The 142,078-nt window shown below is 34.2% G+C and overlaps 5 protein-coding genes, 2 long non-coding RNA genes, 6 other non-coding genes and 7 pseudogenes across 13 annotated transcripts in view; 10 read left to right on the top strand and 10 right to left on the bottom strand.

Annotated features, from left to right (window-relative positions):
* LOC120173117 (protein phosphatase 2C 29-like) overlaps nucleotides 1-400 on the bottom strand; it is a 4,972-nt gene extending 4,572 nt beyond the window's left edge. The window contains 1 exon segment of the mRNA XM_039180391.1: nucleotides 1-400. This exon segment is cut by the window's left edge and continues 785 nt beyond it. Within this exon segment, the coding sequence (XP_039036322.1) occupies nucleotides 1-302 (302 nt within the window). The 5' untranslated portion in view covers nucleotides 303-400.
* A 21,779-nt stretch (nucleotides 401-22,179) lies between these two features.
* On the top strand, nucleotides 22,180-25,456 carry LOC120173056 (annotated as a pseudogene).
* A 1,971-nt stretch (nucleotides 25,457-27,427) lies between these two features.
* Nucleotides 27,428-27,506, top strand: LOC120173209. Its single transcript, XR_005521038.1, has one exon. It is a non-coding gene; the product is annotated as a small nucleolar RNA U61 (small nucleolar RNA).
* LOC120173106 lies at nucleotides 27,432-44,224 on the bottom strand. Its single transcript, XR_005521023.1, has 3 exons — nucleotides 44,211-44,224; nucleotides 39,303-39,307; nucleotides 27,432-27,694 (listed from the first exon to the last, which is right to left on the bottom strand). It is a non-coding gene; the product is annotated as an uncharacterized LOC120173106 (long non-coding RNA).
* On the top strand, nucleotides 27,594-27,678 carry LOC120173204. Its single transcript, XR_005521033.1, has one exon. It is a non-coding gene; the product is annotated as a small nucleolar RNA snoR14 (small nucleolar RNA).
* Nucleotides 28,983-29,074, top strand: LOC120173206. Its single transcript, XR_005521035.1, has one exon. It is a non-coding gene; the product is annotated as a small nucleolar RNA Z101 (small nucleolar RNA).
* Nucleotides 29,371-29,449, top strand: LOC120173208. Its single transcript, XR_005521037.1, has one exon. It is a non-coding gene; the product is annotated as a small nucleolar RNA U61 (small nucleolar RNA).
* On the top strand, nucleotides 29,536-29,620 carry LOC120173205. The gene has a single exon (XR_005521034.1). It is a non-coding gene; the product is annotated as a small nucleolar RNA snoR14 (small nucleolar RNA).
* LOC120173207 lies at nucleotides 30,789-30,880 on the top strand. The gene has a single exon (XR_005521036.1). It is a non-coding gene; the product is annotated as a small nucleolar RNA Z101 (small nucleolar RNA).
* A 2,257-nt stretch (nucleotides 44,225-46,481) lies between the features above and the next one.
* Nucleotides 46,482-47,094, bottom strand: LOC120173160 (annotated as a pseudogene).
* Nucleotides 47,095-47,174: 80 nt separating this feature from the next.
* LOC120173161 lies at nucleotides 47,175-47,772 on the bottom strand (annotated as a pseudogene).
* A 5,423-nt stretch (nucleotides 47,773-53,195) lies between these two features.
* On the top strand, nucleotides 53,196-54,609 carry LOC120173069 (S-norcoclaurine synthase 1-like). The gene is made up of 4 exons (XM_039180357.1): nucleotides 53,196-53,481; nucleotides 53,577-53,824; nucleotides 53,895-54,219; nucleotides 54,294-54,609. The coding sequence occupies exons 1-4, from the start codon at nucleotides 53,410-53,412 to the stop codon at nucleotides 54,531-54,533; spliced, it is 885 nt and encodes a 294-aa protein (XP_039036288.1). The 5' UTR covers nucleotides 53,196-53,409; the 3' UTR covers nucleotides 54,534-54,609.
* A 16,573-nt stretch (nucleotides 54,610-71,182) lies between these two features.
* Nucleotides 71,183-84,428, bottom strand: LOC120173125. Its single transcript, XR_005521028.1, has 3 exons — nucleotides 84,026-84,428; nucleotides 77,408-77,409; nucleotides 71,183-71,195 (listed from the first exon to the last, which is right to left on the bottom strand). It is a non-coding gene; the product is annotated as an uncharacterized LOC120173125 (long non-coding RNA).
* On the bottom strand, nucleotides 79,315-83,619 carry LOC120173124 (annotated as a pseudogene).
* Nucleotides 84,429-90,653: 6,225 nt separating the features above from the next.
* On the bottom strand, nucleotides 90,654-97,738 carry LOC120173078 (annotated as a pseudogene).
* A 3,127-nt stretch (nucleotides 97,739-100,865) lies between these two features.
* On the bottom strand, nucleotides 100,866-105,354 carry LOC120173123 (probable methyltransferase PMT14). Its single transcript, XM_039180394.1, has 7 exons — nucleotides 105,199-105,354; nucleotides 103,678-104,344; nucleotides 102,870-103,080; nucleotides 102,397-102,679; nucleotides 101,811-102,197; nucleotides 101,331-101,408; nucleotides 100,866-101,089 (listed from the first exon to the last, which is right to left on the bottom strand). Exons 2-7 carry the CDS (start codon nucleotides 104,011-104,013, stop codon nucleotides 101,002-101,004), a joined length of 1,383 nt encoding a protein of 460 aa, XP_039036325.1. The 5' UTR covers nucleotides 104,014-104,344; nucleotides 105,199-105,354; the 3' UTR covers nucleotides 100,866-101,001.
* Nucleotides 105,355-106,142: 788 nt separating this feature from the next.
* Nucleotides 106,143-106,896, bottom strand: LOC120173080 (non-specific lipid-transfer protein 8-like). The gene is made up of 2 exons (XM_039180365.1): nucleotides 106,505-106,896; nucleotides 106,143-106,401 (listed from the first exon to the last, which is right to left on the bottom strand). Exons 1-2 carry the CDS (start codon nucleotides 106,834-106,836, stop codon nucleotides 106,392-106,394), a joined length of 342 nt encoding a protein of 113 aa, XP_039036296.1. The 5' UTR covers nucleotides 106,837-106,896; the 3' UTR covers nucleotides 106,143-106,391.
* Nucleotides 106,897-108,276: 1,380 nt separating this feature from the next.
* LOC120173018 lies at nucleotides 108,277-111,210 on the bottom strand (annotated as a pseudogene).
* A 157-nt stretch (nucleotides 111,211-111,367) lies between these two features.
* Nucleotides 111,368-113,588, top strand: LOC120173162 (annotated as a pseudogene).
* A 10,018-nt stretch (nucleotides 113,589-123,606) lies between these two features.
* LOC120173070 (BOI-related E3 ubiquitin-protein ligase 1-like) lies at nucleotides 123,607-125,023 on the top strand. The gene is made up of 3 exons (XM_039180358.1): nucleotides 123,607-123,888; nucleotides 123,997-124,375; nucleotides 124,466-125,023. Exons 1-3 carry the CDS (start codon nucleotides 123,842-123,844, stop codon nucleotides 124,985-124,987), a joined length of 948 nt encoding a protein of 315 aa, XP_039036289.1. The 5' UTR covers nucleotides 123,607-123,841; the 3' UTR covers nucleotides 124,988-125,023.
* The last annotated feature ends 17,055 nt before the right edge of the window (nucleotides 125,024-142,078 follow it).

Genomic DNA, 142,078 nt, shown 5'->3' on the forward strand with positions numbered 1-142,078 from the left:
GAGGTATTCGCACTGACGGAGGCTCCGGATATGGCCTTGAACAGGGTTTCGGGTGTGGTTCGGGTTTTCGGGTCGTGCGAGGGAGAGAAACGCAGAGAGTTCGAAGGAGAAACGAAACGATCGGAAGGAGTCGGAGAGAGGAAGCGATTGGAAGATCGAACATAACAAAAGGAGTGACCAAGTGTCTCATCCAACGGCTCCGATTTAGCGAAGATCAGGTCGGCATGATTCTCCGGAGGCCGGTTTGACCGGTCTGTCACCGGATTAAAACAAGGGCAGAGCGTAGAAACTCCACTTCCCATCACATTTGATTCATTCCTCTCCCTTCCTCTCCTTTTCAACAAAATTTCTTTTATACTCAAAAACAACAGAAAAAAAACAAATAAATAGAGAGAGGTGCTGCTGTTTTGCTGCGAGAGAGAGAACCAAAACAGGAAACTAATATGTAATTTGAATTTTCTTTTGCTTTTTGTTTTTTCTTCTTCTTCTCCCTTTTTTTTTTTAATTTAAACTACCTGAGTGGACTTCTTTCTCCAGTTTGAAATTTCTCTCTTTTTTCTCTTTTTTAATTCTCAGCAGTTGGTTCGGGTAAACTATATGTTTAGTACCTAAATTTTAATTTATTCCGTTTTAATGCCTAAACTTTAATTGTTTTCAAATCATATCTAATATTTAGTTTATATTTCATTTTGGTATTCATTATTTAAAACTGAACGATGATATATTGATATTAACATGTCACCATAAGATAATGTCAGATCATCATTTAAAAGATTAAAAAAATCACATCAACAATTATGTTAAGTTTTTAACGATGGTACAAAAATGAAACCTAAATTATATCTTATATATGATTTAAAAAAATTGAGTACCAAAATAAATAAAAGTAATAATTTAGGTACTAACATGTAGTTTACCCCTTTTCTGATAAAAATAAATAAATTTAGAAAATTGAGCAAAGACGTCCTTAAAGGGGAGACGCCGAGAGGGGGAGGGGGTTTTCTTCATGGCTTTAAGGAAAGTGGTAGGGTCAAAATGCGGGAAGGAAACCGAGGAGTGAAGGGGTCGTCCTTTCTAGGGATACTTTTGTCCGTTTCGTTGTTTGGTCAAAATAGACCCTTGTTGGGGCTCCCTTCAACCTTAGGCCCACCCAAACGCCCTACCCTCAAACGAATTGACTGTTTTACCCCTTTATTATTTTACCTCCAATCACATTGCAGTCGAAGTTCAAATCCTATACACGATACTCTTTAAATCATGTTTTGCATTTTCTTTTTGTTGCAACAAATTTGAAATTAAAAAAATGATTCAACTTTTTATTGATTTAAGAGATTTTTTATTTGAAAATTAATTCATTACAATTTACATAAATGCACATTATATTTGAGAATATAAAATCAGTTTTATATTTTGAACATCTTTTAAAGTTGTCATAAATAAGTCATCTTATAGATATCTACACGTGTTTTTGTATTTAACGTTTATTCATTTTTATTGAAATTTTAAATAAATTCAATGGCGAATTGTTGATTTTTGAGAATATGTCTATCTGTAAAGTTGATTTATCAATTTGTGAGAATCTGTCAGTCTGCTAACATGTTTCTCGTGATTTACGTAAATGCATTAAACGTTTTCGAATGGAAAGTTAGTTTCATATCTTTTTAGATTTTTATGAATAAGTCTCTCTATAGGTAATTACACGTGTTTTTGTATTTAACATTTATTAATTTTCATTTGAAATTTAAACAAATTCAACAATAAACTGTCGATTTATAAGAATCTATCTATATGTAAAGTGATTTATCAATTTGTGAGAATTTGTCAGTTAACTAACATGTTTCTCGTGATTTAGGTAAATGCATTAAACGTTTTCGAATAGAAAGTCAGTTTCAGTTTCTTACTTTTTTAGCTTTTTATGAATAAGTCTCTCTATAGACAATTACATGTAGACAATTACATGTGTTTTTGTATTTAACGTCTATTAGTTTTCATTTGAAATTTAAGCAAAATCAGCAGTGAATTGTTGATTTATAAGAATATGTCTATATGTACAGAGATTTGTTTGTTTGTGAGAATCTGTTAGTCTATTAACATTTTTCTCGTGATTTAGGTGAATACATTAAACGTTTTTTATAGAAAGTTAGTTTCATATATTTTTAGTTTTTTTATGAATAAGCCTCTCTATAGATAATTACACGTGTTTTTGTATTTAATTTTCATTTGAAATTTAAACAAATGCTACAGTGAATTGTTGATTTATAAGAATCTGTCTGTCTATCTGTAAAGTGATTTATCAGTTTGTGAAAATATGTTTGTCTATTAAATTTTTTCTCGTGATTTAGGTAAATATATTAAACGTTTTCAAATATAAAATTAGTTTCATACCTTTTAAGATTTTTATGAATAAATCTCGCTATATAGACAATTGCACGTGTTTTTGTATTTGACGTTTATTAGTTTTCTTTTGAAATTTAAACTAATTCATCAGTGAATTGTTGGTTTATATTAATTTGTCTATCTATACAGTGGTGTATAAGTTTATGAGAATCTGTCAGTCTATTAACATTTTTCTCGTGATTTAGGTAAATGCATTAAACGTTTTCAAATAGAAAATTAGCTTCATGCCTTTTTAGATTTTTACGAATAAGTCTCTCTATAAACAATTACACATTTTTTTTATATTTAACATCTATCAATTTTCATTTGAAATTTAAACAAATTCAGCAGTGAATTGTTGGTTTATAAGAATCTATCTATCTGTAAAAACTGATGTATCAGTTTGTGAGAATCTATCAGTTTATTAACATGTTTCTCGTAATTTAGGTAAATGTATTAAATGTTTTCAAATAGAAAATTAGTTTCATACCTTTCTCCCAACAAAGATTTTATACGTACATAAAGACTCGAACTTGAAATCTTGTTTAAAGGATATTAAGTTGTTTACCACTAATAAAAAAATATATTTTCTTGAATTTAATATTTATAAAACATGAAAAAGACTAGTCTTTATGGACATTAAAATACCATTTTTTATATAGAAAATACTATTTTTCTCTCTTAGATCATGTTTTACATTTTATTAATTTGTTATTTGATACTGTGACCATTGGGTAACACTTATGTTTAATTAAGTAAAATACCAAATATATTTATAGTTTAAATTTATCATTTAATTTTAAATTACTTTTTTTTTAATTTATCTAACTATATTTTCATTAGTTCGATATAGTTAATATATTAATGTTTATTTTATCGAGTACTAAAATTTACTTATTTCAAAAGCATTAAATTAAATATTTTAATACTACATGTTTTAATTTTTAAAGGCTTAAATATACAAAAGGTGCCCAATGTATGTTTTTGTTCCAGTTTAGTGCCTAACGTTTATTTCGTTCTAGTTTGGTGCCTAACGTTTCATTCCGTTAATAAAAATCGGTCAAGCTATGACAGACCGTTAAGTTTGGCCGTTAAGTGACACGTGTCACAACCTGGTAAATTTATTTAAATTAAAAAATTAAAATTATATATATATATATTAAAAAGAAAACACAAATTTTGAAATAAACCCAAAACTTTAAAAACCTTCATTTCAACCCCTAAACTCACGCCGACAAAGCTCCACCCAAACTCCCTCCCCTTGGTGACCAACCCCCCCATGAAATCGTGACCAATCGACGGTCGATCGACCGTCGAAATCGTGGGAGATCGCGATTTTTATCATAGGGTTCATGGGGTATAAAATGTTGATTCGTCATTGATCGACCATCGATCGATCGTAATTTCATGGGGGTTTTGGTTGCCGAGGTGAGGAGAGGTCAGGTGGAGCTTCGTCGACGGAAAAAGGCAGCGATCGGCTTGGGTTTAGGCAGTAAATTGGAAATTAACGGGTAAATTAACGTTGTTGACAACCCGAACACCTAAATGAGTAACAGAATGAATCGTTAGGCACCAAAATGGGACGAAATAAACTTTAGGCACTAAACTGGAACTAAAGGAATGGGTTGGGCACCTTTTGTATATTTAACCTATTTTTAAACAAAAGAAAAAAATGAAGGGCAGTTTGGTCTTGAAGGAATATAAAACTTACGGGCCAAAAATCCTTTAAAGTAAACAAGGGAAATGGTAATGAGGCCCAAGCCTAGAAAAGAACGAACCACTGCTGCCATCGGGTCCTGGTCCAATATATGCAATCGTGTTCCGCCACGTCACACAGACAAGAATCACAGGATCAAACTCTTCATCAAAGATCTAATGGACGGTCATGATTCTTTTTTATCCAAAACAGGGGGGGAGAGAGAGAGAGAGAATATCTTTTGCATGACTCTGTCTGATTCGTCAAACGACAGGAATTCCTCTTCACCCTTCGTTTCACGTAATCCGAACTTTTTAAACAAATTATTCATTATTAAATATAATTAAAAAGCATACACTGAAGAAAGGACTGTGAGTTTTTCTGATTTAAATAATTATGAAAAATAAAATAAGTAAATAAAATAAGTGGCAGAGCCACAGCATAGTAGCACGTGTTTACTTAAATCTAAATTTTCTTTGAATAGTTTATTTATTTTATTAAAAGTGATCATCATGAAGTTTTTCGTACCCATCTTAAAATATAAATTTTTTTTGATTAATTACTAATTGTATTAATGATACTCACCCTAAAATTTTATTTATTTTATCTAATTTATAAATTTTATATTATTAACATATTTCTCTTCAATCTGAAAAATATTTTTAGATCCGATAAAATTGTGCACAAGGCGGGAAAATCTGAATCCTCACTCATAAAAAACTGCAAGTCAAAGAGTTTGTTGGTTTTTGAGAAATTTACACAGCAAAACGACAATGCGGATGTAATGCCACCTTCAAATAGATGTGTTCCAAATTTTTGTATGAAATTTTGTATTTCGAGTCAATTTTAGTTTGATATGACCATACGAGGTAAAATTACAATTTTGGGAAGTATTAAACTAAAAGTTTCAAACTTTTCAATAATTTTATTAAAATTTGAAATCCTTAAACCTTATATTTTATATATAAAAAAAAGAGTTATGAGGTAAAATTATTTTATTAAATATAATTGATTGTCGACAACTAATATTATTTTTTATTTTACTACATCGTATTTTTCTTTCTTTCTTGTTTTTAATTTTTACTAACTTTACTTATAGTACATTTCTCTAATAGTTTGATTTGATATCGTCGCGACTGAACAATATGGCGTTAATTTGTTTTTATGTTGATATTCTCTGTTATGAAACCTCAATTGTATTTGGATATACTATTTATGTCCGTTGATAGTTTCTCATATCGCTCGATTCTAATTTGTGATTCATTTGTCGATGCAGTCAAATCCATTTATATCAATATTTTATTCGATTTTATTTGATTATATTTTTAAGTTTTTCCTTATATAGTCCTTGTGCATTCTTAAGTGGTTAGCTTATTGTGTTATATTTTTGTATTTCATAATTTTGGGTTAAATTCTAGTTAATAATCCGCTAATATGAAATATCCATTTACAGTAATCTCCATTTTCCCACCTCTCAACTAATTCATGATTAAAACTAAAAGAAAAGACGTTGAACAATTAATTTCGTTGCTTTTATTTTAATATTTTTTGGGTTTCCTTCTAATTTCTAAGACTTCTTTCTAATTAATTTGGACAGACTCGCGAAGACGCACACCTGACCTTAACGGATAAATAATTCAAACTCGAAATTTACTTAAACGATATTAAACTACTTATCACTTGAATAAATTCCATGTTTTTTTATTGTAATTTTTAACATCAAAGTTGGACTTAGTAATAAAGGAAAGGGTAAATTACACCATTCCTCACTAAATTTTACTCTCTCCTATTTTGCTCACCGTACTTTCAATTTTTTATTTTGCTCACTGAACTTTACAAATTGAATCATTTTGTTCACTATTTCATTCTCTCAAACGGTGTGATGATATATCATTTTTTATTATTTAATATAAAATAATTAAAAATATAAAGAGTAAATTACATCATTCTTCACTGAACTTTACTCTCTCCCCTATTTTGCTCACCCAACTATAAAATAAAAACAGAAGATGGTCGGATGCCACCGTAGATGGTGGTCGTTCAGTCCCAAATTTCATAGAACGCTTCGTCTCAACACATTGAGTCTGAATCTGACTCCATTTTATCAGAACTTACTTCGAAGTCTACAAATTGGAGATTGAAAGTGAGAAAGTCGAAATGTTTCAATAGAGATTCACGAGTTTTGGGATATTTTCCAGTGAAACAACCACCAGATTCGAACTCAAGGGGTTGAGACAACTCGACCCATGAATTTTGGGATCAAACGACCACCATCAACGACAGTCGAAAGTGGCCGAAATGAAAAGTGATGTGGTGACTGGTGGCGGTAATTGAAACGATGTCGTTTTGGTATATATTTGAGTTTTTCAAAACGACGTCGTTTTGATGCTTGTGTCATATTATAGCTCTGCTAAAAAGTTAATGGCATAGTGAGTAAAATGATTCAATCTGAAAGGTTCAATGAGTAAAATAGAAAGAGAGAGTAAAATTCAGTGATGAACGATGCAATTTACCCTAAAGAAAAAAAAAAGCCAATATTCGATTTTGAATATGAAAGAGTCGGACGTTGTGTTCATCTAAAGGCTTCAAACGTCCACGTACTTTTGAAAAAGAACAAGAAACAAAAGTTCAAAAATGGGTAGATTTGAGAAAGGGATTTATTCGAAACAGATATTATATTTATTTCGATAATTTTATATTAATTGACTCCTCCATAAATCATTTGTTCATTTAAAAAAAATCACATGTAGCTTCCAAAATTAATTATTAATTACTAAGTTAATTGGATATTTGTATTTGGCCTATCTTTCAAGTCGAGCAGAAGGAAAATTTATATTTCTAATTTTAAATTAATTGAACAGAATACCTTTTCCACCACAATTAAAATTTGTATATATGTAATTATTTTAAAATGATTAGACCTATTCGAATTGAAAACCTTGAATACTTATCCTTTTAAATGATTATATTAAATTCTATAAAAGTTGATTATATTAAATAAATACTAAGTACAATGATAGGATACAATGTATTTTAAGGAGAAATCATTTTGAATATCTAACATATATTATAAAAAAATTTACCAAAAAACATATATTAAAAAACATACATTAAAAATACTAAAAGAATATATATATGTTAAGTAGGGTGAATAAAATTCTACTCGATTCGAGAAAATTAATTATTTTAACTCGATTTGATGTTAAAAGTTTTGATTTGACTTGTAATTTTTAAGATGAATTAAAAAGAAATTCAAATTCGAGACGAATTATAAAATAAAATTCGGTTAACTCAAAATTTTAAGTAATTAATTGATTAGTTTAAGTCAAGTTTCTAAACTCTGCATGATATATATATCATATATAGAAATATATTTATATGTATATGATATGGGATTATAGAAAATCATTTACATCATAACCAAATTTTACTATAATATTATAAATATTACAATTAAAATTATATAAAAACTAGGACAAGTCAACTTAATTTTTTTAAAAATAAAAATTAAGTTATAAAAAAAACTTATTAACTCGATTAATTAAAACCCCAAAATTTTTATTTATCAGGAAAGTAACCTCAAACAATATTAATTGAAAAACACCCAAAACTGCCCACATAAGAATATATTGTGTTCTATAAAACGTGTAAAAAGACATCACGTACTACGAAGAGCGAGACTTGTTCGACCTGGAAGCTCTTTTCTGATAACCCAATTTAATATTAAAATAAAAGATATTGTGTTCTGCATAACGCGAGGTCCACGAGAAATTGAATTTATCGCATGTAGTATTTAACAAACCTTACGTCCTACATAGTGTGAGGTACATGTATTTCAAGCCCACAATGCAAGTGATTATAGGTATGCTTGAGTGGTATTTTTGGGTAGTTAATCTAAATATTTTCGTAATTTATAAGATTAAAGGTGTAATATTGGAATTTATCTTTTAGTTGAGGCCAATATCAACACATACGAGATATTGTGAGCGGGTTAAAAATCGCGTTGAAAAAAGGTTCCAAAACTTGTTTTGTGCATGAAGAAAATGCTAAAATGGTTTGATAGGAATATTCTAAGAATTTTTCCGGGTAGTTAATGTGAAAATTTTCATAATTTATAAGATTAGAGGTGTAGTATTATAATTTATCTTCCAATTGAGGCTAGTATCGGCACATACGAGACATTTTAAATGTTGTAAAAATCAAGTTGAAAATGGTTCGAAACCAAAAGAAATTGAAAATTGGTGAATATATTTTGTTAATTACAAAATGATACAATGAAAAATCATAATTAATTGATACTAGGATGTGATCGATTAGGACATTTATTTTTCATGTGTCTGGGATTCTTACAAATAGTGCATAATTTTGGTCCAATTCTTACTCGATGTTCAACCAAATCCTCATCACAGTAAATCTGTGTTGATCATGGACGACCCTTTTTTAAGAGCCGTTGTAACACCCCGAATTTAGGATCAGTAGTTCGGGTTAACCTGAAACTCGTAAATCGAGCTCATTAGATCTTCTAGATTAGTTCTTAAGGGTATTGGGCTTCAGTTGGCCTTTCACGTGAAAACCAAAACCCACCAAACTATCTTCTATTTCTCTATTATTTTCCTTCACAATAGAAAGTTTAAAGGTGGAAGCTTTTCAAATTCCAAGACTAGTTAGAAGTAAACAAGGTAAGAGTCTTAATCTCCATCCCTAAAGCTTCATTTTAATCTTTAAATCTCAAGTTTTGGTTAAGATTTCAAAAATGGGTTTTTATGAGGTTTTATGGATTCATGGAATCCAACTTGTTTTAGTAAATTTGAGTTGATTAGAGTGTTTTTAACCTAGTTTCAAACCTTTAAAAAGCTAGTAATTATTTTCTTACCCTTGTTTAGCTAAGGAAGTGGGAGAAAGTTCCCAGGCTAGAGGTAAATAAAACGTGAATCCTAGTTGATTCGAGAAAAGTTTTAGCAGCCAAGGAAATTAGGTAACACACTTACAACTTCCTCATACCGCTTGTGGATCATTAGAAATAAGTTATAGCTAGAAAGTCGAGTTTGAAGCATGTTATATAAGTTTTCATAGTGGATTATTAAAGTTTATTTAGCATGTTTAAAGCCTTATTTATGACCCCTATGATTCATATAAAACTTAATAACAAGAGGAAAACCTCAAAGTAGCAAAATTAGAGAGTTTAAGGGACTATTTTGTGCCTAAATAGAGCATGTTTAAGGGTGAATATTGATAATGTAAGAAGCAGTATCGATATTGTTCATGTTTCAAGCATAAAATTGAGAGTTTTGAAGAGCAGTATCAATATCTCTTAAAAGATTATCGATACCGAGGGTTTGGTATCGATACCAATGGGCATAGTATCGAGACCGAAAATCTAGAATGTCATTTTGGTATTAGTACTCTAAGGAGTATTGATACCTAAGGTCTCAGTATCGATATTACTATATGAGTATCGATAATCCCCTTTTTCTTTCAAGGCACTTCAACTGGGGGTATCGATACTGAAAAGAGGGTGTCGATATTGTAATGTCAGTATCGATACCAAGGATTTTTTTTTTTTGAGGTTTTAAATCAAGAGGAATTATAGAAGCAAGTGAGGTTTCTTAAAAGATTATAATTTCTCCAAAAAAGACTACAAGTGAGAACAATCATAATTCTTAATTAAATGTAAAAATAAGATAAAGTAGGGTAACATAAAACTAGTATTGTTTGAATGCTCGAGAAATAATCAGGACACCCGAGTTCCCATAGAAAAGCTACCAGTGCATAAAGTATAAAATCAGTCTTAATATCTTTAGGGAGTGCGCAAGACACTTTAAGTTGACTAACCAGGGCCAAGGCCCGACACTCGCAAGGGGTGAGTTAGTCGAGGGTGTTGGTCGATGCAAAGAATTTCGGGAAATCATCATCGGTAGAGTAAAGGGGTGTGTAGAGCTCTGAGATGTAGAACCCTCAGTTGTACCATGATGTCTACCATAGAGTTGAGAGTGAGTATACAAGTATACTCACTAAAGCATTAGACTTGATAGCTTGAGCATTTCATTGGTACACTTTTAGTATGATGTAGTTGTTAGTATGGCACTGAGATAGTTAGTTCAACGTTTGGAATTTGTTTCCTCACACAGATTAGGTGGAGCAATTAAGGAGCTTTGGCGCGACCAAGGTCCAGACCAGAGCAGAGCAGAGTATGTCTCAAGTTTTTAAGGGCATATATATATAAACCCTGTTATAAAGTTGAGTCGTAGAATTATTTAAGAGTTGATCTATATATGTTTTGAATGTAAATATTTATATTTATTTTGGGAGCTCCCCCAATGTAAGGTTTTAATTATATTTTATGGTTATTTTCTTATGAAATTTTTCTTTTTAAATTAGAGAAATGAGAAAAAGTTTGGTTAGCCACTTTGATGGTTCTTGTAGTATCCTAATTGGTCGACTGTGTGTTGTACCGGTTTAAGGTGTTACAGCCGTAGTGCAAAATCTAGCTGTATTATAGGTCTATCATCAACTTCATTCGGATCTATTCATTCCCAATATGAGGAAACTCGTATCAATAAACAATGAATACATTTTCAAGTAAGTATATTGAATCAAAGAATTGTATATAGTTAATCCGTACAGAAGAACAAGCAAAAATGATGTGCTTGCACGAGTATTTGAATGTTTGGAATACTTTATAGTCACATGTTCTTTCTCGTAGATTAACCACATATGCATCGTGTTGTATGACTTCCAATGGCTTCAAATACTTTGAAAAACAAAATTTATTTTTGTTCACGAGATACACATGTCGCATTCATCGCGTTTGAATGTTGCATAAAGGTTTACAATTTTGTGTAAAGGTAAGGGTGAACTAAGTGGTCACATGTTATCCAGTTAATAGCTTATTTTCCTAATGTTGCAAATAGGGTTGCCAACCAATAATGTGTCGCTTTGACAACGAAAGTAATATGCAAATGTCTCACTCCCTTAAGTGATGAATTGATTGTCTCATTCAAGTTCGTTATCATGTGGTCATATAACTTCTACCCTATCAAATGATCGGAGCCATTTCTCGATCGGGATTTTAGCAAGGTAGTTATAGCATTGTTCATTTCTCTGTACTTATTATGATTCTTGTTTTCGGAACCATTAAGCAACTTTGTTTTGTAATATATAAAAATATAATAAATTTTAATTTTAATGAGTATTATCTATCTATTTATTACAATTGCATTTTTCTTATTTTATTATATACTTTACAGTAAAATAAAAATATAATGACTAATTTAACCTAATTCATAAAATAGTTTGATATTTTCATTATTACAGTATGTATATCGCGTTACGTATACCACGAGGTCCTTTCAAAACCTGTGATAATTAAATAATATGCTTCATAATCTCGTGGACACTTCATATTCTCGGGGACCTCACGATACACATAACGCTAATTTATTTATAAAAATATTAATTTAAATTATCTGAAAAGTGCTTCCAGGTCGAATAGGTCAACGACTCCGTAGTACACGATGTTTTTATACGCGTTTTGTAGAACGTCATGGATAATTTAAAGATGTTTTTTTAATTAATGTTGTTTAGGGTTACTTTCCTAATAAATGAATTTTTGAATTTTTTAAATAAAAACACCCTAAAATTTCCCCTTCTTAATTTTAGATTTTTCCTAATAAATGAATTTTTGGGTTTTAAAAAAAACAAAAATGCCAAATTTTAGTGAATGAAAAGAAGTAGGTGAAGCGATGGGGTATAGGGAAGGGTGCACCCTGCGAGAAGGCAAACAGCCATTGACTTTGTCTTTACTATTAGTATTACGTGCCGTTGTGGTTTGGGAGTGCGTTTACCACCATTGCCATTCTCATTTCTTATATGTATATAATCCCCAAAATCAATATAATCTCAATTTGAAATCATAAATCGGATATCCTTAGAATCAATAACGATTCAACCAACATTTCAAAACTGAAAATTTTCCAGGGAAAGAAAAGTAGGTTAAGTTAAATTAGGTTAAGATTATCAATTTGTTGCTTAAATTGTGAAATGCATGACAATTTGGGTATTTTGAATTCAAACATTTAGTAAATAGTAAGTAGTTTTTGTGTCAAAACTTGGGAGGCTAGCCACCTAATTCCACACCCTTTCAATTAGCAATTTACGTGTTTGTTGGTTGAATTAGGAGAGACTTTCCAACCTCATCTTTTGACTTTATGTATATATATATATATAGTTATACTTATAGTTATTATTTCATGCACTAAAATCGTAAAAAAACTTATGAATCAACTTATTTCAGTAGTTAAAAAAATTATTATTGTTCTTAGAAGTCACAGCTCCGACCACCAACGACTGAATACATGAAAAAGTAGTTAAAAAATTGTTCATAACATTATTTAAATTATGCTTATAAAATAGTTTTTTTTTTCTCGGTGGATACATGGAAAAAATCCATATATAAAACCTTATTCTATTTGTACCTTGATGCCATCATTTTAACCTTAAAATACTTGTAATTATAGTAAGAATCTAAAGTAATTTGAGGGAAATGGACCTCATAATCCAAGAGTCCATGGACCATTTCCAAACTCAGCTTTCAAGGCCTTTACAAAAGGAGGTCATTAGGGATATAGCTGAATCCAACATGTTCTTTTTTCCGCACAAATGAGCAAATATCGACCGGACGGTGGAATCAATTGGCAAAGGTAGGGCCAACCGGAAAGCTTTTACAGATACGTACAAACCCCCGAAATCAAACACATGGACCTCTTGATTCCAGGTTCATGGGGGAAGCAAAAGTCAAAGATCATGTGCCGATGGGTGTGTATGACATGATTTCCACATCCCACACCCCTTTGACAAATATATTTTTGACACTGGCATTCAAGTTTTGGCCACAAAGTCGCAACTTGTGTTTTTTGAACATTGACAGTAGCATGTAGTTTTCAAGGGTGTGCGTCATACATCATTGAGCTCCCTCCCAAACACGCATTCATCGGTACGCGGTTTCGACAGTTTTTCGAACGAGGTCAACGGTCATCATAAAGAAAAGGTGGACCATAATTGTCCTGCAGCACAACATAAGGTGGACCATAATGGGCAATTCATTGTAGATAGAAGAAGAGACAGAAAAACTGTAAGAAATTACATTTGAAAAGTAAAATAAAAAATGATCAAATACCATGCAGGCTCTATGGACCTTAATGTCAAGGTACATCAACAAGAACTCAAAATCAATAAAAAAAAAAGTAATTGAAAAATTGGAGCCCATTCTGCAAGTACATGCATTCTAAGATTCTCTTCCCATTATGAGAACTGAAGTGCAAATTAATGCTCAATCTGACCCAGGACATACATGACTATGGAATTGAATCAACAAACTTTGTTTAAGATACAGTCGAATTAATACAACAATGGCTTTAATTAAAGCAGGCAATTTAACCCGAATCCGACCTGACTTAATAGGGTCGATTTAAAAAAAACACTCGGGGTCTGGTTGGGTGGAGGGTGAAAAAACTCCGACTCGAGGATAATAATGTAATTTTTTTATTTTTTTATTATAAATTAAATCCTTAATTTATATCAGATCGGGTTGGGCTTATAATTTAAAATTTTGGGTTGGGTTTATACTTTAAAATTTTGGGTCGGGTGGATGATGTATATTTTTCGGGTCAGATGAGTGATATAAAATTTTCGGGTCGGATTGACCAAAAACCCGACTAAAAAAACAATGATTTTATAACATCATAACAAAAACATAAATAAGCATGAAACAATGGTTTCAAGATTAATTTCTGCATTCATCCTAAATCTGGATTACATAATATTGGATACAAAAGATTTTATACACGAATTTAAAATAAATTTATAGAGTTGATTGTGACCTCTCCAAACTATCATCCTTATTCTACATTAGTTCATAAACTTTAAATTATTTTATATCAATCCTCAAACTATGACCTACATTTTAAATCAGTCCCTAAATTTAAAACATTATATATCAATCCACAAACTATCCGTATCATTTTGTTGTGCTCATTCCTTAAATTGTACTGATGACCTTCTAAAAAATAATTTATTTTTAAGATATTGATAATTTTACTGGCCACAAGTCCAATTTTCATGATCTTAGAAAATACATTAATTTTTTTAATCGGTATAGTTTATGACACATTAACAAAAAGATCAAAATAGAATTATACTAATAGTTGAGGACTGGCATAAAATATTTTAAATTTTATGGACCAATTTAAAATGAGTTTATAGTTTGAGGACAACCTGTGCAATTACCATTAGCTAATTGATATAATTAATAAAACTTCATGTCAATATTTTAAGGTTTTGAAAGTGTTAGTGTTTGGGGTTTTTTTATTAGTCTAAAGTGTCTATAATATAATATTTGTTCAATTTTTTTAATTATCTGACAACAAATATTCAAACATTTAAATAGACGATGTGGTCAAATTCAAAATCTTTAATGTTTGAGGTTGAATAATTATATATATTGTATATATCATTGCATATGATCACAAAAAACCAATAAAAATAATTATTATAAAATAACTATATGTAATGAAAATTATATTTATTTATACAAAATAATAGTTGTATTTGTATGTCATTTTGGCACGTCTTAACTTTGTTTTTATGACACGTTTTACTTAGTTCTTATGACATTTTTCTTTGTTTTATGACACATTGTTTGTCTATCTCTGAGCTAGATATACTGTCATATATAAATTTTCACGTCACTCATATCTGATTTTTTATTATTAATAGTCTCTCAATAATTATAATTTTTTTATAATTGTTTGGCGATGTATTTAAATATATTTTATGAAACGACCTATAAATTTGCTTTAATTACTCAATATTCTTTCATCACCTTTAAACTGTCTACTTTGTTGTTTTTCCCGAAAAATTATCTTTTTAATTTAATATTCCCGATCAGGCACCGGTCAGACTATATTTCTCGATCTAACACCCTTTGCAGCAAGGCGTGCCCCCTGCACTGTACTATACGTTGATTTGGCGCCACGTGGGGTAAGGTGCGCCCTATGCTGACATGGATACACGTGTGTATGGTGCGGGGCAGAGGCCGCGCCTTACGCCACGTAAGATATAGTGCGGGGCAGGGGTCGCGCCTTACGCCACGTAAGATATAGCGCAGGGCAAGGGCCGCGCTATTCAATTATCTCAATTATCAAACATGCATCATGCAAGGCGTGGTGCAAGGACCGCGCCTTGCATTATTTTCCCAAACTTCTCGGCTTTAAGGCATCATCTCTCGGCTATAAATAGTCGTCTCTCGTAAACTCTCTCACCAACAATCCTTTGAATAAGTAAATAACATCCGACAATCATCTTATATTTGATTCAGAAGTTTGCTCGATTTTTCGTTATAAGGTAATTTTGTTATAATTTTTAGTTTATAGTTATATATGATTATTTGAAAAAATATTATACTAATTGTTTTCAATTAATTTATGTGTTTGTAGAATTAGAAAGTGAGAGCATACGTCGAAATATTTTTGCGGTGCAGGTAATATTATAAAATTATATTATTTAAATTATTTACGTTTATGTGTAAAAAATTTATTCTGTTATATTTTTTGTCATATATTATTTATTTAACCAGGTTTGTTTCAGTTGTTTTTTTGTAGATATAATATTGTTGCACTTTTAAACTCTAAGAATGATGCAACTTTCGGCTATTGTTTATTATGATGGAGAAATTCGAGAAGATGAAACTGGCGTTGTATTTGTATCAAATGAGCGTGTTAAAATATCATTCAAGAGAAACATAACTCTTAAGGAGCTGATAACGAAGATTTCGAGGAAGGTTCATGTTGGAAGTAGTGGAAGAATCTCGTCGTTGCAGTACAGATTTCCAACATCATTGTTGCCATTAATTTATACAGCGTTCGAACTATCGAACAATGATGATGTTGAAATGATGGCTGATTCTCAAAGTAATTATTCATACGACGATATTGAGATGTATGCAAAGTTTATTCAAGTGCGTGTTGTTCGGGGTCAGCCATTAAGCTCACACTATGGGCTGGCTGAACAAGTTGATCAAGTTGACAGCCCGACTACATTAATGTGTAATGATTTTAATGCCATAATGGGAAATCCACATCATGGTGAAGGCATATATACTTCAATGGGGAGACATTCATCCGTAACTCCTTACGATATGTACCGAGGTCGGTTCACGAACAATCCCTATGGCAACATCGCGTCCAGTTCGAGGGGAAGGCATTCATCTGCAAATTTCTTTAACCTTAATATGGAGATGCCATCGACGCAATAATCTGTGCAGTTTTCAATTTGACACGATGGCTTCAAGCTCTAGGGGGAGGCATTCGACTGCGAGCTTTTTCGATCTCAATCCAGATATGCTTTCTAGTTCAAGGGGAAGGCGTGCCAGTAGTAGGTTCTTCGACCTAAATGTGGAGAGCATGAAGGAACCATCATCTCCACCAGAAGAACCGCTTCGTGAGCCTGGTGCGAATGGTGCTGAGACTGGACTATTCATTCACCCAGAATCACCACAATTCAACTCCGATGGTGATGATGATGTAGATGAAGTTCCAGCAAATGTGGCACAAACTGACCCTCCAAAACACATGTATGAAGCTGATTATGATGCAATGTACGGGCCAAAATTTGCGGATATGCCTCATCTCGATGACTATGGATATTACTCATCAATAAATAATGGTGAGTTATCTTTAGGCATGGAGTTTTCAAGCAAGGAAGAAGCGATGATGGCTATCAAAAATTATAATATTCGTAATTCTGTTCATTCCAGAGTCGACCGATCTACGACCGAAAAATATGTATACTACTGTCCCCAATGCGAAAACTTATGCAGTTGGATGGTTCATGTATCGAAAAGGAAGAGGAAAAACAACAGATGAGAACTAACAATATACAACGGTCCTTACACATGTTATGTTGGAGGGGTCAACCAAGATCATCCCAACTTGGACTCTGAAGTGATATGTCCAGCCATCATGCCCATGGTAAAAGCAAGCTCTCATATAGATGTTGTTGTGTTGATTTCAGCTATACAATCGCAGTATGGGTACACTGTCTCCTATAAAAAGCTTGATTTGCAAAACAAAATGCCATTGTCAAACTTCATGGTGAATGGGATGCATCTTACAACGAACTTCCAGGCTGGTTTAGGCTGGTGCGGAGGTTGAATCCTGGGACAATTGTGGACTTCGAAACCTCCTATGCATACCATAATGATCGAGTTCTCCACGATCGACGCCAATTCTATCGGGTTTTTTAGACTTACCCACAGTGCGTTAATGTTGTCAAATACTGCAAGCCTGTGGTCCAGATCGACGAGACTTTCTTGTATGGAAAATACAAACAAGTTTTATTATTGGCAGTTGTCCAAGATAGCAATCGTAACATTCTTCCAGTTGCTTTTGCTCTTGTCGAAGGAGAAGATATAGATTCTTGGGCTTTTTCCCCCCGAAATTTACGTGCACGTGTTATCACGAGGGAAAACATCTGTGTCATTTAAGATCGCGGAGCTGGGATCAAAGCAACAATTGAGTCTTTGGGTCCAATGTGGCAACCACCTTTTATCCAACATAGGTATTGTCTCCGACACATTGTTGCGAACTACCATGGAAGGTACAAGAAGAATGATGAGCGTCAATTAATTGTGCGCATGGGTAAGTGAAACTGATGTAGCTTGTTTTCTTTCGATCGTTTTAATTTTGCAAAGAAAGCAAGTTATACATTTTTTGATCAAGTTATAAACTACTTCATCAAACGTTTGAATCAATGCTTCAATATTTACGGGCGAAGAACGAGGAAGGATACGATTACATCAGCCTCATCGATAAAGAAATGTGGACGAACACATATGATGGTGGATATCGATATGGACACATGACAACCAACTTGGCAGAGGCAATCAATTCAACTTTAAAGGGTGCACGTCACTTACCAGTAGCGGCTTTGGTAAAGACTATATATTTTTGTTTGGGGGTGTTTTTTGCGAAGATCGGGGGACAAGCTCAAACCTGGATGCAAGGCGGTCATGTCTATCACCTTAGATTAGTTGCAGATCTACAGGAAAAAAAAATCTGCATCAAATGGAATGTATGTAACAAGCTTCTCTAGAAGGCATGAAATGTTTCGTGTCATAGAGTTGCCGTGACCTCTTCAAGGGATTGAAGCTGTGTCGTTAAGAGTAAATTTAAGGGACAGAACGTGCGACTGCAGGTTTTTTCAAGCTCTTAAGTATTCATTCTCTCATGTGATAGCAGCTTGCTCGCATACATACACGTCAAGACTATAATCATTTTGTTGATCCCATATACCTACTATATGAAGTTTTTAAGGTATACGAATTTGAGTTTCCCCCATAGGTAATGACAAAGACCCTGATGAGGTTCAAGATTGGCTTCCAATTGTACCAAATCTGAGTTTATTGAGGGAGCGTGGTCGTCCAAAATCCAATCGAATTCATTGCGATATGGATATTCGAGAAAGATCTAGACAAGACAGAAGATGTGGGCATTGTAGAAACCCAGGACACACTAGAAAAACATGTCCACTTCTGTTGCCATCAAGTAACAATTGATGAGGAAATGATGTATTTGTTTATCAAATAATAATTCTTATACTTTGATTTGCATTTACTTCATGTTAATGTCATTCGATAATCGTTGATGAATATTAAAAAAACGATACAATAATACGAGATTGGACGTTTGCGTTATATGTGATTATAATAAAAGAGATAATAAGTGACAAATTATTAATATACAAAATCAGTTTTATAATTACCTCAGAAGTAGTGGAAATACGAATGGGTTCTTCACAACAGGACATAAAAAGGGCAATCGATACCATGCCCAAGCTGCAGCAGCAGGAGACATCCGCCGATAGCATTACGTCTGTAGTCAGTGGCTCCACACATCTCCCTGTACAACAAAGCCAAAACTGCCGAGCCCCAACTGAATGATCTGGCGAGACGAAAGTCGCTAAGATGTCGCAACCACATGCAATGAACTAGGTTGCGCGATTTGTCCGGCATCAACAACCCTCCTATCAACTGCAGTATGCATGCCCGTGCATACATCTTAACCTCATCCTTAGAGGCGTCTGCGCTCAACTCCCGAAAATTGACATCTAACCAATTTAACAGTATCCTACCTCCGATAAAATTTTCCGGGACACGTCCTAGACTATCCAAACACAAAGTAGTCCAAAAACCGGAAGCTATCTCCGATATCACATCTCCATCCACCGGAAGCCCCAGGTGCATAGAAACATCCTCAAGCATGATCGTGCACTCTCCGCACGGAAGATGGAATGTGTGGGTCTCCGGCCTTCACCGCTCTACTAAGGCAGAAATCAGGTCTGGCTCTATCTTACAGTGACCCTAATATCTACCTATGTAACCGAATCCAGCCTCTACTAAATATGGCAAGACACGGCTGGATATCACTAACTTAAGATTCATAATAAAAGGATCTAATACACGGTCATTCTCCTAAAAATAAATAATTACAAAAATTAATTCTTAATTTAATAATCATGCATTAAATGAATCAACTAATTATTACTAATAATTTAAATTAAATTAAAACGTTAAAATGTTACCGTATCAGCAAAGTGTCGAGATATTTAATTCTCAATCTAATAATCATGCATTAAATAAATCAACTAAATATTACTAATAATTTAAATTAAATTAAAACGTTAAAATGTTACCGTATCAACAAAGTGTAGAGATATATGATTTCCATCCGAGCGAAGTAGATTGCCTTCCATTATATATCTGCAAAAGAATTATATTAGTAAAATATTAAATAAAGTAAAAACATAATAGTAAAAATATTATAAAATATACCTTAAAAAGAGAGTATTTGAGAGAAATTTAGAGAAATTGAGAGAATTTGGTGTGATAAAAGTGATTGAGGATGGGGGTATTTATAGGGAGGATGGGGACGTGAAGGGTTGGTAATTAGGGGTATAGCGCGCCCCCTGCACCGCGCTATACCCCACGTGTCAGATATCCAGGTATAGCGCGGATCAGGGGGCGCTATACCCACGTGGCGCCAGATCACCGTATATCGCGGGGCAGGGGGCACGCTATACTCACGTGGCGCCAAATCAGCATATAGCGCAATGCAGGGCGCGCGCTTTTCTGCTAAGGGTGTTAGATCGGAAAATATAGTCTAACCGATATTAGATCGATAATAATACCGATCACCGGTGATATACCGAGAAAATAACCCATTTCGTAGGTGCGAGTAAAAATAATTCTAAAGCCACTCAACCATTATTCTCGATTCCCACGTTAACAATATAATTGTTAAGACTTGAAGCCGAAAAGATTTTAAACTCAAATTTGAATTAATTACACTTATTAAATATGACAATATAATTATGTCATTTAATAAAACAATGTTAAAATAACATTTGATGAAACATGATCTATATTATGGATGGTGCTATTTAAAGATTATTGTTAAACCCAAATACAATAGTAAATAAATAGAATAACAATCCAAGGCAAAATAAAATATTAATTTGATATATATTATACATGGTTGGGTTCGGTCCAATCTTAGTCGAACAAAAGCATGAAAGGGAAATTCCTCCATAAAGGAATAAATTAGCTGAAAATTTGGGCTGGAATTTTCTGCTCCATATAATCTTTTTAGTCTAACAAATGGTTGTCCCTTTTTCCCATATATATAGGGCAAGGGGAGGTAAGATAGTAGGCTACCCTCAACACCAGGTTGAGAGCAGCTTCCGTAAGAGACCTCCGAATTATGAAATGCCCTCCGTGGGACTCGATCCCACGACCTCAAGGTTAAGAACCTTGTGCTCTACCAACTGAGCTGAATGGTCATTTCACTTTTTGTACGTGGCAATAGCCCAATAATAAGGCTGGACCCCCAACCATCCCCAAATTTTTTTAGCTATGTTTCCTCTTTTATCGTTCGTCAATAGGTTTCTATCTCTGTCGGAGGGTCTTTAAAGTTGTAGAGTCCGAAAGGTAGATTCTATGCCATCTTTGTCAATCCATCCGTAATTCCATTTCGTTCTCTTAGAATATGGATAAAATGTAACCGTCACTTTTGTTAAATTAACCAGATGACATGTGATACCATCAGTGGTACTCTATTTAACACGCACCTTACAACAAAAGTTTGAATACTTCTTTAATGTATGTCTCTACCATGACCTTTCGTAAACTGATATCCCATGTCATTTCAAATCCCACGACCACTCCCTATGATTCTGCCTCTAGTACTGAACATCGTCCTAAAGCTTTTGTGAATCCCATGATCCATTCGTCGTTAGAATCTCGTAAAGCTCCCCGCAAGCAGTCATTCCTATAACTAATTTGCGAGCTCCATCAATATATTTTATTAAAAAGTTACAAATTAAATTATATATAGAATGCATAAATTCTGAAGACTAAAATAGTATGGTGGTCAAAATAAGAGAAAGGTAATAGTAGGATGACAAAGAGTATACTTTACCCATTTAATACAAAGCTCAGTTTTGTTACAACTACGACAGATAAAAGAGTAAACTACATATTTAATACCTAAACTATCGGTTTTAATTTGTTTTAATACCTAAATTTTTAATTTTTTCAAAATTATATCTAATATTTAGTACATATTTTATTTTAGTACTCACCGTTAAAAACTTAACCCGTTTAATACCTAAATTGTTAGCATTGAACCATTTTAGTACCTAAACTTTCAATTTTTTTCTTCAAAATTTAACATTAAATTTTGAACGAATTACTAAAATGAAACAAAAATTAAAATTTTTAATGATATGTATTAAACTAAAATAAAAACTAAATATTATATCGATTTTGAAATAATTAAAAGTTTATATATTAAAATAAATAAAAAATGATAGTTTAAGTAATAAACTCATAATCTACTCTATAAATGGCTACTCTATAAATGGCGTGTAGTTCACTGCGTGGGAATCCAAACGAAGGGATTGTGGAGGAATAGAAAAAGAAGAGGGCCGCAGCAATACTTTCTCGGCCATCTATATTTAAAAAAATGCCGACGCATCTTTACTCATTCAGCGTCTACTCCGCCACCGCTTAAATTTCTTAACCGCCGCGAACCCAGCCCAAATTGCCTGAAGGAAAAAGTATATTAACGACAAGAAGAATGGCTTCTTTGTCCACTCTTTCGCCCTGTAAGCCATCTTCGTCTTCGTATTCACTCTTCGCCAGTTGCTCTCTTGGCCTCAAAAGCGTCAGTTACAATGGCTCTCGCTCTCGTACTCGCGCTTCCAACAACTTCGTAAGCCAGATTTATTATTATATAAACCTTGATTTCATTTTTGGTGTCTTTAAGCTGCTGGAGTGAGTTTTATTTTACTTTTGGTTTTTTAAATGCTGGTTTTCCTTTTTTTATTATATAATTCGGTTTTCTTCTCTGTTGGGGTTGAATATTTGTTTTTTATTGGTATTATTTTCGTGTAATGTGCCGTACGTGTGGGTATATGATGAGATCTACAGTGTAGCGTTTCTTATTTTCCTTCAAAAAATTTGGCTTCGTTTGGATTCGTCCTCTACTATTTTTACAGTAAAAGAAAGTTTTCCCAACAAAAGGCAAGTTTTGCCTTTTTGGGTGACTGGGAAAGGGCACATTTCGTTTCTTGCGCAGTGTTAATGTTTTACTGATATGGGTGCTTTTCTTTTTATGGTTGGAAATACTAGAAATGTGACATGGATCAATCAGTGAATATTTGGAATGGGAAGCCAGTGATTCCTATCCTAAATGAAAGAACACTGCCCAAGTTCTTGGAATCGGCTCGACTGGAGACAACTGCTAACAGAAATAGTGCTAAGATCAAATTGTTTTCTGGGACTGCCAATCCTGCACTTTCTCAGGTCATTGCTTTACACCTTGATTACTTATTGCCTTCTGTGGTAGAGATTTTTTTTTCCAGGTGTTACTTTCAATTTCCATGTTGAAATGATAAGATTGCTAGGCTGGTTGCCCATCATCTCTAATCGCCCCTTGAATGACATTCTCCCGATTTGTCAATATTAACAGTCTGTTTTATAAATTCATTTTACTGCTGTTGTACCTTATCAAGCATCACGCGCTTTTAATGCTTTAAGGATTAGATTACTTGCCGTATCATTTCTGAACTTATGCAAGTTTACTTTCTTATTTCTTGAAACTTATGTTTGCCAGCTCTATTGTTGCAGGAAATTGTATGGTACATGGGCCTGGAGCTGGGGAAGATCAACATTAAGCGATTTGCTGATGGGGAAATTTATGTTCAGCTGCAAGAGAGTGTTAGAGGATGTGATGTATATTTAGTGCAACCAACATGCCCTCCTGCAAATGAGAATCTGATGGAGCTTCTCATAATGATAGATGCTTGCCGGAGAGCGTCGGCCAAAAATATCACTGTGGTGATTCCTTATTTTGGTTATGCCCGAGCTGATAGAAAGGTAAGATAAAATGTGACTATTTCATAATAAACTGCAGGGGATGAAATTTGTTGTATCAACTAAGACACCAGCTACAAATTAAATTGATTAAAAATCTGATCACCCGAATTCGCCTAGTTCGATGATGTGTTTTTCCTTTTTATCGTAACCAGAACAAATTCTGCAATATTGTGTTAGAATTATGTTGATTGAATCAATGTCCTTGCTTTGCAGTTTCCCCCCCATAAGATATAACTTCTGGAGCTTTTGAATCGTATTGTATTTTTATGATACTAAATTTAATTTTGTCTGTAATCTTGTTTTCAGAACCAAGGGCGAGAATCAATAGCAGCCAAACTTGTTGCAAATCTTGTCACTGAAGCTGGTGCAAATCGTGTTCTTTCTTGTGACCTTCATTCTGGGCAGTCTTTCAATTTGAACCAGTCAATATGCTATACATAATTTGCCTGCTTGAATGACATTCTCCCGATTTGTCAATATTAACAGTGTTTTATAAATTCATTTTACTGCTGTTGAACCTTATCAAGCATCACGCGCTTTTAATGCTTTAAGGATTAGATTACTTGCCGTATCATTTCTGAACTTATGCAAGTTTACTTTCTTATTTCTTGAAACTTATGTTTGCCAGCTCTATTGTTGCAGGAAATTGTATGGTACATGGGCCTGGAGCTGGGGAAGATCATTTTACTCTAGCCTTATGGTTGTTCACTGTCGATGGCTAAGCAATTACTAATTTGTATATCCTTTAACTGTCTGGACTGTAGCCTGTGATTCTTGATTATCTTGCCAGCAAGAGAATATCTTCCACTGACTTGGTAGTGGTTTCACCTGATGTTGGAGGAGTAGCAAGAGCACGTGCTTTTGCAAAAAAACTGTCAGATGCACCTTTAGCCATTGTGGATAAAAGGCGTCAAGGACACAATGTTGCAGAGGTAATGTGTTCTCCTCATCTCTGCTCTCATTATATTTTTTTTCCAAATTGATTGTGCAATTATATATATTGTTATTGATATCGACATTGCAGACCTGGCAGTAGGCTGATGTCTGCTGCCAATTGGTCTTCTAAATCACCAGTTTATGCTGTATTTCTTGCTTTAGTTATATGACTAGTACATTGTTATTGTCTTCAGAGTCCATGACTGCTTCTATTTTGTAGGTAATGAACCTTATTGGTGATGTAAAGGGAAAAGTTGCTGTTATGGTGGATGATATGATTGACACTGCTGGTGAGTGAAGGCAATGTGAAGAGTGTAAACATAAACCTCTTCCGAATGACAAATAGACGTTTATTTTGCTTATCATGATGTATACAGTGGTTAAATGGTGGACGTGGCAAAAAAGTTCATCTCTATTTCTGCAAAGTTTTATTATCCCCATGTTTTGGAAATGATAGTTTCATTTTGGTTTTGATTTTCTGCCTTGAAAATGGTCCTCTTCGACCATTGGCTGTGTTATAAATTCAGTTTATGCTTACTAACAAAACTTTCTGTGTGTGCTAGGAACAATTGTGAAGGGGGCAGAACTGCTACACCAAGAGGGGGCAAAGGAAGTTTATGCATGCTGTACTCATGCAGTTTTCAGGTCTAAAATTAATTGTTCGAACTATGTTAAAAGTTTCATATGCATCAACCTTTTAGTCGTCATCATTTTGCTAATATATGTATTGTTTTTATTGCAGCCCTCCTGCAAGAGAGAGGTTATCGAGTGGCATTTTCCAGGAAGTGATCATTACAAATACACTTCCAGTGGCAGAGAAGAACTACTTCCCTCAGCTGACAGTTCTTTCTGTGGCGAATCTGTTGGGTGAAACCATTTGGCGTGTGCACGATGATTGTTCCGTGAGTAGTATTTTTCAGTGAAATCTGATAGGAAAGGAATTACCCAAAGGTGTTCTCTTCTTCAGACGTTTGCATGATGCCTTGGCTCCAGTCTTAAAACTGGATGGGTATATTCCATTGCTTCTTGCTCTCTGCATCTGCAATGCATAACCTAAGTCTCTTCTTAGTTTTCTTTTGGCTAAATTATTTTCCTTTCATTCTTCATTACCTTGTACCGGTTGGATGTGTTGAATGGTTCCTGGAGTATAAAAGCTCTGCCATTTTCTCTCTGGCAGGTTCAAATCTTTCTATAATACAGGTGAGCTGTTCTGGGAGTGTTCAGATTACATGTGTGTATATATATAAGTGAAACATCTTCCATTAGAGGTGATCGTGTGATCATTTTTGACAACCCTTTTTTAGAACATTTAATTCTCTAATGCTGATTTCTCTCTCGTTTCTTACATTTTACGAGTACTGAACTGAACCTTGAAGTTGGTTAATCTGAGCCATCTTGTCTAAACTTCACTTTACTTTGCCCCCGGCTATCACTACGCCGGTTTAATGCAAATTCTTTATAAAAAAAGAAGAAGGAGAATTAAGGTGTGTTTGATAGTTGTAATTGGTTTTAAGAAAAATATTGTTCAGTGTTTGATAGTTGTAATTGATTTTTTCAATGTAATTTATTTTTCTATTTTCTTTGTATTTTTTGTAAAATGTTTTACCATCTAATTTTTCCTAAAATATTTTTCTAACTATTCACCTCAAGTTTAAGTGCTCAAAAAGATATTATTTTATTCATTTAATATTAATTTAATATTTTAATATTATTTTGATAAAATATTTAATATTATTATAATATAACTTAATAAAATTATATTTTTAATATTATATTAATATATACTCAGATATATTGTAATAAAATATGATGTGATATTTTAATTTAGTAATATATAATAAATTATTATATAATTGGTATTATCTATTATTTTTATGAATATAATATTATTAAATTATTAATAATGAGATTTTAATTTATACATTTAATATTTAATATAATAATTTAGTATTATATTATTGATATACTAATAATTAAATTTAAGGGTGTTCAAATGGTTAATTCAATCATTTCTCGAATTGAATTATCATTAACCGAATTAACTGGATTTTTTTAATCGTTAATCAAATTGATTTTTTTTGAAATTATTAACCGAATCGAACTTTATTTATTTACGTAATGGTTTACATAATTTCATCAAAACACCATAAAATAGTTTTCAAAAATTATTTTTTTAGAAAATATAATTCATTTTATGCAAAACGATTTTAGGTAGTTCATTTTAAGTAAAACAAATTTCATGTAATCCATTTACATAAATTATTTTTCAAGAAAACCAATGACAATCTATGAAATAGACCCTTAGTTGTAATATCCAATTAAAAAAATGTAGTCTTAAATTATAATAATAAATATCGATAAAAGTAAGATATTTGTTATGTTATGATGATAAATTTACTTTTAATCCAAGAAATTCTTTTTCCATGTAAATAGCGTTGTTCAAAATATCAGCAAGCTATATCTATCTCGATTTAATATTTAAATTAAATATTATGAATGTTTAATATAAAATAAAATTTCAATTTAATTTATAATATTAAAATTTAAATATTAAACGTTATCTAAAAGATTTAAAATCTTAATAACGCCTTTATGTATAGACTTGATATTGTTCTTTGTTCGAAGTAGGCGTGTTTCAAGTTTGACTTGATATAAAATAAAATTTCAATTTAATTGATAAATTTGAATATAAAGATTAAATTGAATATTTACTCATAGGACAGGGACTAAAGACATAGTTTGACCTTATTTTCCGCCAAAAGTTAAATACTTGAAAGTCGTAATTTTGCCGCATATTGACAAGCGGCTACTAGGGTTTCAGTTTCACCCTGCATTATAAATACCTATTCGCTGCTCAGACTCGTTCATCCCTGAGCTTCGATAAACAGCCGCCTCCCGAAAGGTAAGCTATTTTCTTCCCCTTTGAGTAGCGTTGATGAACATTATTTTGTGTACCAGAGGACCATCCGGTGACGGTCACACAACCCTCTAAGAAGTTCTGAGCTTACTCTTTTCTTATTATTATTTTTTTTAAATTTGTTAGCATGAAATTTCATGGATTTTTCTCTTTAAATAACGGAGAAAGGATTAAAAGCGATGTGATGATAGAAATTCAATGGTCTGCCAATCCACTAAATTAATTCGATGTTACATTGAAGTTCCGACAGGTTCTGATCGCTTTGAATTCTTCTTCTCTTTACAAGATTTGTTGGGTAATCTATTTTGGTGGTGTTTGTTTTTGCAGAGGTAAAAGGTCTGCAGTCTGCGGACCACATCTGCAAGCATCTGCAGTAGAAGATGTGGACCAAAAGTTTGCAGTCTGCAAGAAGAAGACTGTTTGTTTTTTAACGTCTGCAGATTACTAAAATGAACTGAAATATAAATAAACTAAATTTTTAAACTTAAAAGAATTTTGCAATACTGAAATTTAAATAATTTTAGTTTTACAATACTGAAATTAATCCATACAACTACAATAATAAATTATTTAAAATAAATCAATCTATATTTTAAAATAAATCAATCCATATTAATAAATTATTTAAAATAAATCAATCCATATTTTAAAATAAATCAATATATACTAATAAATTATTTAAAATAAATCAATCCATATTTTAAAATAAATCAATATATACTAATAAATTATTTAAAATAAATCAATCCATACAACTACAATAATAAATCAATCTATATTTTAAAATAAATCAATTCATATTTTAAAATAAATCAATTCATATTTTAAAATAAATCAATCCATACTAATAAATTATTTAAAATAAATTATTTTAAAATAAATCAATCCATATTTTATAATAATTTATTTTAAAATAAATTATTTTAAAATAAACCAATCCATATTTTATAATAATTTATTTTAAAATAAATTATTTTAAAATAAATTATTTTAAAATAAATTATTTTATAATAAATTATTTTAAAATAAATAACCTTATTAAATTATTTAAAATTATTTTAATAAATAACCATATTTTATAATTGTTCTTGAAGAGGTTTGAAGAAATTTGAAGACATAAAATCATGTCTGCACCAAGAAGAGCTCGCGTAGACGTTAGAAGAGCTTCTGTCTTCTAAAAAAACAAACGGTCTTCGAAGTCTAATGTCTGCGGGGTGCAGACATAAGAGGTTTGAAGAGGTGGAACATTGAAAATAAACAAGGGCTTTGTGATTGGAACTTTTTTCTACAGAAACTATATCCCGCACTTGTGAAACGTTTCTTGATGCTAAAACACCTTGGAGAACCGATGCCCACTATTTCAGTGTGTTTTGAAACGTTTTCTTTTGTTTGTAAACGAACCAGATCTTGTGGTAAGTTCTTTGGATTCTATACCCAGTTTTTTGCGTATTTTGTGTTTGATTACATTCTTAAAGCAACATTTCAATCTTCATTTGCTAATTCATTCGAAGTTTCTTTTTTAGTTTATTTTATGAATTCAACCATTTCCCCGTCTTGTTTATCCTTTTGGGCAACTGATGAATTCCTATAATTAATGGGTAATTTGCGTCTGATAATTTTATATTGATGTTATAACCTTGGAGACCTGATGCCCGTTCTATCGGATTGCTTTTTAAAACCTTAGATGCTTTTTCTTTTTGAATAGCTTTTTTTTGGATAATTAGATTTTATTTCCCAAGTGAAAAAGAAAGAGTTTAATGTACAACAATCATCCCTGAAAGTTAAAAGTTAAATACTTGAAAGTCGTAATTTTGCCGCATATTGACAAGCGGCTACTAGGGTTTCAGTTTCACCCTGCATTATAAATACCTATTCGCTGCTCAGACTCGTTCATCCCTGAGCTTCGATAAACAGCCGCCTCCCGAAAGGTAAGCTATTTTCTTCACCTTTGAGTAGCGTTGATGAACATTATTTTGTGTACCAGAGGAGCATCCGGTGACGGTCACACAACCCTCTAAGAAGTTCTGAGCTTACTCTTTTCTTATTATTATTTTTTTAAATTTGTTAGCATGAAATTTCATGGATTTTTCTCTTTAAATAACGGAGAAAGGATTAAAAGCGATGAGATGATAGAAATTCAATGGTCTGCCAATCCACTAAATTAATTTGATGTTACATTGAAGTTCCGACAGGTTCTGATCGCTTTGAATTCTCCGTCTCTTTACAAGATTTGTTGGATAATTTATTTTGGTGGTGTTTGTTTTTGCAGAGGTGAAAGTTCTGCAGTCTGCGGATCACATCTGTAGGCATCTGTAGTAGAAGATGTGGACCAAAAGTCTGCAGTCTGCAAGAAGAAGACTGTTTTTTAACGTATGCAGATTACTAAAATGAACTGAAATATAAATAAACTAATTTTTTAAACTTAAAAGAGTTTTGCAATACTGAAATTTAAATAATTTTAGTTTTACAATACTGAAATTAATCCATACAACTACAATAATAAATTATTTAAAATAAATCAAACTATATTTTAAAATAAATCAATCCATACTAATAAATTATTTAAAATAAATCAATTCATATTTTAAAATAAATCAATCTATACTAATAAATTATTTAAAATAAATCAATCCATATTTTAAAATAAATCAATCCATACTAATAAATTATTTAAAATAAATCAATCCATACAACTACAATAATAAATCAATCCATATTTTAAAATAAATCAATTCATATTTTAAAATAAATCAATACATACTAATAAATTATTTAAAATAAATTATTTTAAAATAATTTATTTTAAAATAAATTATTTTATAATAAATAACCTTATTAAATTATTTAAAATTATTTTAATAAATAACCATATTTTATAATTGTTCTTGAAGATGTTTGAAGACATTTGAAGACATTTGAAGACATAAAATCATGTCTGCACCAAGAAGAGCTCGCGCAGACGTTAGAAGAGCTTCTGTCTTCTAAAAAACAAACGGTCTTCGAAGCCTAATGTCTGCGCGGCGCAGACATAAGAGGTTTGAAGAGGTGGAACATTGAAAATAAACAAGGGCTTTGTGATTGGAACTTTTTTCTACAAAAACTATATCCCGCACTTGTGAAACGTTTCTTGATGCTAAAACACCTTGGAGAACCGATGCCCACTATTTCAGTGTGTTTTGAAACGTTTTCTTTTGTTTGTAAACGAACCAGATCTTGTGGTAAGTTCTTTGGATTCTATACCCAATTTTTTGCGTATTTTGTGTTTGATTACATTCTTAAAGCAACATTTCAATCTTCATTTGCTAATTTATTCGAAGTTTCTTTTTTAGTTTATTTTATGAATTCAACCATTTCCCCGTCTTGTTTATCCTTTTGGGCAACTGATGAATTCCTATAATTAATGGGTAATTTACGTCTGATAATTTTATATTGATGTTATAACCTTGGAGACCTGATGCCCGTTATATCGGATTGCTTTTTAAAACCTTAAATGCTTTTTCTTTTTGAATAGCTTTTTTTTTTGGATAATTAGATTTTATTTCCCAAGTGAAAAAGAAAGAGTTTAATGTACAACAATCATCCCAATAGGGAGTAAATTTTAGACGAACTTGCTCCTTTATAGACGTGAGGAGTTGATATGCTGTTCTTGATCCTCTGTTAAAAATTCTTCTATTTCTTTCCTCCCAAATGAAGTAAATAAATGCAGTCCAGGCGATCCTCAGTATGGTGGAAAGGAGAGATTTATCTTTCCAAGCTTGAGCAGCCCATTCAATCCTTGAATCCCAAGACCTGTGAATATCTCGCATGCTAGACAGATTCATAATAGAATTCCATAGAGAAGTAGCATAAGTACATTCAACAAACAAATGATTTCTGGATTCATTATCCTCATTGCACAATATACAAGACTATCAGAAGTAATTCCCATTCTAATAAGTCTATCTCGAGTAGGAAGACGATCTAGAATGGCCATCCAAGAGATAATGCTAAGTTTTGGGGTGTGAAGAGGAAACCAAATTACTTTATGCCAGGAAACTTTGTCTCTATGAAATCTGATATCTTCCCATATTTCTTTAGTATTCGTGACACCAGCAGTTAAATTAGGAAGGACTTCACTACTCATTTTCACAAGTTTTCTGATAGTCCAACTGTAGGAAGAGTTAACATTGATATCACTTTGGTTGCTGCTTTTGATAATATAACATTGTATCCATGCGACCCATAAAGACCCCTCTCCAGCTAGAATTTTTCGAATGAGTTGAATCATGCAGGCTTTATTCCAGGATTAGATGTTCTTCAACCCAAGACCTCCTTCAGCTTTGGGACTACAAATCCTATCCCAGCTAATCCTAGCTCATGTAACAGCTGTATCATTTCTTTTCCAAAGGAAACGAGAGCGAAGCTGCTCAAGCTGATTGATAACTTTATGAGGGAGGATAAATTGTCTACTCCAGAAGTTAACTATACTGTAAAGGACAATTTTAATAAGCTCAAGATGCCCAACATAGCTAAGAAGTTTTCTAGACCAATGATGAAGCCTTTTTTTTGATATTATCAATGAAAGGAAGACAGTCTTTTTCAGTAAGTTTTCGAGTGACAAGAGGGACTCCTACGTACCTAACGGGCAAATAACCTTGTTTGAAGCTAGTGGAAGATTTAATGGAGTCTAAAGTTCGAGCAGAAATACCAACAGCATAAAACTCAGTTTTGCTAACATTGAGGTTCAGACCAGAAATATCATAGAAATGGTTAAAGACACTAGTAACACCAACAATAGATTCAAGGTTGCCTTTATAAAAGATCAAGAGGTCGTCTACAAAAGATAAGTGAGTAATACCAATTTTTTTGCACTTTGGATGGTATCCAAATATGCCTCTGGCTGCAGCAAGATTGAGAATTTTTGAGAGAATGTTCATTGTTATCACAAAAAGGATAGGAGATAGAGGGTCTCCCTGGCGGATGCCTCTCTGGCCTTTGAAGTATCCAATTAGACTACCATTAAAAGATATGGAATATCTAGCTTCTTTGAAGCAAGAATCGATCCATCTAGTGAAAATGGAAGGAAGTCCTATTGCTTTAAGAATGGAGGAGATAAACTCCCAATTAAGAGAATCAAAGGCTTTTTGTAAGTCAATTTTGAGAGCACATCTTGGCGAGATATTCTTTCTACCATAGCCTTTCACTAATTCTTGAGCAAGAAGGGTGTTGTCTATAATTGATCTACCTCTTACAAAAGTGGTTTGATTGAGGGATATAAGGTCAGGAAGAAGCGAAGTCAATCTTTTGACAATGGTTTTTGTTATAGTTTTGTAAACAACCGAGCAATAAGAGATAGGTCTATAATCCTTAACTTTGCTAGGATTCTGGATTTTTGGAATCAAGGCAATAATGGTGGAATTAAAAGCAGGAATGATGTTAGACTCTTGAAAGAAGTATTTAACAACATTAATAAAATCTTCCCCTACGACAGACCAGGAATGTTTGAAAAATAGAGGAGTGAAACCATCAGGGCATGGGGCTTTGTCATTTCCTTGATTAAATAAGGACTCTTTGATCGCTTCATTAGTAATTGTTTTAATCAGATCACTAGCAACCTCGTTAGGCAAATGAAATTTAAGCAAATTTCTCAAGGTAGAAGGGTCAGAAGGAGAGACTTTAGGATATGTAGTACCAAGTTGGTGTGTGAAGAAATCAATAATTTCATTTGCCATATCATCGTAAGTCGTGAGTCTTTTCCCCTCATTATCAATAAGAATTCTTATGGTGTCTCTTTTATTATTAGAGGCAACGACATAATGAAAGAGTGTTGTACATTTGTCACCTTCTTTGATCCATTGAACTTTAGCTTTTTGTTTAAGGAACATGTATTCAGTATCCTCTAAGTCAACCAGTTCCTTTTGAAGACCCAATTCTTTTTTCTAAAGAATTATTGCCATTAAGAGTAGAGATCTGAATTTGTTCCAGTTCTCTCTTTTTAATCCTTACCCTAGTAGAGATATCACTATAGTTATCCTTGTTAAGCTTATGCAAGCAAGGCTTTAAACGTTTAAGCTTGAGAAACAATTTCTACATAGGGTTTTCTTGAGATGGTTGATGCCATGAATACAGAACATGTCCAAGGAAATTTGGATGCTTGCACCAGAAATTAAAAAATTTAAAAGGCTTAGGCCTATTGATTTGAATCTCTTTGCTGATCCAAACAAGAGCCATACAGTGATTTGATGGGCCAGGAGCAATAAATTCAACAAAAGAATTTTAAAAAGAGGTAGCCCAATGGGAGTTAATCAACACTCTGTCAAGCTTCCTGGCTAGATACATGTCTTTTAGTTTATTACTCTAGGTATAAGTAGGCCCAAAGAAAGGATGATCATAAAGAGAAATTTCTTGAATCAATTCTTGGAAGTCTGCCATTTCAGAGGTTAAATAAGGTCCAAGAATTTGATAATCAGAACTTTCCTTATGCTGAAGAAAGATATTAAAGTCACCTCCCATAATCCAAGAGAGAGACCCAAACCTAGAATCAAGATGATGAATGTGCTGCCAAAGAAGTTTTCTAGAAGAACCATTGTTACTTCCGTAGATAGCAGTGATAATAAAATGAATGTTATTGAAGAGACATTTAGCAGTAATGCTTTGATCAGTTGAGTGACAGAAGGAAAGGTCAATTCCTTTTTTCTAAAGAAACCATATTTGTGTTCATAATTGTCAGGTTTAACACGAGTTTCTAACAGACAGAGAACATCTACTTTGAAAAGATTAGCTCTATTCATAACTTTTTTCCTGTTTGTGAGGATTGTTGAATCCTCTAATATTCCAAAAACAAATTAACATTCAATTTGTGTTCATATTCTTTATATTTGATTTGAGGTAATGTTTCGGTATGTGTCTGTTTATTCATTCATATTATTTTCCAAGTCAATTCCTTTGATCAGTTGAGTGACAGAGGGAAAGGTCAATTCCTTTTTTCAGAATTGTCAGGTTTAACACGAGTTTCTAACAGACAGAGAACATCTACTTTGAAAAGATTAGCTTTATTCATAACTTTTTTCTGTTTGTGAGGATTGTTGAATCCTCTAATATTCCAAAAACAAATTAACATTCAATTTGTGTTCAGATTCTTTATATTTGATTTGAGGTAATGTTTCGGTATGTGTCTGTTTATTCATTCATATTATTTTCCAGGTCATCTTGAAGCATCTATTGTAACACCCCCAACCCGTATCCGACCCGGATACGAGTCTGAAGTGTCACATTGACTTTTCAAACATTTATTCGTATAAAATAGTGAGTAATTTAAAAACTTTGATAACATTTAACTTATTCAAAACGTTTACAAAATATATCAGAGTTCATACAATTTATATCTTTAGACTACATACCAACTACACTCTATAAACATTACATATATTTTCTGATATGACATTTGGTAAGGAGAACTGACCTGTCTTGTTCCGCATTACTCTTTACTCTTCTCGAAACCTACGTGTGAAACAATCACACGCTAAGTCGAAGACTTAGTGAGGCATAAAAACTTATAATGCTCTTTATAACATATATCAATACATGCATGTTCTGTTCTATCATGTTATACCAAATTACATGCTTTCTTCGTATCATATAAAATCATATCAGATTAATTACAGTAAATACATACATACACATAACTCATCATTAACAGTTTATCATGTAATCACATACTTTTATGCTTAACCTTTTCAATCAAACACTATAAACACACAACATCATATCATTTCTATAACATTTATCATACCACTAACATATATTTGTTCATATCTCTGGATTAGCCCATGTACATATGTGAGAACTATAGATATGTGAGTTTATGGAGGTTGTGCACTAATGTTGTCACCACAGCTCATATAAATGCACCGAAGTGCCACATAGAATTGCACCGTAGTGCCGCGTAGAATTGCACCGTAGTGCCATATAATAATGTCCATAAGGACCACATATCATTCCTTAAGAATCATATACATATACTAGGGATCAAGTATGCGTCTCACCAGACTTCACACATGTTCCAAAGAATACATATATGTCCCGAAGGACCACAATGTCCTGAAGGACCACAAATCATTCCTTAAGAATCATATACATATGCCAAGGATCAAGTATGTGTCTCACCAGACTTCACACATGTTCCAAAGAATACATATATGTCCCGAAGGACCACAATGTCCCGAAGGACCACATATCATTCCTTAAGAATCATATACATATGCCAAGGATCAAGTTTGTGTCTCACCAGACTTCACACATGTTCCGAAGAATACATATATGTCCCGAAGGACCACATAGACCCTCAACTCTTGGCATACCAACTATACCCCTAGCTCTCACGACACATAACATGGGCATTGTCATTTAACAGTTCACATTACTTGTCATTTCTCTTCTGTCACATACCATATGTATGTGTAACCATGTATTCCATATCATATCACATGTTCATATAAGCTCATAGCTTCTTTCACATATACATGTAATCACTTAGTCTATTTTCATGTAATTCTTTTCACTTCTCATATGATTTTATATTCATATCTCACATATTTCATATAGTCACTTGGCTTATTTCATTTCACATTGGGCATGTCTCATAGCATATATCACACATGCATATAATCATGTAACATATATAATAACCTATATCCATTTCATGTATCCATGCACATATCAAAATCATAAATCAAATAACATTGTATTATTACATACTTTGTTCCATAGCCATATATTTACATATCTTATACTTACCTAGTTTACTCTATTTCACACATAGTCACATAATCACGTAATATACTTACGCATAGATCATTTTCATACCTAAATCATATAACACCCAATTCTTCCTCATAAAGTTATATATTATATTCATATAATATCATATTATCCTATAAGTAAATACTTATCTTATGGTTTGGTATCATCATTTATACTCAATTCCCTTCACTAATATATTATTCTCATATTACTCTATAGTCTAATCTTATTTAACTCATCAACTTTCTCATGTAGTCATATAAATCTATTATATAAATTCTTATAATTGATCACTTATACTATTAACATGTATGGCCACTTATCATATAACCTATTTCATATTCCCATGCAATCATATAGACCATTCATATTAATTCCTATACTTATCACAATACATGTATTCACACAATCATTTAACACATATTGTAATATATCACATACCCAAATCAAACATATGCATATGATCATAAATTAATGCATTATAATATAGGAAATAGACTCGTCGCAAGTCTTATTTCCATTAAACATCATAAACTAACTTGTATGCACTCACCTGGCCTCACTAGTCCATTCCAATCTCTTATCTTCCCTTTTTATCGATCTTACTTGTCAATGATTCCAGAACTCGTTTAGGCTCTGAATCTACATAATTATACATTTTAAGATAATTATTAGATACCTACACCTTGTAATTTGATACTAGCAACTTAAACGAACTTATTAAACCAATATTTACAATTTTCCTTTAGGGGGAATCGGTTCCCTCCTGTGGGGGTATCGGTTCCCCCATGACATTCTGGAAATTTTATTCGCTTGAAGGGTTATCGGTTCCCCTTGAATGGGTATCGATTCCCCTATCCCAGAATTACATTTTTGAACTCGAAAATCCCTTCATTTTCAGCTCCATACCTCATACTTCACTTCTATTAATATTCCTAACTTTCATACACATAATTAAACTCGTTTCTACTCCATAATCACTTCCTTAAACTCAAAATCCTATCTTTTACATGATATTCAAGAATCATACTCAAATACCAACATGTTCTAACTTTAATTCTATCACCTTATACTTCTTAATTAGCTTGATAACAAGTCAAATCCAACTTTAAATTCTTATTATGACCTCTAATCCAATATTTCATTCAATGGCTTCTAACCTTTAATCTCCCTTAACTTTCAATTCTTTGAGTTTCTACAACTCTTTTTCCTTCTATAATCTTTCTTAAGACTTCCATAATTAAAACCATGCTTGAATTTGAAGGATTAATCAAGAGAAATTAAACTCACCTTAGCTTGGGCTCTTCACGTTGAAGAAGAAAGAAGAATCAAGAGTTATCTGGAAACTCTTGTTTCTTTCACTTGGATATTATAATACCCATTATCTATTATTTAATTATTACCTTTGCTCAATGACCCTTTTACCCTTTTAGTTCTCATTCACTTAATAATTCATCCTACCCAACATCTTTAATTAATTCCTTCACTTTTCGATTAATTGAATTTGATCACTGACATTTTAAAATCTTACACTTTAATCACTAACCCGGTATGGAGGATGTTACAAATCTCCCCTCCTTATAAGAAAATTCGTCATCGAATTTTCACTGCACATCTTAATAAGAACATATCTTCTAATGTTCTTATGTTGCTTCCCTGGCTTATTCTTTCTTGTCATCATCAGAAACTTACTTTTCAATCCTTTAGTTTTCCAACTATCTTTTTCGTTTATACATTCATCTTCTGTTGCTTATCATATAAACAATAACCAGTAATACCAATCCATTGTTGTCTTTTCTCTCATTCAATTATGCATTTTTCCTTTGACCTTTCTAAAATTCCATATAATGTCACTCATCACGTTGACAGTAACATTCATCTCATCACTCTATATCATAAATCCATCTATTTCTTCATAACTCTCTAATTACCTTATAACCATACCAACTTGTATTCGTCATCATTTGACCAAAACACAACTTTAAATCTTCTTCAATTGTGATTAAACATATACTTTAAGGAGTCAAACAATATTTTCACATCACCTTGCACACTTTTCGTGTTTCTATATCGAACTTATCATTTACACTTCCATACAAATCCTCACTTCATTCACTATATCACGTTTATGTAATCAAAATATACAACTATATCTAATACAATTTCATCACAAAATCTTGTTAGTCAACGCTAACTCTTTCATTCTAAAGTACAAATCCTTATCATCTCCACACTCTTTCTTATACACAATACTATCCCTTTGTTTCAAATTCATAACTCTGATTCCATTCATATATGTTACTTATCCTGTAGACAGTAACATCATTCTTATCACTAAAAATAAAAAAATCATCAATTCATTTCTTTCCTTATTTTCTAATTAATTCACCACAATCCAAACTTTTACTCATTCTTTCATCCTTGTCTATATTACGATACACATAATCTCTTCATATAACCTTACATACTTTTCTTACTTCTAATCAAACTTATAATTTGCACTTCCTTATAACCCTTTATCATATTACTCATTTAAACACCATCTTTTCATTTCTTTATCCATTTATCCTTTTATTATCAAAATCTTCTTATATAAAAATCATATCTTTCCTTCCATGTTCACATACTCTTGTCTTATCACTTATTTTTATCTCTGTGTAACCATCTTCATTGCATCCTCATAACTTTGATATCCCTATTTCTTCTACCGATCTTTATTCTTTATCATCTCTTGTATTTGTATTTTCTTCTTTAAAGCCACTTTTTAAAACATACCAATGCTTATCTCTTTGCCTACATCATATCGGTATGATCAAGATACATAACCACATCCAGATTCATATCATATTGATTAACTCCACTTTATCTTTCCTCCAATCTTATAACTCTAGCACCTTTACTCTGACAGCTAGATAATAACTTTTGTTCAATCTAGGGCACAAGCCCTATTATACCAATCATATACATCCTTTCCAATCTAAATTATCTCAAATTCGCTTACTCAACTTATCAATTTCACCTCTATTCTCATACATCCTGAAATTTCTTTTGCTCAAACTCAACATTCTGACTTCCTGTGTCCTATAATCTGATCATCGATATACACATTCTCAAACTCTTCTTATCAATCCTCAGCTTTACTTAAATATACAAATTCTTACTTCCTTTTCCTTTACTATACCACATTACTATGATCCAAATATGCAACTGTATCCAGATCCATTGCAGATTTGGTTATCATATCCTGACAATATTTTATAATCTTATAATTCCAGTACATTTTTATCACATACTCTAGTTAGCCAATGCTAACTCTTTCCATCTTAACTGCAAACCCTTATCATAAACATACTCTTGTTTATGCGCAATACTATCACTTCGTTTCAAACTCATAAGCTCTGACTTTATACATCTTATACACTTGTCACTGATGCACTTATCCTTGAGTTCTTCTATACGTACTCACCACGTCATTAGATCTTTTTAACATTCTTATGGTGACACCTGTTCACCATATTCTATCTTATCCACATAATAACAAAACTACTCTATATCGTGTTTCCGATTCAAAACAATGAAAACTTTCTATCATTATTCAGATATGATTTCAGCTTTCTGAAATCAACTTTTGATCTTACTAGGCATTTCCTGAGGTGCCCGCTCTTCATCCTGTCTGGCCAGGGCAGGTGAATAGCTATCACAATCAGGAATATCACCTTTCACTTACTTCAAAATTATCACGATCGGATTTCTACTGTATTAAACTATTCTTATTCTATTAGCAAGACAACATATTCCTTACACTATCAGATCAGAAATTTTTCAATCTATGTTGGCATGTACACCTTTTATGACACTTTGGACTTCGGTTTATGCCGAGAATCGGCTAAACCTTAGCTCTGATACCATTAAATGTAACACCCCCAACCCGTATCCGACCCGGATACGAGTTTGAAGTGTCACATTGACTTTTCAAACATTTATTCGTATAAAATAGTGAGTAATTTAAAAACTTTGATAACATTTAACTTATTCAAAACGTTTACAAAATATATCAGAGTTCATACAATTTATATCTTTAGACTACATGCCAACTACACTCTATAAACAGTACATATATTTTCTGATATGACATTTGGTAAGGAGAACTGACCTGTCTTGTTCCGCATTACTCTTTACTCTTCTCGAAACCTACGTGTGAAACAATCACACGCTAAGTCGAAGACTTAGTGAGGCATAAAAACTTATAATGCTCTTTATAACATATATCAATACATGCATGTTCTGTTCTATCATGTTATACCAAATTACATGCTTTCTTCGTATCATATAAAATCATATCAGATTAATTACAGTAAATACATACATACACATAACTCATCATTAACAGTTTATCATGTAATCACATACTTTTATGCTTAACCTTTTCAATCAAACACTATACACACACAACATCATATCATTTCTATAACATTTATCATACCACTAACATATATTTGTTCATATCTCTGGATTAGCCCATGTACATATGTGAGAACTATAGATATGTGAGTTTATGGAGGTTGTGCACTAATGCTGTCACCACAGCTCATATAAATGCACTGAAGTGCCACATAGAATTGCACCGTAGTGCCGCGTAGAATTGCACCATAGTGCCATATAATAATGTCCATAAGAACCACATATCATTCCTTAAGAATCATATACATATACTAGGGATCAAGTATGCGTCTCACCAGACTTCACACATGTTCCAAAGAATACATATATGTCCCGAAGGACCACAATGTCCCGAAGGACCACATATCATTCCTTAAGAATCATATACATATGCCAAGGATCAAGTATGTGTCTCACCAGACTTCACACATGTTCCAAAGAATACATATATGTCCCGAAGGACCACAATGTCCCGAAGGACCACATATAATTCCTTAAGAATCATATACATATGCCAAGGATCAAGTTTGTGTCTTACCAGACTTCACACATGTTCCAAAGAATACATATATATCCCGAAGGACCACATAGATCCTCGACTCTTGGCATGCCAACTATACCCCTAGCTCTCATGACACATAACATGGGCATTGCCATTTAACAGTTCACATTACTTGTCATTTCTCTTCTGTCACATACCATATGTATGTGTAACCATGTATTCCATATCATATCACATGTTCATATAAGCTCATAGCTTCTTTCACATATACATGTAATCACTTAGTCTATTTTCATGTAATTCTTTTCACTTCTCATATGATTTTATATTCATATCTCACATATTTCATATAGTCACTTGGCTTATTTCATTTCACATTGGGCATGTCTCATAGCATATATTACACATGCATATAATCATGTAACATATATAATAACCTATATCCATTTCATGTATCCATGCACATATCAAAATCATAAATCAAATAACATTGTATTATTACATACTTTGTTCCATAGCCATATATTTACATATCTTATACTTACCTAGTTTACTCTATTTCACACATAGTCACATAATCACGTAATATACTTACGCATAGATCATTTTCATACCTAAATCATATAACACCCAATTCTTCCTCATAAAGTTATATATTATATTCATAATATCATATATCCTATAAGTAATACTTATCTTATGGTTTGGTATCATCATTTATACTCAATTCCCTTCATTAATATATTATTCTAATATTACTCTATAGTCTAATCTTATTTAACTCATCACCTTTCTCATGTAGTCATATAAATCTATTATATAAATTCTTATAATTGATCACTTATACTATTAACATGTATGGTCACTTATCATATAACCTATTTCATATTCCCATGCAATCATATAGACCATTCATATTAATTCCTATACTTATCACAATACATGTATTCACACAATCATTTAACATATATTGTAATATATATCACATATACCCAAATCAAACATATGCCTATGATCATAAATTAATGCATTATAATATAGGAAATAGACTCGTCGCAAGTCTTATTTCCATTAAACATCATAAACTAACTTGTATGCACTCACCTGGCCTCACTAGTCCATTCCAATCTCTTATCTTCCCTTTTTATCGATCTTACTTATCAATGATTCCGGAACTCGTTTAGGCTCTGAATCTACATAATTATACATTTTAAGACAATTATTAGATACCTACACCTTGTAATTTGATACTAGCAACTTAAACGAACTTATTAAACCAATATTTACAATTTTCCTTTAGGGGGAATCGGTTCCCTCCTGTGGGGGTATCGGTTCCCCCATGACATTCTGGAAATTTTATTCGCTTGAAGGGTTATCGGTTCCCCTTGAATGGGTACCGATTCCCCTAGCCCAGAATTACATTTTTGAACTCGAAAATCCCTTCATTTTCAGCTCCATACCTCATACTTCACTTCCATTAATATTCCTAACTTTCATACACATAATTAAACCCGTTTCTACTCCATAATCACTTCCTTAAACTCAAAATCCTATCTTTTACATGATATTCAAGAATCATACTCAAATATCAACATGTTCTAACTTTAATTCTATCACCTTATACTTCTTAATTAGCTTGATAACAAGTCAAATCCAACTTCAAATTCTTATTATGACCTCTAATCCAATATTTCATTCAATGGCTTCTAACCTTTAATCTCCCTTAACTTACAATTCTTTGAGTTTCTACAACTCTTTTTCCTTCTATAATCTTTCTTAAGGCTTCCATAATTAAAACCATGCTTGAATTTGAAGGATTAATCAAGAGAAATTAAACTCACCTTAGCTTGGGCTCTTCACGTTGAAGAAGAAAGAAGAATCAAGAGTTATCTGGAAACTCTTGTTTCTTTCACTTGGATATTATAATACCCATTATCTATTATTTAATTATTACCTTTGCTCAATGACCCTTTTACCCTTTTAGTTCTCATTCACTTAATAATTCATCCTACCCAACATCTTTAATTAATTCCTTCACTTTTCGATTAATTGAATTTGATCACTGACATTTTAAAATCTTACACTTTAATCACTAACCCGGTATGGAGGATGTTACATCTATTTTGCTGCAATTTGGTATAATTAGGGGGTGTTTATCGAGTGAGTGGATCACGAATTAGATAGTGTTAACTCATTCTTGCTAATTTTTTTTACTCAATTTGACTCGTTGCTTGTTAAGCTCGTTAAAATTTTACTCGACTTGTGCTCGTTAAGTTCGTTACTTGCTTCGTTGTTTGTCTCGTTGTTCATTAAGTTTATCAAAATTTGTATCTTATTTTTTTACTTCTATAGGTAAAATCTACTAAGACTATATAAAGCTTAATATAAACGTAAATTGATAAACTTAACAAAAAAAATAATCAAAAGAGTGTATAAAATATTTAAAGTTTAAACTCCAAAATAAAAATCTACAAATACATTAAAATAATAATTAGAATTTAATTTTTGGGTGTAGGAGAATAATAATTATTAATTAATAATTTAGTTTTTTATTAAAAAATTAATAGATTAGTCATTTATTATCCATTAGTACATTAGTAAATCTTTTAATGAAATAATTTTTAAGATAATAAGTAAAAGATTATAAAAAAAAACTAACAAGTTGTTCGCGAACTTATCGAGTTGAGGTTGACTTTGTTTGACTCAGTTTATTAAGATCTCGAGTTTGAGTCTAGTTAGCCTGAGTTGAATTTTATCGAGTTTTGATCGAATCTAGTTAGAATTGCTCTCGAGCTGCTCAACTCATTAAGCTCCCCTCGGTATAATTGGACTCTCCAATGGTGCTTGAATATTCTTGGACATTACAGTCGTTAATTGGTTGATCAATCCTAAAGAAGACATCCACATGTTTATAAACAAAATTCCCCGACGAGAATTCAGACGTATTCCATTTCCAGTTCTGTTGACAGATATCACTCATCATTGTACTGTTGTATAATGTTATGGATAATACACCTGATTGAATTTGGTTTTTTATTATGTTGTTGTTGGTTGTTTTTCTTATTTTAACTATTTGATAATATTACTGTGAGTTTGCATTAATCTCATATCTTATTAGATATGTCTTTTTGGGAAGAGGATAATGACTGTTTTAACTATTTGAATTTTATTTAGGTCATAATTTTTTTTTGAAAAAATGCAAATTGATCTTTTCAAATTTTTTGAAGATTTTAATTTAAACCTCTAAAATTTTAAAAGTTTTAAGTCGGCATATCCAAATCCTAATGCCAAATTCTGGCTCTGTGAATAATCAATGACCTAACTTACTAACTAACAACCTAAATAAACTAACTATTATTTTATTTCTAGCAAGACATGTTGAAGAACTCGTGTGTTCATCATTTTCTCAATTACTCCATTATCTACTATACTATCCCATGATTGATTAATTGTTTTACCCATCAACCAAAATGGATTACTAAGTTTATTTACGTAAAAATAAAGTTACTGACTGTTAATTCTGAAGTGTGCGTAGATTTGGTTCGTGGATGAAACCTGGTCCTTGCAAGCCAAATGGAGATTTTTATGTTCATCACTATGATTGGCTTGCTCATGTTAATTATAGGAATATGCATGGAAATTTTATGTTAGAAGGGAGAAATTAAAAATCCAAGGAAGATTGGAACTTATTAGAACTGTGTTGTCTTCTATTGCTAATTTCTGGTGTAGGCAGCTCTTCCTGCCTAACTCGGTTTTGGGAAAGATAGAGCAACTTTGTTCCCCTTTCTTCTGGAAAGGGTTTGACAAAGCTGACTCAGGAGCAAGAGTAAGTTGGACTAACATCTGTTACTTGAAATCCGAAGGAGGGCTCGGAATTAAAAATATGAAGTCTTGGAATAAAGCATGCATGATCCTATTAATTAAGAAAATCCTTGCATGTGAAGGGTCTCTTTGGGTTGCTTGGCTCAAAAATTATGTCCTTAAGGACAGATTTCTGGTATGTGGAAATTAATTCTACTACCGGTTGGTGTTTCAAGAGGCTTCTGAAATTGAGACCAGAGTTGCATCAGTTTCTGACTCCATGTGCTATCAAAGCTAGTACCATATGAGATTCAATCCGAGAGAAAAGACCTAAGGTTCCTTGGCAGAAACTGTTACGGTTTCCCCTGCATATCCCAAAACCCAGTCTGATAACCTGGATGACTTTCCTTGATAAACTTCCTACCAAGGTAAGATTACAACGTATGGGGTTAATTAACGATTCTTTATGCGTTTTCTGTAAAGCTGAATTGGAATCCAGGGACCATCTATTCTTAAATTGTCCTACCGCTGTATTCCTATGGGAAGCTATTTACTCTTTATCTGGTCTGCATTTTACTGCCTGCTCATGGGTCACTTTCTTGGCGAGGGCTAGCTCTTCCTGGAAAGGTAAATCCTTGCTTTCTATGGTTATGAAGCTTGCTCTGAATGCTCTTGTTTACACACTTTGGGAGGAAGGGAACAAAAGACTGTTCCAAGGTCGAACCAGGTCTGTCTAAGGTATACTAAAGGCTATCAAAGACATTGTTAGTCTTCATCTAAGGGGTAGGAATTTTAACATAATAGATAGTGTGAATATTACTCTCTGCAATCATTGGAATATAGGTGATCATTGATTCTTTTTTTATGTATCGAACTGTTCTGAACATTGATTGTATTTTGTAGTAGGCTCTGCTATTTGGATAATAAAAATCTGAATTATTCAAAAAAAAAAAAAAAATCTAAGGAGTTGAACCTATTTAAGAATTTGAAATTTTCATGGGGTCATTGCCCCTTGTCTCTCTCGGTCTATCCCGGTTAACAGTGTTCTTGGATTCAAGGGTTGGATATTCTCAACATGTAAAGAACCAATCTGCTGAAGTTGGACCGTGCCCTGGCACTTCTGTTTCCATTGCTGTGAAGCTCTCTCAAGTTCTTATCTTAGAAATTTTTTATTTTTGTTTATATGATATGTACAGTTTTCACGTTAATGGGTTAGGTAATTTCTTAAAGCACCTTTAGTTGTTGACCATCATTTCTAATTTCTAAAATGCATAACTTGAAAATCGTTTTTTCCTTTTATAGGAATTTTTGAAAAAACTTATTTTTTCATTATTATGTTCTAATCTTTTTGACGCAACATGGGATCAAATCTTTGGAAATCTATAATGGACACTGCATTAATGTCATATGATAGCAAGGACGGGCCACACACTCATAGGAAGAACAAATTAATGCATTTATTTTTAAACCAAATTCGTTCTTTGTACCAGTTTAGACTTGACATGGACAAAGAGCTGATAAAGTAGACTATGATTTTGAACTAGAGCTTCACTTGATCCAACAGATGTTTCCCATTAATTTTCCTGCTTAGCCTCAGTGTCAGGAACTCCTCAAGTAGCATAGTCTTGTACAGTGCTTTGTTTCTTTTCACAAGATCTGGCAATGGACCAATTCGAGTACTATTTTTCGGGATGTGAAACGCTGCAATTGACAGCCGCTCTTTCTCCTGATTCACCACAGCTTTAGGTTCTACGCTTTTGTATTCTCCATTGCTTATAATCTGCTATTTAGTCTTTGATTAGGCATGTTATATATACAATCCATCATGTCTAAGTTATGTAGCTTCAAGTATTGTTATATTACCTCGATCATGTCTCCGATATTGACTATCAATGCACCGGGGATGGGTTTAACTGGCACCCATTTCTCATTTTTCTTGATTTGTAATCCTTCCACCTCATTCACTTGAACAGTAGCGTTAAGGCTCTAGCATCAGAGTGTGGAGATGCACCAAGAAACTTGCTTGCCTCTGCACACGGTGGATAATAGTCCATTCTTATTCCTTGTGTTACATCCTTGAAGAAGTTCGAAAACTTCTCGAGGTCGGTCTCCAGGTTCTTGGCAATAAGCTTCACAAGCTCATGCAACTCCATTGAGTACTTCTCCAAGGTTGCCCTGAAAACAGCTCAAGTTACAGACACCCTATTATGGTCCTGAAGTTTGAAGGATTTCGTTATCGAGTGTACCTGAATGAAGGAGGATTGTTCGGCCAGAATCTCATATTCCTCAAGGGCACAGGCAGGGGAAAAACAAAAAGCACGTCGTTCCAATCAAGCTTCTGGTCTTTAGACATTACCAAGGTTTGACCGTAACCTTCAATCTCATTTGGTATCTGTGCACACTTTGTCTTTTCCTCCAAAGGCAATTTGAAGAATTCTTGTGTGTCAATCTTCATTTTCTCAATCACTTCATCTGGTACCCCATGATTGACCAACTGTTTCAACAACAATAAAGATGAACTATTGAGTTCATTGACGTAAAAAATTACTCTTTATTGAGAGTTGTGATTAGATTACGTACCTGGAAGAAACCCCAGTGTTTGCAAGCCAAATGGAGTTTTTTCAGTTTATCATGGTGATCTAGTTTGCACATGTCAATCACAGGAATCTAAAGCTACATCGAGTTTAACCTCTGGTCTGATATATCTGGACGGGATATGCTTCAGGTTCTTGGATGCAAGAGCTTGGACATTCTCAACAGGTAAAGAACCACCCATTCCTCTGCTCTCCACCTTTGTGTCCATTTCTGTAAAGCTGTCAGTTTCTGATCTGAGAAAAAAATGTTGATTTCTGTTTATATGCCAAGTACTCAGAAAACATTGACGTGTTATTTGCATTTAGTAATTTCTAACCTACCTAATCAGTTTGTCCTTTTTTACTACAATTATTTGCAAGTTTTAGCATGTATGTCCCTCATCTGTACATTATACAAATGGATCTCCATTAGTGCTAGCCAATGCAAGCAGCTCCTCTTACTGCAAGTTCTCAACCCTTGCAATTGTCTTACCCTACATTACAACCTCCACCACCTAATACAAGCGCCGATTTAAGGAAAAAATATCCTCGAACCTGAAAACGATTTCGACTGAACTAATAGAGGAGATCCCAAACTCTCTTGAAGTGCAGTTGGTGCATTACACATGTCACGATTACAAATTTTCAATGCCTGATATTTCTCCTATGCTTGTCGGGCTGGTGATCCAGATGATAGGCATTCTACACATGGTATACAGTTTTCTTTGGTGATAATCTCATTAGTTGGTCGTCTTCCAAACAGCGAGTACTTGCCTGTTCGAGCACCGAGTCGGAAAACCTTCGTCTTAACAGCTGATTTCTCAGATGAACTGAAGAAAAGTTGTTGATTAAATTGCAAGACTCGAAAAATCAATTTTTTTCTTCCAATTTTGAGTCATTCAAGTCAACTCGAATTATCAATTCAGTTTTCGAGTTCGATTCGAGTTGAAATTTTAGAATTTCGAGTTACACGAAAAATAAAAAAATTGACTAAGTATTTTAACGGTTTTACGATTTAGTCACTGATTTCATTATTCATTCAATTTCTCTTTCAATTTAAGTCTACTTTTACCAAATTTGAACTATATGCTCTTAAACCATCGTATTCCTCTTTTTGATAACATATTTTCTATTTTTCAATTTATTCTCTCAATTTTTCACAATTTTCTTATTTCTTCAATTTATGCTTTATTTTAAGACTCATTTTTACCAAATTTGAACCACATACTCATATATTACAATAGAATAACTTTGTAACTTCGTTCTTACTTTTTCACTAAAAATTTACTCTCTTTTTATTTAGTCCCTTAATTTTGCTTTTTACTCAATTTGATCTTTTGACTACAATTGTTTACAAATTTTTTCTTCTCATCAATTCCTGTAACTCTTTTATACTCTCATCAATATTTTACTATCAAAATACTTTCTTTAAAATATAATATTATGAATATATTTTATAATTTTAGATTGTATTTGATATATTCAATAAAGTTATAATGTGAAAAGAATATAAAATATATAGAAACTCGGATAACTCGACTCGAATAGAAAAAATTTAAAGTTAAATCGTAAAATACTACTCATCAACTCAAAAAAATTTTGACTCGACTCGATCCGATTGAACGCTAACCCCTAAATTTACATATAAAAAATATTTATTTTAATTTACATGGTTATCTCGAGAAAAGAGTCAATTCAGTAATCAGTACAAAGTAAGATTGATGCATCAATGTTAACTATGTGGCAAACTTGGACACATGATTTGTTGTTGTTGGCACAAGTTTGATCAAAACTTCAAAGGAGTTGCCTCAAAACATTTATACTAGTGATATGCAAGCCAATGTGTGTAAATATACAACTGAGGCTAATGAATCGTGCTATAACCCTTTTGTGAGCTCGATTGTAGATCTTGTTGTCTCTACTGAAAAAGCCATAAAGGAAACTACTCAGGTTAATGCTCTCATTGCTCATGGTGTCTTAAATGTCTCAGATAAGTGATTCTTTGATTCTGGAGCTACGCATCATGTTATAAACGTCCATCTTGCAGGGTCATCTTCAAGACAGTGTTCGAGTACATGTAGAGTGTTTCTCGGTGATGGCTCTATCTTGCAAATCTCTCATATGGGTAAAGCAGTTTTATCTACTAAGAATTGTGACTTGAAACTTGATCATGTGTTACAGTTGCCTCAGATTACTCGGAACTTACTGTCAGTATCTAGGTTTACACATGATAATAATGTGTATCTTGAGTTTCACTATGATAAATGTTTTGTGAAGGATGGGCAAATTGGTGTTTCAACTAGAATGTAAACTTGAATGTCATGTGTAAATTAAAATATTCAAAAATTAAATAAAAAAAAATCTTGAAACGTTCAAACCAATTTATTCACTTTATCTTTTTTATCAGAAACCTGAAAAGAATCATCTTAGGATTTTTATCAAAAATCATAATAATTAATATCAGACAAAATAATTATATAACATTTCTTTCCGGTCATATACTTTTCAGAACTCTTTCACGTTTCATTTCCATAGCTCAAAGTATATTTAAAAGAATGCAAGGTATGTAAGTTAGACGAGTGCGCACAATAAGCACTTCAGTGCTATCATCAAATCAGACTATGCACTCCAAATGCAATCATATATATAATCTGCACCAACGGTGCTACACATAATGTACACCGATGTACCAAACCAGAATCATATTCACTCCACCTCATGGCATGACAATTGTATCTAAGACTCTCAATGCAACATACAATGGACTCCCAAATCATTTCAAGTTCATTTTATAGTCATTATTTTGTTATTAGAATCATTTTTAATTCATCGTCATAAAACAAAAATTTGGGCAGTTCATACTCTAAATCATTCATAAACTTTATACAAATATTATGGAATTAACTCATAATTTAAAACGTAAATCATATTTTTTTTAAAATAAAATAATATGAGGTTGACTTATCACAAGTCGTATTCGATCAGAATAAATAAATAAATTGCACTCACCTTTGCCTCACTACTGAACCTTATGCGATATTATTTATTCGCGTGATGTTTCCTTTCCGTTCAGATCGCTTGGATCACTAAGTTTATCTTGGTCTACAATATCATAATAATAACACAATATTCGACTATATGTTAGTATCACACTAACATAATCTAAATTTAATAATATAAAAAAATGGTTGTCCCTTGTTCCCATATGTAATGGGGTAAGGGGGAGGTAAGATAATAGGCTGCCCTCCCCAACACTAGGTTGAGAGCAGCTTCCGTAGGAGACCTCCAAATTATGAAATGCCCTCCATAGGACTCGATCCCACGACCTCAAGGTTAAGAACATTGTGCTCTACCAACTGAGCTGGATGGTCATTTCTAAATTTAATAATATAAAAAGTATATAAAATAAAAACCGATACTAAATCGATTTCATACTAAATCATATTCCAACATAATTTCAAACTTTTCAAAATATTCATTCAATTCCAAAATAATTTCAAACTTTTTCCAATTCCACAATCAAGCCACTAATTATGAATTCTTTCTAAAATTCACCTTAACTTTTCCATTAACTTCACAATAGCCCTTCACCATTATGATCAGTTCACCTTAATTACTAAAATTTCCAGTACCTTAATAAATTTCTCAAATCAATACTTTCACTTTTAATAAGCTTGAAATCCAGTCCCTATAATATCCAGACCTTTCGAATTCAACCCCAACCTTTATAACTTGCAATTTAATCCAAATTCAAATAATTAAACCCAAAATCAGCATTACAAATTCTTGTTCAAAATAATACCAACATATTTCCAAACTCACAAACAAGTCCCTAAAGCTTTAGGACTTTCCGCATTCCACCATTAAAATTAACCAAACTTGAAATTTGGTTTCAACCAAGTTTCTAACTTAAAATTCCAGCATATCAATGTTAGAAGTTAACATTAAACACCTCAAATATCACATTCTTGCAATAATATCCCACAATTCTCAAAACTTGGAAATTAACCCTTTTCCTAAATCAAGATTCCAAATTGACTCAAATTAATCTACAAATCACATAAAATACTTCTAATAGCAATTATAGACCATAGGAAATTTTTCAATATTTTCCTCCAATTTATCCCTATGGTCGAATGCTTATTACTACCTAAGGTAGACTTTTTGTTCAATTCCAAGCATGAATTCAACCTCATATGATCAAATTCATGCATTTTCAATCATCAAAACATCAAATTGAATCAAAATCCAATAATTCATTATAAACCCTAAGTTGGCCGAACCTCATACAAGCATGTATAAACAATTTCAATCATCTTACAAGCCTTAGAATTAATCACCAACCTTAAAAACATAATAATCTTTAATCAATTCTTCAAAATCACCAAACCCTACACAAACCCTAATCACCAAATATCAACACACAAGCATCTTCACCATGCAATTTATATACCAATAGGTAGAGAATTTCATGTAGATTAATTCTCTATCTAATAGCAATCCAAAAATGAAATTCTTACCTTAGCAAGCTTTGAAGTTTCAGCCAAGAGAGAGTTGAAGCTGAAAATTTTTCTCTTCTTGATTATTGTAGTATAATTTAATAAGACACTTGTCTTAATTTAAAATTCAATTATTGAGAAATTCCATTTTTACCATTAATTAATCTTGAAAATCACCAAATTCCATTTCCATATTCTCTATTAAAATATTTCATAGTCAAAGATGAATCAACTTAGCTTTTACTTTTTACTATGGCCATAAAATTTTTGAAAATTGCATTTTAGTCATTAAATCTTCCATTGTTTGGCCAAATCTGAAAAATTACACTAATATGTGCTAAATTTCTCAAATCTATACCTTGATGTTTAAATCTCGAAATGAAGCTCCTTGCTTAGCCACACTCCTTTCCTTGGCGATTTGGGAGAGACCTCACTTTTCTTTAGCTAGAAATGAACCAAGACTTTGAATCATCAAACCAAAGTTGATGGATGGGTTTAGGATGCAAATGGAGTTTAAAAGAAGTATGAAATGGTTCAAAAGACTCACCTTTAGCTATGGCACTTGGAGGAGAAATGAGAGAAGGAAAGAAGAAAATAGAGAGAAGATGGAGATGAAAGAGAAAAAAACTCACATCTTTTAAAAAATGGGTTAATTATGCTTTTGATCCTTTCTCATCTTCCTACCATTTAAAAAATATTCTTTTGATGGCTAATTGGGTCCAATTCTATCTCAATTAAGCCCAATGACTTAAATTATGAAATCTACGGAGTCCACAAACCTCTTGGGTAAACCCGAAACTATTAGCCTAGAATTTGGGGTGTTAAATTGGTTCTCGGGAGAATTATAGAAAATGTTGTAAACGAAGATTTTGACAGTATCTTTAATTGTTTTTCATGATAAATTTTGGTAAGAAAACCTCGTAAATCCCTCGTAATTTCAAATTTGACAAAATAATCTTTATTATAAAATATTATAGGATACTCACTTTAAAAAATAACTAAGATTATATACATCATTTGGAACAGACATGCATATAATGCATATTTACTTTCTTTTTTTGTTTGGATAAAATTCATATAACTTATACATAGTATAAGGTGACAAACCAAAAAAAAAACAATAATCTCATACAGTTATTCTTATTATTTTTTATGATATTTAGATAAAAATTCCGCTATAAAAAGAATCAAATTTTCCTGAGTCATAACTTGAGATAGCATTACAGCAATCGAACTAATGGTGCAGAGCACAGTTGAACTTGAGCAGTTTGGTTCTTTACCTGTTGAGAATGTCCAATCTCTTGCATCCAAGAACATCCCACCCAGATAAATCCGACCAGAGGTTGAATCCGATGAGGTTTCCACAGATGAATCCCTGCTGAGTCCTGTAATTGACATGAGCAAGCTAGACCATGATGATGAACAGAAAAAACTCCATTTCGCTTGCAAACACTGGGGTTTCTTCCAGGTACCTAATCTAATCACAACTCTCAATTCACAGTAACTTTTTTTTCACTACCTAAATGGACTTGGTAGTTCAGTTTTATTTGATGGGTGCAACAGTTAATCAATCATGGGGTAGCAGATGAAGTGATTGAGCAAATGAAGACCGACGCACAAGAGTTCTTCAACTTGCCTTTGGAGAAGAAGATGGCTTTTGCACAGATACCGAATCACATCGAAGGCTATGGCCAAGCCTTTATTGTAGCAGAAGACCAGAAGCTTGATTGGGGCGACATGATCTTCCTTTTTGGCCTGCCTGTGCCCTTAAGAAATAAGAGATTCTGGCTGACCAATCCTCCTTCACTCAGGTAAAATCAGCGATGATCCTTCAACTTCATAACCATTATCGGGTGTCTGTGACTGTAAAGCTGCTTTCAGGCCAACCTTGGAGAAGTACTCAATGGAGTTGCATAACGTTATGATTCAACTCATGAAGCTTATTGCCAAGAACCTGGGAACAGATCCTGAGAAGCTTTTAAGCTTCTTTGAGGATGAAATACAAGGAATAAAATTGAACTATTATCTACCATGTCCAGAGGCAAGCAAGGTTCTTGGTGCATCACCTCACTCTGATACTACAGCCTTAACACTCTTGCTTCAAGTCAATGAAGTTGAAGGATTGCAGTTCAATAGAAACCAGAAATGGGTACCTGTTAAACCCATCCCAAACGCATTCATCATCAATATCGGAGACGTGCTTGAGGTAATATAACAAATATTTCAAGCTACATAGTCTAAGACTTGATGAATCGTATACGTAATGTTATATAAATGCAGATTCTGAGCAATGGAGAATACAAAAATGTAGTACATAGAGCTGTGGTAAATCCGGAGAAAGAGAGGCTGTCGATTGCATCATTTCACTGTCAAAAAATGGGAACCCAGATTGGTCCTTTGGAAGATCTTGTTCAGACGAACAAGGCACTGTATAGGACTCTACCAATTGAGGAGTTCCAGAGGTTGAAGATGACCAGCAAACTTGATGGGAAATTTATGATAAATAAAGTGAAGCTCTAGTACGGAATCTTAGTCAAGTTTATCACATCTTTGTCCATGCTAAATACTTGAATAAAGACAGATTCTGAAAAAAGCAGTCAAATTCTCGGTCAATAACACTCGGTACGAAGAAGAAAACAGAGAAAATCTAGTTATATTGATCGAGAATTTCAGCCATTGTTGGGTGAAAAAGTAATGGTTTGTTGATATTGTTCTCTGGATTAGTTACTGGAATTATCTAAATGTTATTGTACAATCTGTTCTTGATGACGTTGCCATGTGAGAACCTTCTTAGATGATTTACCTGTTGTGGAAGACGGCTATCGGATAGAACAAAATCACAATTGATAATTTGAAAGAATAAAAATGAAAATAAAGAAGACACAAATTTTACGTGGAAAATCCCTAAATAATATATGGTAAAAACCACGGGCAACGGTAGAAGAATTTCACTATGAGAAAATAAGAATTACAACTTCTCTCGATCTACCAAGGAGAAAACAATGATAATTCTCTCTTGATAAAAAGGAGAAAACAACTCTCAAGAAACTCTCTAAATTCTCTCTAGTATTGTAAGAAAGCGAGAATGCTTGGATGCTTTTGAAGCTAAATTAGCTAGGGTATTTATAGTTGAAGCTTAAGGACTAATTTGTAAATATCCTAAATTATAATGGCTAAAATTAGGTTCTACCATTGTTGAAAAAATCAACAATTGTGTACTGCTTTTTGACAATTGTATTCGATGGATTAATTAAATCCAACTTTCCACCGAAAGTTGGTTTAATTTTCAACAATCTCTCACTTGAAGATTTGATTGAAACAATCATATCTTCACACCATTCTTTCTACCTTATACCATCATGTTGCTTACGTTTCTGACAGGCCACAAGAGGATCGACACCAAGTAAATTTATCGGTATTGATCGTCTTCGTCATGAAATCTGCTATATTGTCTTTGGTATGTATCTTCTGCATATCTATCGTCCCTTCTTCCACCTTTTCACGAATGAAATGGTACTGAACTCGTATGTGCTTTGTCCTTGAATAAAATGCTGGATTCCTTGCTAGATGTAAGGCGCTTTGACTGTCACAAAACAGAGAGACATACTCTTGATTGTGCCCAAACTCCTCCAATAGCATCTTCAACCAAATTGCTTCTTTACTGGCTTGTGTAGCTACTACATTTTCTGCTTATGTTGTGGATGTAGCCACAACTGACTGCAATTTTGAAACCCAGCTTACAGCTCCACCAGCAATTTTGAACACATATCCTGTAGTAGATTTGCTTTTATCCAAATCCCCTGCATAGTTAGAATCTACATACCCATTGATTAGTAAATTTGATCCTCCATACATAATGCAACATTTGAGGTCCTTTTGATGTATCTCAGGATACTCTTTACTGTATTCCAATGCTCTTTGCTTGGATTCGCCATATACTGACTAACCACTGCTTGTGCAATGTCTGGTCTTGTGTATATCATAGCGAACATTAAACTTCCCACTGTTAATGCATACGATACTCGAGACATCTCCATCATCTCTTCTTCACTGATAGGACTCATACTGGAGGATAATTTAAAGTTAATAGGAAGAGGGGTAGAAATTGGCTTACAATCTTGCATGCTGAATCGTGACAAGATATTCTTCAAGTAATTCTTTTATGAAAGCCAAATCTTCCTATTACTTCTGTCTCGGTGAATTTGCATCCCTAGAATCTTGTTTGCTGATCCCAAGTCCTTCATTTCAAATTCCCTAGCCAGTTGTGCCTTCAATTCTTCAATATGATCTTTGTTGGGTCCTGCAACCAATATGTCATCCACATACAACAGCAATATAACAAAATCGTTATCATCATACCTCTTGAAATAAGCACAAGGATCTGCATTAAGTCTGTTATATCCAAGGCACATAATGAAGGAATCAAATCTCTTATACCAACACCTCGGCGCCTGCTTTAGACCGTACAAAGATTTGTTCAACCTGCAAACCAAGTTCTTCTTTTCTCTTTCTTCAAAACCTTCAGGCTGGAGCATGTAAATCTCTTCTTCAAGATTTCCATGAAGAAAAGTTGTTTTAACATCTAGCTGCTTTAGATGTAAGTTCAATGTAGCACACATTGCCAAAACTACTCGAACTGTTGTTAGTCGAACCACAAGAGAAAATATTTCATTGAAATCAATACCTTCTTTTTGAGCATATCCTTTGACCACCAATCTTGCATGATACCTCTCCACTTGATCGTCACCATTTCGCTTGATTTTGAAGACCCATCATCCACAATTAAGCATCTGCGCTGTTTATTGCCTCTTGGTATGTTGATGGCTCACCGTCCTCTATTAAAAGGCAGTAAGCAATATTACATTCTATAACATAATCTGAGTTTCAATTGGGACGTCTTCTTACACGATCTGATTGACGAGTTGTTGGAGCTTAAGAACTCTCTAGTTCTTGTTCATCATGTGCTGGTTCTGCTTCAGAAGAATCTCCTTGTTCAACCTCCTTTTCCACATATATCTATGTAGTCTCTGACTTTTTAGCGCTATCATCATCTTCTTTTCTTTGTAGTTTATCTTCTACAAAGATAACATCCATACTGATGATAACTTTGCGGGCAGTGGGATCCCACAAGCGATACCCCTTTACACCATCAGCATACCCCAAGAATTTTCATTTCCTGGATTTTGGATCCAGCTTTGAAATTTTTTGGGAGTTGTACATCACGTACACAATACTTCGAAATACATGGAGGTTTGAATAATCAGCTGGTTTACCAGTCCACATCTCCATTGGTGTCTTCAGCTCTATTGCAGTTGATGGAGCTCGATTCACCAAATAACAAGCGGTATTGACTGCTTATGCCCACAATGATTTTTCTAGGCCTGCATCCCTCAACATTGCTCTTGTTCTTTATAACAAGGTTCTGTTCATCCGCTCTGCCACTCCATTTTGTTAAGGAGTGTTCGCCACTGTGAACTGCCTTTTGATGCCTTATTTCTTGCAAAAGTCATCAAATTCTCTACTTGTGTATTCTCCTCCATTATCTGTTCTGAAACACTTGATATTATTTCCAGAATCAAGTTCCACCCTCGCTTTGAAGTTTTTGAAAGTTGAAGACATGTCTGACTTCTTTTTAATAGGGTACACCCAACATCTCCTGGAGTAGTCATCAATAAATGAGACAAAATATTTTGCTCCGCCTAGGGATGTAACTGGTGCTTGCCATACGTCAGAGTGAACCAATTCTAGAACATTTTTGCCTATAGAATTTGATGTGTTGAATTTCAACCGGTGCTGCTTACTTGTTATGCAATGCTCACACAAAGGAAGTGATACCTTTGTTAAGCCTGAAAGTAGCTTTTTCTCCACAAGGACTTTCATTTCTTGTTCTGACATGTGTCCAAGTTTTTGATGCCATAGCATTGCAGAATCTGAACTACATGAGGCAACAGAGGCTTCTGCTTCTAGCAAAGTTTCTCCCTTCAGCATGTACAAGTTTGCAGCTATCTTTTCTCCTTTCAACACCACAAGCGCTCCACGGAACACCTTCATGATTCCTTTCCGTGTTTCAATCTTGCTTTCATTATTATCCAACAATCCGTGGGATAATAAATTTTTCTTCAGGCCTTTCACGTGCCGCACATCTCGAACAACTTTAATTGTTCCATCATACATCTTCAATTTGATGGTTCCCACGCCAACGATCTCCAAGGCATGATCATTGCAACTATACACGGATCCTCCTGAGATAGGTTCATAATGATGGAACCATTCTCTTCTTGAGGTCATGTGATATGTTGCTCCCGAATCAATGAGCCATATGTCTGCATATTTCTTTTTACCTTCCACGGTGGTTGATGCTTCACAGCATAGATCATCTCCATCATCTGAAGTGTTTGCGGTATTGCCTTGTGGATTGGAGTTTTTATTTATACTCCAACAATCCTTCTTCAAGTGACCCTTCTTTCCACAGTTGTAGCATTTTAAATTCTTCTTGCTTCTCGACTTTGATCTACCATGTTTGTGACTGCTGCTTTGGCCACGTTCTGTTGATCTCCCTCTCATCGTTGTCAACGCTTCTGCTTGTTGCAGATTTACTTTTCTATCTTCCTTGTTCTTGCACCGATTTTCTTCTTATTGAACAACAGCTGCAATGTCATCGAAGACTAGACTGGTGACATTACTGTTTGTCAAGTTGATGATGAGTTGATCATACGAATCCGGTAAACTTTGAAGTCGAAGTTCAGCACGTTCTTGTTCTCCTATTGTACATCTTAAGGATGTAAGCTGAGAAAATAACGTGTTCAGTGTGTTTAAGTGCTCCGTCACCGAAGTATATTCTGATATCCGGAGAGTATACAATTTCCTCTTAAGGAAAATTTTATTGTGCAACGATGTGACCTCGTACAATTTGGTGAGATGATCCCATATCTCCTTAGTTGTCTTCTTCTCCTCGATGCTTGACAATACTTCATCTGCTAATGCTAGATGAAAGTTTACCATAGCATTCCCGTCCATTTCGATCCATTTGTTGTCATCTGTGAAATTCACTGGCCTTTCACTGATAGCTGCTAGACAACCGTCTTTCCTCAGGATATCCTTCATCTTCAATTTCCACAATGAGAAATTTCTCCCTTTGAATTTTTCAATATCAAATTTCGTTGCCATAGCTTCTTTTACGGATAGCTCCCACTATTTCACTATCATGAATAGTTTTTTGGAACCTTCAAAGAATGGGTAATACCTTCTTACTTTCTTTTGTTGGAGGATCCACCTTTTGGTGGCAACCACAAAGACAATAAGCAGATATTACACACTCTAATCTGGCTCGGATACCAATTGTTGCGAAAGACGACTATCGGATAGAGCAAAATCGTAACTGATAATTTGAGAGAATAAAAATGAAAATAAAGAAGACACAAATTTTACGTGAAAACCCCCTAAATAATATAGGGTAAAAACCACGGGCAACGGTAGAAGAATTTCACTATGAGAAAATAGGAATTACAACTTCTCTCGATCTACCAAGGAGAAAACAATGATAATTCTCTCTTGATAAAAAGGAGAAAACAACTCTCAAGAAACTCTCTAAATTCTCTCTAGTATTGTAAGAAAGCTAGAATGCTTTGGGATGATTTTGAAGCTAAATGAGCTAGGGTATTTATAGTTGAAGCTTAAGGACTAATTTGTAAATGCCCTAAATTATAATGGCTAAAATTGAGGTTCTACCATTGTTGAAAAAAATCAACAATTGTGTACTGCTTTTTGATAATTGTATTCGGTGGATTAATTAAATCCAACTTTCCACCGAAAGTTGGTTAAATTTTCAACATTACCTATATATTATGTGCTACAAAGATCGAGTGTCCCGGAAAAAAAACCAATGGACAATATTAAGTTATTAACTGCAAATCCAACATATGCATTAAATGAAAGGTATATACATGCACTTGCAATGCGTAGGGTTACGGAATTGTTGTTACTCCTCAAGGTCTCGAGTTCGAACACCATATATACATGGGTGTATGAGCATTCAATATCAACCAAAATATTATGTTTCTTGTTACGAAATATGGAAGATAATGACAAACAATCGATCACAAATTAAGCAGAAAAAAAGAACACCTAGACTTGTGTTGAAAAACCTTGACAGCTGATTTCGCAAACGAACTGAAGAAAAGTTGTTGATTAGATGCAAAAGCTCAAACCAGTTTTCTTATCTCCCCTTCACGGGCTTCGGTTTCTTAACATATTATCAGATCCCAACAATCCATTTCCTTCAAGAACGTTAATGTAACGTTGATTGTCAAACTTCGCCGGAGTAAAAAGATCGACATATGGACCGTAGGACTCTTCAAAAACTTCGATATCAGTTGTACTTGTCATACTTTTCTTCCATGTTCATGTCGTAAGATCTTTGTCTGAAACTTAAACATCTAGCCTTCCCAAGTGTATGGCTACCTGTTCATATCATTCATCAAAGAATTGAGCTTAAGGTTGTGTTATAACATACATACGTATATGTGAATGATCATGAACTCTATTAAGCCATCTTCCGTTCCAAATTTATAACCCGGGAATACAGATAAAAGAAATCTGACCATGACAAAGCATTTCTGAAAATGCAGGCGAAGAAGCGAAGTGACCATTCGAGGATCTTTGAGCACTGCAATCTCAACATTCCTGCTAGCAATCTCTTCTGCCAAGGGACATGTTTCTTTGTAATAGTCAAGATACAATAGTCCATCTTCAACGAAGCTCGATGTAATTTTAACCGCATTAAAAACTGATAAGTTATAATTATATACATCTTTTTATGTTTAATTCCTCTATATCCTTATTATAATTTAAACTTAATTATGGAAATTATGTTTGTTTTAATCTAGGATGTGAAATATGGATGCAATGGTGGAAATCGGCTTTAAAACGTATTGTTTTAGCTTTTTATGTGAGAATCAAGTCTTTTTTGGAAGAATTTGGAATTGAGCAGAAGACTCTTTGATAAGGCATGACCTCGTCTTGTGAAGAACACACGGCTGATTTCTTATGTGAAACTGAGCATAAGACTATTTTCAATAAGGCGTGACCACGCATTATGACTTACATGTGATTGTTGTCTGTTACGAAGAGTCCAACTTTTTGGAAGCAAATTCGGGATGAAACTCAATTTAATGGATATTTCCATTATTTTGAAAATATCTAGCCAAAAATCAATATTCTTTTCTATTATGACTTTATTTATTTTGGGGTTCCTTTATTTTTCGAGAAAATAACTTCAGTGACCAAAAATGCCTTATAATATACAATTTTAACCAACTTTTTTTGGATTTGCCAAAATGACCAACTAAATCGCAACGCGATCTCCGGTATCGCAAATCAGTTTCCAAATTCGCAACGCGATTCTGACTATCGCGTTGCGAATACGTAAATTGCAATGTGAATACGTAAATCGCAATGCGAATACGTAAATCGCAATGCGAATACGTAAATCACAATGCGAATATGTAAATCGCAACGCGAATCTGACTATCGCAATGCGATTTACATAGCGCCATTCGTATCCAACGTGTATTTTTTTTTCAAATTCCAAACACGAATATATTAATATATCAGAACACTGAACCGTCTATAGTATATCCCGTAATCGTAACTCATAACCTAAAACCCTAAATCACAAATCAATCTCATCTCCATCTCTCACTCTCTAAGACGACATCCATCCCCATCTCTGACGAAATCAGTCCCCATCTCCGACGATATCAGTCTCCATCTCCGGCGAAATCATTCACGGTCAGAAATGGAAAATCAACCACCGAGGGTTAGTTTTTTTAATTATTTTTATTTTGAAAATTTTACATTATTATTAGGTTTTTCATATTGAAATTGATGATAAGTTTACTGGTGTTTTCAATAATAGATTAACCATTTCACTTAGATTGCTTATTATATTCATTCGAGTGCTGCCAATACTGCTAAACTGTTTAGTCTTTAACCCTGTGAAGTTAGTATTTGTCTTTGTTTTGTCTTTTGGTTGAAGTAATGCAATCTATTCAAGTTTCTTTCAATTTTAGTATTTGAAACCAAGAATGACTATCGCAATGCGATTCTGTCGTTGCGATTTTCATTTCGCGTTGCGATTCTTGCGTTGCGATAGTCAAATTCGCGTTGCGATAGTCATTTTCGTGTTGCGATTTAAAGTTTCAGAAACTATTCTTCTTCTGCAAATTGAAACTTGAATGAATTGCATTACTTCAACCAAAAAACAAAGACAAATACTAAATTCACAGTGTTGCAAATTTAAGTTTGAAGAATAAACTACTACTCTTTATGTTTATTGTTCTTGTTATATCTTCACAGTGTAGTTTTTGGTATATCTAAATTGGTATGTTTATTATTTTTGCAGAACTTTTATTCGGCTCAATTGACCTTAAGAAATAAAGTAAGCCTGGCCAAAACAATTGCGTCGAAGCTTTCACCTGCACAAAGAAAAATATTTGAGGATACTTGCTTCGAACCATGGCTGAAAGTACAACATCCGGGTGGAGATGCTATGTTGACCCATCTGTTTCTTCAAACCATGACTAGCGATCTACCAGAGACTATACAACGTCGTGATGAAGAGATATGGTTTGATTTTCCACCGGCTTATACGTGTTTTGGGCGGGAGGAGTTTTGCTTAATCACCGGTCTACGCTTCGGACACGATGATGTAGATCGGTACACTAGACATATTACCCGCCTATCATGGTTTTCCCGGGTTTTCCCTGAGCTGTCAACGGAGAAGTCGAATTAACACGTAGAAGACTTAACGAGATTATTGAATAAGAAATATGGTTTTACTCGGATGGATGATGTCGATGTTGTCTGAGTATGCCTTCTAATACTTTTGCAAGCCGGCTTTTTAGGCAGAGAGGCCCGACAACCTATTCCTAATGATCTAATTAAATTGGTAGAGGACCTAAATGCATGGAACATGTTTCCGTGGGGTTCGTATCTATGAAAAGCTACATGGAATAAGTTGTCGTCTGCCTTTGATGATCAGAAAAGTTTGCGTTGTGATGGTTCCAAATACACTTTGTCAGGCTTTATTTGGGCCTTTAAGGTAATAATTTTTATATAATGTTTCCAAAATTAAAATTAATTCTTTAACAATTACTAATGTTTGTTATTATATTGTTTGTAGATTTGGATATTTGAGGCCTTTCCCGCCATGCACACATATGCATTAAAAACTTCTAATGATATTCCTAGGGCTATTTCCTGGAAGAGGAAACAGTCCTTGCAGCAATGGGAAGATTTACTACCGTATACTATAATAAATAATGTAAGTTAACACAAATACTACCATATGTTTATAAACAAGTTATTACTAGTACACGTTTAACTTTGTTTAAGCTTTTATATTGTTAGGAGGCCAACACTCCATTACAGAGGCTAACACCCACGGAAGCTGAGATTGCCACTGATTGGTGGCAAGCTAGTAAGCATTTTTTTGATGGCACGGATGATGAGCAGCCACCACTTTGAGAGCCATCACCTCACCCAGAGCCATCACCTGATCGACCCGAATATACACCTCCACAACGAGAGTCATCACCTATTCTGTCACATCATCGAGCCTCTTCTCCACCATCACCTCATGATAACGGCAAAGATGCCACGACGTTTATCTCCCGTTCTCCACCTCCACGGGATGAGTTAGGGGAGTTACGTAATGAGGTCAATGCCTTGCGTGAGGAGGTCGGTACTTTACGCGATGACAATGGTGCATGGCGTGTTGAGGTATCTACTGTACGTGGTGAGGTAGCAGCTCTACGTGAGATTGTAGCATCGTTGCAGAACGAGGTTCATACTCTATGCAACGAGGTAAGTTTAATATTTTTCATATTTAACTTGATGATAAATTTACTCGTAATTTTACTTAGATTGCTTAGTAAATTCATTCGATTGGTATTTGTTTTTGGTTGTCTTTTGGTTGAAGTAATGCAATCTATTCAAGTTTCAATTTACAGAAGAAGAATAGTTTACTATCGCAATGCGAAAATGACTATCGCAACGAGAGAATCGCAATGCGAAATGAAAATCGCAACAACAAAATTGCAACGCGAAAATGACTATCGCAATGCGAAAATGACTATCGCAATGCGAATTTGACTATCGCAACGAAAGAATCACAATGCGAAATGAAAATCACATTGTGATTCTCTCGTTGCGATAGTCAAATTCGCATTGCGATAGTCATTTTCGCGTTGCGATAGTCATTTTCGCGTTGCGATTTTAAGTTTCAGATTCTATTCTTCTTCTGCAAATTGAAACTTGAATGAATTGCATTACTTCAACCAAAAGACAAATACTAACTTCACAGTGTTGAAAATTTAAGTTTCAAGAATAAACTACTACTCTTTATGTTGTCATTGAACCTGCACTAAACCTATATGTTGTCCATTTAAATATTTATATAAGTGCTTACTTCTGGAATGTTATCTGATGCATTTTGTGAACAATGATATAATAATGACTTGGGTGAATATTTAAATATTTATATGCGTTGCGATTTTCATTTTAGCATTGCGATTCTCTCGTTGCGATTTTCATTTCGCATTGCGATTCTCTCGTTGCGATAGTCATTTCTGCGTTGCGATAGTCAATTACGCGTTGCGATAGTCATTTCCGTGTTGCGATAGTCATATTCGCGTTGCGATTTCCGCGTTGCGATAGTCAAATGAATGTCTAATAAGTGATAACAACTGAACATATCATAGCAATGTTCAAACTCAAGTTACTAATACATGCCTAACTGAAAATGTTAAAAGTTCACACATAATATACACACAATACAACGTTTGCATTTAAAAATCACCTAAGTTAACAGTCCCAAAAGGTGAAGCCGGTTGTGATTGGGATTTTGATGAGGATCCATATTTTGGTAGAGGAAAAGATGATTGTGATGGCACTGGTGATCCACATGTCAACCTTGTATGACCACTTTCCTTGCACCGACTACATGTCGATCTCTTCTTCTCTTCACCCTTAGACGGTATACGATCATGACTTTTTGGTCGGCCAGGTAGCCTTCTGTCCATTGCTGGTGGCAAAACTGTTTGTAAGTGTAGCAATCCATAGCGTATGCACTTGAATCATCTTGGTTTAGATGAAGAGCAACTTTTATAACATGGCCACACGGATAACCAGATGTTTGCCATTTCATACAACTACACGTCTTTTCATTTATATCGACAAGCCCATTTAAGTTATTATCTAGTACTTCAAACAAAGTGTTTGAACATGGTTCAACTCTCCATGACGTTGACTTCACAACACGTTTCGTTATCTTTTTTTCAGTCCATGGTGTAACATGATGTTCCTGTAAATTTAAATAAATAATACTTAGTAAAATATATGATAAGTTACGAATTTAAAGAAATAATACATGCATGGTTTCTTTTCTTGTAGTACCACTGTTGAATAGAGAATCGAAAAAACTCCATTAACCATAGTAATGGGTAATTTCCGGGAATGATGACTTAGAGCGTTGATTGATTCTGCACTATTAGACGTCATGAAACCATATCTTGCTCCAAGTTGATGTACTCTTGACCATCTTTCAAACCCGACATCTTCTAGTGTTTGAGCACACTGAGGCAAAACACGTCTTAAACAGTTTATATGTTTATTAAAATCCACTTCCCGATAAGCTTTTACAGCCTTCCAGTATGTCCATTTGTGATTTTTTATACCAGCAAACATTGATTTTAGATTTCTATACAAATGAACACCACAAAGTCCATGAAAAGCATCTGGGAAACACCTTCTAACAGCGTTGTCAATTGAGTTTGCCTTATTGGATATGATTGTCATATTGCTAATAGGACCTATGCAATCCCTAAGATACCCCATAAACCATGTCCATGAATCAGAGGTTTTAGATTTGCCAACCCCGTAAGCTATTGGCAGTATCCCATTGTTAGCATCCATGACTACTGCTAATAAGTTTACTTCAATGTATCGACCTTTTAAATGTGCTCCGTCAACTATAATTATTGGGCGCATGCAAGAAATAAACGAACGAATCTACAAAATCATATACACAAGAAATATAATCATTTAAATGTGAAATGCATGTAACTAACAAAAATGAGTCAATAAAATTATATTGATTTACTAACCGTAGCACCAATGGCGATAAACACCAACTCAAAGCGTCCATCTCTATCTGTTTTGATATGAGTTACCGACTTAGGATTTTTCAGCTTTAAATTGTGACAATAAGCCGGCAGTTGGGAAAACGATGCTTCTGGCGACCCCCTCAACAATTCCAAGGCATAACATTTGGCTCTCCAAGATTGAGAATATGAGATACTAATCTTGAACCGAGCATTCATGTCAGTCATAATTTCATGTCCCCGATATACCCTGCCATTCAAAAACATTAACTCAGCCAGAAAACCACCCAACACCTTTTTGTTTGCCTGTCTATAGTGAGGAAAAACTTGGGTTCTTGAACATGTATGTTTATCAATAAAAGTCCTAACTTGAAACATTTCGCAATCTTTTATCCTCTTTGTAATCATACGCCACGTACAGTTTTTGTCAATCATACACCTTGTTTCGAAACGATCTTTGCTTGATTTGTTAACTTTTAGTTGATAGCCATATTCCACACATTTCGTATACAAAGCTATCTTCAAGTCTTCCTTTGTATCAAAACAATCATCTTTCTTGATACGAATAATTTTTGTGTAACAATCAACTGCTATCTTTACCAACTCTTCTTCCGGTATCTGAAGTAATTCTGGCATATTCCAGTTATACTCCCGTGGCATTTTCTTCGGGGACTTTTCTTTGGGGATTTCTTCTTCTTCAGGGTTATATGAATTACAGAATGGATGTTCAACATGTTCATTTACAGTCGTAACTTCCTCCTCATTATCATCAACAACATCTTCCTCGGCAACGGCTGTTTCATCATCAAAATTCGGGTATTAACCAATATCAAAATCATTACACGCATGGTCTGTTTCTTCTTCTGAAAAATCATCAAAATTCGAGTATTGACCAATATCAAAGTCCGGGTATTGACCAAGATCAAATTTCAAATACTGACTAGTACTCACAATTTTTTCTGTTGGCTCATCATCGTCTAACTGGTCAATACAAAAACCGGAATTTGGTGCTGAAAGTTGATTGGGATTTGGATTAGGGAAAGGTTGTGGGTTTTGAGATTGTGTTTGGTATTGGAAATGTGGTGAAACAATATTTGCTTGGTGATGAAATTGTGGTGGAACCATTAAATTTTGAGCACCATAAACTGGGGTTGAAAAACTTAGTTGATTACTACCCGCTACTGACCCTACTTCACTACTTCTATGTTCAACAACATACAATGTAACATCATCACTTGAAACACCAATATAAGCAATGAATCGTTCAACATCTTCATTGTCGGTTAACAAATAAACTTTACGATTTCTCTGATAAGATAGCCTAAATCCACTTAAGGGCTCTAAATTCAATTTATTTGCAACACGTAACATTAGAGTTTCATAAGTTAACTTTTTTAATGACAGTTATTGTTGAGTTAATCAATTGATGGATTTGGCCAAGAGGGGGGGTGAATTGGCAATTAAAAATTTGGTGGAAGCTTTTGCAGAAAATTGAAAGTAATTGCACAACGATTTAGAGTGGTTCGACTTTCTCAATCAAAGTCTACGTCCACTACCTTAGCTATCCACACTAAGGATTTCCCAGCAAATTCACTAATTTGTTCTTTCTTTTGAGGCCAAAGAGATAACCTTACAACACCCTCAAGAATATACCCCAATTCTTGAGAACACTCTTTCTCAAAGAGAAGATTACAAATTTGCAAACTTACAAGGAAAACCTCACAAGGTAAGATGTTTGCACATTTCTAGAACAAGAAAAGAACACTCAAAGATAATTACAAATGAGCACAAATGGTGTTCTTGAAAGCAAAATGAATATTGAAAGGAAAATTGGCTTGATTTGCACAAACTTGGTGTTTGATGCTTTCTCTCTTGTTTCTCTATGATTTCTTTTTGATCAAGGGCTTCAGAACTTGTTTAAATACACCCTTGAATCACTTCTGAACATTGGGGATAATTAATGAAGATAATATAGCCGTTTAAGTGTGAAAACATTTAATAAAAATGCTTGGAGCGTGGGGGGAATCGGTTCCCCCTCATAGGGGATCGGTTCCCTAAGTGTAAAATTCAAATATTTCGACCGTTGAACAGGGGGGAATCGGTACCCTGGGGGAATCGGTTCCCTCCGAGCATTCTGGAAATCTCGGAGCCAAACCATTCAGGGGGGATCGGTACCCCCTTGGGGGGAATCGGTTCCCTCTGAGCAATCTGGAATTTTTGGCTTTGAAATGGTTCGAAATACTTTGAAAGATTATTTTGAAATTGTTTAAAGATTAAAACTTAATTTTACACTTAAGTAAGGATTAAAAATGATTTTTGAAATATTTGGAGTAATGTTTTGATATTCGAATAATTATATCGAATATACTTAGAAAATCATTTTGGAAAATCTTAAAATTCATTTAACTTAATTTGTTATATCGAAATATCAAAATGTTTTCAACAATCTCCCCCTTTTTGATATAACAAAACATTTTTAGTAATTTTAAGATTTTGAAATCAAGTTTTGAAATTACTCCCCCTTACTTTAACACTTCTCCCATTTATCATTTTTAAAACACACTTAAAACACACACTTCTCCCCCTTTTTGTTAAATCAAAAAGATTCAAAGAAACGTGAAAAACATTTAGCCAATTGATTAGGTATATGTATGCATAAGCTGCTAAGATCACAATCAAGAGAAACGTTAGCCATTAGTTCCATAATCAATATTCATAAACAATGTGATATGGTAAAATTGGTCATATTGCTAATAATGATAAATGATGCAATAATGAATAAATCACACCAAACATATAAGTTCACACCATCCATAAATCAAAACAAATTCATTAATCCACAAATTCAAACATTCCAAAATATTCAAAATGTTAAAATAATAAATTTGGAGTTCAAAGTAAAACATTTAATCACATATCTGGGTCAGGATGAGGAAAACGAGCTCGTATAGCGGCCATTTCGTTAGTGAGGTCATTAATACGTGCGTTGGTTGCTTCATTATTTGCACGTATTTCCCGAAGAATTTCTAATTGTTGAGTTCCCATTGTGGATAAATGAGACTCTATAGAATTAAAGCACAAATCCATGGTCGCATATCGGTAATCAAATGTCTCCATAAAAGATTGAAAATATGGAGGCATTTGAGTCGATTGTTGTGCTTGCTCTTCGGGCTGCTCCTCGGGCTGCTCAGGTTCATCTTCAGCTTCATCGATGTCTCGCATTAATTGCTCAAGCTCGAGATCTTCGTCAGCTTTGGGTGGAGCTTGTGAAGAACTAGCTCCCGGAGTAGTTGCAGAAGATCGAACCCATTCACCGGTTTCTTTATTTTTGACCCATCCCGCTCTTGTTAAAGAAAGAAGATTGATTTGTTTCTTAAGAGGAAAAGCGGCATCTAGACCAACTCGAAGCTCGGCTTTAGAAAAGAGATTACTAAGGATACAACCGTAAACTAGTGAAGAACAGAGTTTCTTATTTGGCACTAGGTTAACGGTTTCAACGATCTCAGCAAAGATAATCTCGGAAAGGTTTATTTTTATGTTGTGTTCAAAACAATGCAACCACCAAAGGTCTAAAGCTCTGAGAGTGGAATAACGACCCCCGGATGGTCGAAACCACCAAGTGATCATGAGATGAAGAAAACGCTCATGAAGATCTAGAACACTTGCACTATCATTTCGTTTATATCGTGAGCCTAAAACTTGTTTTTCATTTGATAAACCTTCATTATCCAAGCCTAAGGCATTGGCTATGTAATCCGGATCAAGATGGAAATATTAACCTAGGAGGTAGGAACGTACTCCTATGGTTTTGGTTTTGTCACGATTTTTGATACAAACGGCATTACAGTAGAAGATACGAACAAGTTGATGATAGACAACGGGTTCAAGTTCGAAAAGTTTATCAAATTTCCATTCGTGCAAGATAGGGAGATATTTAAAGTTAATAACAACCATAGCTTGAAGAGATAGGATACGTTCTTCCCTAATCTTATAAGAGTCAAAATATTGGTAAAACCAATAACGATAATCTTTAGGACCCGGTTGATTGAAACAAGAATTTTGGATAGTCAAGTTAGGATCAAGATTTGGAATAGGATTTTGAGGAATAGGAGGAGGATTTGGAGGAGGATTTAGTTGAAGACTAGAACGACGAGATGAAGACCTAGCACGTTTAGGAAATCGGAATAGATTGGATAACCTGCAATTCAATTAATCCCAAAACTCAATTGAGTCATCAATATTTCAAGGTTCTCTAAATCAATCATAATGGGCAAAGTTTTTGAAAAACTTTTGAAAAATATGGTTTTAATAAACAATATATGTATAGTTTTCATAACAACAACATAATCTAATCAAAACACAATAATTTGAAAAACAACAAATTTTTTTTTTAATTTCGAAAATTTTAAATTTTTGGAAAATTCTTGTGTTTTTGATGAAATTAGTTGTAACATCTAGTTTCTAATCACTAAACAATCAATGCCCGATCACTATTTCAACCTAGAACTAATTAAAACTAATCCTATGTTCAAAATCAATGAAATAGAGAGTTTAGAAAAATTTACCTTGAAAGATGAAGATTGAGGGGATTTAGATGTTGTTTGCACGATTTTAATGATGATTGCAAGTTTAGGAGATGATATTTGAAGTGAATTCCGATTAAAATCAATGATTTGAGGCAAGAATGGAGATTTGAGTGTTTGAGGGTGAGAAACTGCGGAAAAGGTTTTGGGATTTTGGGGTGTTCTGCCCGATTTTAACAGAACCTCAGGGGGGTATCGATTCCCCTATGGGGGGAATCGGTTCCCCTTCAAAGGGGGAATTGGTTCCCTCATGGGGGGATCGATTCCCTCTGCACTAAAATGCTAAAAATCCGACTTTTAAGCACACAAAATGCTAAATTAATCTTCTCTAGTGGTATAGGCAACTCATATATTGAAAAATAATTATGTTCAAACAATTAAATCAATCTTTAATCAATATTTGAACATAAAGTTAATTTTTCATCAAGAATCATAAACTCCCCCTAACTAATAGTAATGAATGCAATCAAAAATTACTATTATGAGCATTTTTCAGTATTTATTAAAAGTGCTGAATTATTTTAAACACTAAGTGAAGATAGGTCAGTTAAACCTAATTCTCTTCTAAGTGTCCAAAATCTTTCCTTATCTAAGGGTTTTGTAAAAATATCCGCTAATTGATGCAAAGTATCAACAAATTCTAGAACTACATCTTCCTTAGTGACATGGTCTCTAATGAAGTGATGTCTAATTTCAATGTGTTTAGTTTTAGAGTGTTGGATGGGATTTTTAGTGAGACAAATAGCACTAGTATTGTCACACTTGATAGGAATAGTACCTACTTCAATTCCATAATCGAAAAGTTGTTGTTTCATCCATAAAACTTGTGCACAACAACTACCGGCTGAAATATATTCTGCTTCAGTGGTAGATAATGCAACACAATTTTGTTTCTTTGAAAACCAAGAAATCAGCATATTTCCAAGGAATTGGCAAGAACCGGAGGTGCTTTTCCTATCTAATTTACATCCTCCATAATCTGCATCAGAAAAAGCATGCAAGCTAAAGCTAGAGTCTCTAGGATACCAAAGTCCTAAACTAGGAGTGTCCTTAAGGTATCTAAAGATTCTCTTAACAACTAGTAAATGTGATTCCTTAGGGCATGATTGAAATCTAGCACATAAGCAAACACTAAACATAATGTCTGGTCTACTTGCAGTTAGATAAAGTAGAGATCCAATCATTGACCTATATAATTAACATCTACACATTTACCTCCTTCATCTAAGTCAAGCTTTGTTGAAGAGCTCATTGGAGTGTCATGAGGTTTCCCATTTTCCAGTCCAAACTTCTTGAGCATATCTTTGACGTACTTAGCTTGATTAATGAAGATGCCATCTTTTCTTTGCTTGATTTAGAGTCCCAAGAAAAATGAGAGCTCCCCCATCATGCTCATCTCAAACTCACTTTGCATTAGCTTAGAAAATTCTTGGCAAAGAACATCATTAGTAGAACCAAATATTATATCATCAACATAAATTTGAACTACTAATAAATCTTTACCTTTATGCTTTAAAAACAATGTAGTGTCAACCTTTCCTTTTGAAAAACCTTTTTCAATTAAAAAATTTGACAATCTTTCATACCAAGCTCTAGGATCTTGTTTTAAACCATAAAGAGCTTTTGTCAATTTAAGAACATGATCTGGAAATTTTGAATCTTCAAATCCTGGAGGTTGTTCCACATACACTTCTTCTTTTATAAAACCATTTAAAAATGCAATTTTAACATCCATTTGATATAATTTAAATTCATGAAAACATGCAAATGCTAATAACATTCTAATTGCTTCCATCCTAGCTACGGGAGCATATGTTTCATCATAGTCTATACCCTCTTCTTGAGTATACCCTTGAGCAACAAGTCTAGCCTTGTTTCTCACTATACTACCACTCTTATCAAGCTTATTCCTAAATACCCATCTAGTACCTACAGTAGATTTATTACTAGGCCTTTCAACTAATGTCCATACTTTACTTCTCTCAAATTGATTTAATTCTTCTTGCATAGCCATAATCCAATGTTCATCATTTAATGCTTCTTTAATATTCTTAGGCTCTATGCATGAAATAAATGCAACATAATTATAAATATTTCTAAGAGAAGATCGAGTTGTTACCCCTTTGGATGGATCACCTATAATCTCACCACCCTTGACATAGTTGTACTCTCTTGGATAAGATACTTCCCTTTCTTCAATGGTTGGATTCTCAAGAGGATCATGAGTTTCTTCATTTTTCGTTTCTTCCTTTGATGATGGTTCTCTAACTTCATGTCTAACATCATTTGTATTTATAACACCTACATCATCATTCACACAAGAATCCTTCCTTGGAAGGGGATTATCATCGAAACAACATGTATAGACTCTTCTACAACTAAAGTTCTTTTATTAAATACTCGATAAGCTTTAGAATTTAAGGAGTAACCCAGAAAAATTCCTTCATCACTTTTAGCATCAAATTTGCCAAGGTTTTCTTTGCCGTTGTTTAAAACAAAACATTTACATCCAAAATGATGAAAATAGCTAATGTTAGGCTTTTTATTTTTGAAAATTTCATATGGAGTTTTCTTTAAAATTGGCCTAATCATTACTCGATTAACAACATAAAAAGCAGTATTTGTGGCTTCCGCCCAAAAATATTTTGGCAAATTATTTTCACAAAGCATGGTTCTAGCCATTTCTTCTAAAGTTCGATTTTTCCTCTCAACAACTCCATTTTGTTGAGGGGTTCTAGGTGCTGAAAAATTATGACTAATACCATTAGAATTACAAAATTCAATAAATCCAAGATTTTCAAATTCAGTGCCATGATCACTCCTAACACTAGTTATAGAGTAACCCTTTTCATTTTGGATTATTTTTGAAAATGTGATGAACTGTTCTAATGCTTCATATTTAGTACTTAAAAATAGAACCCAAGTATATCTAGAATAGTCATCTACCAAGACAAATGCATATTGTTTTCCACCCAAGCTAGTAGTCCTAGTTGGCCCAAAAAGATCTACATGGATCAATTGTAATACTCTACTAGTTGATACGTCATTAATGGATTTAAAAGAAACACGCTTTTGTTTTCCTTTAGCACAAGCATCACAGATTTTATCATTATCAAATTTAAGCTTAGGCAACCCTCGAACTAAATCACCTTGAATTAGCCGTTGCAAAACACTCATACTAGCATGTCCTAGTCTCCTATGCCATAACCAACTATCATGTTCATCCTTAGCAACTAGGCATAAATTAGTCATATCAAAAGAATCTAAATGCACCATGTAAATGTTCCCTATTCTATGACCAATAAGTATAATCCGATTAGATGCAATGTCAATGACTTTACAACCATTAATTTCAAATAAGACATTGAATTCTTTATCGCATAATTGACTAATACTCAATAGATTATGCTTTAATCCATTCACATATAAACATTCTTAATTTGTATGGAAGAGGTATTACCTATTGTACCAATACAAATGTGACCTTTTGAATTGTCTCCAAAAGTCACTTCTCCTCCATTTTTGGCGTTAAGCTCAATGAACCGGCTTTTGTCTCCGGTCATGTGTCTTGAGCATCCACTATCAAGGTACCATGAATTTGAATTTGTTTCCCGTGCCTTGTAGCAATGCTTCTTTCCCTACAAACATAGATTAATTTTTGATTTTTGGTACCCAAATTCTTTTGGGTCCATATTCATTAGTTTCCAAAATCCTAGTCCCCTTAGGTATCCATTTGTGTAGGATATTTTTATCTTTAGTAGTAATGAGTTCTTTAGGAACCCACATACTTCTAACGATTTTTCCATTAGAGGTTCTTTGGGGACCTCTATGATTGTAGTTTCTAAAACTTTTTCTAACAAAGTTGGATTTTGAATTTCCACCTTTTTCAAAATATTTTGTTCCAACTTTATCAAAAGAAGTTTTAAGATCATCAATTTTCTTTTGATGATCATCATTGATCTTTGAAAGTAAATTTTGCAAATCTAAATTTTTCTTTTCAAACTCTTCTAGTTTGATTTGCAAATCTTTGATTTTACTTTCAAGATCGTTATTGGTTTTGGATATGAGTTTGTTTTCATTTTTCAATTTTGAAACATCGTTTTTATATTTTAAAAATAATTTATCATAATCCGAAGCCAACCCATTATATTCCTCTAATAACTCATCATAGGATAAATCATCAAAATCGGATGAGTTAGAAGTTACCTTAGAATCTTCCCCAAATGCCATCAAGCACAAGTTAGCTACTTCTTGTTCCTCTTCATTGGAACTTTCTTCATCGCTCCATGTAGCCACATGAGCCTTGTGCTTATTCTTTGATTGACCCTTTTTCTTCAATTGTGGGCAATCATATTTAACATGCCCTGGCTTTTTGCATTCGTAGCAAATGATTGGGTCCTTCTCTTTCGGTTCATTTTTTAGGCCTTCATTTCGTTTGAATTTTCTTCCTCGATAAGGTCTCATCATTTTTCTGAACCGTTTGGCAAACAATGCCATTTCCTCGTCATCGTCATCGTTATTCGAATCACTCTCATCTTTTGTGGATTTGAGAGCAACTCCAATGTTTTTCTTCTTCTCCTTCTCCTTTGGTGTCTCGTCAATTTTGTCGAGGTCCACCTCATCTTCGAGCATCATTTCATGAGTGAGGAGTGACCCAATTAGCTCTTCAAGAGTTAAGGACGTTAAGTCCTTAGACTCGATGATTGTCGTCTTCTTTGATTGCCACGATTTTGGGAGGGAGTAGACTAACTTTCTCACAAGCTTTTCATTTGAAATGATCTCTCCATATGATTTGAGACCATTGACAATCGTTGAAAATCTATCCGTCATAGCTTTGATATCTTCATTTGGTTTCATCTTGAAATTTTCATAGCTATGCGTTAGAATACTAATTTTAGATTTCTTTACCTCATCGGTACCTTCATGAGTGACTTGAAGTTTGTCCCATATTTCTTTGGCGGTTGTACACAATGAAACTCTTTCGTATTCATCTGGTCCAAGAGCACAAAAAATGATATGGATGGCTTTGGAGTTGAGCTGGAACATTCTTGTCTCTCATTCACTCCACAACCTTGGATGAGTGAGAGGTTAGATGTATCCTTCTTCTACAGCATTCCATGCTCCCATGTCACTTGCTTGAATGAAGTACATCATTCTATTCTTCCAATAAGCATAATTAGCTCCATTGAAGAAAGGATGCTTGTTGACGGGCATCGAATCGAGACCGGAGTCGAAGTTTGAAACGGAGGCCATTGATGACTTTGATAATTGATATAACTCTTCTCGAATCGACTCAAGAGGCGATTAAACCTTCAAATGAGTTAGGCTCTGATACCAATTGTTGAGTTAATCAATTGACGGATTTGGCCAAGAGGGGGGTGAATTGGCAATTAAAAATTTGGTGGAAGCTTTTGCAGAAAATTGAAAGTAATTGCATAGCGATTTAGAGTGGTTCGACTTTCTCAATCAAAGTCTACGTCCACTACCTTAGCTATCCACACTAAGGATTTCCCAACAAATTCACTAATTTGTTCTTTCTTTTGAGGCCAAAGAGATAACCTTACAACACCCTCAAGAATATACCCCAATTCTTGAGAACACTCTTTCTCAAAGAGAAGATTACAAATTTGCAAACTTATAAGGAAAACCTCACAAGGTAAGATGTTTGCAAAATCCTAGAATAAGAAAAGAACACTCAAAGATAATTACAAATGAGCACAAATGGTGTTCTTGAAAGCAAAATGAATATTGAAAGGAAAATTGGCTTGATTTGCACAAACTTGGTGTTTGATGCTTTCTCTCTTGTTTCTCTATGATTTCTTTTTGATCAAGGGCTTCAAAACTTGTTTAAATACACCTTGAATCACTTCTGAACGTTGGGGATAATTAATGAAGATAATATAGCCGTTTAAGTGTGAAAACGTTTAATAAAAATGCTTGGAGCGTGGGGGGAATCGGTTCCCCCTCATAGGGGATCGGTTCCCTAAGTGTAAAATTCAAATATTTCGACCGTTGAACAGGAGGGAATCGGTACCCCCTATGGGGGAATCGATTCCCTCCGAGCATTCTGGAAATCTCGGAGCCAAACCATTCAGGGGGGATCGGTACCCCCTTGGGGGGAATCGGTTCTCTCTGAGCAATCTGGAATTTTTGGCTTTGAAATGATTCGAAATACTTTGAAAGATTATTTTGAAATTGTTTAAAGATTAAAACTTAATTTTACACTTAAGTAAGGATTAAAAATGATTTTTGAAATATTTGGAGTAATGTTTTGATATTCGAATAATTATATCGAATATACTTAGAAAATCATTTTGGAAAATCTTAAAATTCATTTAACTTAATTTGTTATATCGAAATATCAAAATGTTTTCAACAGTTTTAGTTGAAGATTCATGGGTAAAGACATATATTGTAAAACACCATGAACATTCTCCCATGACCCTCCAAAATACAAATCTATCCAAACATGATCAACATTAGATGATTTCATTATTGTAAATTAATTTACTAAACAAACGAGCTGCGAAACTAAAACCTGTTGCCGGATGGGGAAGGATGTCGTTGGATATAGGAACGGATGTCGCCGGAGAGAGTGATAGATGGAGATGGAATGAGTTGATATTTAGGGATTTAGGTTATGGGTTACTGCTGCTGCGTAGTTATATACCCAAAACATTTGTGTTGCGAAACTAAAACCTGTCGCGAATTCAGAAATCGAGTTGCGAATTTGAAATTCAGTATTGCGATAGTCAGAATCTCGTTGCGATAGTCAGATTCGCGTTGCGATTTACGTATTCATATTGCGATTTACGTATTTGCATTGCGATTTACGTATTCGCATTGCGATTTACGTATTCGCATTGCGATTTACGTATTCGCATTGCGATTTACGTATTCTCATTGCGATTTACGTATTCGCATTGCGAATTTGGAAAATCGCAATGCGATAGTCAGAATCGCGTTGCGAATCTGGAAACTGATTTGCAATACCGGAGATCGCGTTGCGAATTATCGATCGCATTGCGATTTAGTTGGTCATTTTGGCAAATCCAACAAAAGTTGGTTAAAATCGTATATTATAAGGCATTTTTGGTCACTGAGGTTATTTTCTCTTATTTTTTAGCTTTTTTTTCTTTTCTGATTTAGACTTTATTAAAAGAGACCTACATTTCTTTCAGGTTTTTGGCTCTCTATATAAAGAGTCCATTAACCTCCGTAGGATTATTTGTCTATCTATCTATCTTTAACAATTTCTTCTTCTCTCTTATATTTCATCCCACTATGAGTGGCTAAGCTTTTTATTTCCGATTCAAGGATGAAACGATTCAGCTGTTATTTTGTGAGGTTTGTGCTAAACTAGTATTTCTCCTTTAATTCAAGTAATCTTTATTTCTTGTTCTTATTTTATGAATTCTTGATATTGATTAAATTGACGACTTAATTCGATATTGAGATTTCTATCGCTAATCACAAGTAGCAAGGGGTAAGTCTCATGATTTGTGTTTGTTCGGTTTATTATTCGAACTTCGCATCGCGTATGATAGTCTTCGGAGAAGTAAATGTACGAAATTAATTGATTTCATTTTAGTCGTTCCCACGATTCTTAATGCTATCATTAATGGTAAGATTTGATTTGAATGATTGTTGCAAATGAGTAGGCTAATCAATTATAAATGGGGAACCATACTTATTACGGTCTCGAGCAAGTGATTGAAAATTCGATCTTTTAAGCCTATGATCAAAATTATAGTCGGATGAGGAACACACCTTTGAATTGGAAGTTTGGTAAGAATTGATTTTCGTTATTTTATTTTTAGCTTTATTTTTTTATTTTAATTTCATAAACCAAAACCCCATTCTACTTTTATTGTTTTAATATTGAGATTTTAATTTTAGCTCTATTGGGATTAAACCTGATTTCGCTATTACTAAAGTTTAGTAAAATCAGTTTTTATTTTGCAGTACTCCGACAACCCTGTCAAAAACCAAAACCAGGAATATGCAGAATGCTCTAGTAATCTCCATTGAAGCAAATGAAAAGAATACTGCATATAGAAGCAAGGTGGCTCATGGGATAGGAATGTTGCAGCAACATATATCAATCTATATATGGCACACATGTTTTGACAGTTATGGTTTTCTTGCGCCATTAATGCATCTTCTGTTATTCTCAAGCCAACTTATCTTGAAAATAAAAAGATTCCTTTGAGCTCTTGTTGTTTATTCATTGTCAGTTTATGGTTCTTACTATTGAACCTTTTCCATCACTCTGAACTTTCAATGAAAACTTCTCAAAGTTCCAATTTATGGTTCTCAAACTTGCACTATTTCGGCACCATCGTCAGAAAAATGGAAAAAGACGAGGCAGGATAAACTGTAAAGCTGAAGTTTCTGCAAAATTTTTGTGATTAGAACTCAACCTTTAAGGAGTTTGTAGAACTATGAACTTGGAACAGTGACTATATGACAGGAAAAAAAGAAAAGAATTTTAGTTCCTATACATTCAGCCCCACTAAAATGACAAGTTTTGATACTGTTGTTAAATCTATATCACAATAGGACTCCCAAACTACTTAATATCCTACTGTTATCTCTTGAACACAAAGTAGCAGAATATTTCTGTAATGTTATGTTAATGAATCCTCAGGTAGCATCTCGGAGCATGTTCCCAAATAAGAAGACGCCTTCCGTTCATCTTATCGGCTTAAATCTGCATCTGTAATAATACATGTAATTAGACATTCAATGAACAATTGAATGAACAATTATGGTATATAATTTAATATCAAATTAGAGCAATAAAAAGAAGTATCATTGGATAATGCCATATCCATTTCCAGATGTCTTTACAAGCACTTGTATGAAAAGTGCAGAGAGGACAGTCATAAAGGTATGTTTGGTAACTTGTTAAGTTTCATTACCTGGTTTCTGCTAAAGTTCGATTCAAAGTCTTCGTTTTCATCAAAGAAAATGTCAGGATGGACGGCAGCGGTGCTAACATTGAGAGCCCTCTTCAACTTCCGGTGGTCCAAGACTTCGACTTCCAGCAAAAACGTTGAACTGATGGGTCGATGATCCGAGAGTCTTATTTCTGCTCGCTGGTAACAAAGTTGATTTATGCCTTTTCCTGACCAGAGTATGCGATCGCACCTATCAAAGGAATTAATGCATGTTATAAGCAATTGAACAATGAGGAACTTCATGAATAACCAGTGGCATTGTGCCGGGAAATGTTCGGTTTCCGTAAACCTTTTCTGACTTTAATGGTGTCATATCTACTTTACAAAAGCTATTACTCACCAAGCCGGAGATCTCTTCTTCTCCCCTTCTCTAGGGATCTCACCGACATATCTATCCGAGTCCATTTCATACTTGTATGTGGGAGGAAAGTTTATTACCCCTTCTTTCCAACCATCAAATACATGTCCACTACTCAGTTCATTATGAAGCTATGGAATGCAACAGAATTGAAGCCATTAAGTTTTGTTATTAAAAAAGTTTGTATGCTGCAGTAAAACTAAATCACTGTGATGCTCACCTGATCATTGTTGATAAGTTCGTCCCAGCACTCTAAAGCAACGAGCCTTCTCACCTCGGCATCCAACATATTGAGACGATAATTTAAATCCCCGAACCAAAATATCTGACTGTTCAGAGAAAGCAACCATTTACAAACTCATATCTCATGTTGGATCAAGGATATAATCATAAGAAAAAAGCCTCAACAATCTAAGTTACTCAATAATCAGAGCCGTATCTGGGCCTGGGTAGGAGGGGCACCTGCCCAGGGCCCAAACTTTTATAGTATATATATTTATAAAAAATAATTTTATATTAATTATAGGATTCAATTATTTTTAATACTTATTATAAAAGTTAACTTTTCTCTAATATTTATTATTGTGCGTTAAATTTTTTCCTAATATTTATTATTAGGGTCCTACTTTTATAACTTTTTTTCTAATATTTGTATAAGTGTCTACTTTTTTTTGTTAATATTTTTTCTAACATTTGTTACTAAAGGCCCAAAATTTTCAATATTTATTATCAGGAGCCCAATTTTTTCAATATTTGTTATTAGGAGAGTAGCTTTTCAATATTTTGGTAACATTTGTTACCAAAATCTCAGAAACGGGCCTGTCAATAATTCAACAACGATTAGTAAGTTACTTACTCATGAGATGGAATTGTTAGGGGTTGTTCTGTATCAAGGGCAGAGGAGAAACGGGTACGTCGAATAATTTCATACACGTCAGAGTTACGTTTTTGTTCAGCTCCGACCTGATGACCTGATGTCAGATGAGAACACACAAAGCACAGCCTGGATTGAAAAAGTGTCATGCTAACTGAAACCGATCCCTGCAAAAGTGAAAACCATAAAGGCAATCAATATTAGTACCTATTGCAACACATCAACATTTGGATGGCATTGATCCATCAAACCTAAGAACCAAAGAAGCTCAATATCGAATTGAAATGATGGAAGCAGGGACCCTAGAGAGATGCCACCAGTATAATTCCCTTCGAAGGTATTTACAGAAGCTATGAGCTAGTCATTACCTTGTTTCCCATGTACCCCATAAGACCAATTCCGACCGGAGAGACTTCCAAATTGTTTATATGTCTCCTCAGCCTCTTTCGTACCCATATCGATATGTATATTCCAACCATCTGCTTGCTTACTATCCTTACATACATCGGACGTGACCCTGCGCCATCATTGTCATGTTGCTCCATTGGTTCCTCCAAGAAAGTATCATCCTTCTCTTCGGGAAACTCGTCAGATACTTCAGATAAAGAATCAACAACTTCAAGATTTGGTAGCTCATGCAGCAACATTGACTCTAGGTTTCCGGAGCTATGGTGTGATCTTTGCAGTCTGCTTCCTGTTAACACCGCAGGCTGCGGACTACAGAAGATGGAGCTTTCCGCCAGAGTAAAGCCTATTCTAGCTGAGCTGCTCAGTACTCTACGTAATTTCGAATGTGTAGAGACAACTTGTGGGGTTGCATCTAACGAGTGTTCTGGCCAGTCCAACCGAGTGTCAAAATCGACACCATATATTCTCTTCAGATTTAAATTTTGTCCAATATCAGAAAATTTCTTCAAATCATTTTCTTCAAGTCGCAGCCATTAGCAGTCTCCAGATACTCGTCGCACATCATTTGCAACGGCAGAGCATCTATTTCGTCTGCTAATACATCAGCAACTGAAGAAGTCCGTAACACAGGAGAAGGTGGGGCACTATAGCATTTATGCTTGCTTTCAGGTTCCAAAGATTTGTTCAGAATTCTTCGAATGATCGACTCCCATTTAGGAATCGGCCTGTTATCCTCAGCTCCAAATACATTTCCAGCATTCAAAGGGACCACCTCCTGGAAGCTGTCCAAAGCAGATCCAGTATTAAAATATTGGAGGGGAAAAATGAAACATCTAACAACCAAACCAATATTCAAATAACTTGCATATGCACATGGGGCTTACTCATCCACAACAGGCAAAGATGTGGAAGATTAAACCTCAAATGATATAAGATTCACCAACGAAAGGAAAATACTCACCCGATAATGTAAATATCAGCTGGATCTTCGGAGGAAAGCCAATCATCAATCTCGAGATCCTCAGACGGAAGTCTTCCAGCAACATTCCAAGTGCCTATTGTCACCCTATAGGCAACCACAATATGTTCAGATAAGAATTAAAAAAACACCTTAAGGCTTACAGTTTAAGCATAAGCATCTAGTGGACAAACCTCACATCCTTTGTATTAATGTACTGTGCACGCAGAGTTTCCGATTTCCCCCTCCTGTGTCTTAACCGATAACCCGAACAGGGTGCATCTGAACATCAAAACCATACAAAACAAATTTAGAAAAACAAATTATTTAACAACAATTTACTTAAGACCGTAATAATACAATGATATGGACATTGCTGATATTTAAACAGCTTTACGTATCGAATTTTATTCCCCTGCCCCTATATCATCCGAAATTCACTTGCGTGGCTAAGAACCGGGCCACATGAACAGAAATCAATATATACCGCATAGCAGAAAACGAGAACGGGGAAGGAAACAAGAAGAATCAGCATAGATGAGTTTGAATATGCTCTTAAGCACAAAGAAATATTGAAGAAATTTTTTGCCTGAAATTCGGCTTCTGCGGTCAGATTGGTTTCCTAATGTCCTGCTGCAGGTATGGTCCTCACCACAGTGCAATCTCGAGTCTTTAACATAGCAGGCTGGATGAAAATTCAAGAAAAACACCATAAAAAGAAAGAAAGTACAAGGGAAAACAGTAATTGTTCAAGATGACATGACAATACCGTCATCTTCACTCTCGGTCTCGGTGTCGACCTCGTCTTCACTGAAATCATACACCTTTGGTTTTATATTCAACCATTTCTTCATCACAATGGATGGCCAAAAGGCCTAAAGTCAAGAAAATTAACCAAGTTCACAATTCAAACATCAGTTTTGATCTAAATTGCAGATTTGGATAAAAACAAAAACCAAGAAGCATACCTCGGAATGCTTTACCCTCCTAGCTTTCATGGTCTTTATTCAAAAGGATTTGCGAAAAGATATAAGCTTTCAAAGAACAGGTTCTTGAACTTGAAAATGGAAGCAAGAGCTGCGGTCTGAACCGGCTGATATTTACAGTTTTATGCGATCATTATATAGAATTCAAAACATACAGATACGACGAAGGCCCGAAATCGGCTTATTGGATGCCAAGCGCTAGGAAGATTCTTGCTAGGACCTAACAGACAAAGACAACATGATTAACAGGCATCCAAAACCTCAACTTGCATTTAAAAAAAAGATTTTTCAATGGTCCTCTTCCACAAGTCCTAATTTCTTGTGCTGGAAAACGGGTAAAAGCAATTTTTAATCTTATAAAATACTCAATAAAAACCATAAAAACATACCCAGAAAAAAAAAAGTCACTTTCAATACTACAAAACAACTATACTCCTAATTCAATTTACAACGCAACACGCTTTCAGTTCGAGCAAATGCACTGCAATTGACAGAGTTGTAAAAGGGAAAACAATACCACTTTTAACTGTTATGAAACCCTAACAAGATTGAAAATTGTAACAAATGTAAACCCAGACAAAATAGCAAACTTCACCTTAAGATGATACACAATCAGAACCCGGATCGTCAAACTAACCCTTAAACTAAACCCAAAAAATTTCTCACCACAAATGTTAAAGATGATGACAAGATAAACCAAAGGAGAATACTGATTAAGACAAGCAAGAGAAAACCGATCGTCATACTATTCAGCAGCCAGGATTTGGTTAGAGCCCACCATTATACTAAATAAACGACATGGCTTAAAACATGAAGCAATCCAAATAAACAAACTGGAAAGTTGACAATATAAAAGAGTTACTTAGTCAAATGGGTAATCGGCATTCAACACAAAGTAAACAACAGCAGCTGTAGACCCCAATTGGTTGGACGGTTTCATGCAAATATATTTTATAAACAGAACTATATATATATGGTACTATGATAATGAAATAAACCATTTTATTTAAGCATGTAAAATAATCAAAGATTAGATGTTTGAAAAGTTGACACATGAAATGTAACCAAAAGGGACCACAAAAGCTGGATCACCCGCACTATATGTGATCGTAAATAACTTTCTGGGTTTCAGGTTTCAACTGAAAAGTTCCATCTGTTTCCTTCAAAAATGAAAACTGAATGATTTTTTTCTTGATTTTCTTGGGGTTTTAACAATGGGATAAGGATTAACTAAGCACAAAGGCATCTCTTTCTATCCTTTGCTCTCTCCTATGTTACTATGTAAGTAGAAAAACCAACAGGGGACGTGTGAACCTATTATGTACGGCAAGTTGTACCAAAGACTAAGTGAAGTTGTAATTAAGACAAGAAGAATAAAGTTTGGAACTTTGAGTGTGAACTACAACTATTAGGCAGTGGCACTAAACTTGGGTGATTAGAACTTACAACTAGTCACCAATTTCAACTTGTCATCTCTTTTTATCATTTCTTTATTGAATCAGTCAAATACTTCATCTTTTTTCATATAAACTTGTATTTAATTTATTCTAATTTTATGTATGATATTATGTAAGAAATATATATATATATATATATATATATATTAAGAAAAAGGCTTTCACTTTCAAGGGGATCCATTACTTTTCCAACAAGAGTACAAATTGTTAATCTTATAATAACTGGAAAACATGTCAAGCCAGCTCAGAACCTAATAAAGAAAATCTGAGTTTCGTTCGTGAAAAATCAAGGGCTATGGTGTATATGCATTGACAAAAAAAAATCATAATTTTTAATTCGCATTGCCTACTTTAACATAATATCTTGGTTAAGGTTAGGTAGAAGTGGTGATTTGGAATCGATCATGCATTTTTTCTCCTTTTTTTCTTTTAGATCTTTGCAAATTATAGTGCTCCTAGTCATTGTTTCCTTAAAAATAAGGTTATATTATATCGACCACTCATCATTATACCTCTAACGAGTTGATTCAACATGTCATCTTATTTCCACATATTATTTTTTGAATAGATTAAATACATATTATACAATTAAAACAGAACTATAAGTCATGGTCATCAAATGACAAATCACACTAAAAAAGGATTTGGTCCCCAAGGAAGAATAATGTAGAAAGAGGCCAACTTCAAAGTATATATTGGCAAAGCTTTTTTTTTTTTTACACTTAAAATGTCCAACCATGTCTTGGCTTTAGTCCACATCAGCTGTTCCAAGCACTGCAAAGATCTATCTTTTGTTCCAAGCTTAACCCTTACTTTTCTTTTCCCCATGGTGACCACAGATTAAAAAGAAATGAAATCTCAGAAAGAGAAAATAAAGATAAAAGGATAAGAATGAAGTGACATGGAAGAACCAACTATTCTATGTACCCATCAAATTAATCCATTATTGCAAAATTGGGGTGAAATTATAAAATCGAAATTTCAAAAATTAATAAATAATATTTTTGGATATATTATAAATTTCATCACTCAACATTCTCCTTGCTCCTATTAATGTTTAAATTTTTTTAATTTTTTATTGAACTTTTGATATGTTCCTATTTTGGTCACACGATCTTTAAATCAAAAATAGATGAGTGATATAACAACTATGTGTGTTGATGTGGAATGTTGTTGACATGGCATCCCCATGTCATCCACATCCTTTTCTTTTCTTTTCTTTTCTTTTTCTTTTGGATTTCATCTTCTTCCTCCAAAGATGAAAGTTTTATAGTTTCATCTCTGTGACATTGAAATCATCATTCTTCAGCATCTTCTCTGACCACTCAAGACAATGTTGAACTCGTGTCATCTCTCCTACTACTCAATATGTTCAAATTTTACCAACGTCACTTTAAAACTCGTGAAATTCAACTCAAACCTCAAAACTCATAAAACCTTAAACAATTATGATATACAGTATCCATCACACGATCAACATGAGATCAAGAAATGCAACTCCCTTCCTCCTCTACCTCCCCATTGTTGGGATTTGGAAGAAGATGTTTCATCGTCCAGAAATCAAATTGAAAAATCAAGGGTTTTTTTTCCACAAAAATAAGAAATATTTTGGTCATTTCATGATTTTTTAATAGAGAAATGCTCAGTTATATTAAGGGTGGAGTGACCGAAATAGGAGCAAATCAAAAGTTCAGTGAGTAAATTGAAAATTTTTAAGTTTTAGTGACCAAAATAGGAGTAAGAAGAAAGGTGAGAGATAAAATTTAGAATTTACCCTATTTTATAAAAGTAATAATAATTTTTTTTTAATATAAAAAATTCTAAAAATATTTATTTCTTTATTTAACACCGTCCTGTCTATGAGTGGACAAAATACATGCACATCTATACAGCCTTCACTTGGAAGCAGTATCCAAATGCTTCGAATATATTTGTTTACACTTTATTGGCTTTATACCCTAAAGCTCATGCCTCATGACATGACAGTTGGATGTCTGAGGCAAAGTTAAATGCGATGCTGCAAATTCAGTTTGCTGTAATAAACAGATGCACACATTCCCCAACTGTGAATGGAAGGAACCCCAGGAACGTGAAGATCCAACTTTTTAGGGTTTAAAGAATAACTGTTAAAAAAAAGTGTACGTAAATATACATCTATGGATTATTATTTCAAATTTGCATGTGAATATGTGTTTTGCATCTTTGATCGGCTTACAGGTTTTACACATAAAGCAGTACTGCGGATGCTACAAATAATAATAATAATAATGTGAGTGAAATGTGCTGTCAAAAAATTGAAGAACTAAAAAAATTAGGTGATAATACCATTTAGCTTTTGTATTTTAGTGATAATCTTAATCTTACTTTCTTAAAAATTACTATTTTATAAAAAATATTCAATATTAATTCGATATTTTTAGTATTAAATTTATATTTGAGTTTGGGTCGGTCTCGGATTTAGATTTTTCAAGCTCTAACCTTTTCAAGTTTGGATTTTTTTTTAGATTTTTCAAACTCTAACCTGATAATTACATGCTCCAGTAAACTTTGAAAATGTACTAAAAAAGCCATTACACCGTTAAAACCCAAAGGGAAAATAGCAAAACCGACCCCCTGTTTTCCTTCTTGTTTTGTTTGGGTCTTTTGATTGTTGCAACTCAAGGATCACCACAAAGAAAAGGTACATGCAATTCGATAAGTGGATGTAATTAGTCATTTTCTTTTACAATTACACCACCACAACGCCATGTACAACTCAAAAACCCTTCACACTTAAATATAAAAAGTAGAAAAATATCCCCTACAATAATTCAATATCCTGTTTGAGGATTGTCATGGAAATGAACCATCAACAAGAAAGCTTTTGTTGATTAGTCATTCATGGTGATTTGTCATGACTAAGGCCATCGTTCTTTCTAATTATTTTAAATTTTCATGTAATTTATATATTTTTTTTATATTTTTAATTGATAATATATTTTCGTCCCTTAAAATTTTATAAGTTCGTGATAGAATATAACTCTGAGTTTGTTGTAATATCAGTCAGTTTCGTTTACCTGATTTCCAGTCAGTTGGGTAGTTACGCAGCAGACTCATAGTTATATTCTATCACGAACTTATAAAATTTTAAGGGGTAAAAATATTATTATTAATTAAAAATATAAAAAATATAAATTACATGAGAATTTAAAATAATTAGAAATAACGATGGCCTTAGTCCTGACAAACCACCATGAATGACTCATCGACAAAAGCTTTCTTGTTGATGGTTCATTTCCATGACAATCCTCAAACAGGATATTGAATTATCGTAGGGGATATTTGTCTTTATATTTAAGTGTGAAGGGTTTTTAGTTGTACATGGTATTGTGGTGGTGTAATTTTTTAGTCAAATAAATGCATGAACTTGATGAGTTTGGTCAAATTGACTCTTGAGCTTTTATAGCAATTTTATCGAGTTTAGGGACAATTTGACTCTACCAAAAAAGTTTATAGACCAATTTGATCAAACTTGCTAAGTTGAGGGATCATTTATGATTTAAGGCAACTTTTTTAAACCAACTAGTGGCGTTTGTGTGTTGGGAAATCAATCTAGATGGAATGGAAAACGACGGGACGTTTCGTTGACCTCTCTTTTGGGACTCTACTTTCAACAACTACTCTTCAACACATTGGTTCACACCCAAAGTTTTTTTTTTCTTTTGATGATGTTCACACCCAAAGGTTGAATATGGCTACTTAAGCACGATTTTGAAATGGGGTAAAGTACACAGATGGTCCCTGATTATAGAGTATTGTTTTTTAGTCCTCTAACAATTAAAAATGATAAAATAGTCCTATGACTACATGGAGTTGATTTAGGAGTGGCAACGGGGCGGGGTGGGGATGGTTTTGCATTATCCATTTCGTCCCCAACACTTGCGGGTACGGTTTTGAAAAATCTCCATTATATGTTTCGGGGATTTTTTTTCTCCTCATACCCATCCCTTATAAATCCCTACGGGTTTTGATTAATCCCCATCCCAAAAAATAAACAAACATTTTTTAAATCAATGTAACACCTAAAAATTGTAAGATATATCAGATTGTCTTAAATTGGTCTCTATCTATAATATGAAAGTTTCAAAAATCAATATTCATCTAACACCCAATGTATATGTATAATCTTAATCATTTTTAATCTCAACAAATCAATGTATATTAAATGAGAAAATATCTAAACTTCAATTTTAGTTTCTTTGAGGTGTAATAGTGGCAACACATAATCTCACAATCTTATCATTTATAATTTTTTATTGAAATATATATTAAAGGTATATAGGTAAATGATTATAAATATATTTTTAAAAATTTTGCAAAATATCGAGGACCTCTACGAATATTTTTCGGGGATCCCCACGGTTATTCACACGGGTACGGTTCGGTTATCCCCAAGGTTCAAATATAGCAATCCTCGTCACCATCCTTATTTGAGATTTGGGGATAAAACTTCCTCAGCCCCATCCTCGTGGGTGAAGATTTCAGTTATTTCCCATCTCTGTCGGTTCGGATCCCCACGGTTTTCGATTTTCCCCCACCCAATTGCCACCCCTAAGCTGCTTTGTTGAGTCACACGTTATTAAAAGTTCCAAAATGATCACTCGACTATTCATATGTTTCGAACTCGTTTTTTCGTTAAAAAAATTATCAATCATCTGAGTTGGATGTTAATATGATGATTGAGATATGATAAAATCTTATTTTTCATGATGTCTACTAGCACCACCGTTACTTTCAAGCATTTGATCGAGGATATAATGTTTCAAACACTAGCTCAAAAACATAATATAAACAAAGACTCGATCTAAAAAATACAACTTAAACAGTTATTTGATCGTATTTTATCATATCCCAGTGTGTAAATTCACGTTCAGCTCAGACGAATGTCAATTTTTAACAAAAAATGACAAGTTTGGAACATATGAATACTCGGGTGACTATTTTATAACTTTTAATAATTGAGAGACTCATCAAAACAACGTGTTATAGTCAGAGGAATATTTTGTAACTTTTAATAGTCGATGGACTCAACAAAGCAGTGTCCTATAGTTGATCAAAGCAATGTGTTATAGTCAGAGGAGTATTTTGTAACTTTCAATAATCGATGGACTCAACAAAATAATGTTCTATAGTTGGGGTTCATTTGTATACTTTACCATTTGAAATGAAGAAAAAGTAATTAAATTATAAAAAATAAATTTAATCTATATAAATGATATATAATAAAAAAATATTATTTGTTAAGTTGACGGTATAATGTTTTAATTTTATAAACAGAATAGAAAACTCCAACAACAGTCTTCCCTCAAATAAAATCACAATGTTAAATGGACTTTGATTATTGCAAAAGACTTTAGAAGCCTGAACTCAGCTGCAACTTGTGGTGAAACCCAATCGTAGCAGCCCAAATTTTAGACACAATACGGATTTAAGATCTATTAATTGGTCGAGTTTAAAAAAAATTCATATTTATTTAATAAAATTAAAATTATACTGATGTTAAACAATAGTAAGAAATGTTTAAATTATATTAATAGAAAAATAAGTTAATTATTTAACTATAACTTTATTGACTATAAAGTATATTAAATGATAATATTTATTTTGCTGTCAATCCTACTTTCGTCTGCAATAAAATTCCTTGGCTTATGAAAATGAGTTGCAATAGCATTAGGAACTAGACAATAAGCCCAGCAACCATGATATATCACAGCCGCCAATGAACATTTATGTCCGGAGTAATTTAACGGAGTTTCATATGCTATAATTTGAAGATCTGCATTGATTTTCAGTCCGATCATTTCGTGAAGACGATCGATCTTCTCATTCTGATGATAGATCGAATCAAATTATCAACAAGTGTTAAATGTAATGGTAGGTAAGGCACATTACTCTCTTAACGTTAAAACTCATTCGAAATAGTTCATTCACACAGCACGTATATGCACATGCATTTTTTTTATATTCTTTTTCCCACTTTCATGAGTGAATGATGGGGGCTCGAAATAGTTCAATGCGCAGCAGAAAAAGGGTGATCCGAACGAACCAGTCACGTAGTGCCATGTCAGGATAGATTACGACCGTCGCTGTGAGGAGGGATGGTGGAGATGCCTTGTCTGGAGAGCTCAGCTAGCACACTATCAACGGAAGGTGGCTTGAGGCCTAAAGGCAAAGGTAACCTTGGCTTGTTTATGGCTTCCTTCACAATCTTGTCAACTACCTCCTCTGCCTGCTAATGCATTCAAACATATACACATTCATCAGAGTCAAAATAAAAGTGGTAGCTCATTCATCCTGCAAAAAGACACTCTGCAGCTTTCTTTTGGTAACGATTCCCATGTCCCCGCGTGTAGGTTTAAACGTATGTAATGGAACTGGCTGAAACTAAAAAGCTTAACAAAAGATGGATTACCGGCTGATGTTCAACAGTATTCTGAGGCATGCCACTTCTGTTATCCACGAAGCCAGAACAATGAAATACAGATGCATTCTGAAGATTCACATCAACCGGAACACCCGAAAAAATATTAAAATTCATTCATATATATATATATATATATATGGAAAGGATCATTCTATGCATGTTGATAACTACTCACTTGAGTGAATGTAGAACCATCTCCAAGAGGAGGGGGCATAACAGGGCAACCCCATGCATCAGCATGCCCCTGAATCATAGAAAAGAAAAAGTAAAAAAGATCATATATCTATGTAATGTAGCTGCATTTCATATCTTTGTCTATGCAATGTAACATACTGGTTAATGGAGTATGCCCAGTAGTTAAAAAAAATAGGAAAGTGTAGACGATAATAAACTCACCCCTGGATATGGCTTCCAATACCAACATTCAGTTGGTTGCCACGGGGAGTAACCATGTGAGCCCCACATCTGGATGCTGGATGGATGATGAGGTGGTCCCCACATGGGATAGGGTGGACCAACCGGGACAATATGATTCGAGTAATGTGGTGGAAAGGCCATGATTGGTTTATGTGGATAACAACTCCTTTGCATGTGATCTCTCTGAGGCCACCTTCGATCATCCTCCTTGGGTAAAATGCGTCTTCTATGCATTCTATATTTCTGCTTCACAAACAACAGGCAAATCGTTTTCAGCTAAGAGTATAAAGCTTATTCAGCGGTGTTCGAGCTGACGAAGAAAAGGGCAAAATCTGATCACTAGGCTTGGCTAGACTAACAAAGGAAACCATTTTTTTGAAGCAACTGTAACCAGAAATGAATTTTCAACAGGAACAAGCAGTGCATTACACATTGAATGAAAGGCACGGGAATTATACAATCAGTTGGCACGTTTATCATAAAGGCAAAACTGATACCGACCTGAAGATGACTAGCAACGTTATGCCGTGTCAAGCTTTCTACTTTCATTAGCTCTAGTATTCGAGAAGGGATGGCCTGATCTATACCGAGTTGGTCCACTGCCTGTACAAATTTCTTGCGGAGTTCTGGAGTCCAGTCAACCTGAGAAATCAGACACAAACTAAGTACTTGATTTCTACACCAATATATAATTGTATAAAATATTACTTCATAAATGTTCAAATTTCAAAATCAATAGATAAAACTATAAAAGTTTCATGGGAACTCATTTTCAAGTCTATGCATGATGGAAAGTTAGGATATTACGCATTAAGAGATATTGCAAACATTACAGCCAGGCAGGGCCGTCCATTGACAACTGTAGCATGTGATACATCACAAGGCCCCAAAATTTAAGAGCCCCACACTTTGAAAAAAAAATCTGCTAACCTAGAAAAAATTATTTTCCACAAAAAAACCTTCTAATTTTCTCCCTTATTATCTCAAGAATTCAATTGTAATCAATTCTTCCTAAAAGAATCATCAAATTTATAGTGTTTAATGGACAAAAGATTCTTATTTATATCCATCATAGTTTCAATCCTCTTAAATTTTGACATTTTACATTTTTTATAAGAAAGGGAGGTCTCATTTAAAAAGCCCTTCATAACCATCGTAATACAAAAATGTATCTCAACGGACATTGGAAGGAGGAAAATAGTACCTCAAAAATTTTATTACCAAACAAATAATTCCACCAATACAACAGCCAAACAGGGCATGTACAACCTAAACCATGCAAACTGCCTCCTATAACAAGGCCAGAAAACAACTCCTAAAAAATATTAACCAAAATCTAACTTCTGTAACTCATCAACCACCCAATACAACAAAACCCTATAAACATTATCAAAAACATTAACCAATTTTGAATTATTATAAAATATTTTGGGGTCTCATTTTAATAAAGTAGCACAGGATCACATATTTTTTGGGACGGGCCTGATTACAACCCATCCTACCAACTTCTTTCAACTTTTTCCTTGATTACGAAGACTTGATCTTAGGACTTATAACAAAGAAGACAAGAAGGAAAAAAAGACAACATATGTTAACAATATACTTCCTCTAAAACTGTGTTGTAATCTGAAGTTGTTGACAATGAAAGCAAATAATGACATGAACGAACTGGAAGTAAAGTCTGCGGATAGCTGGTGAATGGCTTTCTAAATGTCGAAAAGTTTTAAAATCTCAAAAAATAATCACCTAAGACTTCAGTTTTGAACAAGATGGAACCGTGTGATCATGTGACAGTCGATTAGTGATTAGCAAATGCTCTCAGTAAGACATGCTTCCTAAGCTGGTATCTGACAAAAGATAGTGGCAGGACTACCGGTCAAGTTCAAGATATGCAGTTGAGTTCTTTTTTTTTATATAAGAATTTCAGGCCTCATTAAAAAATCCCTTCTTGATTAATAGAGCTAGTAGGGTAGCTCCTTAATCAGCGAAAGGAGGAAAAGAGTGCCTTAGGATTTTATTGAACATAAGAAATTACATAAGATACAACCTAGTAAACACCCTTAACAGAAACAGATAGACATGAAACAACCTTAAACCACCCATAAACAACAACACTAGTTCAACCAATTCCTTCTTTAACTAAGACATGAGCCTCTAAAATGGTTATCCTATTAACCCATCTAACAACACCTTCTAATGCAATAAAAACCAACATTTACAACCAAAAACTAAAATAAACGCCTTTGAATATAGCTGCCGAGCAATTAAGATCCAATTGAAGGAACAAGTTCTAATGAAATATCGCAATCTTCGGGGACCCAAGAATTAGGTTTGAAGGAATGATCAACTTCGTGCACCATGATTTTGAATAAATTATCGCCGACCTTCAACTCAACAACTCATCAATTCTCCCTTGAGCCTTTGTGAGTATTTGAATTTTAGTCCGATCAAAAGACGATGGAAACTCACAACTGTTGTCGATTGCTAATAATTTGCCCCATTTTGTTGCAATGTTTTTGAAAGTATTCCAATTCTAAGCGTGAAAAGGAATACCTTCGCAAACTAACCAGACACGACGGCACTCCACCACTAGGCTCTCTGACCAAGTTTCCACTCTGGAAAACCATTATGCAAGAGTCTCTAGTTTATCATCCTTCACAATTCTCAACGAATCAGTCTTCAAAAACCATCAGAACCACATTTCCAGTAACTCTCATTAGCGTGAAGCCAGCCAGTCCTTTGGCTTGAATTTGGTTAGCAAAATTACCAATTTTGATAAAGTTCTTGCACCACCCCACAAGACAGTTACTCAACACGTGTAGTTTATCTTCGTCCACTACGCCCTCAACTTCAGAGAGTTTATTCCTCGTAATATCTTCCATCCCAGACTTTAGGTGAACAACTGCCGAGGACTTTCTCCAGTAAGACTGTCGGGGTTTATATTTAGCCAAAAAGACTCTAACTTTGTTGTCATAAATATGATTACCATTCATCTTTGATATCGCTATCCTGGCTTCCTCAATTGTTGCATAGCGAATAAACCCAAAACGAACCCCTTTCGAGTTTCTTTTTTTAGGAATGAAGGCATCAATAACTTGACTGTGTGTGCCAAATATAGACCCAAGTCTCTTCCAATGGATCGTCTCTGGAAGGTTTTTGATAAATAATGGTTTGACAACCATTTCTGAACCCATTTTCGATTCTTGGTTGACCTTCCTTCGACGAATTATAAAACCCATTTCTTCTCCTTCTCGTTACTTCAGAAAACTTTTCATTGGAGTGCTCTATCGTGGTGCTCTCCTTGGTTCCATCAAGATCAATATCAGCGATAGGAAGAGATGGTGTTGCTTGTACTACAGAAATCTTTCCGACCTTATGTTTCCACCCTGACCTCACTAAATAAGTTCCCAAATTTTGTTGATTTTGGGGCGTAGGAGATTGTCTGTACTTAGTGTAGTCGGGCTCAACTGTCCAACCAGCCTCACGGGCCAAGGTAGCCAATACATCATTCATAGCATCATGCGGAGGAAGAGGGAAATTACCGTAATGCCTCAATCCGACCAGCATACGTCTGGTGAAAACTCGTTTCCGAGTCTTTGTCATCTCCTTTTCTTTCTCCATTGCACGTTTTTCTTTACCGGAATAAGATGAAGTTGTTGCCTTTTAAAAGCTTGTAAAATTTTGCCAATAAAAGACGAGAAATGAATTTATATATACATACATATCATAAGCTATATTACCTTCATTTTTTCCAGATTAGTTTGATCGGATAAGTGCCGTGAATACCAGAAACTGTATTGGGGTTTTCGGCAACAGAATAAGAATCTTTGTTATTTACTCCATTTTGTGTTTGAGAGTACATGGTACTCCCACCCTTGGTACCGTCAACTAAGTCAGCCTCCTCTCTTACTTTTGTTTCTCTTGGTCCCTGAGGTTGGCCAACTGGAACAGTTACTTCAGCAATTGTATTGTCACTAGTAGTTTCGATGGATTTGGATTCTCCATCCTGCTCATTGCTCTCTTTTTCAGTCGAGCAGTTAGTATGATCTTGGCAATCTCCATCGGCTAAAAGCCTTCCTCCCATCTCTAGTTGTGGTTTTGAAGGATCTGAGTACTTATCACTCGCTGTTGATGGTTCAGGGTCATTTTCATGAATGACAGATGCATATTCGGTTTTATCCGAGTCTTCATTCATAGGTTCTCCACTTTCCAATCGTAAATGCAGCATTGGAACCAAGGATTCTTTAACAGGCTTTAGTGATTCAGAAATGTCTTTGCCTGCAGCATTGAATGCCTGTAAAGGACTAATAAAATGAGAATTTATATAACGAAGTACCTTAGTTTCCATTTACATGTATATTCCAACGTAACTCAAGCAGTATCCAGATCAACCTTATGAACCACATGTTGCCATAGGTTCCGTAGTTTCTCCTCAGACGGCGGTTTCCTAAGAAACTCAACTGCACCTAGCTGAAAATAAGATGGCAAAGCATTAGCCATTATGTGTGTGTGGAAAAGAACATAGGCACCACTATATGACTTCATTCAGGATGACTAGTATAATGAAACTTTGAAGTTCGTTAATGCACTGAATATCATCGGAAAAGTCCAAAGTTTCTCTATGGAAAGTAGGGTAAGAAGAAGAAAAGATTAAGACCACTAAGAATCTAATATCTTTTGAATTGACAACACAATGCGCAGCAGAAAACACATGAAAAACTGCTCAGTGTATGGTATGCTGGAATAAATCTTACCGTTATGCACTTCATCATGGTGCTGATGCAATGAATGTTTGAAGACACTGAAATGAAAATGATTTACAACAGCATTAAAAAATAGACAATATGTCAAACAACCATGATTACTATCACATATGCCAATAAAAATCCATCTGCTGGGTGATTAAGCAGTGTTTCACATGGATATAATTCGAAGATCTACAGCAAAACCAGGCAGTCGGAGTTTCCGAACTTACTAATGGTGGGCAAATCCTTCACGGTTTCTAGAAACTTGAAACTCCCATTGTTATTGTTTGTACTAACCTGCATCAACATGCTGTTAGTATAAAGTTGCATGTGAAGGACTAAAGTATTGCAAAGGATTACTCCGTATGACAAAGCCAAAGTAGCTTATATTATAAAATTTCTAGTGAGAAACTAGTACAAGTGCCAATACAAAGACCATGCTGAAGGTCTAACACCATGTTTAATTATCCATTCATTACCTCTACAATGGCTAAATGGAAACTTTCAGGTCTACTTGAAACCGCCGAAATTGCTTCATTTTCGTCGCAGAAGGTATAAACTGTAAGATGCACAATAACTTTTCTCATACATGATACATTCGGAGAGACATAGGTAAGTAGGAACAGATATAGAAACTCCATGAGATTACTATAAAGATGTCTAACCATTAATATTTAATTACCATTTGCAAAAGAAAGTATTTTATTTTTCATAAATTTATTTCACTGAAAACAGGAGATCTTTAAAGAGGGAAACTGAACTGAACTGAAATAGGCAACCAGAACAACTAAAGTCTGAAATTTGATATACTATTAAAGGAAAATTTTCTATATAAAAGCCTTCAGCCCCACCTCATAAAAGGGGAAAAAGATTTATACCTTTTTTTCCATCAAATTGAGTATTAAAACATCCATAGCTGCAAAAATAATTACCTTTTGTTACTTTAAATGTTCATGTGGAGAGGGAAATCTATTAATAGAATAATCAAGCTAATGCAACAAGTTGATTCCTTTTTGTAGACCTCATGACCACAAAATTTCCAAGATTTATTTGCTGCTTCAATCCAAATACAAACTTCCTTAAAAAAACCAAAAACTATTAATCCAAAGCAATGGGGATATAGCAGGTAGCAGATATGCTTTGAAAATAGAAAGAAACTAATGACTTGTAATTTAGGTAAAAAGGGTACCAATATAGTCCATAGCTTCAAGCTTTGATTTTAACTCGGAAGCAGAATTGGCGTCTTCTTCAAGGAGGACCTTGAGACCCTTCGGAAAATCCTTCCATGCTGACAAATCATCTGCAGTGTAAACCATAGCTGGTTTGGCATCCTTTCTTCGGCACCCGACAAGTACTGCAATTTACTGCTTACCCAAATCTCTGCAATCACCACCAGAATTTTCCCACGAAGAAAAGTTTTATCTTTGATCTGATAACCCACATTGCAAATGCAAAAAGATTTTCAACCAATCTCTGAAGATTGACTCAAGAAAAAAAAGGGTGAAAAAAAGGGTGTAATGAACAGAAATACCTTAATCAAATTCTAATGCATGATGAGATTAATATGCATGCAATGTCAGGTAGTCAACCATTTACAAAATCCAAACGATAATTAGAGAAAGATCTTATCTTTTGTCCTTAAAACTCATCAGAACATAGAAAAGCATGGGAATCATTGAAAGTGAGACCATTTCATGCATGGTAAGAAGAAAAATCAAATATGCCCAAAATTTATGCAAGAAGAAAAAGAAAGGAAGACCCACTTGTCTTGGTGTCTGAAAATGAAGTTGCATGCAATAAAAGAAGAAAACAACCGAAAGATAAGGGGGGGGGAACCCAGGAAGAAGCTCAGGGAGAATTACTATATAGTTTAGGGGATAAACAAGATTTAGGGAAGATAGATTTTTATTTCAACTACTACAAGCTCTTCCATTTTGGCTGCATAAGGAAAGATTTAAGGCTGAAAATAATGGGAAGAAAAATGTAGACGTAAAACTGCGGCTTTTGAGAGGAGGTGGTTGGCTGTGTGTAGTGTAACGTCGCTGTTAATCACTTGTAGACCACATAATATGGAGTAATTGTTATTAAAGTTTTGAGCTAAATAAAAGTAATTGGGAGGATCTTAAAACTGCTTTATCTTAGGTGAATAAATTTGACGTACTAAATGTACCTAAACTGAAAATACCCATACTTTAATTTCCTAAAATTGTCTTTTCAAACTTTAATTTTCAAATGTACTTAGCCGTCAACGACGTTAATTTTTCCAACAATAATAATTTTAAAATTTATTTTTTTTACAAATATTAAAAACACTATTATATTTATAAAAAAACCTAATTTTTATTATATTATAAAACAACCTCAAACCCTAACCTTAATCCACAATTGTAGCCCTCTCTGGCCATGACCACCGCTGTCGACGTAGTCCTTGCCATCATCATAGTTATATATTGTCGTAGTTGTTGTTGATTCATCATCGGAATCGCGCGAGATCGCGATTTTCATCCTAGGGTTCGTGGGATTTAAATCGTCGATTTGTCGTCGATCGATCGTCAATCGGTCACGATTTTATAGGGGTTTTGATCTTCGGGGGGAGGGGAGGTCAAATGGAGCTTCTTCGATTGCAAAGAGCGATTGTCGGCTTGTGTTTAGGGGTTGAAATGAAGGTTTTTAAAGTTTAGGGGTTATTTCAAAATTTATGTTTTTCTTTTTAAAAATAGATAATTTTTTTAATTTTATATAATTTTTTTAAAATTATCATATTGTGACACAAGTCACTTAACGAGGAAAACTAAAGTCGTTGACAACCCAAACATCTAAAGTGCTCAAGGTTTGTAATCTTAGACACTCAAATAGTCAAAAAAAATATAGGCTCTTATTTGACAAAAAATATATAGCTTGAGTACTTATTTGAGCAATAAGCCTAATTAATACTATATATTTGGATATTGTTATAATATCAAAACGATGATTATCGACAAACAAATAAACACGATCGAAAAGGAAAAACAAAGAACGCCAATATTTACGTGAAAAACCCAAAAGAGAAAAATCACCGGCATATGAGAAAAATTTTACTAATATAAAGAAAAAATACAAGAGGATTTTGGTGAAAAAAATAACTTTAATATATAGCCCTGACCCTTAGAATCTATTTATAGAGATTAATACTTGATTACAAAAGAAAACTAAATAAAATAGAAATCTACTTTAATAAAATTTTCTAGTTTTAACCAAACTTCTACTTTCCCGGTATTTATATATTAATACTTTACATCCTGCTGCTCATGGCCCTAATCGATTGTTCCTCGAACTCATCGTGAAATTGCTGCTTGGAGACCCCCACCGGATGTCTGGGTGAAGATAAATGCGGATGGCGCCCGTAACCCATCATCCGGTCTCTCTGCTTGTGAAGGGGTTATTCGTGACTCTCTTGGTAATCGGTGGCTCGGTTTTACAAAGGCCCTTGGTCGGTGCTCAGTATTGGATGCTGAGCTTTGAGACATCTACGAAAGTATGGCAGCAGCTTGGGAGTTAGGATTGCAGAATGTAATTATCGAAACGGATTGTAGTGCGGCTTTTGAGCTTTTACAGGAAGGTTCGGACATGGACAGGGTCTCTCATATCGTTCCCTATCTAAATCAGAGTGTTGATTCCCAGTAAATCATGTAATGATTTGCATTGATCATAAATCCGTGAAATACAACTCTTTAGATCAGTTGCTTTTCATTTTTGCTGCAGCACATGAAGAGTCCTACTATTAGCCATTTGAGCAACAACCAACAGTAAAAAGTGACCATTTTCACCAACTCGCACTGACGAAAGATGGGTTCTCCATTTTTATGCTGGTGGACTGATCAGTATAGTCGTCGGCTACCGAGAACTGACCCCGGAGGAGCCGAAGACCAAATTACGTTACCGAACTTGTGTCTAGTTCATCGGTGTTTAGTTGGTGTGGGATGTTGATGGTTAAGTACTTCAGTTTAGCAAGGTAAGCAGGAAAAGTTCATTTTGCTTTGCCTAGCACCATATTGGAAGTCACTTTTTCACTGGCATCAAAAACACTTTTTATCAGTAGACTTTTGTGGAATGCTTGCGGTCCTGCAGTGAGCAAATGCAGAATCCGAGGTCAGCCAATTAGTTCATACAATTATTCTTAAAAGATAACATCCAACACGTATCGAATTCGAATGAAAGCATGTGCAGATCTGTAAAATGGTTATCATAAATAGCATCTTTATTGTCATTCATCACTATGCATTCCTGTGTTTTAATACAATTATTTGGGAAGCTACAGTAGTCTCTACATAATGAATAACACAATGTAGCAACCTGGGTCTCCTTTTGAGGATTGTTGATTGGAACTCTTCAGTTCCTTTGTATTAAGCAACTTTATCATCAGCTGAAATCTTAATCTTAGCTTTCGAGTGTTTTTATCCCCAAATAAATAACATGTTCATGTGGTTTATTCGTCGTCGGAGGTGCTGTTTCCTTTGCTACCGACCCAATACTGTTTAACTGCGACTAGTATCTTCTCCGGCACAAGGGGACCGTCCTCGTGATCGTTCATCTTGGTGTCCCATCTCATGCCTCCAGCAATTTTCCTTACCTTGTTTAGGGCATCAACATCGTCCCGGAAGATAATAGCCCCTTCAGGCCGCAAAATGCGATCCATTTCCAGAAGGATGTCATCAAGCTACACCTGTATAAATCATTTCCAGAAGAATGTATTTAGTGCATAAAAAGACTTTCTATTTCACATAGTGCCACTGACTTATAACACTCCACTTCATCAAAACTAACATTTATTATTATCTAATTTTAGAAGGCTTAAAAGATGTAACATGGTTAAACTGGATGTGTATTGAATTATATGTTGAACGATATTGACTACTTCGATTCCTAATAATGGCACACTAGAAAACGATGGATAAGAGACTTACTTGTTTTGGTACAAGCTAAAGACACCATTAGCATGGATAAGGTCATACGTTCTCGGGTACGTAGAGAAGCCTTCACACCTGCAACAAGTAAGAAATGAAAATGTCGCAGAGTCAGTGGGGTTCGTTTCTGAAGTTTCTAAAGCTATACGATACGGCCAATGACTTCCATTGCCCTCAATCACTGTGATAAAGGCCTTCGTTGATATGAATTAAACTTAGTAATTTATTTAACAAATCGCGAGTCCGACATCAACATCATCATGAAACCGGTTGTTAATGTATGAAGACTTTCTAAGAGAAGCCTTACAATCAAGTCTACTTTCCACTGGTTTGCATACCACAAAATAAATAAAATCGGTGTGGTAAACCTCATTGTTCTACTTACTTCCCTATGCTAAACAATGTATTTGCATTTAGGATGACAAAAGAAGAAGGGAATTCAATAATTACAGACCGCATAGAAGATCGATTGAGACATACCAGTCGTGATATATTCCAATGAGACCTCTCTCATAGACAACACCTAAGGTGTCCTTGGCAATGGTGGGCACTACATTCATCACCCAAGACTTCGGTGATTCCAGAGCTGCTGCAAATCCTCCGAGACCAGCATTCATATCCATCACATTTCTGTATCTTGTAGTACCAATCAATCTATTTATCCTTTTGTAAGCATTTACATGCTTCTTCCAAAGCTTATTGTCCTCTTGGTAAGATTCAGCTGAGATCCCCTCGATAAGTCCTTTGGATATCCGAGGAGGAACGGCAAAAAGCCTAGCTGGGAATTTCTTCAATTCCCCTCCTGCCACTTCACTTGCACTACTGACCTTAGGGAAAGGGGTAACACATGTTTCCATTTTTTTGTACCTAAAAAATGCCAAAGAAGTAAGAATTTAAGTGGCAATACAAAAATAAAATCAGAATGACTCGCAAAATAAATGAGTCGGGAGTGGAAATGATACTGTAAATCAATGATGAAACAACAAAGTTCTTATTGACTAGCAAACCAATATTGATTAGGGAATGCAAATGTAAATAAATGGAACTGTTGGGCAAGTTAACTCACCAAACATCATCGGTGGCCCTTGGTTTACACATATTGGCAGAATTCCTGCGGCAGGATTTTTCATTAACCTTTTTTCTCCAAATAGCAATATCTCCCTTCTCATATTTTTTCTCCCAGCAAAGACGTTCAGCTAACTCTTCGATCTTTCTTTGCTCAGCCTTTAGATCTTCCTTAGATCGCTTCCAAACTTGGTAGTAGGTCTCCCAATTAATTGGAGGGCCAGACAATACCCAGTATCCACCAGGCCTTAGGACTCTATCAACTTCCATTAAGTACATCCCATCTGAATAAACCAGAACACACTAGAAAGGTTATCAAATTCATGGTACTGTTAAACTCCGACGTTTCTTTTATCATTTAATTCCGATCTCTAACCATTCATGAATAATTAATAATGATGCATAAAAGTGGGGTGAAATAGAACAGAAGTATCACACAATTTCACAGCTAGCATGTTCATTACTATGACTTACCATTTGCAGTCCAAGGTATTAGGCACCGAGAACACTGAGCCATATCAAATGCTCTTGATGGATATGGAAGATTTATAGATCCAAGAACACCAATAACAGCAGGTACACCTCGTTCCAATGCAAACTGTACCTGTGCTTCATGATTGTCTCGAGGTGCAAAAGACATAGCCAGAACATTTCGTTTCAACATGGACGCACCCCAACTTGCAACCTACGATAAGATTTGTTATATTTGTGCAGGTATTTATACCGAGTAAAAATGCCGAAGTAGATGCTCTTATGATGATTGTAAGCATAAATACATAAAAAAGTATTCTATACAGGCAGGCTGTGTCCGATAAGACAGCTCCAATAGCATAAAGAGTATATGTGATGACTAAAACATAACAAACGATGAAAGCAAAACTTGTAAGTTAATGAAGATTCATCAGCAACAACTTATATGATCCGAATTCTCCTAAAGACTATTAACCAACAACTCTATTCCTATGGAACATAACATCTATGGGGGGGGGTCTTATCAAGTGAGGACTAAGTGTTAGCCCAAATGATTGAATATGCCCTCACTATGGTATATCCAATGACTAAAGAGCATGCTCATATACACTATTTTATGGGATCCAGATACTCAAAGCAAATAATAAGGTCACAATCTCCAAAAGTATAAAATCAGTAACGAATAAGTAGCTTTGTAAATTACTAAACATCCTCCAACCGTCAATACTTCCCACTGTGCTGAAGAAAGCACATGAATAATGGCATCATAAATTCTAAAAAAATGTATAACGGATTATTGAAAACAACATACTCCACAACCGGTATCCAGCGCTGTTCTGACAGAACCGTCTGCTATCGGGATGACTGAGGCAAGCTCATCAATATACGCATCTGCACCTTGAGGGAACATAGTTCCTCCACCAGGAAATTTAAACACGTTCCCTTTGAACTGTACCCAGTTCTGGACAGCCTTCTCAACTGTCAGGCTTTTATGAGGAACATTAGCATAATGGACATAGTCACGACTCTTTGGCCATTCAAATGGTGTCATATACCCTTTGGGTGCCGGGATGAGGCAGTGTAGCTTTTCTTCTTGAGGAGGACAGTGTCTTTCCCGGTAAATCATGTTATCCCTAGGAAACTTCATGGCTCGGTCTTGCTCTTGGCAAGGGGTGTAATCAGTGTATTTCACATCGCATGGCTTAAACACCTGAGCTTTCGGCTTGGAAGGCTCAACAATCTCTACATCATTGTGATGTGTTTCGAAGTTCAAATTTGTGAAGAAGTTGCATTCTGTCTGCTTGGTCACCTCCAATGCTATGCTATCTCCTTTACCGAAACCACTTCTCTACCATGCTCCCAGAATATAAAAAAAACCGCACAAAGCAATCACGGCAAATATAGATAGTGGGCTCCGTTTTTTGTTGCCCGGTGGATTGCTCTTGGATACCATGATTAAACAAAATCCCTAAAGCACACTGTAAGAAAAAGTTAGGAGATAATTATATTCCATGGAAAAACAAGGCGAAGTCAGAGCTGCACATCGCAAAATGTGATGTAAGAGAAACTAGTCCTAGAATTTGAATTGCACAAATGTTATTAATGATACAGAGAACTTGCTTCAACCAATAAATACAAAAAAAATTAAATCCAAATCTAATATTCTTAAAATCCTTCGAGTTTAGATCAATTCTAATCTCAAGAAATAAACCAAGTAATTAGAATTTCAACTTTGCGGACGATAATTGTTCGAAATAACCAAACCCAACTAAAACAAAGGATTTCATTTGAAGCTCATTATCAACAGTTTGATATCTTCAGAATTGAAAGCCTCAATCTATGATATACATACACACATATGTATAAAATAGGATTTCAAGCATTTAGAAACTTGAACAGAAAGAGCAGTGAGACACAATCAAGTCAAGCACCTAGCAATACAACTAAAGTTTTACATTTTTTTTACCCTTTTAAAGCTCTTAGACTAACCCACTGCACTTCCAACAAGCTAAAAGTTCCTTTACACTTACTGATCTACAAGAAACAGACAAGATTTACAACCTCAAAAGCAATACCAGAAGAGCTCAGCATGAATATCCATAACATAAACCCTCAGAAATTAACTAAACAGCAGGCATTTTTATCAAACTGATCTCAACAAATTCACATTATCTTTCAGCTGAAAACACATAAAAGAACAGAGGATAAACTGAACAAGAGAGATCCATTAATTAAAAGAAGCAACAGTTGATAGGTCCACGCAGATCAAACAAGAAAAAAAAAGCAAAGAACTTTGAACTTAAAAGAAGAAACTTGGATCAAAGAGAAATACCCAGAAGAAAGGCGGAAAGGAAGAGCTCCAAATCAGAGCCCTTCTGGTTGAATAACTGAGTCTAGATCTCTGTAGTACAAAATGAGTGGAGAGTATTAGAGAGAGAGAGAGAGAGAGTACAGATTAACAATAAAAGACGCTTGTTTTAGAGTGAAGGTAGTGTGTTGTTTCCTACCAAAAATAGAAGAGATCAAATTAAGATATAAACTGATGAGTTACCTGCCTAGTTTACTTCAGATGAGTTACCTGCCGACACTAAATAGTTTAGATCAGTTATGGAGATTATAAGAGGTAAATAGGAATAGAAGGTAGATTATACATGAGCATTCAGATGGAGATATAGATTGAAACGTGATTGCCAACAAACATTTTTCCCAATATTTTTTGTTCAAATATATCTATTAGAAATGTCGGATTGGACCACCTACTCCGTCACTATGACCGACAGGTGACCAGCATTAAACAAATGGAAACGGTGGGGCTTAATCATGCACATGGCCGCTTGGCTCAGTGTGATCACTTTCTCTACCCTCGGTAAACTTCGGTTCAATCACATTTTACTTTCCTTCCAATATTTTGTACTATTTGCAGTAATAATGTATGAGATTCAATTAGTTTAAATTAACCCAACTTAAATTCCACTAATCTAAAAAAAATTAACTCAACTTAAATTTTAATAATAAAAAACACGATTCTGTGTAATTGGATAGGAACTTCCGCCTATCCTCTGTAAATAGGTTATTTACATGTTCTTATATAATTTGTACCTGTCATACTCTTCGATAATAAACGTTTAATCATTTTATTATAATGATTGATGTTTGAATTCGTAATCTTTAAAAATAATAATAATTTTTTAATCATTAAAATAAATTAATTAATGCGATATTAATTAATTTTTAATATTACATCACTGAATACAAGTAAATTTGTCGTATGTGGTAAAAATAACGTACAGAGGGAAATCCAACATTAAAATACTCCATAAATATAATACAAAGTGTAAAATAATAAAATATTTGAATACGACATGATCACAGATACATAAAACCAGAGAAAGTGAAAACAGAAACAGTAGATGATGATATCAAGCTTTATTCATCGAAGGAATCCAAATACCAAGGCAGGATTCTAGTTCATTATAAAACGGAGTTTCGATTACTTCATGTGTCCAACCACTGCACTTCCAGTTCTCAACCAACCCTGCAAAAAAGGAAACGCCGACTAGATAAGAACAGTGAATCGATATATGGAAAACGGTCGATGAACATTCTTTTCTCTTCAAGTTTTTCGAGGGATTACGTACTTGGAACAATCGACGTTCGGTGAAATGGCGACGGGCAATGTGATTCCACAGTTTGAAGGAAGAGCCTGAGCCAAGTCGTTTTTGGGTTTCATGTTCTTAGCTGCAGACTTTATGCACGCACAAGCAGCTTTCTTGTCAGCCGATGACGTCGCCGCGGATGCCAGAGCAGACGCTCCGGCACAACAAGTTGACGGCGGTTTCCCGCTCCCTTTCACCAGATAGTTCACACATGGTCTCAAGTCCTTGATCACGGCACTGCACGAAATGGCGGCATTCGAAGTCGTTGCGATCAATAGAAGAAGCATAACCGAGATTTCGATTCTTCCAGCCATCGCTGTTCTTGCGTATAACCTTTAGCTTGAATTGGTGACTGGTGCTTCTGGTTTGGGCTGGATATTTATAGGCCCCTAAGCTTGAACTGCTAACTCATCAATCCAAGAAAATATTTTTAGCTAATTGTTTCTTACACCCAAGAAAGTTTAGGTGAATTCTTCTGAAATATAAACCAAAGAAGCCTCGCCATGTCGGTTCATGCAGTCGAACACGAAATGAGCCCAGCACTGAGAAATTATTTACACGGTGACATCGACCCTAATCTAATCAATGGGAGCTTTGTCAAAGTAGTTTTATATATTTTAAGGTAAAGTAAGTGGTTGGTTAAAGATATAAGAAATAAAAGCTGGTGGGATTTGCAGAACAGTCGAATACAGGAAGATTACTTCTTTTACAAGAGTATACAGCATGTTGAAAATCTATTGCTTATGTGTTGCCATGACTGAACATCTTAACTAAACTTTATATTTGTACATATAATACGAGAACTAGTACCATAGAAGCTTATATCAAACAATAATAATAGATAAAATATTAAAATGAAAAAAAATTAAATATATTCAACATTTGAACTAATTAAATAATTGTCTTTATAATATTTAAAAATCTGTTGCTAGAGACTCATCCACCAAAATCAAGTGTGCGACGAGGATCAATCTAGATTAGTCAAGACAAAACCTTAAAATCGGAAAGGCAAAAAAAAATTATAAGAAAACAATTTAATAATTTTTTTACTGGAAGAAAAATTCATATTCATGAATTAGATAAACCCTTAGTTGAAGGCACAACACTGATATCGCTGTTACTCTCTTCCCTGATCTGCCGAGGGCCGAAAACTTCTTGGAAGAAAAGGAAGCCATGTTTAGGAGGTAAAAGAAAAGGTAAACTATTTATTTGACCACCCACCAATTTCTTAGTTTTTATTTTGGTCACTCAATATTTATTTTTAAAATCACATCTAATGATATGTTTTGATTTTGATCACTCACCTTTAAAAAACTTAACTGTCATCATAAGATAATTTCACATTAACATGGAAAATAATAAGAAAAATATTACATCAGTATCACCATTAATTTTTTACAATAGGTGACCAAAACATAAACTAAGTAATAGGTGAATGACCAAATAAATAGTTTACTCAAAAGGAAAAAAAGAGAGCCTTCTACGATCGTATGCGAGTCTTCCGGTTTACTGTAGACTAAGAAAGCTATTTACTTCACTCTTCTACAAAAGCATTATAACGATGACACTGGTTTAGGAAAACAGTAAAAGCATATAGACGAATGTTATAGAAAAATATTTAGGTTTTAGTTGGTTGGAAAACAAAAGCTGCACAAGAAAAAATGCAACAAAAGTTGAAAATTGAACTTACACCTTCTCCGGTCCCCTCGTTCAATAGCGGTGATGCAAACGCTCTTAGCGGGGAGTAGGGCGTCTCATCTGGCCCATGAGACTGAATCACTCTCATCCCTTGCAGATTTGTACAACTGAAGCCTCTTCACACATTGTTGCCTCCTTTGCATCAATGCAGGGTCTTCATCCAATAACTTTGCCAGTTGCTTGCCCTACAAGAAAAGAATGGAAACTAGTCAGCAACAAACCTCGTTACCCGAATGGATCCGTTCACAACCAAATTACCGAGTGGGTGTCACGTGGATGTTTCAAAATGAAAATGATGTATGTGCAGGTAGTGGTTTTCTGTGTAACTATCTGCAGATGAGGAAGTCGGGTTTCCACCTTTCTCCACTTCTTGGGGGAGTCTCCGAAAGAAATCCACCGTCAAATATGATGACTCCATGTCCACCAGTCGCAAAGTTGTTTTCTTATTCTCTTCACGAAACCTCTCCAATGCTTCATTTGCAGCTGCTGCAATTTCAGCTTGGAGAGTTGGAAAGCGCTTCAACTCCTGTTGAATTCCGAAAGATGAAATTTCGCTCTTCCGTTATCCCTAAAGTATCACTATTTCATCCAAGAAGGTAGTGAAGTTTCAAACTCCTAACCTGAGTTTCCGCAATGGACCTTCTTACAAGCTCTTTTAAAAGAAAGTGTACCTGAAAAAAGGAGCTAGTCACTGCAGATGAACTACTTTTAAAGAACAAAAATGCAATAGATTTTTGGTACCATGAATGAACCCTCAAGCCTCTGTAATGAAAACGCCTACAAGGCTACAAAACCCTCTCCATTCTACTTACCTCCAAGAAGTAGTCAAAAGGCCCTATGCCAATTATAACAGAGAACTAACCAAATTAACAAGAAAATGCCGCCTTGAGAAGGGAACTTACAGCATCAACAGAAGCCTCCGCTGGGCCTCTGAAGTAACTAAGTGCACCATCAATGAGACACCGGTAACCTTGCTCAGGAACGATTAAATGAGGTTGGTACCCATCTGCCTCTGAGACTACTTTCCTAATGTTTTGCAGTGACAAATGACGGTCAAATGGAAGCTTCTTTAAAGCAGCAGGCAGCTGGTGGTAAAAAACTCCATAGATACGGTCTCCACCTGGTAGCCTAGAGAAAGATTGAAACAGGATGATAAAGAATTATGATTGTATTATATATTTAATTTGCACTGCAATTTCTGCACAAAATGGGAGTAAAATGAGAACTAAAAAGTAGTACCCTCCATCCAAGTGCTCCTTGAATATGTGATCAAATGCTCGGCATAACTCTAGGATGGTGTATAACTGAGCCTGATATATATAAAAGCAATAAAAAATAAATTTATTAATGGAACCTATGAATACCCCAATATCAAAAAAAATAGACAGCGGTTCAGAGGCTCGCTACCCCAGCATCAATGGCAACAGATCTACCGAGGTGGGACAATTCTGCTTCAAGTTCTTCGATGATTTTGTTAATTAAAGAAGTAATGCCAGGAAGCCGGGCTCTAATTACTGATTCCAAATTCTGACACCAGAGGAATATTTTAATAAGTAGATAGGCATGCTATGCAGAAATGGAAATAATGAAATAACCAGGAAACAAAACCTGTGAGAGAACTTTTGCAAGATATTCTGAGCCCATTTTGCTAGCTAAATGTCCATAATCAGGACTAGTTGCAAAGAACTCGCGCTCCTTCCACCTAGAGGCAATCATGTCAACATTTCTGTTAATATCAGCTTGTGAACGGTTTACTATTCCAACCCAAGGGTGTTGAAGTGGATAAGCTCTTCCCTCAAGGACCTGCATTTAAAAAGAAAAGAAAAGAGAAGAAGAAAAGTAAACATGTGTAAACTGGGCAAGAACAAATAGGCCATATGTACGATCCTATTCATCGTTAAACTAACAAAATACATACTTGGTTAGGTTTTATACACTGCAGCAAATCCCAGTCAAGTTATAAACATACTCTCGATGCATATTAAAATAGGAAGAAACCTTACATCTATAGCATTTGTTCCCTTGTCCATCAAGTCAAGCTTGGTTAATACACCAAATGTCCTTTCACCTAATACAATTAACAACGGCTATGATACTATTCTTACAAGACAGTCCAATTAAACTGTAACCAACAATGATAAGAAGACAGACACCTGCAGGATCTACTTCTCTAGACTGCTTCATAGCATCAGATGTCGCTATATCTTGATTAGCTGGAGTTATGGCCAGAATGATGCAGTTTGGCTGCAATCAATGGAGAAGAGAAACCAGTCATTTGAATCCCCAAAGGTCTAAGAAATTCTAGCTTATATAGTAAACTGATTATTCATTGGAAAAAAGGAACTAACAACAAACAAACAACATCAAATAGATATTTTACCCACAGATTAGATAGAGTTACCACAAAGAAAACTTTTAGCATTGGTTCTAAGGCCTACTAAAGCATCATGTACTGCCGTGAGGACAATTTCAATTTATAAAGTATATTACACAAATCCTGGAAGCATGCAATTAATTGTACTCTTCTAGCTGCCATCCAGCAAAAATTATTGTTAAAATGGGAAATTTACTGTTACCTCAACATATGAGCGAACCATGCTTCTATGTCTTGAACGATACTCTCTGGCTGTCCTCTACCAAAAACAAATACCTCTATTTACAATCTGACAGACGAACAGAAAGAGAAAATTCTTTAGGAGAGCGGGGGGTATACCTACAGCAACCTTCGTAAGCAGGCAGATCTATTAATGTTAAGTTGACAACTGCAAAACCATGAACTACAATTGTTAATAATAGAAAGCAAGATTACTAATAGTACAAGGATACCATAAATGAATCTAAGAGGCTAGTTTTAAGCTTCTTTAACAGAAATCGAATTCTAATGCTATACCATTTGGTGAATATATACTGACATGAATTGGTACAGGAGAAATCTGTTTTGATTTCCCAGTCATCCTATCAGTTTCATCTTGTATTTCCTTCCGAACCATAGCTGCATTAGGAAAGAAGTAAACCAGACAACTCAACTCTAGTGAGACATTTTATTTTAATTCACAATCAAGAAACGGATCATTAGTTCATTACTAAAACTTATAACAAAAACAGTAGCAAGTACATGAAGTTATCATTGCAATACAGTTTCTAACGATGAAAACACTACTTATGAACACGTTAATAGTTTGACTGATATTGAGCATTAAAAGAAAGGTTTAAGGCTGTCTAGTCTTTTTTTTTTTTATGATCAAAATAGAACAGACCAAAAACTAAAGAGACCATTCGTGTAGTTTAATCATTTGTTTTTTCGGCAAAAACAAACTTTAACAGATGTTAAAAGCAAAATCAGGACAGAGAGGTAAACAGTAAAAATAAAGAGACTGGAAAACAAAATTCAATTACACAAACGCTCAATACATTTACCCAATCTCCAAACCCCAAATCTAGCCGAACCCACCTCCACCAAAAGACTCCTTCTGATCATGTCCGGCAAGCGTCACGGCTCTTGGCTCGAACCACCACGGCCGTCACATCGAGGAGGATTCGAGCTTTTCCTCGGATGTACCGGCCACTCCAGCTCAAGATTCCAACTTCATCGAGTCATGGACCAAAGTGGTTCCCAACCTAGACCTCCCAAGACTCCCTCTTCCTTCATGGCACCTCGGCCCGCTACCTTCTTCTATCCCTACTAAACTCACCGTTAACTTTGTCCTTCCTTACGCATCTGAGCTCGCCGGGAAAGAGGTTTTTCCACCTCCTTTTTAAATTAAAAATGTTTTTCTCATTATATCGTGGTTTGCTTGGATCTTTGGTGTGGGATTTATGACTTTGATTTTGGCGTCTGGTTTTGCTTCGATTTTTTTTGTAGGATTTTTCCCATTGATTTTTTGTTTCTTTTTTTTTAATTTGATTGGTCTTGTTGAGGCTTTCTGTTCCTTGAATTAATAATGTTCATCTAAGATTGGAATCTAGCATTCGATCGTCCGTTTTATCTTGGAACTTTTGATTTATTATTATTATTATTGTGCTGTATTTTTTTTAAAATCAAGTTATTGATCAATTTTCAAGTTTTTAAAAGGGATAAAAGTGATTGCTTTTATGCATTTAGTGAGAATTTGTAGCTTCTTCACTCTGTTTTATTGATTGTTTAATCTGATAATTCCAGTTTATTTTTATGGAGTATATCTGATGGAAACACTGAACCATATCTATTCAAGCATTCTTGATATCGATATAACTAATAGCCTGTTATTTCAAGGCATGCATCTTTTTTATCAATTCCATTGCGTGCCTTCTTTTATGAGATATCATTTGTCAGGAATTACACCTTTTGTCTATTGAATCATGGGATTTCTTTAGCATGGTGACCATTACCACTTCGAATATGTCGGAAATTTACCTAATTAAAATTGGAGTCTTTTTACATTTTGGTCTGAATGATATTATGCAGCCTAAAAGTCGCATAGAATAAGGAGTGTTTATAAACCAAAACATTTTTGAATCCTTTGGTCTTCTGGAATTTTGTAATATGAGCCTTCTGATCAATGAATCTGTTGTTTCATTTTATATTCTTTATTTTCCTTTTCACTTTGCTAGTAGAAGATGGATAAATAAGCTATTGTCGCAGACTGAATAAGCCAATCGAGCCTAGCATAATCTACTCGACAATGATAAACCAGAAGTAGGTTCTCGCATCTAGTATAGAAATATTTTGCATCTTCTGGGAGAAGGGAAGGCCGGAAAGGGGTGTTGAATAAAATTTCATATTTATGAGACATTACATTACGTTCTCGAATTTCTGATTTGTAGAGTATGTAACATTTTTATCAGGTTGACATGGTAATAGTTCCAGCAACCACCGGACAGATGGGTGTTTTGCCTGGACATGTCCCTACGATTGCTGAACTGAAACCCGGGATCCTGTCGGTGCATGAAGGAAATGATGTAACAAAATATTTCCTTAGCAGTGGCTTTGCACTTATCCATGCCAACTCTGTTGCTGATATTATTGCCGTGGAAGCAGTGCCAGTGGACCGTCTCGATCCCGCCTTGGTCCAAAAGGGTTTGGCAGACTTTACCCAAAAGCTTAGCTCGGCTACAACTGATCTGGAGAAAGCTGAAGCCCAAATAGGTGTTGACGTTCACAGTGCTATGAATTCCGCTATGACAGGTTAATTGTTTTCTTAATCGACTTTGCTCGATCCATGGGCGTTTGTTTTCTCAGATTGCTTCTTGTTTTGTGCATCAACTTTTTTGTACGTCTTATCGATGATCATCAAATGACAGAGATCTCTGAAGATGACTAATTAGTTGATTTTCAGTTTTGGAATAAAATTTTCTGAAACAAGAAACTTGTAATATCCCTTTGTTTGCTGTTCAGGGTTTTATTCAAATTAGAATCATCTCATTGTGGTTATTAAAAAGCAACAATCAAAATCTGTTTAACCCCAACTTCAGTTTTATCTTACGAATTGATTCGAGAAATTCGAGGCTATATATGTTAAACATATAGTCAAACTGCCAACGGTCGAACATCAGCCTCACTGGTCTTAATGGAGACTGGCATTGGCAGCCTCCTTGGTCTTAGTTATTAACGACATACACAAATCTTGTAAACATAATTGCTCGAACTTGAATCTTTTAAAGAGAACAATATTCTCTTTCACCGTTGAATTACTCGATAAGTTCATATTTGGCATATTAAGTATGAAGCGTCGTTTTCCGGGGGATACCATGTAATCTTCTACAAGTGCATGTAATTGGATAACTGTTGTTTTAGCTGTGGTTGGTGCCACTCGTTTCCATGCTTTCAACTTTCAGCTGTTGCCTTTGTCATCAAAGACCACATGATACGTGCTTTACATGGTTTTAGATTTTAAAGTTGATAAAATCATCAATATTTTTTTTAATAAAACCTTGTTTAACCACATGATACTAAGACTTTAAACCCGAAAGGGTTCAACTTTTGATACCAGATCTTGGAAAGTTACATATGATCAACCAATGCTAACCAAGTCCTTTGATGCCACCACATCCAAACGTGCTTATGAGATTATCTAATTATGACTTTAGGGTGGCCAAAATAGCTGTCCTCAACAAGCGGGCAAGGCAGCTGAGCCAAAACTAAACCAATGTTCGATTAGGACATCCATGGCCGGTGCCTAAGCTGTCCACTTATTTTGTGCCTTTACGTTAACCCATTGAATCATTGTGATAAAACAAAACTCAAATTCATTATATCAACCCCACATAAATCGATGCCACAAGATGTGCTTGGTTTCAACGGTCATGATTGGGTTCAGGTCTGGAAAGGGTTGGTGCCCTTTTTGTTGGAGCCTGCATGGGTCGGCTACTGCTCTACCTGCCCTATTTCTTACTCTATAATTTTAGCCCATCAGTTCTACTATCAAGCCCCCAAATCTGCTTTTCCCTTCTCATTTATTTCGATTATATGTTATACTTCAAATCAAACGCCCACTATTACTTTTAGGATATGAATTCATTTGTAAAAAAAGAAAAGGGTGGTTGGATTTATTTTCATGTACGGATAGCTTTTTACCCAAACCAACAAGACTTAAGGTTACTCGAGGATAGTTCATCTACCCACTTTAATGACATAGTTGAGATATCCACTAACCCTATGATTAATATTATGTATTCTATTACACTTTTACTCTATCTGTATTTTATATAATTATCTCTGATTTAAGAGCCTGGAGAAAGTACGAACCAGACGAACTCAATGATTAAGGGATTTATTGTTATTCTTTGAAATTTCGGGTTCAAACACAGTATACGTAAGGGCATGAGCCTTCATTATCAAATGATTAAAAATCTTTGAATTTATATTATTTTATATTCACTCCATATTTATAAAAAAAACTGAGAAATTATTTCAAGGTAAATTAGTGGATGCATGTTTCTCTCACAATTAAACTGTCCATTAATTAATATTGAAATCAAGTTTTCGATGTCTGCCACTGCCAACTTTGCTACAGGATAAAGCAATAAGAAACGTTTGAAGGCATCGAAAACAAATTAATTACCAATTAATTAATTAAGACTGATTCAATCTGAATTATTTTACTCCACAAACAATAGTTCATGTTCCAAACCACGTACTTGCTTACTTGATTAGCATTAGGTAGTACTTATCTCACTTATTTATCATGTGTGGGGACACTTCCGATTTCTTTATAATTAATGAATAATCACCCCTCAACTTCTCTCTCCTTGACAATGTAACCCAAAATTAGAGGAAAAAAGGGGCTTTGAAAATTGAACAATGGAATGAAAATGCATGGCGCATGTGATGTGGGAGTTGGAAAACCTACAAGAAAGTTGAAACATGAGAACCCCATTTAATTAATAACCCCGTGAGGGCATGAAACAGCAAGATTTTGAAAAAGATTCTACTCATAAAGCTAATGAAATTTGGCCCCCTTTTTTCAAAATTTTCTTTTGCATCTATTGTCCAATTAGGTAGGTAAGATAAGAGTGGGAGAGATTATTTAGCTAGGAGTGATTCAAAATGGGGATATGTGCCCCAAAAAATAAGTGTGACAGATGAGAAGGAAAAGCATGAATTGATCATGGAAACGTGGAGGCGAAGAAAAGAAATAATAAATTCTTTTTTATAATTAGATTTACCGGTGGCAACTTTCGATCGGTTCGAATGAGTTATAAAAAGGTGGGGCGGTGGCTGGTGAGGATGAAGATGAGAATATGGGCGGTGTGTAAGGGGAGGAGCCTTTCATTTGATGGTCTCTTCACTTAATAATGTTTGTTGAAGAGAGGTGCAATTTGACCCAACACATCCATTATTCTTCACATCATCTATAAGCAATTTTTCTCGAGAAAAAAAAGGGAAGTGAAATTAATTTAAAGGGAAAAGTAAATAGCAAAGAAACATCTTTGTCAACAAAAGCTTATATGCCCACTTCCTTTATATTCAAATCTCAATGAATCTATCTTTTATCTCAAGCTTCTCTCCATCATGTTTGTAAGGTTCAAGAAAACAAACAAAAGTTAAAAGTTTCTCGATCACAATGAATAGTTCTTTCCCAACAGTTGATAGCTTCCTTTCACTACTGGAATGTGAGAAAGGAACTCGGGTTTACCCACGGGACGCAAGATTTTATGTTAGAGATAAATTTAAATTTAAGGGACGAATTAAAATCCCCACTCGATCCATTCATGTGTTTACCCTTAATTTTCTCGCGTCAAAAAATGAAAGAAAACTTAAAACTCACAACCTTCTGGATGTTACAATAGCAACGATATCAATCGAAATAAAATTCAATCGGCCACATAAATTTGCTTTTTTTTATATATAATATGTATATCACAAAGCTACATGGTGAAACATAGCGTGTATTTGGTATTGCCCCGAATGGCTGAAAATCATCCCATTTGAAGGCTAAACTTGTGTGTATATATTCAAAGAAAACTTGGTTTCACCGCCCACATGCCTTAATTGGATTGGGTGTTGTAAATCACAATTATTATAACCAAAGCGATCCTTTGAAGTTTCATGCATGATTCGTACATTTCTCGAGAAGCAATAATTATATATAGAAGTTGGTCCGATGGCTTTTTCTTTTGCATAAGAACTTGAAGAGAATGGAAATTGCCCACACTTGGGGCATTTCTTCATCTCGGAGAGTGCTTCAAAATTTTCCCGAGAAAATGACATAAACCAAACATGTCGATCTTAGATAATTACACCGTCTAGAAAAATGTGCTTGGGAATATAAACCCAACGAATGCAGCCAAAGTTTTCATGGAAAGAATCGAACAAATTAAGCCTGGAAAATCGAATCAAAGCAAAGGAAAAAACAATGTCAAATTGTAGCCGGTGATATTCCCTTGTTTATATCCCCCAAAAAAAAAGAATCAACTAACAAATTTGTGAATGGTTGTTGCATTATTTTTGCATGTGTAAGTCTGACGCGTGAACGTTATAAAAACAAATGCGTAGCATCATGGTATGACAGAGATGGATGGCATTGGCAATTGCAAATTCAAAGTCTCAATATGCCATTGCACGTCTCTTCTTTGCACATCTTCCGCTCATCTCTACAACCAATCTTAGTTGATTTTGTTGGCTTTGCGTCGTAATCTAAAGATAAAGTCAATAATCATGCTAATCTAGAGCTGCTGGTCTTTAATTTCTACTTTGCTCCCCTTTCAATTCAAAAAATATATATATATATATAAATGTTATCATCCAGATATTTTGTTATTAAGCACGAATCAAATGACCTCAATAGTAAAAAGTTGGTATCATCCCTCAAGTTATGGGTTCGAGCGTCAAGAATACAGGAGTGTATAAACGTACAATGTCAAATAGTTTAGATTCTCTGAATAGATATTACATTTTATTCATCCTAAACTAATAAAAAATATTATTAAAAAATAATTTTTCAAATTCGCATTAAAAAACCCTAGCGTCATGTGCTCATCATTTTTGGTTCACAGGCGGTGATAGTAGTTTTGGTGTGGTCGTCGACCGTCGATATTCCTTGTTATTTTTTTTCTTACTTTCTTATCTTGCATCTTTGTTTTTCATTTGTTTTTAATAACTTCGTCTTAATGACATGTTTTTCTATGTCTTTCGACACGTTTTCAGTTTTTTATCCATTGTTTGGCTGTTGTTTTTTCAAAAAAAAAAATCAAGGTTAGATTTGACGTCACTGCAACTGTTAAAGATAACACTTATTTGTTATTATGTTGTTCTTCCCTTCTTTAAACTCTCGGATTAAATTTATATACGCAGTTTGCATTCATATATATTTTTTCTCACTATACTTGGCTCTGGTTTGTTTTTTTTTTATTGGAATAATCTGGTTTGTGTTTGTTGGTAGTCTTTTAGTAGTTTGATCCCCTATTATTGTTGATTTGTCGATGCATTCAGATCTGTTTGTATTTATCTTTTGTCTTTTAGTAGTTAGATTTTTTTTAGATGAATTTTTTTTTACCTTTTTCTTGTATGATTCTTGTTTGATCTCATATTGCTAATTTGTTTGTGTTATTTGTTATAAAAAAAAATATCAATCATATATTTAATTTATATTATAATTACAAATCTTTCGCTATAATTTTGAATTTTTTTAATAAAACTAGATGATTTTATTTTTATTAAAAAATATTTCATCATTAAATAGGTTAGATAGTAGAGGGAAATGACAAAAATAAGCTCCGAAAATGTTGCAAATTTTTTAAATGCGACTGACAGGCAAGAACTGTAATTGTGGAAGTGAGATGGGCTGATCTAAACCCCCTTTCTAAAAACAGTAAAATCATTATTTCCAAGGATTCTCCCCTTATTGAGGGCTAATGTGTAATGTTCTGAAAAAATTATTAGATAAACTCGATTTATCATTTTATTTGTGATTTTAATTAATAACATTTTTCATCTTATTTATGAAAGATAAATCTTTCATTAGAATCATAAATAACGTGATAAATCGGAATTATGAAATAATTATAAAAATTTAAGACTCTAGAAGGAAATGACACTCTTTTATGTTATTGAAACTGCTAAATCGGAAATATCATAAAGCCATTAAAAAGAAACAAAAACTTAATAAGAAATTAGGTGGGGTCTTGGGGTATCAACAAATCCATTAGGGTGCGTTTGGTTCACGGAATGTAAGATTATCAGTGGGAATAAAAGATTACCAGATAATAGGATTACTGGGAATATTGTATTTTGTGTTTGGTTGATTTAGCAAGAATGTAAGATTACCGTGTTTGGTTAAAGGAATAAAAGATTATTGGAATGTATATTTGACCAAATTGTCCTTATAATATATTTGTATAATATTACAAATTGTAAAAATATTTATATATTTTCTTTAAAAAATTAAATTCATAATATTTATATAATTTTTTTTACAAAATTAAAAATATAAAAAAGGTTTAATGAAAGGGTAAATTTTTTTAACCCCTAAACTTCATATAAAATTTTAATTATAGACTTCTTTTTTGTAAATCTAAAATAATTTAAGGATAAATTTGTAATTTAACATTCGTAAAATTTTTATTATTCAATGACATGAGAATGATATTTTTGAAAAATAATAAAAAATTAAGGGCATTTTAGTCCAAAATGTCGGTAATGTTACAATACCTAAGGGAAGGGAGGTAATGACATTCCCGGTAATATACCCCAAAAAATCTACTATTGGTAATAAAACATTACCGGGAATAAGATTCTCGGCCAACCAAACATGGGAATGTGGGATTCCCATCCCATAATAATCCCACAATCCTTGAACCAAACACACCCAAAATATATGAATAAATTGGGATGTAGCTAAGTGATGTGTAAAAGTAGTGTGCCAATGGGGCCTATTGGGTGGTGTATATGACAATGCTAGTGTGGTCACGATAAATAGAGAGGACAAGAAAGATGTCTTGGTTTTGGTGTGAAAGTTCTTTATTCTCTTGGAGCCAATGCAAATGCCCCACTCTTGGTGTTGTTGCTTCCCCGTTACCCTCCTTTTTCCTTGTGAGTGGCATTATAACAAGAAACAAACATTGTCCTTTCAAGACACACTCTCATACATTATTGCACCATCCACCACCTCCCCTACTAACATCTTCGCAAATAAATATACTTTTTATAAATAGTACGGAGTATTTACAAGATATTATATGTTCAGAATCTTTATTAATTATTCACAACGCATATATCATACACAATTAATTAAATCTGAGACTCCTAAGAATAACAATGTTCCCTTTTACCACCAAAGTCGCTTGATGAGTCCTTATAATAAATATACTCACTTTTACATGTGGAGTCCTTTTTTTCTAGAGATAAATTATTTTAACGTTGTTGTTTTTTCTGCAAAACTTAAATTCAAAATCTTACTTCAAGAAAAATCGAATTTTTTTACCACTTGATTTAACCTACACCTTGTTTTACACTTTATTCTAACCAATGCCATATAGTACCTTCAAATAGTTAGGTATCCCACCACAACTATCTTACCTCCTCTTTACATTTGGGTTTTTCTTATAAATTAAAGTTATTGCTATCAATCACCAACACACACTCTCTTTATATATATATATATGCGCGCACACACACAATAGGGTTATCAACCAATCAAATGGAAGGATCAAATTAGCTAGGGTTAGGTATAAATTCATGACAACTAACAAAAATGTGGATCACTAATCCTCCATTCCCTCCCATTGTTGGTTCATCAAAAACCCATGAATAATAAGATATTATACTATATTGTTCATTGCATTGCTATATTGATCTTGCCATTGTTGTGGTAGGCTTATAGGCTATATATCACCAACACTTATTCCAAACTTATACATCAAATTACCAATGCCTAGAACCCGTGAACTCTAGAAATAATAATAATTCCTTCAACCATTGAGACAAATCGATTTGTGCAACAACAAAGCTTTTTTTAAAAGGAATATGAAATAAGTACTATATATTATTTTGTTACGGGATGGGATGGGACAATGGGAATGGTTGAATTAGCATTAAAGAAAGTAAAGTTGGCATTGTCTTGAAGCCAAGAAAATGTGCCTCGTCTCACGCTGCTTCTTGGAAATGGTGATTCATTCACGTCCGACTTAGCCAGGTTTCCATCTCCTCAAGACCACCCACGCTTGAAATTGGCTTCGTTTTCTAATTTTAATGCGACCCGTTTGTATATATTGATAAACTACTTTATATATCATTGAATTTTTATATTTATGTTGATTTTATCCTTAAATTTTAAATTGATACATAATTAATTATACCATTGATCATTATCTCGAAAATCATATAATAACATAAAAAATATTTGTATAATGTGATGATGTCATCAAAACGATACCATTTTAATGTGATTATACTAATACCCTATTTGAACTGTTTCTTTATTCTCAATTTCAAAATTAAAATTAAAATTATTGAATGATATAAGCATAATTAAGGATGATTATTCATCAAGTTGGGTCAGGTTAAATTTTTTATTTATCTGATAAAAAATAGCATCCCTAAGCGTTACTGGCCCGAGAGGGAAAGGGAAAATACAAAGACCATCGCAATTGCCTTTATTTTCTTTATAGGAAGCCTTTCAGTGTCACCTCCTCCATTAATTAACCCTTTGTTGGTTTAACGGAAGATCACCAATTTCAGGCTAACTTTTTGTTTTCCCCTACCTTTTAATTTATGAATTTACACTACCTAAGTTATATACATACAGGGTTTCAAATAGCGAAGCGCAAATGTTATAGCGGCCACTATTTTGTGGTAGTATCGTCGTTCGATATTGTTATTGTCCAAAAATAGCAGTGTGAAGCAGAATCACACCGATAGCTATCAATTATAGCCGCAACTTAACGGGTCACGGTCGATCATCGTGATAGCGGACCGCTATTCCCATTATTTTCCGTTACACCAAGTCTGCTATTGAAACTCACACAAATTTTTTGGGTTTCAGAGGGAAGAGTAGAGTTTGGAAGAAAGAAAGAAAAAAAAGAGGAAAAGGACCACATTCACAGCCAACCACTTACCTACCGGCTGTTTCATTTTCCAACCTGATAATTCCATAAAAATGCCATATTTAGGGTCCTTTCACTTAAGTTATTGATGGTCTAAGAGCTCATATAGGATAATATAGATGCATTTAAGAGCATATAGTTGCATGTAGTGGAAATATATTTTGTCGCGACATTTTATTTTGTAAAATGTGATGCGTTATGAGGAATGTGTTTTGTTTGATGATGTGTAGGATTTGGGAGCAAGGATTAGCAAAAGGAAATTGTCGTGACATGGTGAGACTGCTGAGCAGAATACAAATGCCAAATCAGACAACATTTTGGAAGCGGATAAGATAAAAGATGATATTTTTATGAGTCAATTGTCCTTATCTTCACGTGCCCTCAACCGCCAATCCCTAGGAGGAGACATCTGCCACATGGGGCGTCTGATTTTGTCGGAACCATGCCCAGCTGCAAGCTACCCAGGAGAGGACCACACCCAGCTGCCTTGGAGGGGACCACTGCCACAGCTGCTCATACCCTCACATGAAAGGAGTCTGATCGGGGTATCCTAGGAATTTTAACACAAATTCCTAAGTTTATTGTCCCCCTATAAATAAGAGACGAAGCCACCAAAAGAGAAGACTTTACACACGCGTTTTGAGCTTAAATTCAAAGAGAAAATGTCTCTCCTTTTTCCGTCAATCATTTTTGTCGTGACATTCCTTCATTAACAAGCTAGAGGAGTGGAAAACAACGACAGAACCAGACCAAACCTGTTTTTTGGACAAGAAAGAGAGGAAAACATGGGAACACGATGTTCCAATTGATATTTTTCAACGAAAAAAAGAGAGAGCAAAGGAAGCTTTCAACAACACATCTACAAGAAAAGAAATGAAGCTTTTTGATAAAAATCACAAATGGAAATAAACATAGGAGTCCAATTTTCTTTGATTTTTCTTTGTATCTCGTCTCCCTTCTCTCACGCACGAGATAGAAGAAGAGGAGACTTCGGATTTAATAATTCTTATTTTATTTATGTTTTAGATTTTAATTTTTTTTACTTTTAATATTTTGGGTTTGGACTAAAATAAATCCCAAGAAATTAATAATATTTGGGTTAGAATGTTATGGGTTTTTTTGTTGTGTTTGTTTAGTCTTTTGAGTTTTAAATTTAATATGTTGTTTTTGGTAAGTGAATAATAATAGATAATTTTATGGGTTAATTTTTTTAAATGGTTATGATTTATTTTAAGAGATTGAATGTTGAATTTAAATTTTATGCAGTTAAATCATTTTTATTATTTATTAATTTATGCAATAAACTTACTTTTCTTCATTGTTAATAAATGTTTACTATATTTTGTGTTATATTATTTATAATAGCAGTAATGAATTGTTTTATATTTATAAATTCTATTTTTCATCTTATGTTTACTGTATAATATTTTTAAAAAATTTATAAATAAATATAAAATTAATTAATGATGGTAAAAATTATCTTCATGTATTAATAAAAGTTTTTAGAAGTTCATAAGTGTTAAAAAACACTCTAAAATATCATTAGAATTAAATTTTTATAATTATAATTATAATATATTATATTTTGTAATAAGTTGTGTTAATTAAAAAAATTCACATCTGCGATGCTCGTAGTGACTGTGATAACATCCATTAATTTACAACCGTAATAAACATAACGCGACTGACCGCAATTTGAATCATGTGTTACACCCACTTTCTTGCCATATACAGGAGGGTATTAAGGGAATTTAATAACATTTAAATTGTATTCGTCAATTACTTCTTCTAGCTATGGAAATGGATGTGTGAAGTTGATATCAAAGACAAACACGAGACGTGAGACTGGGGCTGAGACTCTTCCTCAATAACAAAAGCCAAAGTAAAGCGAACCAAAAGATAAAGACGAAAGACCTCTCTCTCTCTCTCTCTGATTCCTTTTCATTTCTTCATCTCTTCTTTTACCTATATATCAAAAGCGAAGAGAAACCCAATGAAGAAACAAGAAAATGAGGAAGAAGAAGGCTGATTTGGATTGTTGAGCTTATCGTTTCTTTCTTTCATCATCTTCTCTACCTCTTTCTCATCTTTCAGTTCACCATGGCCGTTCAAGCTCAATACGCTTCGAATGTCTTCCTTTTAAACACGTTTGTCTCTCTCTCTCTCTCTCTCTCTCTCTGCCTTTGCTTCCGTTTTCATCTTGATTTCCATCTATTTATGTATTGTTCTTGTTGGCATGTATTTTTTTTATGAAGTGGGCAAGATGAGTTTTCAATGCAGCAGCAAGGAGGAGTTTGTATTGATCAATCCCATATGTTCAACAATGGAAGCAATAACAGCCCAAGGAAAAGAGGAAGAGAAGTGGAAGCGGCGGCGATCAATTCGTTTTCTTTGCAAACGCAACTGCCTCAATTGATAGACATTTCTCAACTCCAAAGACCCAATGGAGTCTCCACGGGACTCCGCTTATCTTTTGGCGATCAACAGCAACATTTACAGCAAAATCAAAGTTATGAATACCAACATCAAAATCTTGTTCTAAACGCCTCTGCTTTTTGGTCTATAGTATCTGATGATTTGGGTACCCAGATCAAACGCCAGAGAGAAGAATTGGATCAATACCTTCAAGCTCAGGTAACCCAGGTTTTTCTTTCTTGAATTGGGTTTTGGTCAATTTTTTGTTTGAGGGAAAATTATAACTTAAAAAAAAAATTGGTGTTAAAGGGGGATGCATTGCGGCGTACGTTACTGGAGAAAAGGCATAGGCACTACCGAGCGCTACTGAGGGCAGCGGAGGAATCGGTGGTGAGGAGGTTGAGGGATAAAGAAGCGGAAGTGGAGAAAGCAAAGCGCCGGAACTCAGAGCTGGAGGCGCGCGTGGCGCAACTTAACGTGGAAGCGCAGGTTTGGCAGGCGAAAGCCAGGGCGCAGGAGGCGACGGCGGCTTCGTTACAAGAACAGCTCCAACAGGCTATTATGAGCAGAGGGGCTGCGGCGGTGCGGGGTAGCAGGAGAGCGGAGGAGTGCGGTGAGGGAGCAGAGGACGCCGAATCTGCTTACGTGGACCCGGAGCGGGTGGTGGTGGCTTCGGGACCGAGTTGCAAGGCGTGCCGGAAACGTTTGGCGGCGGTGGTGCTGCTGCCGTGTCGGCATCTTTGCTTGTGTACAGAGTGTGATCGAGTGGCGCAAGCCTGCCCGATTTGCCTCATCGTCAGGAATTCTAGCGTCGATGCTTTTCTTAATTGATTTTTTTATTTTAAAAAACAATTAAAATAACGAAAATCAAATATAAACTTTGATTATAAATAAAATTTATATATTCTGATTTCCGGATATTCACCCTTGAATATATGACCCGGAAATTTACAAGTAATAAAAGATAAATAAAATTTTATTTTATGATCTAAATATATATTTGATATTTTTAAAATAAAATTGATTTGAATTTGAATTTCATTTATTAATTTAATATTTTTATCATATCATTAAGTTTAATGATATATAAACATAAAATTATAAATAATAAAATTTATTTTTATGTGATAAAATAAATGTTAGATGTTTTGTTTTATCTCCACAGATATATTGTTTCATGTATTTTTCATACAGTAAAAAATATTACAAAATATTACAAAACAACTATAGAAAATAATTTAAATTCATTGGCAATAAAATTAGTTGTAAACCCACGTCACTCATTTTGTATAATTTCATTAAATTATATAAATTTTTACACAAAAAATAATTTGTATTATTTTTAATGACATGTCATTTTTTATTTATTAAATTAATACTTGCATTATCACATTTAAATAAATATTATATTTGAAATCTTAACTTGATAACATGGTTCAAAATTGAAGCACAGCCATGTGATGGATCCAATTGTGAGTCCAGGTGTTGCCGAGGTAGCTGCCTAGTCTTTGCATAACACACATCAACCACCACTATATATTGCCTTTAATTATTGCCTTTTTGGAGGCAAATCCCTTAAATGCATATGCATGTACTATTTCAGTTTTCTGTATACTTTTTTTTTTGCCAAATATATTAATTTTAAGCTTAATTACAAAATAAGTGTCTAAACTATATAAATTTCTTTGAATAGGTGTACAAACTTTTTTCGATTCATCTTGGTACCTAACGTTACAAACGTTACCACTTTAGGTGTCTGAGCCATAACAACCGTTAGATTCTACAATTAAGTGACACATGTCACATTCTGATAATTTTAAATTTTTATTCAAAATAAAAAACTAAAATTATATATTTAAAAAACTAAAATTTCAAAAAAACCTTTTAAAAAAAAGCCTCACAAGTTTGGAAACTCTAATTTTAAACACTAAACCCATACCGATTGCCGCTGTTTGACAACGATCGGACCTCTATCAAAATCTCCACCCTACAATAAGCCAAACCCAATGATAACACTACGTCTCCGATGAAGGAAACGAAAAAATCGCGACACCCAAAATCACATCTTGGGCGAACTCAATCCCCCAAATTCGCGACACACAAATGATCAAATGACGGGCGCGATGACAAGAGAGACAACAACCGATAAGGGTGGCGACGACGACTATAGCGACGACAATGATGTCATTTGCAATTGGCAAGAGAGGTTAGGGTTAGGATTTGGATTAGGGGTAGGAATTTAGGGTTTTTAGGGATTTATGGCTTTTTATAGTGTTAGGGAAAAGTAAGTTTTTATAAATATAATATTTTAAAAAAATAAAATAAAATATTCAAAATTAACAGAGTATGACACGTGTCACTTAAAAGAATTTTTTAATAGTCAAAAAAAAGTTTAGGCACTTATTTTCTAATTGAGCCTTAATTTTATATTTGTGACGTTAGGTACTAGAATGAATCAAAAAAAGTTTAGGCACTTATTTTCTACTTGAGCCTTAATTTTATATTTGTGAGTGCTATTACAACTGTAGCTTTTCTGAGGAGAGGAGTTTGAGTCAAAATTTGATTGATTTTACTTCTGGGTTAATTAGATTAATTATGCAGTTAAAAGAGGCAAATTACACACCTCTATGCATAATTGTAAATGTAGTCCCTCTCTTTTGTCATACTAATCATTAAGCAGTAGAATGAGTTTAGTGTCACTAATTGTTATATTTCCTTAGGTTTTCTGAATAAATTGTATCTTCATCATGAATCTTTCATCTATTTAGGTCTCTAGAGTTCATGAGAAATCTTTGAAGTTTTATGTATTTCGAAATGATAAAGTCCCTCGCTCTTATTATTGTCAATTCTATCACCGACTAAATTTACTATATGATAACTATGTCTACTCATCATGTCGACTTACAAAATAGTCATTATCACTCTAGACCTGGCACTAGCATTAAGAACGTATTTTAACTATCATACAAAGCAAAAGAGGAGAGATATCTGTCTCCCACTCTAGCTTATTATTCATTATCTTCTTCAACTTATTTATTTTCTCTTGTATGTTTACATAACCACCACCTGTTACTCTTCATTGAATTAAAAAACATGAATCGTCTAAAATCATGGTAACCACACTATTCACATCAACATTAATTAATCATACACTTACCCAAAGTCAAAGGGACCAGTAATTTGTAGGTCAAATGATGGTTTCCATGGCAGCGAGACTAAACAGGCAAGCATGTGAAACTGAAAGATGTCAAATGGGGCAAACGAAGGCATGGTCCATTTCCCCATGCCTTGTTATAAAGGGGGACATGGTCCTCATTGAGCAACCAGGACCCTGCAAAATGATAAAGACACGATAAATTCAAGCCTATGAAGCAGCTCATTTTTTGATGAAATATATGTAAAATCCATGAAAACCACAATCAATAATTGAATTTGAAGTGGCAGGCAGGCAATTGTGTCCCTTGTGCTGCCTCGTTTTGATCGCTACACATACGAAATGTCATGTTTCGATGGATGCATGCATCTCTTTGTCTATTTCGTTTTCATCGATAATATGATAGCGCATGACGCATTCATCCCTGCTGCATATATTTTGGTATTTTTACTTCAATTTTTTAGATGTGGGATACCTTGTTTTAGCGTTGATTGGCTAGCCCATAGCTGCCTTTGGGCCAAAAGCCAGACTCTTGAAATGAATTCGCTTTGCTGTATCGGGCATGGGTGAGCAGCCGTTCAGTTTGGGGGTTTTTTGGCCCAACTTCGAGGGAGTCAAATTTATTTGGCTCAATAGAACACTTCAGATTTTATTTTACAGGCAAATGTCACAGTGTATGGGACTTGTCACCTCTACGAAACTATTTTGTCTGATGTAATAATTTGTAATTAAATTTTTTATATTTTATTAGAACTCCTTATCTCGAGGTGACGAATTTCTCTAGTATTTATCGTAAATTGTAAAATAAAATCTTAAACGTCCTATTGGGCTAAATAATTTTTCCGCCTGGACTTATGGGCAAAAAAAAAACCTTCAGTTTGGTCAGTTTTGGGCTAAAACACATAAGTATTATATTTATGATATAGGATTGTAATATTTATGGTTTAAATTTTAAAATTTAGAATTAAATAAATAAAGTTATGTGAACTCAATTTTAACAATGTACCAAATAAGTGTACTTATAATATATTTAAAATCCGGATTTTGTGCAACCAGTCGTGCTTACAAACTGTGGCCTCGGCCTTCAGGTCCACAGTTGATCCATTTCCATTCTCTATTCTAATTATTTTACCGTTATACCATATGATTGACTTTTCATTTGGTAATTCTGTTTGTTTCTAAGGAATTGTTTTATAGAAAAATAGTCGAATTAAGAACATATTTTATTTTATTTTTGTGAAAGATTTTAAATACAAATCAATAATTTATTAATTTGAGGTTTCATTTTTCGTGATGAATTTTTGTAATTCGCAAATATATATCAAATGTATGAGATTTTATTGTGCTTACCGACTTCCGTTTGAATAAATTTTTATTTTCAAATGTAAATATTAAAAAAAATGACATGTTCGGATTGGATATTTGATCTGAAAATTCAAATACTCAAAAATCTAGGTATCTATTTTTTTTAGATTAAATTTATATCGTTATTCTGGATACCTGAAATTTCGGATATCCGAATTTACAGATCGGATCGGATATACAATAATTGCTCGCCCCTATCCCACTCCATGCAAATCAACTAAATGAAGGGGTTGTTCACAGGACGGAATCAGTGTTTATACTTGGTCGGGATCTCTAATAGTCATTCAAAGGGTTAAAATTAATTGTATGGTCAATTTTGTCAATTCAAATGACATAATTAATTTACTGAAAAGTAACTCAATTATATGGCATTACGAGTACGAAAGTTTGATAGTCAAAGTGAATGCAATGAATGATGTGAGGCCGCAGTCCACTTTACTAGAAGCCTTTCGGATTTTAAAATACGGGGACGAGATTGTCAATTCCATACAAATAAAAGTTGTGTCATTAGAATCAAAATGGCCCACTTTTATCGCACTTATGGTAAAAACAAATGTTAATTTCTTAAAAAAAAATTGAATTCAAATAATTATTTCTACTGACTGTATATTAGTTTAAAAAATTGTAGATAAATATTACATTATAATCCCTTAAACTATTAACAAATTATTTATATTTGCTATGCTTATACCATAAAATAAGGTGAACACATCAAGTGATCTCTCTAAAAGTTTTTTATTCGAGCATCGGTGTTTGTAGAGTATGTCTTGTTAATTAGTTAAGAAAATTTTAAATAAATATTACTTTATACTCAATCTAGATTATTAAAAAATAAAATAAAGTGTTAAAAATTAATTTTTTTCAAATAAAAATAAAATGAGTTTCATATTTAAAAAAAATTATAATATCTAAAGTATACTTATGTACATCAATTGATCATTTAGGTTAACATTTTTAAGAGAATAAATCAATCGTTAAATAGTAATAATAAAATCATGCAAGTAAAAATAGATGAATCAATCAAATAATTAAAATATAAAAATATAAACAAACACCAATAATGATAAAAAAATTATATAGAGAGGGGTATTATTGCAATTATCCCTAAATATACAGGGCAAAATTATAAATTTTTTCGGGTCGGGTTGGTTTTGATTTTTTTCACCCTAAACCCGAACCCGACCCGAACCCGAACCCGAATTTTTTTAAGAAAAATCTGACCCGATCGGATCGGGTCGGGTCAGGTGGGAACCCGTCGGATCGAGTTTAAATGCCCACCCCTACATACATGGTTATCAAAACCGGACCAGCCCGGTTCAACCGGTTGAACCGTGAACCGGTGGCCTGTCTGGTCTAGTTACCTCACAAAACTGGTTTGGCAATGAACCGGTTGAAAACCGATAGAACCGGCTGAAAATCGATAAAACTGGGATAAACCGGCTGAAAACTGGCAAAACCGGTTTGAACAGTCGGTTCACTTTTTTTCTTTTAAAAAAAATTAAACCAAACAACGTCGTTTGTTCAACGAGCCAAGTCAAATTCGAGTATTTCTGAGCTCGATTCGAACTTGAAAACTTTAAAAGTAAGCTCAACTCGACTCAAAAACTCACGAGCTAAAAATTATCAAGTTCAACTCGAACTCGAAAAGGCTCGAACTCAAAAAAAAATAGAAGTTCGATTGAAGCCTAAAATTTGAGCTCAATTGAAGCGAAAAATAGTTCGCTCTGTGCTCATCAAAAGGCTCCATGATTTTGAATGTCAAATTACATCTATTATTTATAGAAGTAAGTTGGGATGCTCTTTCATGTTTTTTAGCTATGTGAGATTGTTTTGTTATCATATTTTTACTCTTTAAACTTTTGGGATGCTCTTTTATGTTTCTTACCCATGTGTGATTGTTTTTTTTAAATTAAACCAAATGATATAATTTGTTATGAATTTTTTAAGCCATAATTTTATTTTTTTAATATAGTTATATAATTATATTTAATATTTAATATGTTTTACCTTAAATATTATGTTGTAGTTGATTTAAATCATTTTATTTCACTTGATTTTATGATTTTTAATTTATATATGTTATGATTTATGATATTTTTATACCTTTTAATATTGTAAACTTAAAAAAAATGTTACATATATATTAATATTACTTTGAATATTATGTAAAATTAAAAAAAATTATTTTATTTAAAATTTGATTTAACCGCGGTTGAACCAATGAACCAGTAAATTAGTACCTTCACCAATTCAATATCCGATCCGATTTTAAAAACATTGCCTACGTATCAGTTGGTCCGTGATGCCATTTACTAATACAAGATGTTTAAACCTACCCCTTGCCTCCTCTTCTCCCATCAATTTTTGTGATAATAATATTACCATTAAACACTAACCTCCATATCGGGTTTTTAACGTTCACTAGGACTCTGGCTCCATAAAATGTTGAAAAGGAACCGTCCGATTCTGGAAGATCATCGTCGACGCAATCAGAATCGCCATGCGTTTCGTTTCGCAAACTGACAACTTAAGATCTTACCGTATGGGATCCCTGCTCTTGCCACCGTCACAATTAATATATATATATATATATTTTGGTTGTGCCTCTAGTGCCACGTGGAAGGAAAGATGAGGTGTTTAGTGCTACGGTGGTGAGAAACACGAAGACACACGTGTACTGTGAAAATCACGGGCAGAGTGGAGGGCTGACCGGTCACGACCTGTGGTTGGAGAAACAAATACCTCGGACCAAGTGCCTACGGTAAAGTAAATTACCCACATCATGCCTTCTTGTTCTTTTGCTCTCCTTTTTTTTCTTTCACTTTTTTAAATTAACATTAATCAAATATCTTTTTTCTTTTAAAGAAAATGTCAAATGTATTAAATAAATAACGCTTTATCAGTGATTGCGTCATACTTTGGAGTTTGAACGTCCGTCCAATATTTCGAGAAATACTCTACAAAATTATGTTTTATTAGAGTATTATTAATAAATCAATAAGATCCAAAAAAATCCAGTAATAATTAATTCCCAAATGAATACGTAAATGGAAAACAACTGGCATTGAAAATAATACAGATATTATTTTATTTTATTTCATTATATATACATATATATATATATGAGAGGCTGCCATCACAATCGAACATCAAAGGCCAAAGCCACGGGCATCGTCATCGTCAACGGAAAAAATAAAAGGAAAGAGTATGGGGTGTGTGGTCCCCTCCTTCAATGGTTTTTTGGTATGTGGCCCCTCCCTTGAAGTTGGAAATAGAAACCATTATGAAAACGACAAAATCAAATTGAGAGAAAAATATTATAATGATAATGGGTGAATTTCTTAAATAATAATGCAGTTAAAAAATTTTGTTTGAATAAGGTACTCTGAAAATTATTTCGTGAAATAGAGTGAATGCTATAGTAAATTCGAAGACGCATTAGAGTCCAAACGACTTATACATAAATTTGGGGCCCATATTTTTTCATCAATTTCATTCGTATGTAAATGTACAAAGGGTAAATTACACAATTAATCATTAACTTTATTCTCTCTTCAAATTAATTAAATCCAACTGCATTGTTTTAGACAACAATTTCAATTAGAAATTATGTAAGACGATGTTGTTTTCTTTAGTACACAAATTCAATGCTAGAGCTGATGGACCAAATTGGCTTCCATATAACAACTTGAACAATGGTCGATGAGTGATCAAAATAGGAGTAAAACAAAAGTTAGAGTGATTAAATTGAAAAATTAAAAGTATAGTGAGTGAATTTGGAGAGAGAGTAAAGTTGAATGATTAATTATGTAATTTAGCCTAAAAATTATAGGAGACGTATTGTACTCTCTCCCATATTTTCAAAGGGTAAATTGCACAATTAATCATTCAATTTTACTCTCTATCCAAATTCACTCATTGTACTTTTAATTTTTTCAATTTACTCACTCAACTTGTGTACTAAAGGCTAATTTTTTCACTTTTTCATAAATGTACAAAGGGTAATTTTTTTTGGAGTCCAAGCATTGAATTTGTGTACTAAAGAAACCAACATAGTGCTTACATAATTTCTAATTGAAATTGTTGTCCAAAATAGTATCATTGTGATAATATCTCATGTATTTTAAATAAAAATAGTTTTATAATTAAATTAATGTCAAATATATTCATAATACCAATTTAAATTGAATATTTAGTAGATATAAAGTTTATATATATATTTACACGACTAACATAAAAATATGAATGATTAATTGTGTGATTTACCCTTTGTACATTTACATAGTGAAAAAATATGGGCGACGCATTGCATTCCATGCGTCTCCCTCAGTAAGTCGCGTCTTCGGATTTACTGTAGCATTTAGCTATTTACTCTATTTCACGAAATAATTTCGAGAGTACCCTATTTGAACAATTTTTTTTTCATCTGCATTATTTGAGAAATTCAACCAATAATAAAAGTAAATTACACAAATGATATTGATCATGAGGTGTTACTTTATTAAATTATACCACTATTAAAATATATAAAATAATAATCAGATTATGTTGTGATGTTTTGTATTAAAAATTATAAAATAATTATTTGATTATTTATATTTTTTAAATTTATCTGTATTTATTAATAAATTAGTGACAGTTTGTATTCAAATTATAAAATAATCACTTGAAATACTCTGTTGTTAAGTTGTTGTTTGAAAACAACGATGATGTTAGTAAACTTAAAATATGTTTTTATCATATCCTAATTAGTAAGTTAAAGTCTAGCTCAAACGATCATTAATTGTTTTAACGAAAAATAATGAGTTTGAAACATATAAATAGTTTAATGACTATTTTATAATTTTTAATAACCAAAGAACTCAACAAAACAATACCCTATGATCAAGATAGCGCTTTGTAACTATTAATAATCATAGAACTTAAGAAAATGACACATTATAATTGAGGGACTATTGTGTACTTTATCTTAATAAAAACACTTAAGGGCTATTTTTTTATAGTATACTTAAATTATCATTTTCATCTATATGATATTTTCGTATCAACTTAGCCTTCAAAATTATTTGATTGTATCATCTTAAACCCTAAATCTTAAACTCTAAATTAAGACCCTATACCCTAAGCTATAAATCTTAAACCCTAAAATCATAAATAATAAATTAATTAAATTTACTACAAAAAACGAAAATAGCCTTTAATCCTCATAAAAATAAGTGAATGCGAAGGGTGGTGATGTTACTAAAGGGCATGGTTTTCAGAATAGGACCGGTTAGCGAACCGGTCATGCTATCAGTTTATTGGTTCAATCGGTCGAATAGGTTCGACCGGTCGGAAGAACCGGACGATGTTATAATTATTTAAAAAATTAAATAAAAATACCAAAAATATTTAATAAAAAATAATTTTTTATATCACAAGTCATATTCAAAGCAAGTCATAACATATATAAGTTAAAAACCATAAAATCAAGTGAAACAAAATGATTCAAATTAACTACAACATAATATTTAAGGTAAAACATATTAAATAATAAATATAATTATATAGCTATAATTAAAAAATAAATTTGGGGTTAAAAAATCATAACAAAATGATATTGTTTGGTTTATTTTTTTATAAAAAAAAACAATCTCACATGGCTAAGAAACATAGAAGAACATCCCAAAAGTCTAAAGAGTAAAAATATGAGAACAAAACAATCCCACATTGCTAAGAAACATAGAAGAGCATCACAACTAGCTTCTATAAATAATAGAAGTAATTTGACATTTAAAATCATAGAGCCTTTTGGTGAGCATTGAGTGAACTATTCTTTCACTTCAATCAAGCTCAAATTTTAGGCTTCAATCGAGCATCTAAATTTTTTTAGTTCAAGCCTTTTTGAGTTCAAGTTTCAATATTATATTTCGAGTTTGAGTTGAACTTGATAATTTTTAGCTTGTGAGTTTGAGTCGAGTTGAGCTTACTTTTAAAATTTTCAAGTTCGAGTCGAGCTCAGCAATACTCGAATTCGACTTAGCTCGTTTAACAAACGACGTTGTTTGGTTTAATTTTTTTTTTAAAAAAAAACAAAATTTTCGATTTTTTTCGGTTTTCAACCGATCCGGTTCGAACGATTCAATGGTTCTGACCAGTTCACTAATAGCGGTTCAATCGATTTAGATTGAACCAGACTAATACACGATTCTCGATTGAACCGACCAATCCGATCCGATTTTCAAAACAAAACTTAAGGGGTTACTTAATATTTTTTCTTTTATGATCACATTGCACTCTCACATAATTGATACTTTTTCAAACAGCCTAGAAAAAACTTTTTTTTTTTTTTGGAAGGAAGCCTAGAAAAACTTTAAATTAGTGGAAATGGGACATGTACATTCTTCTAGTTTCAAAAACAGGACTTACTTGGTCACATTCATTTGTTATAAGTTGTAACTACGATCAAATCATGCGTTGATTCAAGTGGTAATTAGTTAGATATTATTTAAGTTAGTTTTGAGTTCGAGTCATTGTGTATATAAAAATTCCTTATTATAAGACTCACCCATCAAAATCAGATATGTAATTCGAATCGATCCGAATTTGTCAAGTGATTAAGCTTTGCATTCAGTTGCAGCATATGTCATGGCTTAAAAATAATGAATAAGACTATACCTATCAAGAAACCGTTGCTTGGAATCCAAATATCAACCTACATCGTGTAATGACTCCAGGTATAGATGGCCATCTAAATATTAATTCCATAATTAATTATCAGAAGATTAAAGGAGAGTTAAAATTAATTGAATTTGTGAGTTGGGTTTGTTAATTATTTTAAAAACTTAATTAATATAATAAATTTATAAAATAGGACCATTTTTTTCCTTGTAACTCCATTTAACAGGTTTTTGGGGAGACCCACCCGGCAGCACGTGGAGGAAAAGAGGATCCGAGATCATGGCGGTGTAGTCGTTACGTTAACGCGCACTGGACTAGCGTGGTGGTCCTGCCCCTGATGTTGACTTTATGTTCGAATTTGGACTGCGGGGCTTTGTTCTCCAACTTCCGTTTCCCTCATCTACCCCTTCAATCTCTAACAAATTTACGCAATTGCCATTCCCTCATCTAACAATTACGATATTATTATTTTATCATTTTATTACTATAAATTTTCTTAATTATCTATAAATCTTTCATATTTTAACCAATTATATTTCAGAAGATTTGAACTCATTCACCGGTAAAAGTGTTTGAATAATGCAATGAAAAAAAATTCTTCACATAGTGCAGTCGAACAATTATTTGCTTAAGTGGGGTGATTGCTACAGTGACCACCATAGGTTTCTAGGAGCACATGGCGATCTCCAAAGGTCTCCAGGAGCACACGACGACCTATGGAATACTTGGCGACCTATGGAGTACTTGACGACCTATGGAGCTGCAATAGCGAGGGAAGAGAGAAGAGTTGCTGCAACAGAGGAGGCTTTGTCGCAAGGAGCACTTGGCGACCTATTGAGCACTTGACGACCTATGGAGTTATTGTAGCAAACACCACAATTCAATAAATAATTTGGGTAGAGCCCTATATGGGGAAAAAATTCCAACGCCCTACATGGGCGAAGAAGCCCTCATTCACCACGTTACCTGTAACAATAAAAGTACCGATTCTACCTCAAGTAGGCAAAATTTCTATAAGATTATCTTAATCATTACATTTATACGAGATTATTTTATTAAATGAGTTTTATTCATGTTAAAACATTTTTATATTATTATTTTTGTTGTTACATTACCTAAATTTATGTTATTAAGGATTAATATACATATCAATAAATGATTTTAATAACTTACGAATTTTAGGAAGAACAACACTCATGAAGACACAACTGCTTAAACTCTCGTCTTTTAATTGAAATAATAATCCTCAAACCATTGAGACCATTAAATAAGCTCAACAGTTAAAATTTTAGACACATAAATTATATTTACTATTATTATCATTAATATCAATATAATTTTAAAATTTATATTTTTATCTAAACATATTACATTTCGAATTAATTTTCGAAAGAGTTTAATTATTCAAGTTTAGTCACATACAATTTTAAATTTAAAACAACAATTATTATTATAAATTATTTTCCACGAAAAAATTAGAAATTTTCATCATAATTTTATTTTTTTCTCTTCATTCAAATGTCATAATGATAATTTGAGTCTAAACGAAGGGCAATAACCCAAAATAATCTCAAAAACTCGGAGAAGCAGTTCTTTTGAGCCAATGGATTCATTTGCACGGACTCTTAAAACCGACCGCTGTTTATAATTTATTTTAGGTTTTGTTAGGTGTCACGGGGCTAGACTTCTACTAGTCAATTCGTGCGACACTTAGACGATTTCCAGGTCGAAATATCACCAAAGTCAGCTTTAACCACACCCTTATAAGTCTCTGGCTCACTAAGCGACGAACAAACCCGGTAGGGTTAGGCAACAATCCCAGCCACCAAGGTTGAACGGATCTCAGAAACACTAGCAATTAGGGACATTCTAAGTCAACACGACTTGAATCACTTTGGAACTTCGAATGAATTCGGAAAAGAACAACTCTCGAGGCTATCTTAGCCCTCACGTTCGACAACACAAGCCACAAAGACTTCAGCACAAAGGGGAACAAGCCAACAAGGCTAGAAAGCTAGAAAGAAATGAACTCAGAGAGAGTAAGAGTAAATGCCTAAGTTTATTACTCTGAAAGAATGGAATTGATAGAATGAATACAAATGAGGGGATGGGCTATCTATTTATAGTTGATGCCCTCAACATCCAACGGTCTAGATCAAAGTACGTCGACGGCTTAATTGAATCCTACCTTATCCAGAACTTTATCTCTAAGGTATTTGAATTCAAATACAACATTATCCCTAACTAAGTATTTATCTCCTTAATTATTGGATAGTATTATCCTTTTAGGAACCTTTCAAGGAACGTGCTAGGTCTGATGGTTCTGGGCAAGCCTAACACTCCATATGATTATTCGATAGAAATTCGCACACACATGTCTCAGTCTATATCCACGAGCCTTGAAAAAATTACCCGTATCAAACATGTAACACCATCGTCACTTCTCTCGGATACCTTGAACTTGATCCTTCAAGGACTCATAAACATTCTCCAAGAAATGAACCAACTCATAATGCCCAACAAGCCCAAGTTTGCGCACATAGAACCCGTTTTGTCAACATTTACGCCAATGTCCATAGACCCAAAAATTTAGTCCGTGACATTCTCCCCCACTTGATCTAGCGACGCTCTCATCGCTAGGTGAAAACACTTGGTATTGATCACCTTGGACGCTTTAACAAAACACATTGGCTTGCTCGCATTGATTAACATCTTCATGTCTTATTACCATCTAACACACCGTAGCATATATCTCGAGCGTAGGAAATCCATCTTACTCATTTGCATTCACCCAAACAAGGATACTTTTGATCCAGCGACAAAGACTTGAATACTCCGACAACATACAACACGACAACTTAAATTTATTAACAACACTCACTTGTACCTAAGAACTCTGAAAGTCTCATATGTCCCTTCCAACCATTAATAATTCTGTAAAAAGATGATTAGGTCCTCGACCTACATTCAACAATAATGGTGAATCAAACTCAACATTAGGAATGTGTTTGAGATGACTCTCAAACTCACTCAGCACATTTACCCTATGTGTTAGCCCTTCTTACTCCACGAAGTCTGGCACTCCATACCAACACTTCTAACCTGAAGTCTGGTGCTTCTACTCGCATCGACACTTCCTCCCTTGAAGTCCGGTACGACTTCAACCCTCTTATATGGGTGGAAAACTCTCGCCCATCATGTCCCTGGAAGGCTTGGACTCCATCAATCACTTTTCAATCATATCTTCGATGGTAGTCCCCAAAATAATATTCCTCTCCCTTGGAACATCATAAACAAACTTAATAGTTGTCACGATCTTAGTCGCTCCCATACTGTCTCGAAACAAAGACATAATACGTTGTCGTCGGGAGTCTAAGATGCACATGACATCGACAAACGGAAAGACAAAAGCCTTCACTCGGTCAAGGAAACCAAACCGATAATAAAGTCGAAGTCATCCAAATTGATCACCCTAAAGTCATCATTGTTACATCAGTCACCAACTATAGTTCTATCTTTCTTGCCACTCCAATAATTGTTACCTCTTCAGAATTGACAGTCTTGATCGACCCCTTCGATGGATCAGCTTTCAAACCAAAATTGTCTGCAACCTTCTTCGACATGAATAGATCAGTTACCCCTATGTCTACTAAGGTAACTCTCGATTATCCCGCAATATTGATGTTTACATGCATCAACCCATTTTGCTTTCAACCTCCAATTGCCTTGGCAGAACTCAAAATCATTGAGCCAAGTCTCACAACCTCTTTGACCTTATCTTCACTCATGTCCTTGGGTAACTCGATCCTTAGTTTATCCATCTTCTCGGACCACTCAGCTTTATCTAGGCGAGCTTACAACTCTTGTGGCCCCTTACTTCGGTGACCCTCCGTTTGCTCATTTCTTACCATCGGCTTAAGGCACATGCCAGCTTTACTTGTGCCAACTTCCCACATGTCTTCTCCAGACTTGTGATCACCACTTGAACGATTACTGTTCAAATATTCATCATTAGAATAAACTCCACTCGAACAAGCATCACTCGAAGAGCCTTGCTCATTCTCATTGGACCCATTCACATCTCGGATTCTTTTGCCACTACCCACGACTTTCAACTTCGGCTTAGACTTCTTTTTGACTCCAAATTCTATGATGGACTCGACAGCTCTCAAGGCTTTAGATAACTCATTGATTCCCCTTCTCTCCATCTCATTCTCCTTCTTTGCCCATGACTTTAATCTATACGTGAATGTGAAGAATGCATTTTCTTTAGTCAACTACGGGACTTTGAGCATGTGTTCCTTGAACTGACTCGCATACTCCTTCAACGCCCCATCATGCCTAAGACTCCTCAACTTAGACTGTGCCTCACTCTCGGCATGCACAGAGCTTAATTGCTCTTCAAACGACTCAGACTCTTTTGGCCATTTGCCAACTCAAGCTTCCACAACAACGACTACCTCTTTGACATTCTTGGCAAACCCCTTGGTAATATTGGGTTTGGGAAACCCGTCCTACTTCTGGGTTTGATTAACCTTGGAAGAAGTAAACATTATTGAACCAAACTTGGCAGGCTCACTATCTTCGTCCTTGTCACTTTCCTTGGATTGTTTGATTCGGTTTGGGCATTTACGAACCATGTGTGGACCTTTACACTGAAAACACTCCAGTTGCTCCTGTTTCTTTACCATCGGCTTTGCTGCTTGGTCCTTGGCCTTCGCGCCGAGCTTTATTTCATCTGCGCAATCACACACTTTGTGTGTTCCCCCACACTGGAAACATTTCAATGGCTTTCGCTTCTTTACCCTCGACTTCTCTGCTTTGCTACTTTCATTGACACCGATCTTTTCTTCATTTGGGTAACTATTGGCCCTATGTGGTCCATAACATAGGAAACACTTCAGTAGATCTCACTTATTTACCATCGACTTTCCTGTGCCACTCGCATTTGCGCCAAGCCTCGCTCCTGGCTTGACTACTTCGACACCAACAATAACACAATCTTTGGTTACTTCTCATTCTGACTTGTATTCTCTCTTAACAATGGCATCAAGGTGATTCTTCTCGGGACATCCTCTTATCAAGTGAGGACCATCACAAAAGTAACATTTAAGTGGCTTGCTACTCTCCTTCTTCTTTGACACTGACTTAGCCTTTCTATAATTCCCCGTTGGCTTTATCCGACCACGATCAGTCGATGCCACTTCTTGGCCACTCGAAGAGCTTTCTTCGCCATCTATCCACTGTCCCTTGTCATGGTCCCCCCATGTTCACCACTGTATTTGGGCATGGGCCTTGACGACTCATTTTTGGTTGGCTTTACTGATGCAAGTTCACACCTTGAAGTGGCTACAGCTCTGACTTCCGAACAACTCTGGCACCACCTTGCTTATTGGTAATAATCACCTCTAGTCTAAGCTTTTCAACGAAGATCTTGAGTACATCACCATTACTCATTGCTCCTTTGTACATGAGTAGCTCACTCTTGAGCCCATCCATATCTTCCCTCAAGGCTGTCATATTGACCCTGAGCGCATTACTCATCTCTATAAACATCCAGTCGTTGAGACTTCGTTGTGTCACGTCCTTGAACCATTCCCTCATGGACTATATCTATTCAAGACGTGACTCCACAACTCCATGAACCTCATTGGCTTCCTCGGAAAAGCTCTCAAGGTACTTGATCCTCATCTCCAACGATCTTGGGATAACTCCTAAAATTTGTTTCCATAGCGTAGCCCCACCACTGTGGCTCTCCACCCCATTCTCTGTGGGAATAACTCCTCTTTGTTGTTCCATCTCGATTCCTTTCCACAAACTTGTCTAGAACACTCGTTGATTCCACAACGATTTCCTTCAACTCGTTATGATGATTCTTGTCACAAAACAAGCTCGGATCACTGTTGAATCCACAACACCTACACTCCAACTTGATCTGACACCACTTCCACCAAATACGTACAAAACGATCATTTTCAACCCACAACGACTTGCTCTGATACCACTTGTCACGGGGCTAGATTTCTGTTAGTCAATTCGTGCGGTACTTAGACGATTTTCAGGTTAAAATAACGCTTAAGTCAGCCTTAACGACATCCTTGTGAGTCTCTGGCTCACTAAGCGATGAACAAATTCGATAGGGTATATAATAATGCAGAAGCAAAACACCACTAGGGCTAATCCAAACCACCAAGGTTGAACGGATCTCAGAAGCACTAGCAATGTGGGGACTTTCTAAGTCACTACGACTTAAATCACTTTGGAATTTCGAATGAACTCAGAAAGGAAAAACTCTCGAGGCTATCTTAGCCCTCATGTTCAGCAACACAAGCTAGAAACAAAGCAACTCAAAGAGAATAAGAGTAAATGCCTGAGTTTATTACTCTGAAAGAATGAAATTGATGGAATGAATACAAATAAGGATATAAGCTCTCTATTTTTAGTTGGGGCCATTAAGATCCAACGATCTAGATCAAAGTACATCGACGACTTAGATTGAATCCTACCTTATTCGAAACTCTATCTCTAAGGTATTTGAATTCAAATACAACATTATCTCTAATTAAGTATTTATCTCCTTAATTATTGGATAATATTATCATTTTTGGAACCTTCCAAGGAACAGTTTAGGTCTGATGGTTCTGGGCAAGCCCAACACTCCATAGGATTATCCTACATAAATCTACACACATATGTCTCGGTCCATATCAACGAGGCCTTGACAAAATTGCCCTCATCGGACA

Source organism: Hibiscus syriacus, unplaced genomic scaffold (genome assembly GCF_006381635.1).
Source record: "Hibiscus syriacus cultivar Baekdansim isolate YM2019G1 unplaced genomic scaffold, ASM638163v2 tig00111941_pilon, whole genome shotgun sequence".
Taxonomy (NCBI): domain Eukaryota; kingdom Viridiplantae; phylum Streptophyta; class Magnoliopsida; order Malvales; family Malvaceae; genus Hibiscus; species Hibiscus syriacus.

What these genes read in the sequence shown, in the direction of transcription:
- LOC120173069 (XM_039180357.1), top strand. Translation starts at nt 53,410, where the DNA reads ATGAGCAAGCTAGACCATGATGATGAACAGAAAAAACTCCATTTCGCT. An exon ending in AACACTGGGGTTTCTTCCAG is followed by an intron (nt 53,482 to 53,576) that starts GTACCTAATCTA and finishes TGGGTGCAACAG; the next exon opens with TTAATCAATCATGGGGTAGC. An exon ending in ACCAATCCTCCTTCACTCAG is followed by an intron (nt 53,825 to 53,894) that starts GTAAAATCAGCG and finishes AGCTGCTTTCAG; the next exon opens with GCCAACCTTGGAGAAGTACT.
- LOC120173123 (XM_039180394.1), bottom strand. Translation starts at nt 104,013, where the DNA reads ATGAAGTTTCCTAGGGATAACATGATTTACCGGGAAAGACACTGTCCT. An exon ending in CGCTGGATACCGGTTGTGGA is followed by an intron (nt 103,081 to 103,677) that starts GTATGTTGTTTT and finishes ATCTTATCGTAG; the next exon opens with GTTGCAAGTTGGGGTGCGTC. An exon ending in AGGGCCACCGATGATGTTTG is followed by an intron (nt 102,198 to 102,396) that starts GTGAGTTAACTT and finishes GGCATTTTTTAG; the next exon opens with GTACAAAAAAATGGAAACAT.
- LOC120173080 (XM_039180365.1), bottom strand. Translation starts at nt 106,836, where the DNA reads ATGGCTGGAAGAATCGAAATCTCGGTTATGCTTCTTCTATTGATCGCA.
- LOC120173070 (XM_039180358.1), top strand. Translation starts at nt 123,842, where the DNA reads ATGGCCGTTCAAGCTCAATACGCTTCGAATGTCTTCCTTTTAAACAC. An exon ending in AATGTCTTCCTTTTAAACAC is followed by an intron (nt 123,889 to 123,996) that starts GTTTGTCTCTCT and finishes TTTTTTATGAAG; the next exon opens with TGGGCAAGATGAGTTTTCAA. An exon ending in ATCAATACCTTCAAGCTCAG is followed by an intron (nt 124,376 to 124,465) that starts GTAACCCAGGTT and finishes TTGGTGTTAAAG; the next exon opens with GGGGATGCATTGCGGCGTAC.